The 144,179-nt window shown below is 44.8% G+C and overlaps 3 protein-coding genes across 3 annotated transcripts; all 3 read right to left on the reverse strand.

Moving 5' to 3' along the window:
* Positions 1–727: 727 nt before the first annotated feature.
* On the reverse strand, positions 728–5,027 carry LOC135551001 (interleukin-12 subunit beta-like). Its single transcript, XM_064982350.1, has 9 exons — positions 4,345–5,027; positions 4,098–4,194; positions 3,607–3,891; positions 3,346–3,451; positions 2,502–2,680; positions 2,131–2,282; positions 1,782–1,906; positions 1,126–1,156; positions 728–1,020 (listed from the first exon to the last, which is right to left on the reverse strand). The coding sequence occupies exons 1-8, from the start codon at positions 4,393–4,395 to the stop codon at positions 1,129–1,131; spliced, it is 1,023 nt and encodes a 340-aa protein (XP_064838422.1). The 5' UTR covers positions 4,396–5,027; the 3' UTR covers positions 728–1,020; positions 1,126–1,128.
* A 7,492-nt stretch (positions 5,028–12,519) lies between these two features.
* Positions 12,520–13,581, reverse strand: LOC135549418 (calcium-binding protein P-like). The gene is made up of 2 exons (XM_064979389.1): positions 13,430–13,581; positions 12,520–13,132 (listed from the first exon to the last, which is right to left on the reverse strand). The coding sequence occupies exons 1-2, from the start codon at positions 13,579–13,581 to the stop codon at positions 12,520–12,522; spliced, it is 765 nt and encodes a 254-aa protein (XP_064835461.1).
* LOC135551002 (ubiquitin domain-containing protein 2-like) lies at positions 13,055–98,856 on the reverse strand. Its single transcript, XM_064982351.1, has 3 exons — positions 98,667–98,856; positions 42,918–43,154; positions 13,055–14,289 (listed from the first exon to the last, which is right to left on the reverse strand). Exons 1-3 carry the CDS (start codon positions 98,734–98,736, stop codon positions 13,820–13,822), a joined length of 777 nt encoding a protein of 258 aa, XP_064838423.1. The 5' UTR covers positions 98,737–98,856; the 3' UTR covers positions 13,055–13,819.
* Between the last annotated feature and the right edge of the window lie 45,323 nt (positions 98,857–144,179).

A 144,179-nucleotide genomic window follows, 5' to 3' on the forward strand; every position in this document is an offset into this window, starting at 1 on the left:
ATTTATTTTACACAGACTTCCTTTCAACTTTGTTTTCTTGTAAACAATGTTTTGTTACCTTGTCGGGTATCAAAGGTGAATGTATAAATATGCTTTCAGTTGTTAAATGAAGGTACTATCATTTATTTAACTAGACATGTCAGTTAAGAACCAATTCTTATTTACATTGACATTTAACAAGCTGTGGTTGTCTACCCTTGCATCCCAGACACACGTGGATGACTGACAATAGTAAATCATGTCTGTTGTTTAAGTAGCAGCACTTAAAACATGTTTTTATTGTTTCTATTTTTTATTGTTGAACGTTAAAACGTACAATCCACCTGCAGTGAAGCCGCTCAACATTTACATTACATTGTCATCTAACAGACTCAACCTATTATTGGTTTAGTTGTCACTTTTGCCATATTGTTACCTCAGTTTTCTTCACAATAACTTGGCTTCCTCATCTTTTACAAATCATCACATTAATTGTGTCCTGTTGTATGTCAGACAACATGAACATGTTTTAACAAGTGGACACTGTTGTGAACATATCCCAAGTGTAAATTAAATATTTTCTACAAAAGCTCCTTTACCAGTCTGCTTATTATACAGTGTTACATTAGTGTAACCATTATACAAAGTAAACTAATTCTAGTGCCTTAAAGTGATCATTTAAAAAAATATAAACAAATGACGATTTGCTGATTCAGATGTATGGCTAACAAATGAGCAGGGTCGTGTATCTGAGTGCAAGGTTTTTATTTTTTGTATCTATTTCATTATTTAGACATATTCATGCTACAGTAATGAAACATACAAGATAAATAACATAAATCATGGTTACATTTCAGAACTATTGCAAATTTAATAAATAACTACAATCATTACAACAATCATAATATACTACATTGCATTTTATTCTCTTCGGTATAATGTAAAACAAAATATCTGTTCAGTGACGAGACATATTTGGATGTGATGGTTGAAGCTGAGTGATGGTATGTTGTCTGTCATCTGGGTGGGTTTTCCTTTTTACTACAAAGAGAAAGAAATTAGATAATTTTCTAGAAACTTCACATTAACTGAAAAATTATGATGAAATAACATGCTATTCAAATGTTATAGGTTGAGCCATCATACCTGTCAATGTTTCTTATGTTGATGCTTTACCCTGTTGTACAAAGACAGTCACAAACCTTTCGTCTATGCACAGTTTAACACTGAAAGTTTGACACTCGTAAACTTCTCACAAAGCTATGTATTAGAGCTAATCAAATGTTATTTTCCCAATGCGCTGAATACAACAGGTTTAGACCTTACAGTGAACTTCTTCCTTACAAGCCCTTAACCAACAAAGCAGTTTTAAGAAGAAAACAAAACGTTTTTACTAAAACAAACTGAAGAAAGAAATAAAGCAAACGAAAAAGCTAGAGAGCTGGTGAAAAAGCTAGAGAGCTGGTGAAAAAGCTAGACCTAGTGAAAAAGCTAGAGAGCTGGTGAAAAAGCTAGAGAGCTGGTGAAAAAGCTAGACCTAGTGAAAAAGCTAGAGAGCTGGTGAAAAAGCTAGAGAGCTAGTGAAAAAGCTAGACCTAGTGAAAAAGCTAGAGTGAAAAAGCTAGAGAGCTGGTGAAAAAGCTAGAGAGCTGGTGAAAAAGCTGGTGAAAAAGCTAGAGAGCTGGTGAAAAAGCTAGAGAGCTGGTGAAAAAGCTAGAGAGCTGGTGAAAAAGCTAGAGAGCTGGTGAAAAAGCTAGAGAGCTGGTGAAAAAGCTAGAGAGCTGGTGAAAAAGACGACTCACTCATAATCGGTCCACTGATTCCAGGGACGGTCAACCAGTTCATCCTTCGCCCGTAGGCAGAAACGATACCTCTTGGAGCTGTGATCGACGGTTAACTTCGTTTCTTTGGTTTCCTTTAGAAGGACCTATATATCAAGAGAGGAGAGATGGTACCCTCATCTTAGAATTTCATCCCTGGTGACAATGTTCTTCTACACATTCATTCATATATGAAGTCACAATTACCGAGTACCGTGTTGTAAAAGTAATGATTGTAAAGATTGACATAAATGGTTAATCAAGACATCATCACAAATCGCGATATTGATGATTTCAAAAACAAAATTGTTGTATAAAAATGGGCTTATACCTGTTTTTCAGAGTCACAGCTTTCCCTGGCGTGGACCACTTTGACCTGGAATGTGAGGGGGTAGTAAGAGCATGGGACGCTCCACGTGGCAGGGTACCCCCACTGAAAGGTGTTCCCCTCCACCTTGGTGATGTGGATCTTGTCTGTCTTCACTGACAAGGGAGAGAAGGAGACCAGACAGAACCAATATTACTGAAGGTTAAAATTGGATGAAGCGGTGGCCATATGAATCCCATGATGTACTGCACAACAGAAAGCATGTCTACATGAAACAAGGATGGAATGAGATGTAGGGTATATTAACCTGAATGTGACGATGCTAATTACAGTGAATGAGTGAGGAGGACATGTTTTCCCTGGCCTTACTGTACCTATTTCTCGTATGTAGAACGGTGTAACGGTGTAGTCCTCTAGGAGGTAGTTGCTCCTGAAGTAGACGGTCAGGTCGATACGGGACACCTCCTCAGCAAAGGAACAGCTGTCCAGGTCCTCACAGGTCAAACCTGCACCATCACTGTGAACGGAGCAGGAGAAGTTTCTGCCAGAGAACCTGGATGAGGGACACAAATCTCCTGGTTAGCCTTGGGACTTCTCACTCTCTGAAAGAAGACTCATTTTCAAACATAACAACAAATCAAAAGCTCTTCACGGAGAGTCAAGGAAGAGTCCGTGGAGAGTCAGTAGAGAGTCAGCGGAGTCCGTGGAGAGTCAGCAGAGAGTCAGCTGAGGGTCAGCAGAGAGTCCGTGGAGAGTCAACGGAGAGTCAGCGGAGAGTCAGTGGAGAGTCAGTGGAGAGTCCGTGGAGAGTCAACGGAGAGTCAGTGGAGAGTCAGTAGAGAGTCAACGGAGAGTCCGTGGAGAGTCAGCGGAGAGTCCGTGGAGAGTCAACGGAGAGTCAGTGGAGAGTCAGTAGAGAGTCCGTGGAGAGTCAGCGGAGAGTCCGTGGAGAGTCAACGGAGAGTCAGTGGAGAGTCAGTAGAGAGTCAACGGAGAGTCAGTGGAGAGTCAGTAGAGAGTCAGTGGAGAGTCAGTGGAGAGTCAACGGAGAGTCAGTGGAGAGTCAGCAGAGAGTCCGTGGAGAGAGCGTTTGCACTGTTGTAGTATTAACTTCGACTAGCATCACTCCTGTGACAACATCAGATAATGTAACCATAAGTACATGAGATCAGCCCATTGGTCATACGTATTTAATCTACTGTATGTTTGATGACTTACTGTCCTACTTGGACCAGAGCAACAACAGCTGACGTCCGATAGGTGGTCTTCTTCCAGAAGCAGTGAAATGTTCCATTGTAATTTTTTGCCAAACATGTTATGTACTCTGGGTAAAAAGAGAAACAGAATGAGAGAGGGTGGAAACTCTCTCTCTCTCGCGCACACACACGCGCACACACACACACACACACACAGACACAGACACAGACACAGACACACACACACACAGACACAGACACACGCACACACGCACACACACACCATCCTCATCTGCATCATGTGACTTCTCCAGGACGCGTCTCGTTCTGTTGGGCGATGGTGTGTCCTGCACCAGCACCAGCGTGTGGTTGAGGTAGTCTCCAGCAGCGTTGTGGCAGCTGTAGTTCCCTCCCATCATCTCCTCCACTTTCACCTGGATCTGGTTCCCTTGTCCTTCACGCTCACTGTCCTTCATCCAGATCACCTCTGTGTCCTGATAGGAGTCCCCACAGAGCAGAGGGACCTGCGTCTCAGTGAAGATCCTCAGATCCACCTTCACCACCTTCACTGGGAACCACATGACCACCACTCTTTTTAGTATATCGTTCATGTCGAACGTTTGCTTTACACAAATGTTTTAAATTTCATTAGTCTCCCGACATAGGAATATTATGACAGCGTAAGTTATTCAACCAGAAGTAGATAAGTGTATATGTCAAGAGGAGAAGATGGGTAAAGATAAGATATATTTATATATAGCCTGAAACATTCACCATTTGGCATGAGAGTCTCGATGGTCTCTGTCCCATACTGGCTGCTTGACACCAAGTGAAGGATGAGACACAGGACATGGTGGAGTAAAATGTTCATCTGGCACACAAACAACAACAACAACAACAGTACTTTAAAGTTAATTTCTATGTATCGTATCTAAATGTTAAAGACCGTTCTCCCGAACCAGACAAAGTTAAATAGACTTTAATCAACAAGGTTATACAGTAGAAGTACATCATGTCTTACCTTGTTAATGAGATGTGAGCAGAGTGTTTCTCCTGGCTGTAGTATCGTCATGTGGACCCAGCCAGTATTTATAAATCCGTAGAACAGAAGTGAATCCTGATGAGGAAGAGGAACTGATCACCTATCAGTCTCGTTTTTTTGATGATCAGGGTTAGAGAATGTATAGTCAGTTAAGGTAAGCACTAGACTGCTGAATGGACGGCCCTGTTTTCGGGACTTCTGTGGAATGGTGACTGATGTCACTACCAATGTAGTGGTGATGCAATCCAGAAATCAGCTAATGACCTGGTCACAAGTCCTGTGGCATCAGCAGTGGTATGGGGGAACTCATTCCCACTTTGGTCTAAGATGAACAGGAGAGCATTGTGATGTGTGGTTAGGGTTCCACGTGGTTCGGTATAAAACATGTGCACACTTAAATCCCCTCAATACATTTCACTAGAGCAGGATTCAGGAAGCATGTGCCTTTTCTTTTTAATTTCTGCATGAGTCGTCCTTCCTTATAATGAAAATATGAATGAAGGTCAGTTCTTTCCTGAGGGAAATGTGCTTTGTCAGCACATACAAAACCTCTGTTGACCTCTGCTCTGCTACACAGTACTGCAGCGTGAATACATCATCCCAATATCCCACGCACGACTTGGTTCTTACTGTGGGCTACATCCATAGGCTGCATTAACCAGCTCGGCCAGTTGAGAACACGTTCTCATTTACAACTGCGAGCTGGTCAAGATAATGCAAAGCAGTGCGACACAAACAACAACACAGAGTTACACATGGAATAAACAAACATACAGTCAATAACACAATTTTTACAAGTATATATACAGTGTGTGCAAATGGAGTAAGGAGGTAAGGCAATAAATAGGCCATAGTAGCGAAGTAATTACAATTTAGCAAATTAACACTGGAGTGATAGATGTGCAGATGAGGATGAGCATGTAGAAATACTGGTGTGTAAAAGAGCAGAAAAGTAAATAAAAACAATATGGGGATGAGGTATGTAGTTGCCTCGCTGTGCCATATAACACGACAGGTTTACACCCAGACTTTAGAGAACATTTGTGTGAATTGAGGTTAGGAGAGCAACCCAGGAAGTAGAACACTGAGACAAAAGGGAACTGGAAATGGGTGGGTTGAAGTGAGAATCATGTGCCTACCTAGTATCTACCAACACTTGAGTTGTGTAGTCTGCATTAGGGAACTTTGTCTTTGTGGAGGGGGTTCCTAGATGTAGCTAATAGCTGTATATAGTACATTTGTAACTATACATGCGGGTAAGAATTAATAGATTGTGAGGAAAAAGAGGAAGTAGGTAAAGAGTGTGAAAGTGAATTGGGAAAGCAGATTGCCATTCAGGGGTTTACTCTACCACAGCTGGAAAACCTCCGTCTAAATGTCCAATTTATGAAAGACTATTTTCAGGGATTTCCACAAAATGAATTGCCCTTTAATATATTTAATACATGTTTGATGGAGAATGAATCAAATCTACATTACCACACAGTTCCCCTTCAGTGCCCCCTCATCTATCAAACTCTTTAGTCACACAGCTCTCACATGGGTTATATCAGCAAGGGATACTAGTTACAAAGATTCCACATCCACACTGATAATATCTCAAATGTGTTCATTTTAGTTTTCTTCACTTAAACACGCTTTTGAGTGATTTATTTTTGAATATCTTATCCAGTGACATTCACCCATTTGGAGTCGAATTAACTTCATCCGAGTTTGTGTTTTTACAGTAAAGACCCCTGACAAATAAAATCGTAATTGTTTCATAAAACAAGCTGGGGAATTAATCTCACTCTGTGCTTCCTTTGACTCTTCCATTTTGGCTCTATGTTGGAACCATTTTGGCTCTATGTTGGAACCATTATGGCTCTATGTTGGAACCATTTTGGCTCTATGTTGGAACCATTTTGGCTCTTTGTTGGAACCATTTTGGCTCTATGTTGGAACCATTATGGCTCTATGTTGGAACCATTTTGGCTCTTTGTTGGAACCATTTTGGCTCTTTGTTGGAACCATTATGGCTCTATGTTGGAACCATTATAGCTCTATGTTGGAACCATTATGGCCCTATGTTGGAACCATTTTGGCTCTATGTTGGAACCATTTTGGCTCTTTGTTGGAACCATTATGGCTCTATGTTGGAACCATTTTGGCTCTATGTTGGAACCATTTTGGCTCTATGTTGGAACCATTTTGGCTCTTTGTTGGAACCATTATGGCTCTATGTTGGAACCATTTTGGCTCTATGTTGGAACCGTTTTGGCTCTATGTTAGAACCATTATGGCTCTATGTTAGAACCATTTTGGCTCTATGTTAGAACCATTAGGATGCAGGGTAGAGATCAGTAGCAGCAGTAGAATCCTCCCCCAGATGAGATGGCCTACTAATTAGCCTAGCGTTGGAATGTTGATTAGATATGGCATCCGTTTACAGAGGAGTGGATTACACCATCAGACTAATTGCAAGGGAGAGGCGAGCTGAGAGCATTATAATCTTTCCCAATGATTTCCTCTGAGGTGTCCCTGTAGCTGTCAGAGGGCCTCTCTCAATGTCATACAATCCAATTAATGTCACATTTGATAAATTCATAATAACATTGTTCGGCTTCATATAGCCATATTCAGGGACATGATTGTTATGTATTTGACCTGCCGCCCCATTGTTGCAGAGGTGTCATATGGGGCGAATGTGTTGTGGCACGTGTTGTTTTGGGTCTCCCTAGAAATATAAAATAGTTTTAATGGTGAGCTCAACACCCCTGACTGTACACTGAGTGTGCAAAACATTAGGAATGCGTTCGTAATATTGAGTTGCAACCCCTTTGCCCTCAGAACAGCCTCAATTCGTCGGGCCACGGACTTTACAAGGTGTTGAAAGCATTCCACAGGGATGCTGGCCCATGTTGACTCCAATGCTTCCCACAGTTGTGTCAAATTGGTTGGATGTGGATCTTGATACACAAGGGAAACTGTTGAGCATGAAAAACCCAGCAGCGTTGCAGTTCTTGACACACTCAAACCAGTGTCCCTGGCACCTATTACCATACCATGTAGACATAAACAACAGGTGTGGAGCCAGTGGAGGCTGCTGAGAGGAGGACGGCTCGTACTGGAACGAAGTAAATGGAATGGCATCAAACACATGGAAAGCAAGTGTTTGATGTATTTAATACAATTCCACCTATTCCGCTCCAGATATTACCACGAGCCTGTCCTCCCCAATTAAGAAGCCAACAACCTCCTGTGTACCATACTCTGTTCAAAGACACTTAAATCTTTTGTCTTGCCCATTCACCCTCTGGATGGCACACATATAAAATCCTTCTTTAACCTGTCACTTTCCCTTTATCTACACTGATTGAAGTGGATTTAACCGGTGACATCAATAAGGAATCATAGCTTTCACCTGGATTCACCTGGTCAGTCTATGTCATGGAAGGAGCAGGTGTTCCTAATGTTTTGTGCACTCAGTGTAAGTATGTACCAGCTCATTTATATATACACTAGATGGATACCAGGGGGCGCTGTTTTGAAGCCACTGCACCTCCATCTTGGCACTCCCCCACCATTGTAAAAAAAGATATTCTGGAAGCTCTATAAATGCATTTATTAACGTCTACATTTGTTTTTGCCACGTTTAATCGATCACAGACAACTGAACTTTAAAACTATATTATGGTGAGCGAAATTGAAAGTTCTAATGTTTCTGTCCCCACTACAAAAGAATACATTTTCCTTGAAACATTTACTTGAAATACTATAGAATTCCATTCTTTACTATGGAGCACTGTTCCTACTGGGGAGTACCAATATGGCCGACCGGTGGCTTCAAAGCCTCTTAATGGCCAATGCATAGCATCACCAATCCAGGGCTTATTTATTGTACATCATTGGTATGTGCCAGTACAACGTGGAAAAAAACATAATCATTGACGAGATCAAAACTTCCAACAATATTGCTTAATATAAAAAAAGACATGTTTTTTTTTTTTTACATCCTTGCATTTTGTGAACTAACACTCACAGTTTTTTCCCCACGAGCACTGACTTGGCTGATAGCTACTTTACTTACTATGTCCCACCTAGCTATCTTAAGATGAATGCACTCAGGCGCTCTGGATACGAGTTAATTGACTGAAATGTAAATGTGATATCAGATCATGTTCTCTGGTTTTCCCTCCACCAATACATCCTATCAGGCTTTCACAGGGGCAGGGAAATTCCTGAATGCATTTCCTCTGACAAATAGTAGGATGTATTTATAAAGTATGAAAGCATTATGAGGGGTTCACAAGCTAAACAACTGATCATTTATAGCTGACAGCTGAGTTCCTCTTGCAGGAACTTACCTGACCTTATTACTGTAAACGATTAAACATAAGCCAGTTAGATTTGTAAACAGTTTGGTATAGTTTAAACCTTTTTTTTAATATCCAGAAATACATTGCAAGGGAGAGGCGAGGTTTCAGAAAGTATTCCGACCCCTTGAGTTTGTCCACATTTTGTTACGTTACAGCCTTATTCTAAAATGGATTATAGAGTTTTTTCCCCCTCATCAATCTACACACAATACACCATAATGACAAAGCAAAAAGGTTGTAGAAATGTTTGACCAAATAACATGTAAAATAAACTGAAATATCACATTTACATAAGTATTCAGACCCATTGTTGAAGCAACTTTGGCAGATATCTGCAGATCATCTCAAGCTCTGTCAGGTTGGATGGGGAGTGTCGCTGCACAGCTATTTTCAGGTCTCTCCAGAGATGTTTGATCGGGTTCAAGTCCGGATCTCTGGCTGGGCCACTCAAGGACATTCAGACTTGTCCCGAAGCCACTCTTGTGTTGTCTTGGCTGTGTGCTTAGGGTCGTTGTCCTGTTGGAAGGTGAACCTTCGCCCCAGTCTGAGGTGCTGAGTGCTCTGGAGCAGGTTTTCATCAAGGATCTCTGTACTTTGCTCCATTCATCTTTCCCTCGATCCTGACTAGTCTCCCAGTCACTGCAGCTGAAAAACATTCCCACAGCATGATGCTGCCACCGCCATGTTTCACCGTATGGATGGTGCCAGGTTTCCTCCAGACGTGACGCTTGGCATTCAGGACGAAGGGTTCAATCTAGGTTTCATCAGAACAGAAAATCTTGTTTCTCATGGTCTGAGAGTCCTTTGGGTGCCTTTTGGCAAACTCCAAGAAGCAGTCATGTGCCTTTTACTGAGGAGTGGCTTCTGTCTGTCCACTCTACCATAAAGGCCTGATTGGTGTTGTGCTGCAGAGGTGGTTGTCTTTCCGGAAGGTTTTCCCATCTCCACAGAGGAACTCTGGAGCTTTGTCAGACTGACCATCGGGTTCTTGGTCACATCCCTGACCAAGGCCCTTCTCCCATGATTTTTCAGTTTGGCCAGGCAGCCAGCTCTAGGAAGAGTCTTGGTGGTTCCAAACTTCTTCCATTTAAGAATGATGGAGGCCACTGTGTTCTTGGGAACCTTAAATACTGCAGATATTTTTTGGTACCCTTCCCCAGATCTGTGCCTCGACACAGTCCTGTCTCGGAGCTCTACAGACAATTCCTTCAACCTCATGGCTTGTTTTTTGCTCTGACATGCACTGTCAACTGTGGGACATTATATAGACAAGTGTGTGCCTTTCCAAATCATGTCCAATCAATTTAATTTACCACAGGCAGACTCCAATCAAGTTGTAGAAACATGGAAATAGGATGTACCGGAGTTCAATTTCGAGTCTCATAGCAAAGGGTCTGAATACTTATGTAAATATATTTAAATTATGATTATTTTTTAAATACATTTGCAAACATTTCTAAAAACCTGTTTTCGCTTTGTCATTATGGGGTATTGTGTGTAGATTGATGAGGAAATGAATTTGATCCATTTTCTAATAAAGCTGTAACTTAACAAAATGTGGAGAGAAGTAAAAGGGTTTGAATGCACTGGAGGTCCACAGGCAGACTCATGACCAGGAGAGTGGATGGTGGTTTGAATGCACTGGAGGTCCACAGGCAGACTCATGACCTGGAGAGTGGATGGTGGTTTGAATGCACTGGAGGTCCACAGGCAGACTCATGACCAGGAGAGTGGATGGTGGTTTGAGTGCACTGGAGGTCCACAGGCAGACTCATGACCAGGAGAGTGGATGGTGGTTTGCGTGCCAAGGGTATCCAGGCTAATGTGTAAACATGCAGACTATTTCGTCTTCCCAACATGGACAAAAGGTCCATCTCTCTCTACAGTGATGCAAAAAAAGGATGTATTCTCTGTCAGCAGATGAGAGGAAATACGGAACTACGCTCACAAAGCTGCTTCCCCGTTTTTTCATTGTCTTTCCAAAGGGTGGAAACGCCACAAAGGAAGTGTAGAGCACATATTCCTCCACTGCTGCAGACTAGGGCCAACATCCTGTAACGCCACAACAACACGATGCCAGTGTGCATTGACTCTGAACTCCAAATAGGGGTCATGGTCAGTAGGTACGAAACAGGAGAAAAATATATATGTGTTGTTCCTTCTGAACACGACTCTGTTCTTCACATCTGTGTTGGTATAGAATCTATAGGAATACAAGGAATACCTAGGATAGGATAAGTAATCCTTCTCACCCCCCCCCCTTAATGATCTAGATGCACTATTGTAAAGTGGCTGTTCCACTGGATGTCAGAAGGTGAATTCACCAATTTGTAAGTCGCTCTGGATAAGAGCGTCTGCTAAATGACTTAAATGTAATGTAAATGTAAATGTATAGATAGATTCATAGCCGAGAGAAGTAGGGGTACTGACACCCTCTGAAAAAAATCACAATTAAAAAATATATAGTATATAATTATTTTTTACAAAAGTAGTGCACTGTAATAGTCCTATATCAGCAGATATATCCGTCTATAGCACCAGCGCAGGCAAAAATATATGCCCCCTCCACTCCCCATTGGCAAAATAAATGACAGCACCCCCACCCCCAATACTACTTCCCTACTTCTATGGTAATCAACGTGTTTTTGAATGTACAGTAACCTCTGTATGGGACAGGTTATATATACTACAGGGAAGATGGAATTCTGCTAGTTCAGTTTGCCATTCCATTTATTCTGCTTTTCCTTCCTGACTGAAACCCCCAGTGCCACTTCTATTCCCATCAACTGGTCCAATGAAATGAGAGAGACACAGAAATTGTGGCGTACAAATGTTGGTCAATTTAATTAAAAACATTCTATTTCATCAAAATATGCAACTGGGTTTCGGATTTTTTTTTTTTTTTTCATGAATACGTCTCAATGTACCTTAAAAACACTCAAACACACGGCGAGAGATGCAGAAGAAGTCAGTGTGAACAGCTGCTGGGAGTAAAGGTCAAGAGACTGGTGTGACTTAGTCTGTCCACAGTACCACCCCTAGAGTCCTGCTGAGGTTGTAACCCCTTCTATGTCATACGGTCTGACTCTTGTCACCAGAACATATCGAACACTCTTTCTCTCAACACCCTCTCAAACATGCAGTACACTCTCTCTCTCTCTCTCTGTCTCTCTCTCTCTCTCTCTGTCTCTCTCTCGGTCTCTGTCTCTCTCTCGGTCTCTCTCTGTCTCTCTCTCTGTCTCTCTCTCTCTGTCTCTCTCTCTCTCTGTCTCTCTCTCTGTCTCTCTCGGTCTCTGTCTCTCTCGGTCTCTGTCTCTCTCTCTCTGTCTCTCTCTCTCTGTCTCTCTCTCTCTCTCTGTCTCTCTCTCGGTCTCTGTCTCGGTCTCTGTCTCTCTCTCTCTCTCTCTCTCTCTCTCTCTCTCTGTCTCTGTCTCGGTCTCTGTCTCTCTCTCTCTCTCTCTCTCTCTCTCTCTCTCTCTCTTACACACACACAAATGATTACCCAATGCTAAATACATCTGGTAAGTATCTTAAAGTACAGTGAAGCATCATTTCTAAACATTAATGTCATTAAAAACTTTGCAATGACACTTCATCCCAGCACATTCAGTTTGTACAACATTGTAGTTTTTTAAGTTCTGCGGAAACCTCCAGTAGTTCATGATAATATCAGGTATGAAGAGACAACAGGAGGGTGAAAGTGTCACGTTTACATGATGGGATGTTTACTGGGGGATGAGAAGGGAACTAATCCGACGCAGTGATGGCCTACTAACTTCACAAACCAAGATCACAACTAAAAGGTAGGCTCCTGGGGGAGGAAGGCTCCTGGGGGAGGAAGGCTCCTGGGGGAGGAAGGCTCCTGGGGGAGGAAGGCTCCTGGGGGAGGAAGGCTCCTGGGGGAGGAAGGCTCCTGGGGGAGGAAGGCTCCTGGGGGAGGAAGGCTCCCGGGGAGGAAGGCTCCCGGGGAGGAAGGCTCCCGGGGAGGAAGGCTCCCGGGGAGGAAGGCTCCTGGAGGAGGAAGGCTCCTGGGGAGGAAGGCTCCTGGGGGAGGAAGGCTCCCGGGGAGGAAGGCTCCGGGGGAGGAGGCTCCTGGGGGAGGAAGGCTCCTGGGGGAGGAAGGCTCCTGGGGGAGGAAGGCTCCTGGGGGAGGAAGGCTCCCGGGGGAGAAAGGCTCCCGGGGGAGGAAGGCTCCTGGGGGAGGAAGGAAGGCTCCCGGGGAGGAAGGCTCCTGGGGGAGGAAGGCTCCTGGAGGAGGAAGGCTCCCGGGGAGGAAGGCTCCCGGGGAGGAAGGCTCCTGAGGGAGGCTCCCGGGGAGGAAGGCTCCCGGGGAGGAAGGCTCCCGGGGGAGGAGGCTCCTGGGGGAGGAAGGCTCCTGGGGGAGGAAGGCTCCTGGGGGAGGAAGGCTCCTGAGGGAGGACGAGTTGACTGGTAGAGCTACATGTAACGTCTGCAGAAAGAGGCTACAGGTCAGGTCAAGGCTACTACGGGGGGGGCAATAGAAGGACTGACAGCCGGCTGACTAGAAGCTACAGAGGAGATGGAGAACAAGCAGGGGGTTCTGGAACATGGTTTGTAACAACATGGGCTGTTACTGTATATTCCTATAGTTTCCTCAGATTTTATTTTTTGGTTGTTCAGTTTCCACTAAAAACAAGACAAGTTTTTTTTAAAGAGTTTTTGTAAAAGGTAGATTTTTGAAATGCCAGGTTAGCAGGTGTTCCTGTCCTGTGGTGGAGTCTCTTGCTGCTCCAAGTTGGTCGTCTTCAGTCACGGAGGCGGAGTCCTCCTGCTCTGGCTGAGGCACAGAGACATCCCTGCTGCTATCCCAGCATGCCTTGCAGAAACACCTCTCCATCTCGTGGAGGAGAGAGGAGAAGAGAGAGGGAGGGTACACAGCTTAACAAACCCTCACACAACTCTAAACAAACACTTTCATGACCACCGAGCTCGGCTCGGTTCTCCAGAACTGTTCCTTCACCTGCTCAGACACGTGTCTGCCTCACAACCCCACCCAAATCTCCACTTGTCAAAAGCTGGTCTTCCCTTGGTGGTCTGTCTTTTCTTGCATGCGTGCCCTCTCCAGGTGCCAGGCACTAGTTCTCTACGGGCGTGGGGTCCTGGGGCAGTGTGGCGGGCATGGACGTGGGTGTGGTTGGTGTGGGGACGGGCGGGGCCAGGGTGGGTAGGGGGGCGGGCGGCTGGCTGATGATCACCTGCACCACGTAGTCCCTGGAGATCTTCAGCTCCTCCAGCTTCATCTTGTCTGTGAGTGGCCGGCCTGAGAAGAACCAGCGCTGGGTGGCCGCCGACACGCCCTCCACCGCCTGCAGCTGCCGCTTCATGTGCTGCACCGTGTCCGTGGTCCTCACCGCCAGACGCAGGTCCCGGCCCGTGGACAGACGCAGGCGTAGCTGGCACTCCTGACCCTCGCTGGGGGGGGGCTCGCTGACCTCAAGGCTCTCAAGGTCACTCTTCTCCTCGATCATGTTGACGGGTGGGGACAGGCAGTAGACTGGCAGCTGGTAGCGATTCCCCAGCTCATCATAGCACTCCGTCAGCGCGCCTGCAGGGACACACACAGAGGGACAGAGGAACAAAGTCAATTACTAAACAGGACAGACCAATGACATCTGGTTAATTACTCAGTCTGACCTTCGAGTCATTTCAATAGATTCCCCAATATTCAGGTCTGTCTACTACCTCTGCTCTGACTCTCTCTCTCTCTCTGCTCTTATTTCTATATATATCATATATCAGGTCTGTCTACTACCTCTGCTCTGACTCTCTCTCTCTGCTCTTATTTCTATATATACAGTGCCTTGCGAAAGTATTCGGCCCCCTTGGACTTTGCGACCTTTTGCCACATTTCAGGCGTCAAACATAAAGATAAAAAACTGTATTTTTTTGTGAAGAATCAACAACAAGTGGGACACAATCATGAAGTGGAACGACATTTATTTGATATTTCAAACTTTTTTAACAAATCAAAAACTGAAAAATTGGGCGTGCAAAATGATTCAGCCCCCTTAAGTTAATACTTTGTAGCGCCACCTTTTGCTGCGATTACAGCTGTAAGTCGCTTGGGGTATGTCGCTATCAGTTTTGCACATCGAGAGACTGAATTTGTTTCCCATTCCTCCTTGCAAAACAGCTCGAGCTCAGTGAGGTTGGATGGAGAGCATTTGTGAACAGCAGTTTTCAGTTCTTTGCACAGATTCTCGATTGGATTCAGGTCTGGACTTTGACTTGGCCATTCTAACACCTGGATATGTTTATTTTTGAACCATTCCATTGTAGATTTTGCTTTATGTTTTGGATTATTGTCTTGTTGGAAGACAAATCTCCGTCCCAGTCTCAGGTCTTTTGAAGACTCCATCAGGTTCTTCCAGAATGGTCCTTTATTTGGCTCCATCCATCTTCCCATCAATTTTAACCATCTTCCCTGTCCCTGCTGAAGAAAAGCAGGCCCAAACCATGATGCTGCCACCACCATGTTTGACAGTGGGGATGGTGTGGTCAGGGTGATGAGCTGTGTTGCTTTTACGCCAAACATAACGTTTTGCATTGTTGCCAAAAAGTTCAGTTTTGGTTTCATCTGACCAGAGCACCTTCTTCCACATGTTTGGTGTGTCTCCCAGGTGGCTTGTGGCAAACTTTAAACAACACTTTTTATGGATATCTTTAAGAAATGGCTTTCTTCTTGCCACTCTTCCATAAAGGCCAGATTTGTGCAATATACGACTGATTGTTGTCCTATGGACAGAGTCTCCCACCTCAGCTGTAGATCTCTGCAGTTCATCCAGAGTGATCATGGGCCTCTTGGCTGCATCTCTGATCAGTCTTCTCCTCTATGAGCTGAAAGTTTAGAGGGACGGCCAGGTCTTGGTAGATTTGCAGTGGTCTGATACTCCTTCCCTTTCAATATTATCGCTTGCACAGTGCTCCTTGGGATGTTTAAAGCTTGGGAAATCTTTTTGTATCCAAATCCGGCTTTAAACTTCTTCACAACAGTATCTCGGACCTGCCTGGTGTGTTCCTTGTTCTTCATGATGCTCTCTGCGCTTTTAACGGACCTCTGAGACTATCACAGTGCAGGTGCATTTATACGGAGACTTGATTACACACAGGTGGATTGTATTTATCATCATTAGTCATTTAGGTCAACATTGGATCATTCAGAGATCCTCACTGAAATTCTGGAGAGAGTTTGCTGCACTGAAAGAAAAGGGGCTGAATAATTTTGCACGCTCAATTTTTCAGTTTTTGATTTGTTAAAAAAGTTTGAAATATCCAATAAATGTCGTTCCACTTCATGATTGTGTCCCACTTGTTGTTGATTCTTCACAAAAAAATACAGTTTTATATCTTTATGTTTGAAGCCTGAAATGTGGCAAAAGGTCGCAAAGTTCAAGGGGGCCGAATACTTTCGCAAGGCACTGTATCATATATCAGGTATGTCTACTACCTCTGACTCTCTCTCTCTGCTCTTATTTCTATATATATCACATATCAGGTCTGTCTACTACCTCTGCTCTGACTCTCTCTCTCTCTCTCTCTCTGCTCTTATTTCTATATATATCATATATCAGGTCATATTACTCTTTTATATGTTAATCTTGGTGGAATATTGACTAGATGGATAGAATAGAGAGATAATAGACAGAGAGAGAGGAGAGAGAGAGAGAGGAGAGAGAGAATGGAGAGAGGAGAGAGAGAGAGGGGGGGAGAGAATAGACAGAGAGAGAGGGGTGAGAATAGACAGAGAGAGAGAGAGAATAGACAGAGAGAATAAAGAGAATAGACAGCGAGAATAGACAGAGAATAGACCGTGAGAATAGACACAGAGAGAGGAGAGAGAGGGGAGAGAATAGACAGAGAGAGAGAGAATAGACAGCAAGAATAGACAGAGAATAGACAGAGAGACTAGACAAAGAGAATAGAGAGAATAGACAGAGAGAATAGACAGAGAATTTATATAATAGACAGAATAGACTGAGAGAATAGACAGAGAGAATAGACAAAGAGAATAGACAGAGGGAATAGACAGAGAGAATAGATAGAGAATAGACAGAGAGAATAGACAGAGAGAGTAGACAGAATAGACAGAGAGAATATATAGAATAGACAGAGAAAATAGATAGAATAGACAGAGAGAATAGAGAGAATAGACAGAGAGAATAGACAGAGCAAATAGACAGAATAGACTGAGAGAATAGACAGAGAGAATAGACAGAGAGAATAGACAGAGAGAATAGAGAGTATAGACAGAGAATAGACTGAGAGAATAGACAGAGAGAATAGATAGAATAGACAGAGATAATAGACAGAGAGAATAGATAGAATAGACAGAGAGAGAATAGATATAATAGACAGAGAGAATAGATAGAGAATAGACAGAGAATAGAGCGAATAGACAGAGAGAATAGACAGAGAGAATAGACAGAGAGGATATATAGAGAATAGATAGAATAGACAGAGAGAATAGACAGAGATAATAGATAGAATAGACAGAGAATAGAGAGAATAGAGAGAGTAGACAGAGAGAATAGACAGAAAAGACAGAGAGAATAGATATAATAGACAGAGAATAGACAGAGAGAAGCGAAAATAGACAGAGAGAATAGATAGAAGACAGAGAGAATAGACAGAGATATTGACAGAGAATAGAGAGAAGAGAGAGAGAATACAGAGAGAGAATAGATAGAATAGACAGAGAGGATAGACATAGAATAGAGAGAATTCACAGAGAGAATAGACAGAGAATAGAGAGAATAGACAGAGAGAAAAGACAAAGAGAATAGATAGAATAGACAGAGAATAAACAGAGAGAATAGAGAGAAAAGACAGTGAATAGACAGAGAGAAGAGAGAATAGACAGAGAGAATAGACTGAGAGAATAGACAGAGAATAGATTGAATAGAGAGAGAATAGACAGAGAGAATAGACAGAGAGAATAGATAGAATAGACAGAGAGAATAGAGAGAATACATAGAGAGGAGAGAGAATAGAGAGGAGAGAGGAAGAATATAGAGAGAAGGAGAGATAATAGAGAGAGAATAGAGAGGAGAGAGAGAGAATAGAGAGGAGAGAGAGAATAGAGATAAGAGAGAATAGAGAGAGGATAGAGGAAGAATAGAGAGAGAAGGAGAGATAATAGAGAGAGGAGGGAGAATAGAGAGAAGGAGAGGGAGAATAGAGAGAAGGAGAGGGAGAATAGAGAGAAGGAGAGGGAGAACAGAGAGAAGGAGAGGGAGAACAGAGGAGAGCGATGGAGGGAGAAAAGAGAAAGAGAAAGGGAGAATAGAGGAGAGAATAGAGAGAGATGGAGAGAGAATAGAGGAGAGAATAGAGAGAGATGGAGGAAGAATAGAGAGAGATGGAGGGAGAATAGAGGAGAGAATAGAGAGAGATGGAGGGAGAATAGAGGAGAGAATAGAGAGATGGAGGGAGAATAGAGAAAAGAAAGGGAGAAGAGGAGAGAATAGAGAGAGAGATGGAGGGAGAAAAGAGGGAAGGCGAGAATAAAGAGAGGAGGGAGAATACAAAGGAGAAAGGGAGAACAGAGAGAAGGAGAGAGCTCACCAACCAAGACTTCACAAAATGGGACAAACACCAAATTGAGACTCCGTGTACAACGTAGAACACCAAATAATGCATGCAGAGCAGAATTAGGCCGATACCCACTAATTATCAAAATCCAGAAAAGAGCTGTTAAATTCTATAACCACCTAAAAGGAAGCGATTCCCAAACCTTCCACAACAAAGCCATCACCTACAGAGAGATGAACCTGGAGAAGAGTCCCCTAAGCAAGCTGGTCCTGGGGCTCTGTTCACAAACACACCCTACAGAGCCCCATGACAGCAGCACAATTAGACCCAACCAAATCATGAGAAAATAAAAAGATAATTACTTGACACATTGGAAAGAATTAACAAAAAAACAGAGCAAACTAGAATGCTATTTGGCCCTACACAGAGAGTACACAGCGGCAGAATACCTGACCACTGTGACTGACCCAAAATTAAGGAAAGCTTTGACTATGTACAGACTCAGCGAGCATAGCCTTGCTATTGAGAAAGGCCGCCATAGGCAGACATGGCTCTCAAGAGAAGACAGGCTATGTGCTCACTGCCCACAAAATGAGGTGGAAACTGAGCTGCACTTCCTAACCTCCTGCCCAATGTATGACCATATTAGAGAGACATATTTCCCTCAGATTACACAGATCCACAAAGAATTTGAAAACAAATCCAAGTTTGAAAAACTCCCATATCTACTGGGTGAAATTCCACAGAGTGCCATCAGAGCAGCAAGATTTGTGACCTGTTGCCACGAGAAAAGGGCAACCAGTGAGGAACAAACACCATTGTAAATACAACCCATATCTATGCTTATTTATTTTATCTTGTGTCCTTTACCATTACCATTTGTACATTGTAAAAACACTGTATATATATATATATATATATATATATATATATATATATATATATATATATATATGACATTTGTAATGTCTTTATTGTTTTGAAACTTCTGTATGTGTGATGTCTACTGTTCATTTTTATTGTTTACCTTACTTGCTTTGGCAATGTTAACACATGTTTCCCATGCCAATAAAGACCCTTGAATTGAATTAAATTGAATTGAATTGAGAGAGGAGGGAGAATAGAAAGGAGAAAGGGAGAACAGAGAGAAGGAGAGAGAATAAAGAGAGGAGGGAGAATAGAAAGGAGAAAGGGAGAACAGAGAGAAGGAGAGAGAATAAAGAGAGGAGGGAGAATAGAAAGGGAGAAAGGAGAGAACAGAGAGAATAGAGAGAATAAAGAGAGGAGGGAGAATAGAAAGGAGAAAGGGAGAACAGAGAGAAGGAGAGAGAATAAAGAGAGAAGGGAGAATAGAAAGGAGAAAGGGAGAACAGAGAGAAGGAGAGAGAATAAAGAGAGGAGGGAGAATAGAAAGGAGGATGTTTCACTGACCTATGACACAGGAACACACTTGTCATTGACTCATCTCTACTCTCTATTTGTGTGGTATTCAGGAAGGATGAGGGAGTAGCGGTTTCATGCTGTCTGTTCGTCACACTACACCTGTTTCACCCGAACACGACGACTCTGTGGTTTCACTGTCTGTATGTGGTGTCCCCCCCCCACACACACACCTTTTATTAGCAGATGCAGGGACACACACATGCAATCTACTTCAGAGCAGAGGAACAATGACATAATTGTGGTAATAAAATGTGTGTTGGTGATGTGATATGGATTGACAGATGTCTTTTAGAGAATAGGCCAGTCCTGTACGTGTCCCAGCCATAAAGGCCAGTCCTGTACGTGTCCCAGCCATAAAGGCCAGTCCTGTACGTGTCCCAGCCATAAAGGCCAGTCCTGTACGTGTCCCAGCCATAAAGGCCAGTCCTGTACGTGTCCCAGCCATAAAGGCCAGTCCTGTACGTGTCCCAGCCATAAAGGCCAGTCCTGTACGTGTCCCAGCCATAAAGGCCAGTCCTGTACGTGTCCCAGCCATAAAGGCCAGTCCTGTACGTGTCCCAGCCATAAAGGCCAGTCCTGTACGTGTCCCAGCCATAAAGGCCAGTCCTGTACGTGTCCCAGCCATAAAGGCCAGTCCCAGCCATAAAGGCCAGTCCTGTTCGTGTCCCAGCCATAAAGGCCAGTCCTGTACGTGTCCCAGCCATAAAGGCCAGTCCTGTTCGTGTCCCAGCCATAAAGGCCAGTCCTGTACGTGTCCCAGCCATAAAGGCCAGTCCTGTACGTGTCCCAGCCATAAAGGCCAGTCCTGTACGTGTCCCAGCCATAAAGGCCAGTCCTGTTCGTGTCCCAGCCATAAAGGCCAGTCCTGTACGTGTCCCAGCCATAAAGGCCAGTCCTGTTCGTGTCCCAGCCATAAAGGCCAGTCCTGTTCGTGTCCCAGCCATAAAGGCCAGTCCTGTACGTGTCCCAGCCATAAAGGCCAGTCCTGTACGTGTCCCAGCCATAAAGGCCAGTCCTGTACGTGTCCCAGCCATAAAGGCCAGTCCTGTACGTGTCCCAGCCATAAAGGCCAGTCCTGTACGTGTCCCAGCTAGGCCCATAAATGACAACAACCAGATCAGTTCTACCTGGAACCAAATAGGGTTCTACCTGGAATCAAATCGGTTCTACCTGGAACCAAAAGGGTTCTAGCTGGAATCAAAACGGTTCTTCAAAGGGTTCTCCTATGGGGACAGCCGAAGAACCCTTTTTGGTTCTGGAGAGTGCTTGTAAAAAAGTATATTTTCCGTCCACATTAGCACACAGACAGGACTAGTCAATGATCAATGATATACCATGGAAAGACTAACCAGAGTGAAGCAGGGCTCCATTTAACTGTTGCTTTATGTTGCAACAGTCTATTCTTTAGTCTCCACACATCCATTCTTAAGGCTACTTCACCTACATAACCTATTTCAATGTAGAGCAGGAACGTCAATGAAAATGTGATCAATTGTGCGAGAGCACGTGAAGAATCTCTGCATGCTGAATGTTGATGTGACGCGGAGCACCAAGGCTTTCTGATTTCAACAGCTCTTATGTGAGTGAGTGAGTGATTGTCCAAATTGATGCCAAAACATGTACAGACGGAATATTGGAACATTGAGGGAGGCAACCCATCCGTCTTTACTGAGGCCCAGAAAACAGTCCAAGACAGTCAGGCCCCAGTCAGTCACCCTCTTTAGACCAGACCAGTCAGTGCAGTCTGTCAGTCAGTCAGCCCCTTTAGACCAGACCAGTCAGTGCCTGTCAGTCAGTCAGCCCCTTTAGACCAGTCAGTGCCTGTCCAGTCAGCCCCTTTAGACCAGACCAGTCAGTGCAGTCTGTCAGTCAGTCAATCAGCCAGTCAGTCAGTCAGTCTGCCAGTCAGTCAGTCACCCTCTTTAGACCAGACCAGTCAGTGCAGTCAGTCAGTCAGTCAGTCCCTCTTTAGACCAGACCAGTCAGTGCAGTCTGTCAGTCAGTCAGCCCCTTTAGACCAGACCAGTCAGTGCAGTCTGTCAGTCAGTCAGCCCCTTTAGACCAGACCAGTCAGTGCAGTCTGTCAGTCAGTCAGCCAGTCTCCACACAGCTAGCAGGCAGTGAGAGGTACAAAGAGAACATCTTCTTTAGTCAGTCAATACCAGAGGCTTCACAAATCACTTAGAAGCACATTTTATCGGTCTAAAGTCAGTGACCCTCTTCACCATGCAGTGTGAAGAGGAAGTGATTGTGAGTCAGGATACCAGACAGACGGGACTGGAGACTAATGCTCTCCTCTCAGAGGAGGCTCATCTACTGACCTCTCATTAATACTGCCTTCCTTTAGAGGTTTCTCTACACTGGCCACAGTACTGAACCACCTCCCTCTCTCCTACTTCATCCTCCCATCATCACATCTTCTTTAGTCCAGATTCCTCTGAATGTCAGATTCCTCTGAATGGGACAGATAGAGTTGAGAGAGAGATTGAAAGAGAAAGTGAAAGAGAGAGGGGGAGAGAAATAGTGAAAGAGAGAGGGGGAGAGAGGGGAGGAGAGAAAGCAGAGGTCAGGCAGAGAGAGAGTGAGAGGGAGAGAGGGGGGGGGAGCGAGAAAGGGAGGGAGAAAAAGGGGAGCAGAGAATGCAGAGGTCAGGCAGAGAGAGAGGGGGGGAAAGCCCCTTGAATTGAAATTGAATTGAGAGAGAGAGAGAAAGCAGAGGTCAGGCAGAGAATGAGAGAGAGGGGGTAGAGAGAGGGAGGGAGAGGGGGAAGAGAGAGTGGGGGAAGAGAGAGAGAGGGGGGAAGAGAGAGAGAGAGGGGGGGGGAGAGAGGGGGTGAGAGAGAGTGGGGGAGATGAGGAGAGAGAGAGAGAGAGCGAGAGAGAGAGAGAGGGGGGAGATGGGGGAGAGAGAGAGGGGAGAGAGAGAGAGAGGGGGAGAGAGAGGGGGAGAGAGCGAGAGGGGAGAGAGAGAGAGAGAGAGAGAGAGAGGGAGGGGAGGAGAGAGAGGGAAGAGAGAGAGAGGGGAGAGAGAGAGAGAGAGGGGGGAGAGAGGGGGTGAGAGAGAGCAGGGGAGAGAAAGAGTGAGAGAGAGAGGGGAAGAGAGAGAGAGAGGGGGAGGAGGAGAGAGAGGGGGAGAGAGAGAAGGGGAGAGAGAGGGGAGGGGGGGAGAGAGAGGGGAGGGGGAGAGGGGGTGAGAGAGAGTGGGGGAGAGAGAGAGAGGGGAAGAGAGGGAGAGGGGGAGGAGAGAGAGAGGGGGGGAAGAGAAAGAGAGAGAGAGGGGGGGAAAGAGGAGGAGAGAGAGAGGGGGGGGAAGAGAGAAAGAGAGAGGGGGAGGAGAGAAAGAGAGGGGGAAGAGAGAGAGAGAGGGGGGGAAGAGGAGGAGAGAGAGAGGGGGGAAGAGAGAAAGAGAGAGGGGGGAGAGAGAGAGGGGGGAAGAGAGAGAGAGAGAGAGAGAGGGGGGAAGCACCACCTCTCCAAAAATACAGTATACTGCCCAACCTACATTACACTCAGCGCTACAAAAGCCCTGAATGACACCAGATGGATGGGAACAATGTGTCGACAGGCCTGCTCAACTACCACAGTGCCTCACCATTACTGTTCACTTCACTGTAAAGCAGCAGTGTCCAGGGCCACATGACACCATCGGTGGGTTCTCTCACAGGCCCACTACACAGTAATGGGTAATCTCTCCCATTTAGCAGGCACAGTAAAGTTTCTCCAACTACACAGTGTGGGTTCTCTCTCTCACAGGGTTATCTCTCTCACAGGCCCCGACACAGTAAAGTGGGTTCTCTCTCACAGGCCCACGACACAGTAAAGTGGTTATCTCCCACTACACAGTAAAGTGGGTTCTCTCCTCTGAGCTACACAGTAAAGTGGTTTATCTCTCTCTCACAGGCCCACTACACAGTAAAGTGGGTTCTCTCTCTCACAGGCCCACTACACAGTAAAGTGGGTTCTCTCCCTCACAGGCCCACTACACAGTAAAGTGGGTTATCTCTCTCACAGGCCCACTACACAGTAAAGTGGGTTCTCTCTCTCAGGCCCACTACACAGTAAAGTGGTTTATCTCTCTCACAGGCCCACTACACAGTAAAGTGGGTTCTCTCTCTCACAGGCCCACTACACAGTAAAGTGGGTTCTCTCTCTCACAGGCCCACTACACAGTAAAGTGGGTTATCTCTCTCACAGGCCCACTACACAGTAAAGTGGGTTCTCTCTCTCACAGGCCCACTACACAGTAAAGTGGGTTATCTCTCTCACAGGCCCACTACACAGTAAAGTGGGTTATCTCTCTCACAGGCCCACAGACTGTGAACAAGAGTAGTGCTGACAGGACAGGACAGGAGAGAGGAGGAGTTTCATTAATCCACTTTAGATACACTGCTGCTTGCTTCTTATAAAATGTTGACGAGCAGGAAAACCAGCCCCAGCCAAGTGGTATATGTAATGGAGTGTTCAGCCTGTATAATGGCTGCATGTTGCTACAGTATTGTAACTCAATAAGGTCTCCATATTTGCATTTATTTAACTAGGCAAGTCAGTTAAGAACACATGTTTATTCACAACGACGGCCTACCCCCGGCCAAACCCTCCCCTAACCCAATTGTGCACCGCCCTATGGGATTCCCGATCACGGCCGGTTGTGATACAGCCGGGGATCAAACCCAGGTCTGTAGTGACACCTCCAGCACTGTGATGAAGTGCCTCAGACCGCTGCGCCACTCGGGAGGCACTCTGGACCCCAGATCTCCATAGACTAGTTATGCTATGGTTACAGCAGCTTGGACACTTCTCCTTCCCACCCAGTTCATATTGTTATATTATTGGTCTGTATAGATCCAGACCACAGAAGAAGGGAGGACCAGAGGTATCAAGTGCTTTCAGTTCAGTCTGTCTCCTGTGTTCCTGTGTGAGAGGCTCCCTTCACTGAAATGTTTATTCTGTCATAATACGAAGTGATCACTGACAGACGTGAGTGAATACCAACAAGCCAAACCTTAAAAAACGATCATCCTAAATCAAACCTCCCGTATCTCTCAAGAATTTTAGAAAAATCTGTTTGCACAGGAACTCGCTGCCTTCCTGAAGACAAAACAATGTACACGAAATGCACTGTACTGGTGAAGGTGGTAAATGACCTTCCAGTGGTGTCAGACCGAGGCTCTGCGTCTGTCCTCGTGCTCCTAGACCTTAGTGCTGCTTTTGAGACCATCGAACATGACATTCTTTTGGAGAAATTAGAAACCCTAATTGGTCTACGAGGACAAGTTCTGACCTGGTTCAGATCTTATCTGTCGGAAAGATATCAGTTCTCCTCTGTGGATGGTTTGTCCTCTGACAAATCAATTGTAAGTTTTGGAGTTCCTCAAGGTTCCGTTTGGTTGTTTTCACTATATATTCTACCTCTTGGTGATGTCATTCGGAAATACAACGTTAATTTTCACTGCTGTGCAGACAACACACAGCTGTACATTTCAATAAAACATGTTGAAGCCCCAAAATTGCCTACCCTGGAAGCCTGTGTTTCAGACATAATGAAGTGGATGGCGGAAAATGTTCTACTTTTAAACTCAGACAAAACAGAGATGCTTGTTCTAGGTCCCAAGAAACAAAGAGATCTTCTGTTGGATCTGACAATTCATCTTGATGGTTGTACAGTCGTCTCAAATAAACTGTGAAGGACCTCGGCGTTACTGATCTCTCTTTTGACGAACATATCAAGACTGATTCAAGACAGGTTTTTTCATCTACGTATCATTGCAAAAATCTGAAACTTTTTGTAAAAAAATTACGCAGAAAAGCTAATCCATGCTTTTGTCACTTCTCGGTTAGAATACTGCAATGCTCTACTTTCCGGCTACCCGGATAAACACTAAATAAACTTCAGTTAGTGCTAAATACGGCTGCTAGAATCCTGACTAGAACAAAAAAATGTGATCATATTACTTCAGTGCCTCCCTACACTGGCTTCCTGTTAAGACTAGGGCTGGTTTCAAGGTTTTACTGCTAACCTACAAAGCATTACATGGGCTTGCTCCTACCTATCTGTCCGATTTGGTGCTGCCTTGCATACCTACACATACGCTACGGTCACAAGGCGCAGGCCTCCTTACTATATCGGGGCGCAGGTAGCCTAGTGGTGACCGTGTTGGGCCAGTAACGGAAAGGTTGCTGGATCTAATCCCTGAGCTGACAAGGTAAAAATCTATCATTCTGCCCCTGAACAAGGCAGCTCACCCACTGTTCCCTGGTAGACTTTCAATGTGAATAAGAATTTGTTCTTAACTGACTTCCCTAGTTTAACAAAGAAATTCTCCCTGGAATTTCTAAGCAAACAGCTAGAGGCAGGGCTTTTTCCCATAGAGCTCCATTTTTATGGAATGGTCTGCCTATCCATGTGAGAGACGAAGACTCGGCTGTGCTTTGGCAAAGTGGGTAGGGTTGCCTGGTTGGCCCTGTCTGGGGGTATAGTCAGATGGGGCCACAGTGTCCCCCGAACCACCAGTCTCAGTCTCCAGTATCTATGCTACAATAGTCTATGTGCCGGGGGGCTCGGGTCAGTCTGTTATATCTGGTGTAATTATCCTGTCTTACCTGGTGTCCTGTGTGAATTTAAGTATGCTCCCTCTAATTCTCTCTCTCTCCCTCTGTCCCTCCCCTCGCGGAGGACCTGACCTCTAGGATCATGCCTCAGGTCCCCAGTCGACTTGGTCGAGCTGCTGCTCCTGTTCTGCCTGCGGCCAAGGAACCCTGACCTGTTCACTGGATGTGCTACCTTGTCCCAGACCTGCTGTTTTGGACTCTCTCTCTACCGCACCTGCGGTCTCGATCTCTGAATGCTCAGCTATGAAAAGCCAACTGACATTTACTCCTGAGGTGCTGACCTGTTGCACCCTCTACAACCACTGTGATTATTACTATCTGACCCTGCTGGTCATCTATGAACGTATGAACATTTTGAAGAATAATCTGGCATTAAATGACCATGTTCTGTTATAATCTCTACCTGGCAATGCCAGAAGAGGACTGTCCACCCCCAGAGCCTTCTCTGTCCACCTCCAGAGCCTTCTCTGTCCACCCCTCAGAGCCTTCTCTGTCCACCCCTCAGAGCCTTCTCTGTCCACCCCTCAGAGCCTTCTCTGTCCACCCCTCAGAGCCTTCTCTGTCCACCCCTCAGAGCCTTCTCTGTCCACCCCTCAGAGCCTTCTCTGTCTACCTCTCAGAGCCTTCTCTGTCCACCTCTCAGAGCCTTCTCTGTCCACCTCTCAGAGCCTTCTCTGTCTCTGTCCACCCCTCAGAGCCTTCTCTGTCCACCCCTCAGAGCCTTCTCTGTCCACCCCTCAGAGCCTTCTCTGTCCACCCCTCAGAGCCTTCTCTGTCCACCCCTCAGAGCCTTCTCTGTCCACCTCTCAGAGCCTTCTCTGTCCACCTCTCAGAGCCTTCTCTGTCCACCTCTCAGAGCCTTCTCTGTCCACCCCCTCAGAGCCTCTCTGTCCACCCCTCAGAGCCTTCTCTGTCCACCCCTCAGAGCCTTCTCGGTCCACCCCTCAGAGCCTTCTCTGTCCACCCCTCAGAGCCTTCTCTGTCCACCCCTCAGAGCCTTCTCTGTCCACCCCTCAGAGCCTTCTCTGTCCACCTCTCAGAGCCTTTTCTGTCCACCCCTCAGAGCCTTCTCTGTCCACCCCTCAGAGCCTTCTCTGTCCACCCCTCAGAGCCTTCTCTGTCCACCACTCAGAGCCTTCTCTGTCCACCACTCAGAGCCTTCTCTGTCCACCACTCAGAGCCTTCTCTGTCCACCTCTCAGAGCCTTCTCTGTCCACCCCTCAGAGCCTTCTCTGTCCACCTCTCAGAGCCTTCTCTGTCCACCCCTCAGAGCCTTCTCTGTCCACCTCTCAGAGCCTGGTTCCTCTCTAGGTTTCTACTTAGGTTCCTGCCTTTCTCGGGAGTGTTTCCTTGGCCACTGAGTTTCTCCATCTGCATTGCTTGCTGTTTGGGGGTTTAGGCTGGGTTTCTGTACAGCACTTTGTGACATTGGCTGATGTAAAAATGGCTTAATAAGTTCAATTTGATTGATTGATTGCAGTGTGCTGTGAGGGGCCTGTTTCTGGTGCTGTAGTGAGGGGACTGTTTCTGGTGCTGTAGTGAGGGGACTGTTTCTGGTGCTGTAGTGAGGGGACTGTTTCTGGTGCTGTAGTGAGGGGCCTGTTTCTGGTGCTGTAGTGAGGGGACTGTTTCTGGTGCTGTAGTGAGGGGACTGTTTCTGGTGCTGTAGTGAGGGGCCTGTTTCTGGTGCTGTAGTGAGGGGCCTGTTTCTGGTGCTGTAGTGAGGGGCCTGTTTCTGGTGCTGTAGTGAGGGGCCTGTTTCTGGTGCTGCTGTGTTTACTGCAGTGTAATGCTCAGTGTAGTCGGGGGACTGCTATACAGGCTTACTGTGTGAATACAGGGAACAGGAGGGTTCTACTACAGTGTGAATACAGGGAACAGGAGGGTTCTACTACAGTGTGAATATAGGGAACAGGAGGGTTCTACTACAGTGTGAATACAGGGAACAGGAGGGTTCTACTACAGTGTGAATACAGGGAACAGGAGGGTTCTACTACAGTGTGAATACAGGGAACAGGAGGGTTCTACTACAGTGTGAATATAGGGAACAGGAGGGTTCTACTACAGTGTGAATACAGGGAACAGGAGGGTTCTACTACAGTGTGAATACAGGGAACAGGAGGGTTCTACTACAGTGTGAATACAGGGAACAGGAGGGTTCTACTACAGTGTGAATACAGGGAACAGGAGGGTTCTACTACAGTGTGAATACAGGGAACAGGAGGGTTCTACTACAGTGTGAATACAGGGAACAGGAGGGTTCTACTACAGTGTGAATACAGGGAACAGGAGGGTTCTACTACAGTGTGAATACAGGGAACAGGAGGGTTCTACTACAGTGTGAATACAGGGAACAGGAGGGTTCTACTACAGTGTGAATACAGGGAACAGGAGGGTTCTACTACAGTGTGAATACAGGGAACAGGAGGGTTCTACTACAGTGTGAATACAGGGAACAGGAGGGTTCTACTACAGTGTGAATACAGGGAACAGGAGGGTTCTACTACAGTGTGAATACAGGGAACAGGAGGGTTCTACTACAGTGTGAATACAGGGAACAGGAGGGTTCTACTACAGTGTGAATACAGGGAACAGGAGGGTTCTACTACAGTGTGAATACAGGGAACAGGAGGGTTCTACTACAGTGTGAATACAGGGAACAGGAGGGTTCTACTACAGTGTGAATACAGGGAACAGGAGGGTTCTACTACAGTGTGAATACAGGGAACAGGAGGGTTCTACTACAGTGTGAATACAGGGAACAGGAGGGTTCTACTACAGTGTGAATACAGGGAACAGGAGGGTTCTACTACAGTGTGAATACAGGGAACAGGAGGGTTCTACTACTGTGTGAATACAGGAAACAGGAGGGTTCTACTACAGTGTGAATACAGGGAACAGGAGGGTTCTACTACAGTGTGAATACAGGGAACAGGAGGGTTCTACTACAGTGTGAATACAGGGAACAGGAGGGTTCTACTACAGTGTGAATACAGGGAACAGGAGGGTTCTACTACAGTGTGAATACAGGGAACAGGAGGGTTCTACTACAGTGTGAATACAGGGAACAGGAGGGTTCTACTACAGTGTGAATACAGAGAACAGGAGGGTTCTACTACAGTGTGAATACAGGGAACAGGAGGGTTCTACTACAGTGTGAATACAGGGAACAGGAGGGTTCTACTACAGTGTGAATACAGGGATGCAGTGGAGGACTGTTTCTAATCGGGCAGTGTTGTGACCTCTCAGCGGGGTCCTATATTTAGCGGAGACGACGAGGTGGTCTTTGATCCACCTGTGCTGCTGACACTTAGAAGTGGAACCCGGGAGAGTACTAACCTTTCAGCTAGCAGTTTGTATCGCTGCTATAAACACACACACACACACACACACACACACACACACACACACACACACACACACACACACACACACACACACACACACACACACCACCCGCTGGCCACAGAGGCACACATGAAAGAGGAGAGGCTGTCCCCCACGAGGCTGTTCTCCACGAGGCTGTCCTCAACAGGGCTGTCCTCCACGAGGCTGTCCCCCACGAGGCTGTCCCCCACGAGGCTGTCCTCAACAGGGCTGTCCCCCACGAGGCTGTCCCCCACGAGGCTGTCCTCCACGAGGCTGTCCTCAACATGGCTGTCCTCCACGAGGCTGTCCTCAACAGGGCTGTCCTCCAGTCTGTCCTCCACAGGGCTGTCCTCCACGGCTGTCCCCACGAGGCTGTCCCCTCCATGAGGCTGTCCTCCACGAGGATGTGCTCCACGAGGCTGTCCCCCACGAGGCTGTCCCCCACGAGGCTGTGCTCCACGAGGCTGTCCTCCACGAGACTGTGCTCCACGAGGCTGTGCTCCACGAGGCTGTCCTCCACGAGACTGTGATCCACGAGGCTGTCCCCCACGAGTCTGTCCTCCATGAGGCTGTCCCCCACGAGGCTGTCCCCCACGAGGCTGTCCTCCACGAGGCTGGCTGTCCTCCACAAGGCTGTGCTCCACGAGTCAGTCCTCCATGAGGCTGTCCCCCACGAGGCTGTCCCCCACGAGGCTGTCCTCCACGAGGATGTGCTCCACGAGGCTGTCCTCCACGAGGCTGGCTGTGCTCCACGAGGCTGTCCTCCATGAGGCTGTGCTCCACGAGGCTGTGCTCCACGAGGCTGGCTGTCCTCCACGAGGCTGTGCTCCACGAGGCTGTGCTCCAAGAGGCTGGCTGTCCTCCACGAGGCTGTCCTCCACGAGTCACTGCTCCACGAGGCTGTCCTAAACAGGGGCTGCGCTCTACTCTCACATTCAGCGCCAGACCACCTCACAGCCTCCACCACGACTCTGAATTAGTAAAAGTCCCTATTTACACTGTGAATGATTTGATATTAAATGTTACAGGCGAACCATGGTGAATGTGACTCCATTCCAGGAAGGTGTCATTGTTCTACCTTGTTATGTTTAGTGCTACATTGAAATTGATTACCACATCGTTGGGTTTATAGTTTGCAAGGAAGGCATTTCATTGTACTTGTGCACGTCACATTAAAAGTTGAAAGTTGACTGAGTCAGAGCTTCAGGCCTGGCCCCAGAGCCCCCACAGATCTGTTGAGATGAAGCGTAGTGCTCTGCTCGTCCATTCCTCTAGGTGGCGTAAGAGAACATGACAGCAGAGCAGACAGCTCAAGTGTCCTGGGCTCCTCTTGGTTCACACCAACTGCAGTCATCAGAAAACACTGAGCCACAGCTTGCACCTGGAAACATACATGTCACAAGCTGTCTGTCTGTCCATCTGTTATTCTGTGGGTCTGTCTGTCCCGTTTGCCTGTCTGTCTCCCTGCCTCCCAGCCTGGCTGTCTCCCTGACATCCTGTCCGACTCCCTGCCTGCCCGTCTGACTCCCTGTCCGACTCTCGGACTGCCTGTCTGTCTCCCTGACTGCCTGTCCGACTCTCTGACTCCCTGTCCGACTCCCTGACTGCCTGTCCGACTCTCTGACTGCCTGTCTGTCTCCCTGACTGCCTGTCTGTCTCCCTGACTGCCTGTCCGACTCTCTGACTGCCTGTCTGTCTCCCTGACTGCCTGTCCGACTCCCTGACTGCCTGTCTGACTCCTTGCCTGTATGACTCCTTGCCTGTCTGTCTCCCTGCCTGTCTGACCTGCATGTCTCCCTGCCTAACTCCTTGCCTGTCTAACTCCTCGCCTGTCTGTCTCCCTGCCTGTCTGTCACCCCGCCTGCCTGTCTGTCCCACTGCTTGTCTGTCTCCCTGCCTGTCTGTCACCCTGCCTGCCTGCCTGTCTGTCTCCCTGTCCGTCTGTCACCCTGTCCCTGCCTGCCTGCCTGCCTTGTCTCCCTCCTACTCCTGCCTCTAACTCTGTCTCCCCTGCCTGTCTCCCCGACTGTCTGTCTCCCCTGTCTGTCTGTCACCCTGCCTCCCTGTGTCCATGCCTGCCCTTCCACCCTTCTCTCTGTCTCCCTGTCTCCCTCTCTCTCTCCCTGTCTCCCTCCCTGCTGCTCTCCTCCCCACCTCTCTGCTCCCTCCCCTGCCAACCTGTCTCCTCTCTCCTCCCCACAACCTCTCTCTCTGTCTCCCTCCCCCACCTCTCTCTCTCCTCCCTCCCTCTCTCCTCCTCCATCTCTCCCTCCCCACCCCACTCTCTCTCTCCCTCCCCCCTCCCTCCTCTCTCTCTCTCCCTCCCCATGTCTCCCCCACCTCTCTCTCTCCACCCTCTCTCTCTCTCCCTCCCCACTCTCTCTCTCTCCCTTCCCACCTCTCTCTCTCTCTCTCTCTCCCTCCCCCCCTCCTCACCTCTCTCCTCTCTCCCCCACTCTCTCTCTCTCCCTCCCCTCTCTCCTCCCTCCCCACCTCTCTCTCTCTCTCTCTCCTCCTCCCCACCCCCACCTCTCTCTCTCTCTCTCCTCTCTCCCCTCCCCACCTCACCTCCCTCTCTCTCTCTCCCCACCTCCCTCCCCACCCTCTCCTCTCTCTCCCCCCACCCCACCTCTCTCTCTCCCTCCCCACCTCTCTCCCCCTCCCCACCTCCCCCCCTCCCCACCTCTCTCTCTCTCTCTCTCTCTCCCTCCCCACCTCTCTCTCTCTCTCCCTCCCCCCACCTCCTCTCTCTCCCTCCCCACCTCTCTCTCCCCACCCTCCCCACCTCTCTCTCTCTCCCTCCCCACCTCTCTCTCTCTCCCTCCCCACCTCTCTCTCTCTCTCCCTCACCTCTCTCTCTCTCCTCTCTCTCCCTCCCTCCCCACCTCTCTCTCTCTCTCCTCTCCCTCCCCACCTCTCTCTCTCTCTCCCCTCCCTCTCCCCACCTCTCTCTCTCTCTCCCTCCCCCTCCCCACCTCTCTCTCTCTCCTCCCCCCTCCCTCACCTCTCTCTCTCTCTCTCTCCTCCCCCCCCACTCTCTCTCTCTCTCTCTCCCCTCCCCACCTCTCTCTCTCTCTCTCCCTCCTCCCACCTCTCTCTCTCTCTCTCCTCCTCCCCACCCTCTCTCTCTCTCTCCCCACCTCTCTCTCTCCCTCCCCACCTCTCTCCCTCCCTCCCCACCCCTCTCTCTCTCTCTCTCCCCTCCCCACCTCTCTCTCCCTCCCCACCTCTCTCTCTCTCTCCCTCCTCCCCCCCTCTCTCTCTCTCCTCCCCACCTCTCTCTCTCTCTCCCTCCCCACCTCTCTCTCTCTCTCTCCCTCCCTCCCCACTCTCTCTCCCTCCCTCCCCACCTCTCTCTCTCTCTCCCCCACCCCTCTCTCTCTCTCTCCCTCCCCACCTCTCTCTCTCTCTCCCCACCACCTCTCCCTCTCCTCTCCCCACCTCTCTCTCTCCCTCCCCACCCCACCTCTCTCCCTCCCCCCACCTCTCTCTCTCCCTCCCCACCCCTCTCTCTCTCCCCCCCACCTCTCTCTCTCTCTCCTCCCTCCCCACCTCTCTCTCTCTCTCTCCCCCTCCCCACCCTCTCTCTCCCCTCTCCCACCTCCTCTCTCTCTCTCTCCCCCCACCTCTCTCTCTCTCTCTCTCCCCTCCCCACCTCTCTCTCTCCATACTCTCTCTCCCTCCCACACCTCTCTCTCCTCTCTCTCTCCTCCCCCCCCCTCTCTCTCTCCCTCCCCGCATCCTCTCTCTCTCCCTCCCCACCTGTCACCCTCTCTCTCTCTCCCTCCCCCCACCCCCTCTCTCTCTCTCCCTCCCCCACCTCTCTCTCTCTCTCTCTCCCCTCCCCCACCTCTCTCTCTCTCTCTCTCCCTCCCCCACCTCTCTCTCTCTCTCTCTCCCTCCCCACCTCTCTCTCTCTCCCTGACAGCAGTTTTCCACCTCTCTCTCTCTCTCTCCCCACCCTCAGGCCATCTCTCTTGTAGAGCTCCGTCTAATAGTGGCCGTGTTGATCTAGTATCTGTCCCCATACAATCTGACCCCACCTCCTCTCTCTCTCTCTCTCTCTAGAAGCACAAGCCCCACCTCTCTCTCTTCTCTTGACTCTCCCCCCCACCTCTCTCTCCCTCCCCCCACCTCTCTCTCTCTCCCTCCCCACCCCTCTCTCTCTCTCTCTCCCTCCCCACCCTCTCTCTCCTCCCTCCCCACCCAATGTCTCTCTCCCTCCCCACCACCTCTCTCTCTCTCTCTCTCCCACCTCTCTCTCTCTCTCCCTCCCCACCCCCCCTCTCCTCCCCACCAAATAGTCTCTCTCTCTCCCTCCCCCACCTCTCTTATCTCTCTCTCTCTCTCCTCCCCACCTCTCTCTCTCTCCCCTCCCCACCTCTCCTCTCTCTCCCCTCCCTCACTCTCCCTCCCCACCTCTCCCACCTCCCCACCTCTCTCTCTCTCCCCCCCCCACCTCTCTCTCTCCACCTCCCCACCACCTCTCTCTCTCCTTCCCACCTCTCCTCTCTCTCTCCAACAGATCCTCTCTCTCCCTTTCCTCTAACCACTAGTCTACCACCTCTCTCTCTCTAACCACTCTACCCACCTCTCTCTCTCTCTCTCTCTCCTCCCCCCCACCTCTCTCTCTCCTCCGCCCCTCTCTAACTCCCAACCACCCCTCTCTCTAACCACCTACCCACCTACTCTCTCTAACCACTCTCTCCTCCCCACCTCTAACTAGACTCCCACCTCTCTCCCCACTCTCCAACCACCCCTCCCCACCTCCACTCCTCTCTCCCTCCCCCCCACCTCTCTCTCCAACCACCCTACCTCCCACTAGACTCCTACCACCTCTACTCTCTAACCCTAGACTCCTACCACCCCTACACTCTAACCACTAGACTCTCCACCCCTCCTAACCACTAGACCCTCCCCCCTACACTCTAACTCTCTCCTCCACCCCTCACTCTAACTAGGCTCCTACCTCCCCACCTCTCTCTCTCTCTCCCCCCCTCTCTCTCAACTCTCCTCCCCCCTACCTCCCCACTAGACTACCTACCCCCCCCACTCTCTCTCTCTACCACTCCCCACCTCCTACTCTCTAACCACTCTCCTACCACCCCTACACTCTCCCTCCCTCCCTGCCCCACCCTCTCTCTCTCCCTCCCCACCACTCTCTCTCCACCCCTCTCTCCCTCCCCACCTCTCTCTCTCTCTCTCCCTACCCCCCACCTCTAACCACTAGACTCCTCCACCTCTCTCTCCCCCTCCTCCCCTACACTCTCTAGACTACTCTCTCTCTCCCCCACCTCTCTCTAACTCTCCCCCCCTCCTCTCTCTCTCTCCCTCCCCACCTCTCTCTCTCCTCTACCCACCCCTACCTCTCTCTCTCTCACTCTAACCACTCCCTCCCTCTACCTCCTACCACCTCTCTCTCTAGACTCCTACCACCCCTACTCTCTCCACTAGACTACCACCACCCCTCTCTCCACTCCCCCACCTCCTCTCTCTAACCACTCCCCACCCCACCTCTCTCTCTCCTCCTCTCTCCCTCCCCACCCCTCACTCTCTCTCCACCTCCCCTCTCTCTCCCTAGACTACCTACCACTCTCTCTCTCCTACCCCACACTCTAACACTCCTACCACCCCTCCCTCCCCACCTACCTCTCTCTAGACTACCCCCCCCTCACTCTCCCCTCCCCACCTCTCTCTCTCTCTCCCCCTCCCCACCTCTCTCTCTCTCTCCCCACCTCTCTCCCCCCCTCTCTCCCCTCCCTAACCACCCTCCACCCCTCTCTCTCTCTCTACCTCCCCACCTCTAACCACCCCCACCTCTCTCTCTCCTCCCTCCCCACCTCTCTCTCTCTCTCCTCCTCCCCCCTACCTCTCTCTCCTCTCTCCCTCCCCACCTCTCTCTCTCTCTCCTCCCCCCCCTAGCCAGGCTACTCTCCCTCCCCACCTCTCCACTGTCTCCCAGCAGTTCTGGAGGGAGGCTGATGTCTAACCACTCTCTTGTACCCCTACACTCTAACTCTAACTCTGTACTCCCCACCTAACTGGGTTGTACAGGTGTAACTGGGTTACCCCCACCTCTACCACTGGGTTGTACACCTAACTGGGTTGTACCTCTCCCTCTAGACTACCTACTCCCTACACTCTTCTACCTACCCACCTACACTTGTACAGGTGTAACTGGGCCTACAGGTGTAACTCCGTTCAGACAGCAGTTAACTGGGTTGTACAGGTGTAACTGGGTTGTACAGGTGTAACTGGGTTGTACAGGTGTAACTGGGTTGTACAGGTGTAACTGGGTTGTACAGGTGTAACTGGGTTGTACAGGTGTAACTGGGTTGTACAGGTGTAACTCATAATCATGTCAGGCCATATTTAACTTTGTAGTTCCAGCCAGCTCATTGTAGAACGACGCCCGTATCCACAAAGCGTCTAATAGTGGCCGTGTTGATCTAGTATCTGTCAATACCTCTATCCATACAATCTGACTCATTTAAAGGCTAAACTGATCCTAGATCAGTACTTCTACTCGGAGACAGTTGTGTGGATACGGCCCCTAAACTGATAACCACTAGATCAGCACTTCTACTCAGACTTGGCGGGTGTCTAAAAGAAATGCACTGGAGGGAAAACTGACCCTGGAACAGTGTCAACTGACCCTGTCATAACCAAACAGGTCCGCCTAGTATAGTTATGAAATAGATTGTGTGTATTAGGTTTTGTTGTGAAATTGTTAGATATTACCTGTTAGATATTGCTGCACTGTCTAGAAGCACAAGCATTTCACTACACTCACAATAACATACAATTTGTTTTGACTTGATTTTGACTAGTTCAGCAGTCAGAAATGTTGACAGCTACGGCAATAAGAAAGTATGTTGACAAGACAAAAGGAAGAGTGAATGTACATGGTAACACACGGGACGGCCTGACAATGTCAGGAGAGGGCTGAGAGGAGGAGATATTCTACATTGATTGAACCCTGGTGATTTGAATTTCCTTTGTGTGTGAGAGACAGAGAGGGAAAGACATAGAGAGGAGGTAGAGAGAGATACAGAGGGAAAGAGAGAGGAGGTAGAGACCCCTACACTCTCTAAGAGAGAGGAGGTAGAGAGAGACAGGAGGTAGAGAGAGACCCCTAGAGACCACTAGGGGGTAGAGAGGGGGAGAGAACCACTAGAAAGACTCTAACCACTAGGTAGAGAGAGGACAAAGAGAAAGAAACCTGCTTGTGAGATTCCTGTCTGTCTGCCACACAGGGTCTCTTGTGGCTCAGTTGCTAGAGCATGGCGCTGCCAATGTCTGGGTTGTGAGTTCAATTCCCACAGGGGACCAGTATATATGTACTCAATACTGTAAGTCACTCTGTCTGCTAAATTACTCACATGTAAATCAAATCATCAAATTGTATTTGTCACATGCTAATACAATACACCTTACAGTGAAATTTTTACTTACAAGCCCTTAACCAAATAGTTTTATGAAAAATACCATCAACAAAAAAATATGTTTTTTATTTAACCAGGCAAGTCAGTTAAGAACAAATTCTTATTTATAATGACGGCCTACCGGGGAACAGTGAGTTAACTTCCCTGTTCAGGAGGAGAACAACAGATTTTTACTCTGTCACTAGGGATTTGTTCTACCACCCCTACTGTTACTCTAACCACTAGTCTACCTACCACCCCTACACTCTAACCACTAGGCTACCTACCACCCCTACACTCTAACCACTAGACTACCTACCACCCCTACACTCTAACCACTAGACTACCTACCACCCCTACACTCTAACCACTAGGCTACCTACCACCCCTACACTCTAACCACTAGACTACCTACCACCCCTACACTCTAACCACTAGACTACCTACCACCCCTACACTCTAACCACTAGACTACCTACCACCCCTACACTCTAACCACTAGACTACCAACCACCCCTACACTCTAACCACTAGACTACCTACCACCCCTACACTCTAACCACTAGACTACCTACCACCCCTACACTCTAACCACTAGACTACCTACCACCCCTACACTCTAACCACTAGACTACCTACCACCCCTACACTCTAACCACTAGACTACCTACCACCCCTACACTCTAACCACTAGACTACCTACCACCCCTACACTCTAACCACTAGACTACCTAACCACCCCTACACTCTAACCACTAGACTACCTACCACCCCTACACTCTAACCACTAGACTACCTACCACCCCTACACTCTAACCACTAGACTACCTACCACCCCTACACTCTAACCACTAGACTACCTACCACCCCTACACTCTAACCACTAGACTACCTACCACCCCTACACTCTAACCACTAGGCCCCTACCTACCACCCCCTACACTCTAACCACTAGGCTACCTACCACCCCTACACTCTAACCACTAGGCTACCTACCACCCCTACTCTCTAACCACTAGACTACCTACCACCCCTACACTCTAACCACTAGACTACCTACCACCCCTACACTCTAACCACTAGACTACCTACCACCCCTACACTCTAACCACTAGGCTACCTACCACCCCTACACTCTAACCACTAGACTACCTACCACCCCTACACTCTAACCACTAGGCTACCTACCACCCCTACACTCTAACCACTAGGCTACCTACCACCCCTACACTCTAACCACTAGACTACCTACCACCCCTACACTCTAACCACTAGGCTACCTACCGCCCCTACACTCTAACCACTAGGCTACCTACCACCCCTACACTCTAACCACTACCCTCTACTAACCACTAGACTACCTACACACTCTAACTACCTACCACCCCTACACTCTAACCACTAGACTACCTACCACCCCTACACTCTAACCACTACCTACCACCCCTACACTCTAACCACTAGACTACCTACCACCCCTACACTCTAACCACTAGACTACCTACCACCCCTACACTCTAACCACTAGACTACCTACCACCCCTACACTCTAACCACTAGACTACCTACCACCCCTACACTCTAACCACTAGGCTGCCTACCGCCCCTACACTCTAACCACTAGGCTACCTACCACCCCTACACTCTAACCACTAGGCTACCTACCACCCCTACACTCTAACCACTAGGCTACCTACCGCCCCTACACTCTAACCACTAGGAACCTACCACCCCTACACTCTAACCACTAGACTACCTACCACCCCTACACTCTAACCACTAGGCTACCTACCACCCCTACACTCTAACCACTAGACTACCTACCACCCCTACAACTCTAACCACTAGGCTGCCTACCGCCCCTACACTCTAACCACTAGGCTACCTACCACCCCTACACTCTAACCACTAGGCTACCTACCACCCCTACACTCTAACCACTAGACTACCTGCCACCCCTACACTCTAACCACTAGGCTACCTACCACCCCTACAATGGAGCTCTAACCACTAGGCTACCTACCACCCCTACACTCTAACCACTAGACTACCTACCACCCCTACACTCTAACCACTAGACTACCTACCACCCCTACACTCTAAACACGAGGCTACCTACCGCCCCTACACTCTAACCACTAGGCTACCTACCGCCTCTACACTCTAACCACTAGGCTACCTACCACCTCTACACTCTAACCACTAGGCTACCTACCGCCTCTACACTCTAACCATGTTAGTTAGTTGGTGATGTGGACACCAAGGAACTTGAAGCTCCCAGCCTGCTCCACTGCAGCCCCGTCGATGAGAATGTCTGTCTGCCAGTGAATGCTGTGTAATAGATGGGCTTTTCCTCTGCTCTCTCAGGAGACACCGACAGCAGGCCTCAGCACCCAACCCAGCTAATCTGGACAAGAGGGAAATACACATTTTTGATTTACACCAAACCAGTGACACCCTGTCTGAGCCAAAAAGGCCACCGATTGGCGGGGGAGATAAAGATGTCTCGGTGCACAATGGAGCGACTGTGGGAGAGAACGGGCTCTGGAGAGATTAACAACACCTCTTGGCCAAATCCATTTTCTGATAAGGCAGCACTCTGGTAGCGTAGATAACCTTGCTGAGAGCTTCTCAGACCCTATCTAAAAGCTGCTGTACAACTGTGAAACAGGAAAACTGTGCGTTAACCATATTGCATTACTGGTGATATGTCAACTTTATGAAGAGGTGTGTATGTATGTATGTGTATGTGTGTGTGTGTGTGTGTGTGTGTGTGTGTGTTTTTGTCTGTGTTTGTGTGTGTGTGTGTGTGTGTGTGTGTGTGTGTTTTTGTCTGTGTTTGTGTGTGTGTGTGTGTGTGTGTGTTGTGTGTGTGTGTGTGTCTGTGTGTGTGTGTGTGTGTGTGTGTGTGTGTGTTTTGTCTGTGTGTGTGTGTTTGTGTGTGTGTGTGTTTTTGTCTGTGTGTGTGTGTGTGTGTTTTTGTCTGTGTGTGTGTGTTTTTGTGTGTGTGTGTGTGTTTGTGTGTGTGTGTGTGTTTGTGTGTGTGTGTGTGTTTTTGTCTGTGTGTGTGTGTTTTTGTCTGTGTGTGTGTGTGTTTGTGTGTGTGTGTGTGTGTTTGTGTCTGTGTGTGTGTGTTTGTGTGTGTGTGTGTGTGTGTGTGTGTGTGTGTGTGTGTGTGTGTGTGTGGTGCGCATTAAGGCAGCTCCACAGATACTCCAGGAAACATTCGTCATTTTATGTGTTTATGCCTCTCAGCAGTAAAGTCCATCTAGAAAGGGTATATACATTCACCAACACTATTCCAAACAAACAGCCGGAGATCTGTGCTCCTGTCATTAGTTAGGTACGCTGTCTGTGAAGATGAACAGGGTTGGTCCGGTCGAGAGACCCCCTGTGAAGATGAACAGGGTTGGTCCGGTCGAGAGACCCCCTGTGAAGATAAACAGGGTTGGTCCGGTGGTAAACAGGGTTGGTCCGAGAGAGACCCCCTGTGAAGATAAACAGGGTTGGGCTGGTCGAGAGACCCCTGTGAAGATAAACAGGGTTGGGCTGGTCGAGAAACCCCTGTGAAGATAAACAGGGTTGGTCTGGTCGAGAGACCCCTGTGAAGATAAACAGGGTTGGTCCGGACCCCCTGTGAAGATGAACAGGGTTGGGGCTGGTCGAGAGACCCCCTGTGAAGATAAACAGGGTTGGTCCGGGGTTGGTCCGAGAGACCCCTGTGAAGATAAACAGGGTTGGTCCGGTCGAGAGACCCCTGTGAAGATAAACAGGGTTGGTCCGGTCGAGAGACCCCCTGTGAAGATAAACAGGGTTGGTCCGGTCGAGAGACCCCTGTGAAGATAAACAGGGTTGGTCCGGTCGAGAGACCCCTGTGAAGATAAACAGGGTTGGTCTGGTCGAGAGACCCCCTGTGAAGATAAACAGGGTTGGTCCGGTCGAGAGACCCCCTGTGAAGATAAACAGGGTTGGTCCGAGTTGACCCCCTGTGAAGATAAACAGGGTTGGTCCGGACCCCCTGAGATAAACCCTGTGACCCCTGTGAAGATAAACAGGGTTGGGCTCCGGTCGAGAGACCCTGTGTGAAGATAAACAGGGTTGGTCCGGTCGAGAGACCCCCTGTGAAGATAAACAGGGTTGGGCCCAGGTCGAGAGACCCCCTGTGAAGATAAACAGGGTTGGTCCGGTCGAGAGACCCCCTGTGAAGATAAACAGGGTTGGTCCGGCCGAGAGACCCCCTGTGAAGATAAACAGGGTTGGGCTGGTCGAGAGACCCCCTGTGAAGATAAACAGGGTTGGTCCGGTCGAGAGACCCCTGTGAAGATAAACAGGGTTGGGCTGGTCGAGAGACCACCTTCCTCTGGTCTACTCTAAAGATAGAATCCAATGCCCCTGCCCAGGATAGTAACAGGGACCCTGCCCAGGATAGTAACAGGGACCCTGACCAGGATAGTAACAGGGACCCTGACCAGGATAGTAACAGGGACCCTGACCAGGATAGTAACAGGGACCCTGCCCAGGATAGTAACAGGGACCCTGACCAGGATAGTAACAGGGACCCTGACCAGGATAGTAACAGGGACCCTGACCAGGATAGTAACAGGGACCCTGACCAGGATAGTAACAGGGACCCTGACCAGGATAGTAACAGGGACCCTGACCAGGATAGGATAGTAACAGGGACCCTGCCCAGGATAGTAACAGGGACCCTGCCCAGGATAGTAACAGGGACCCTGACCAGGATAGTAACAGGGACCCTGACCAGGATAGTAACAGGGACCCTGACCAGGATAAACAGGGACCCCTGCCCTGTAGATCCCTTAGGATGAGATGTTCAACCCAGGTTCTGTGGTCACCAAAGATCTCGCTGCACTTCTCTCTCTTTCCAAAAATGGCCACCATTGCTGGTGGACAAAATGACTCCTCCCAATATAAAGACCTCTGATTGGTGAAAGGAAGCACAGTAAATGCAACTCATTACTACTCTTCTACTTTTACCAAAAAGAAAAAAAAAAGAGAGAGAGAGAGAGAAGGCAAGAGAAAATGAGGTAATGGAAAAGAAAAGAGGACATAGCGCAAGAGAGAGATGTCTGTGTGTCTTATCGTGTGTCAGAGTTACACTATGACAGAGAGGGGACAGATAGAGAGATGTCTGTGTCTTATCGTGTGTCAGTGTTACACTATGACAGTGGACAGATAGAGAGATGTCTGTGTGTTATCGTGTGTCAGAGTTACACTATGACAGAGAGGGGACAGATAGAGAGATGTCTGTGTGTCTTATCGAGTGTTACACTATGACAGAGAGGGGACAGATAGTCTGTGTGTCTTATCGTGTGTCAGAGTTACACTATGACAGAGAGGGGACAGATAGAGAGATGTCTGTGTGTCTTATCGTGTGTCAGAGTTACACTATGACAGAGAGGGGACAGATAGAGAGATGTCTGTGTGTCTTATCGTGTGTCAGAGTTACACTATGACAGAGAGGGGACAGATAGAGAGATGTCTGTGTGTCTTATCGTGTGTCAGAGTTACACTATGACAGAGAGGGGACAGATAGAGAGATGTCTGTGTGTCTTATCGTGTGTCAGAGTTACACTATGACAGAGAGGGGACAGATAGAGCTTATAGAGGTGGAGTGTGTTATGGAGTGTGTTATGTATTGTGTGGTAGCATTACGACGGCACCGCCTGGGCCACTTCATGGCAGTGTTATATTACAGGCTAACAGACATACAGAAAAGATAGATAGAGACATAGAGATGATAGAGGAGCAGATGTGTGTGTGGTGTGTGTCGTACCGTGTGGCAATGTTATGCTGGCCCCGTCGATGATGGCCTGGGCCAATTCATGGTCGTTGCTCTCAAAGGCTTGGGCGGCGGCCTTGAGCGCGTCCCAGATCTCCTTGCGTCCCTCAAAGGCGGGCGCCGTGTCCCAGAACTCATCCCGCTTACTGCGCAGCTGGCCGTCCGTCATGGGATAGTCACTCTTCCATTTGGGCTTCTCTCTCTTCAAGGCCTGGTTACGTCCCAGAGCCACTGAGAGAGAGATAGATAGAGGTAGAGACAGAACCCGAGAGAGAAAGAGAGACAGAAACCGAGAGAACGAGAGAGAGAGCCCGAGAGAGAGAGAGAGAGAGAGGGGGAGGGAGACATGGTTCAAATCAAAGAGTAATGATTGGACATAACCTTCTGAAAACATTCTCAGTTTAAATCACAGCTGGTCAAGTCCTCTCTGTGAAGCATTCCACTCTCAGGGTGATGTGTTGGCTTTGTGCCATCACTGCAATGCACAGGAGGTTGGTGGCACCTTAATTGGGGAGAACCGTCTCGTGTTAATGACTGGATCGCAGTCAGTGGAATGGTATCAATTACATCAAACACACGGTTTCCATTCCATTTGCTCTGCTCCCATTCATTATTGAGCCGTTCTCCACTCGGCAGCCTCCTGCGCTGTAATGTCATTCTAATGTTAAAAACTACGTACAAATGTTCACTTGTGACAAAATGCTGCTTAAATTCCACTGAGGTCAGCTAAAGTGCAATTTAATGGTTTATCAAATGAAAATAAACAACTATTGACAGAGCCTTCAGACAGTATTCATACCCCTTGACTTATTCCACATGTTGATGCGTTACATCCTGAATTCAACATGGATTAAATGTTAAAAATTCTCTCACCCATCTACACACAATTCCCCATAATGACCAAGTGTATTTATGGGTAAGTCTCTAAGAGCTTTGCACACCTGGATTGTACAATCCAGAGGAGGGGTGGGGAGGGGAGGGGTGGGGAAGTGGAGGGTGGGGAGGGGAGAGGGAGAGGAGGGGTGGGGAGAGGAGGGGAAGTGGAGGGTGGGGAGGGGAGAGGGAGAGGAGGGTAGGGGAGGTTTACTGGGGAAAGCATCTGGCTGCCATTATCCACAAGAGAGAGAGAGAGAGAGAGAGAGAGAGAGAGAGAGAGAGAGAGAGACAGAGAGAGACAGAGAGAGACAGAGAGAGACACAGAGAGACAGAGAGAGAGACAGAGAGAGAGAGAGAGAGACAGAGAGAGAGAGAGACAGAGAGACAGAGAGAGAGACAGAGAGAGAGAGAGACAGAGAAAAGAGAGATAGAGAGAAGAGAGAATGACAGAGAGAGAGAGACAGAGAGAGACAGAGACAGAGACAGAGAGAGAGACAGTTAATTTTTATTGTTTATTTCACTTTATAGACATATACCTTACAGAGAGAAGTTACAGAGAGACAGAGAGATGTTTCCCATGCCAATAAAGCCCCTTGAATTGAATTGAGAGACAGAGACAGAGAGAGAGAGAGAGACAGAGAGACAGACAGAGAGACAGAGAGAGAGAGACAGAGAGAGACAGACAGAGACAGAGACAGAGCGAGAGACAGAGAGACATAGAGAGAGACAGAGAGAGACAGAGAGAGTCTGAGACAATGGGATATAGAGAGAGAGAGAGAGAGACAGAGAGAGAGAGAGAGACAGAGAGAGAGACAGAGAGAGAGAGAGAGAGAGAGAGACAGAGAGAGAGACAGAGAGAGAGAGACAGAGAGAGAGAGAGAGAGAGAGAGAGAGAGAGAGAGAGAGAGAGAGAGAGAGAGAGAGAGTATCTCTGCTCTCCTAGGGTGGTGCTGCTGATGATGTGGGTTCCATCCACATGTCTCTCTCACAGCACAACAGATGTGTTGAGAAATATTTTAAGAAATGAGGAGATGGGACACTCCATTCAATTAATATTAACGCCCATTGTGTTGCCGGTCCGTTGTCAATGGGCTGCGTGGTGCATTATGGGTATAATTCCACAAAGAGCACACTCCTTCAAGGAGTCAACAGGAGTCAACAGGGGTAAAACCCCAAAACGAGCATGAATGACATGAATAATATTGTTTAGCTTTGAAATCATGACATTACGTACTTTAGAGGAAAATAGGCAGGTTTCTCAACTCATACCCTGACTTCTAGAAGGGATTAGGGCTGGGCGATATGGCCAAAATATTTCATGGTATTTTATGTTTTTGGAATAATAAAAGCTCTACATTTTCTTCATGAGTAGTGAGTGATCCTAGGATGCTTTATGAGTAGTGAGTGATCCTAGGGTGCTTTATGAGTAGTGAGTGATCCTAGGGTGCTTTATGAGTAGTGAGTGATCCTAGGGTGCTTTATGAGTAGTGAGTGATCCTAGGGTGCTTTATGAGTAGTGAGTGATCCTAGGGTGCTTTATGAGTAGTGAGTGATCCCAGGGTGCTTTATGAGTAGTGAGTGATCCCAGGGTGCTTTATGAGTAGTGAGTGATCCTTTACTGTGCAGCCGTGTTCATTGATCTGGCCAAGGCTTTCAACTCTGTCAATCACCACATCCTCATCGGCAGACTCGACAGCCTTGGTTTCTCAAATGATTGCCTCGCCTGGTTCACCAACTACTTCTCTGATAGAGTTCAGTGTGTCAAATCGGAGGGTCTGCTGTCCAGACCTCTGGCAGTCTCTATTGGGGTGCCACAGTGTTCAATTCTTGGACCGACTCTCTTCTCTGTATACATCAATGAGGTTGCTCTTGCTGCTGGTGAGTCTCTGATCCACCTCTACGCAGACGACATCATTTTGTATACTTCTGGCCCTTCTTTGGACACTGTGTTAACAACCCTCCAGGCAAGCTTCAATGCCATACAACTCTCCTTCCGTGGCCTCCAACTGCTCTTAAATGCAAGTAAAACTAAATGCATGCTCTTCAACCGATCGCTGCCTGCACCTGCCCGCCTGTCCAACATCACTACTCTGGACGGCTCTGACTTGGAATACGTGGACAACTACAAATACTTAGGTGTCTGGTTAGACTGTAAACTCTCCTTCCAGACCCATATCAAACATCTCCAATCCAAAGTTAAATCTAGAATTGGCTTCCTATTTCGCAACAAAGCATCCTTCACTCATGCTGCCAAACATACCCTTGTAAAACTGACCATCCTACCAATCCTTTGGCGATGTCATTTACAAAATAGTCTCCAATACCCTACTCAACAAATTGGATGCAGTCTATCACAGTGCAATCCGTTTTGTCACCAAAGCCCCATATACTACCCACCATTGCGACCTGTACGCTCTCGTTGGCTGGCCCTCGCTTCATACTCATCGCCAAACCCACTGGCTCCATGTCATCTACAAGACCCTGCTAGGTAAAGTCCCCCCTTATCTCAGCTCGCTGGTCACCATAGCATATCCCACCTGTAGCACACGCTCCAGCAGGTATATCTCTCTCGTCACCCCCAAAGCCAATTCTTTCTTTGGCCGCCTCTCCTTCCAGTTCTCTGCTGCCAATGTGACTGGAACAAACTACAAAAATCTCTGAAACTGGAAACACTTATCTCCCTCACTAGCTTTAAGCACCAACTGTCAGTGCAGCTCACAGATTGCTGCACCTGTACATAGCCCACCTATATTTTAGCCCAAACAACTACCTCTTTCCCTACTGTATTTCATTTAATTTATTTATTTTGCTCCTTTGCACCCCATTGCACCCTCCTGAGGTTGAAGAGGCGCTGCTGCGCCTTCTTCACGATGCTGTCTGTGTGGGTGGACCAATTCAGTTTGTCTGTGATGTGTATGCCGAGGAACTTAAAACTTACTACCCTCTCCACTACTGTTCCATCGATGTGGATAGGGGGGTGTTCCCTCTGCTGTTTCCTGAAGTCCACAATCATCTCCTTAGTTTTGTTGACGTTGAGTGTGAGGTTATTTTCCTGACACCACACTCCGAGGGCCCTCACCTCCTCCCTGTAGGCCGTCTCGTCGTTGTTGGTAATCAAGCCTACCACTGTTGTGTCGTCCGCAAACTTGATGATTGAGTTGGAGGCGTGTGTGGCCACGCAGTCGTGGGTGAACAGGGAGTACAGGAGAGGGCTCAGAACGCACCCTTGTGGGGCCCCAGTGTTGAGGATCAGCGGGGTGGAGATGTTGTTGCCTACCCTCACCACCTGGGGGCAGCCCGTCAGGAAGTCCAGTACCAGTTGCACAGGGCGGGGTAGAGACCCAGGGTCTCGAGCTTGATGACGGCTTGGAGGGTACTATGGTGTTAAATGCCGAGCTGTAGTCGATGAACAGCATTATCACATAGGTATTCCTCTTGTCCAGAAGGGTTAGGGCAGTGTGCAGTGTGGTTGAGATTGCATCGTCTGTGGACCTATTTGGGCGGTAAGCAAATTGGAGTGGGTCTAGGGTGTCAGGTAGGGTGGAGGTGATATGGTCCTTGACTAGTCTCTCAAAGCACTTCATGATGACGGAAGTGAGTGCTACGGGGCAGTAGTCGTTTAGCTCAGTTACCTTAGCTTTCTTGGGAACAGGAACAATGGTGGCCCTCTTGAAGCATGTGGGAACAGCAGACTGGGATAGGGATTGATTGAATATGTCCGTAAACACACCAGCCAGCTGGTCTGCGCATGCTCTGAGGGCGCGGCTGGGGATGCCGTCTGGGCCTGCAGTCTTGCGAGGATGAACACGTTTAAATGTTTCACTCACCTCGGCTGCAGTGAAGGAGAGTCTGCATGTTTTCTTTGCAGGCCGTGTCAGTGGCACTGTATTGTCCTCAAAGCGGGCAAAAAAAGTTATTTAGTCTGCCTGGGAGCATGACATCCTGGTCCGTGATGGGGCTGGTTTTCTTTTTGTAATCCGTGATTGACTGTAGACCCTGCCACATACCTCTTGTGTCTGAGCCGTTGAATTGAGATTCTACTTTGTCTCTATACTGACGCTTAGCTTGTTTGATTGCCTTGCGGAGGGAATATCTGCACTGTTTGTATTCGGTCATGTTTCCGGTCACCTTGCCCTGATTATAAGCAGTGGTTCGCACTTTCAGTTTCACGCGAATGAGGCCATCAATCCACGGTTTCTGGTATGGGAATGTTTTAATCGTTGCTATGAGAATGACATCTTCAACGCACGTTCTAATGAACTCGCACACCGAATCAGCGTATTTGTCAATGTTGTTGTCTGAAGCAATATGAAACATATCCCAGTCCACGTGATGGAAGCAGTCTTGGAGTGTGGAATCAGATTGGTCGGACCAGCGTTGGACAGACCTCAGCGTGGGAGCTTCTTGTTTTAGTTTCTGTCTGTAGGCAGGGATCAACAAAATGGAGTCGTGGTCAGCTTTTCCGAAAGGAGGGCGGGGCAGGGCCTTATATGCGTTGCGGAAGTTAGAATAGCAATGATCCAAGGTTTTGCCAGCCCTGGTTGCGCAATCGATATGCTGATACAATTTAGGGAGTCTTGTTTTCAGATTAGCCTTGTTAAAATCCCCAGCTACAATGAATGCAGCCTCAGGATGTATGGATTCCAGTTTGCAAAGAGTCAAATAAAGTTCGTTCAGAGCCATCGATGTGTCTGCTTGGGGGGGACTATATACGGCTGTGATTATAATCGAAGAGAATTCCCTTGGTACATAATGCGGTCTACATTTGATTGTGAGGAATTCTAAATCAGGTGAACAGAAGGATTTGAGTTCCTGTATGTTTTTGTGATCACACCACGTCTCGTTAGCCATAAGACATACGCCCCCGCCCCTCTTCTTACCAGAAAGATGTTTGTTTCTGTTGGCGCGATGCGTGGAGAAACCAGCTGGCTGCACCGACTCCGATAGCGTCTCTCCAGTGAGCCATGTTTCTGTGAAGCAAAGAACGTTACAGTCTCTGATGTCCCTCTGGAATGCAACCCTTGCTCGGATTTCATCAACCTTGTTGTCAAGAGACCGGACATTGGCGAGTAGTATGTTCGGGAGTGGTGCGCGATGTGCCCGTCTCCGGAACCTGGCCAGAAGACCGCTTCGTCTGCCCCTTTTACCGCGACAGTGTTTTGGTTCGCCGGCTGGGATTCGATCCATCGTCCTGGGTGGTGGGCAAAACACAGGATCCGCTTTGGGAAAGTCGTATTCCTGGTCGTAATGATGGTGAGTTGACGTTGCTCTTATATTCAGTAGTTCCTCCCGACTGTATGTAATGAAACCTAAGATTACCTGGGGTACCAATGTAAGAAATAACACGTAAAAAAACAAAAAACTGCATAGTTTCCTAGGAACGCGAAGTGAGGCGGCCATCTCTGTTGGCGCCAGATGAACTGTTGGAATCATGGAAATATAATGTTTATTATAATTCTTTAGTTAGAATATAAATAATAGTGGGCACTTTGAATACAGTGTTTGACATGACAGCGAATGAAACAGTAAAATGTTTCTTCATGTAGCCAACATATTCATGCTTCGACTATTCCTCTTTAAATTAGAAGATACTGTTGCACAAAAAACATGCTGATTTAGGCTTACACCAGCATTGGTATCAGGCTGTATCAGCTAGCTACGTTTGATCTGACTCAGTACTTTTATTAACTAGCGAGCTAACTAGCGATTAGCATTAGTGGCTAACACAATTTAGCTAAAACTTGCTAAGAAAAAACAAACTAGATGTTTGCTGATTTAAGAAACGCATACTAATAGTGTAATTATAGAACGCTAGTGGATTTATATTAAGAAGCAAAGTGGAAACAACAGTATTGTCATCAACATTTAATGTACTGCATTGACCATGCACACTGAATGCATGTGTCAAAGACCCCAGCCACCCCAGTCATAGACTGTTCTCTCTACTACCGCATGGCAAGCGGTACCGGAGTGCCAAGTCTCGGACAAGAAGGCTTCTCAACAGATTTTACCCCCAAGCCATAAGACTCTGAACAGGTAATCAAATGGTTACCCGGACTATTTGCATTGTGTGCCTCCCCCACCCCTCTTTTACGCTGCTGTTACTCTCTGTTTATCATATATGCATAGTCACTTTAACTACACATTCATGTACATACTGCCTCAATTGGCCCAACCAACCAGTGCTCCCGCACATTAGCTAACCGGGCTATCTGCATTGTGTCCCGCCACCCCCTCTTTACGCTACTGCTACTCTCTGTTCATCATATATGCATAGTCACTTTAACCATATCTACATGTACATACTACCTCAATCAGCCTGACTAACCGGTGTCTGTATGTTGCTACTTTTATATCCTCTCTACTGTATATAGCCTCTCTACTGTATATAGCCTCTCTACTGTATATAGCCTCACTACTGTATATAGCCTCTCTACTGTATATAGCCTCGCTACTTTTATATCCTCGCTACTGTATATAGCCTCACTACTTTTATATCCTCGCTACTGTATATAGCCTCGCTACTTTTATATCCTCGCTACTGTATATAGCCTCGCTACTTTTATATCCTCGCTACTGTATATAGCCTCGCTACTTTTATAGCCTCTACTGTATATAGCCTCACTACTTTTATATAGCCTCGCTATATAACCTTTAGCCTCGCTACTTTTATTATCCTCGCTACTGTATATAGCCTCTCTACTGTATATAGCCTCACTACCTAGCCTCTCTACTGTTATATCCTCGCTACTTTTATTATCCTCGCTACTGTATATAGCCTCTCTACTTTTATATCCTCGCTACTGTATATAGCCTCACTACTGTATATAGCCTCTCTACTGTATATAGCCTCGCTACTTTTATATCCTCGCTACTGTATATAGCCTCTACTTTTATTATCCTCGCTACTGTATATAGCCTCACTACTTTTATATCCTCGCTACTGTATATAGCCTCGCTACTTTTATATCCTCGCTACTGTATATAGCCTCACTACTTTTATATCCTCGCTACTGTATATAGCCTCGCTACTTTTATATCCTCGCTACTGTATATAGCCTCGCTACTTTTATATCCTCGCTACTGTATATAGCCTCGCTACTTTTATATCCTCGCTACTGTATATAGCCTCGCTACTTTTATATCCTCGCTACTGTATATAGCCTCGCTACTTTTATATCCTCGCTACTGTATATAGCCTCGCTACTTTTATTATCCTCGCTACTGTATATAGCCTCGCTACTGTATATAGCCTCGCTACTTTTATATCCTCGCTACTGTATATATCCTCGCTACTGTATATAGCCTCGCTACTTTTATATCCTCGCTACTGTATATAGCCTCTCTACTGTATATAGCCTCGCTACTTTTATATCCTCGCTACTGTATATAGCCTCGCTACTTTTATATCCTCGCTACTGTATATAGCCTCGCTACTTTTATATCCTCGCTACTGTATATAGCCTCGCTACTTTTATATCCTCGCTACTGTATATAGCCTCGCTACTTTTATATCCTCGCTACTGTATATAGCCTCTCTACTTTTATTATCCTTTTTATATCCTCGCTACTGTATATAGCCTCGCTACTTTTATATCCTCGCTACTGTATATAGCCTCGCTACTTTTATATCCTCGCTACTGCATATAGCCTCGCTACTTTTATATCCTCGCTACTGTATATGTCTTTTTACTTTTATATCCTCGCTACTGTATATAGCCTACCTACCTATATAGCCTCACTACTTTTATTATCCTCGCTACTGTATATAGCCTCGCTACTTTTATATCCTCGCTGGTGTATATAGCCTGTACTTTTATATCCTCGCTACTGTATATTTACTTTTATATCCTCGGTGCCAAATCGCTACTTTTATATCCTCGCTACTGTATTATAGCCTCACTTTTATATCCTCACTACTGTATATAGCCCTCTACTGTATATAGCCTCACTACTTTTATTATCTGTGACTGTATATAGCCTCGCTACTTTTATATCAGAGCACACTGTATATGACTCACTTTTATATCCTCGAGGTATATAGCCTCGCTAATATCCTCGCTACTGTAATAGCCTCGCTCAGGATCCTCGCTACTGTAAATCGCTACTTTTATTATCCTCGCTATGTTATAGGTAAATCCTCGTAAATATAGCCTCGCTACTTTTATTATCCTCGCTACTGTATATAGCCTCGCTAATACCGCTATATAGCCTCTACTTTTATTATCCTCGCTACTGTATATAGCCACTTTTATATCCTCGCTACTGTATATAGCCTCGCTACTGTATATAGCCTTGCTACTTTTATTATCCTCGCTACTGTATATAGAGTCGATAGCCTCGCTACTTTTATTATCCTCGCTACATATAGCCTCTCTACTGTATAGCCTCACTGTATATAGCCTGGCTAGTATATAGCCTCGCTACTTTTATATCCTCGCTACTGTATAGGGCTATATATATCCTCGCTACTGGATAGCAGCAGTTTAATTATCCTCACTACTGTATATATCCTCGCTACTGTATATAGCTCAATCCTCGCTACTGTATATAGCCTCCCTACTTTTATATCCTCGCTACTGTATATAGCCTCGCTACTTTTATATCCTCGCTACTGTATATAGCCTCTCTACTGTATATAGCTCATTATCCTCGCTACTGTATATAGCCTCGCTACTTTTATATCCTCGCTACTGTATATAGCCTCGCTACTTTTATATCCTCACTACTGTATATAGCCTCTCTACTGTATATAGCCTCACTACTTTTATTATCCTCGCTACTGTTTATATCCTCAATTGTATATAGGCTATAGCACCCTCGCTATTCCTCGCATCACTACTGTATATAGCCTCGCTACTGTATATAGCCTCGCTTATCCTTTTATTATCCTCGTCCTTTTATGTCCTCACTACTGTATAGCCTCTTACTTTTATCCTCACTACTGTATATAGCCTCTACTGTATATAGCCTCACTACTTTTATTATCCTCACTACTGTATATAGCCTCGCTACTTTTATTATCCTCGCTAAGGTATATAGCCTGCATATCCTTTTATATAGCCTCGCTCCTCACTACTGTATATAGCCTCTCTACTGTATATAGCCTCACTACTTTTATATCCTCGCTACTGTATATATCCTCGCTACTTTTATTATCCTCACTACTGTATATATCCTCGCTACTGTATATAGCCTGACCACTGTATATAGCCTTTACTTTTATTATCCTCGCTACTGTTTATATCCTCGCTACTGTATATAGCCTTGCTACTTTTATATCCTCAGCTGTATATAGCCTCGCTACTTTTATATCCTCGCTACTGTATATAGCCTCGCTTTTTATATCCTCGCTACTTTGAGCCTCCCTTATCCTTACTGTATATAGCCTCGCAATATCCTCGCTACTGTATATAACCTATTCATACTTTTAATTATCCTCGCTACTGTATATAGATAGCCTCGCTACTTTTATTATCCTCGCTACTGTATATAGCCTCTCTACTGTATATAGCCTCGCTACTGTATATAGCCTCGCTACTGTATATAGCCTCGCTACTTTTATATCCTCGCACTGTATATAGCCCCGCTACTTTTATATCCTTGTATAGCCTCGCTACTTTTATTATCCTCGCTACTGTATATATCCTCGAACCTTACTTTTATATCCTCGCTACTGTATATAGCCTCCCTACTTTTATATCCTCGCTACTGTATATAGCCTCGCTCTTTTATATCCACTGTATATAGCCTCTCTACTGTATATAGCCTCGCCTTTTATTAGCCATGATATAGCCTCGCTATTTTATTATCTACTGTATATAGCCTCGCTACTTTTATTATCCTGTACTGTAATAACCTCGATACTTTATTCTCGCTACTTATATAGCCTGCGTTACTGTATAACCTCGCTTTTTATATCCTCGCTACTGTATATAGCTCCCTACTTTTATATCCTCGCTACTATATATCCTATAGATTTACTTTTATCCTCGCTACTGTATATAGCCTCGCTCCTTTTAATATCCTCGCTATTTTATTATCCTCGCTACTGTATATATCCTCGTGTATATAGCCTACTTTTATATCCTCGCTACTGTATATAGCCTCGCTATTTTATTATCCTAACTGTTTATATCCTCGCTACTGTATATAGCCTTGCACTGCACTGTATATGCCTCGCTAGATGCTTTGTATATAGCCTCAATATCCTCGCTACTGTATATAGCTCCCTACTTTTATATCCTCGCTACTGTATATAGCCTCGCTAGTTTTATATCCTCGCTACTGTATATAATAATTATCCTCGCTACTGTATATACCTCGCTACTTTTATTATCCTCGCTACTGTATATAGCACTGTATATAGCCTCGCTACTGCTATTTCGCTACTGTATATAGCCTAGCTATATCCTCGCTACTGTATATAGCTAAGCTACTGTATATATCCTCGCTACTGTATATAGCCTCGCTACTTTTATTATCCTCACTGTATATATCCTAGCAACTGTATATAGCCTCTGCTACTTTTATATCCTCGCTAATATAGCCTGGTGCCTCACTGTATATAGCCTCAGCTATCCTCGCTACTGTATATAGCCTCTCTAATATAGCCTCGCTACTTTTATTATCCTCGCTAAATAGCTACTGTATATAGCCTTACTTTTATATCCTCGCTACTGTATATAGCCTCGCTACTTTTATTATCCTCGCTACTGTATATATCCTCGCTAATATCCTCGCTGTCTGTATATAGCCTCTCTACTGTATATAGCCTCGCTACTTTTATTATCCTCGCTATGTATATATCCTCGCTACTTTTATATCCTCGCTACTGTATATAGCCTCTCTACTGTATATAGCCTCGCTATATAGCCTCTTGTATATAGCCTCTCTACTGTATATAGCCTCGCTACTTTTATTATCCTCGCTCCTCGCTTTTTATATCCTCGCTACTGTAATAGCCTCTCTACTGTATATAGCAATTATCTAGACTGTATATATCCTAGCTACTGTATATAGCCTCGCTACTTTTATATCCTCGCTACTGTATATAGCCTCGTACTTTTATTATCCTCGCTACTGTATATATCCTCGCTACTTTTATATCCTCGTACTGTATATAGCCTTCTAAATATATAGCCTCGCTACAGATCCTTGTAATATCCTCGCTACTGTATATAGCCTCGCTACTTTTATATCCTCGCACTGTATATAGCCTTACTTTTATATCCTCGCTACTGTATATAACCTCGCTACTTTTATTATCCTCACTGTATATAGCCTCGCTACTTTTATATCCTCGCTACTGTATATAGCCTCACTTTTAAGCCTCGCTACAAATAACCTCGCTACTTTTATATCAGCTATTATATAGCCTCGCTACTTTTATATCCTCGCTACTGTATATAGCCTCCCTAAGTATTCCTCGCACTGTATATAGCCTCGCTACTTTTATATCCTCGCTACTGTATATAGCCTCTCTACTGTATATAGCCTGCTAGTTATCTTCTATATCCTCGCTACTGTATTAATTTTTATATCCTCCTGTATATAGCCAATCATTTATTATCCTCGCTACTGTCAATATCCTCGCTACTTTTATATCCTCGCTAGTATATAGCCTCTCTACTGTATATAGCCTGCTACTTTTATTATCCTCGGTACTGTATATATCCCAAACAAGCCTCGCTATCTCTACTGTATATAGCGCTACTGTATATCTCAGTTCACTCTGGACTGTATATGCCTAGTCATTATCCTCGAATATATCCAGACTTTTATGTACATATAGCCTCTCTACTGTATATAGCCTCGCTACTTTTATTATCCTCGCTACTGTATATATCCTCGCTACTGTATATAGCCCTACTTTTATATCCTCGCTAATATAGCCTGTTTTTATTATCCTCGCCTGTATATGTATATCCTCGCTACTGTATATAGCCTCTCTACTGTATATAGCCTCTCTACTTTTATTATCCTCCCACTGTATATATCCCCGCTACTGTATATAGCCTCGATTTTTATATCCTCGCTACTGTATATAAATATCCTCAATTATGTATATAACCTTGCTATTTTATTATCCTCGCTTACTGTATAAAACTGGCTACTGTATATAGCCTCGTATATAACCTCGCTACTTTTATATCCTCGCTAATATAGCCTCGCTTTTTAAGCCTCGCTATGTATAATCGCTATTTTATATCCTCGCTTATGTATATAGCCTCGTACTTTTATAGCCTCGCTACTGTATATAGCCTCCTACTTTTATATCCTCGCTACTGTATATAGCCTCGTTTTTATATCCTCGCTAAATACTTTTATATCCTCGCTACTTCATATATCCTCGCTACTGTATATCCTGTCATATAACCTCGCTACTTTTATATCCTCGCTACTGTATATAAATAGCTGTTACTGTATATAGCCTCACTACTTTTATATCCTCGCTACTGTATATAGCCTCCACTTTTATTATCCTCGCTACTGTATATAGCCAATGGTCTATGTATATAGCCTCGCTTTTTATCTCCTCGCTGTATATAGCCTCGCTACTTTTATATCCTCGCTACTGTATATAGCCTCCTACTTTTATTCATCCTCTCTACTGTATATAGCCTACTGTATATAGCCTCTCTACTTTTATATCCTCGCTACTGTATATAGCCTGTGCTACTTTTATTATCCTCGCTACTGTATATAGCCTCGCTACTTTTATATCCTCGCTACTGTATATAGCCTCGCTACTTTTATTATCCTCGCACTGTATATAACCTCGCTACTTTTATATCCTCGCTACTGTATATAGCTTCTTAGGCTACTGTATATAGCCTCGCTACTTTTATATCCTCGCTACTGTATATAGCCTCAATATCCTCGCTACTGTATTGACTTTTATATCCTCGCTACTGTATATAGCCTCGCTACTGTATATAGCCTCGCTACTTTTATATCCTGTATATAGCCTCACTACTTTTATATCCTCTCTACTGTATATAGCCTCGCTACTGTATATAGCCTCGCTACTGTATATAGCCTCGCTACTTTTATATCCTCGCTACTGCATATAGCCTCGCTACTTTTATATCCTCGCTACTGTATATGTCTTTTTACTGTTTTATTTCTTTACCTACCTATTGTTCACAAAATACATTTTTTTGCACTATTGGTTAGAGCCTGTAAGTGAGCATTTCACTGTAAGGTGACAAATAAACTTTGATTTGATTTGGTCAAGTAACAACAAATGCCCTCCTTGAGTGACAGAGAGCGGGACTAGGTCTGTGAGGAAAGCCACTTGGAATCAGAGCACAGAGGGATGACTCAAGTAGAGGTATAAGAAATAAAAAAGGACGTCAAACACGACACAAATCAAACATTCAAATACCGCTATAGAAGGTAAAGTAAAAACTCGAACCGGTCCGTGCATCAATACCGCTATATAGTCAAATACGGTATACCGACCAGCGTGGCGATTAGCTTAGCAACTGTGGGCTCGCGAGTGGAGCAGCAGTTTAAGGCACTGCATCTCAATGCAAGAAAAGTCACTACAGTCCCTGGTTTGAATCCAGGCTGTATCACATCCGGCCGTGGTTGGGAGTCCCATAGGGCGGCGCAAAATTGGCTCACCATTGGCCGGGGGTAGGCCGTCATTGTAAATAAGAATGTGTTCTTAACGGACTTGCCTGGTTACATTTTTAAAAATGCAACTAGCGAACGACCGATATTGGCCTTTTCTAGTTTATTCTCTAGCGGCTTTGCCAATAGTCCTTCTACATAGCAAAGCTACTACTATGCCAGCCACCACTCACCTCCTGATTTTTAAATTTGACCTTTATTTAACAGGCAAGTCAGTTAAGAACAAATTCATATTTTCAATGACAGTGGGTTAACTGCCTGTTCAGTGGCAGAACAACAGATTTTTACCTTGTCAGCTCGGGGGTATGAACTTGCAACCTTCCGGTTACTAGTCCAACGCTCTAACCACTAGGCTACCCTATCGCCCCTGAGCCATGAACACTGCAAAATGATGTCATTGTAAATAAGAATTTGTTCTTAACTGACTTGCCTGGTTAAATAAAGTTTAAATAAATAAAAACTATATAATTTTTTTTTTAAATGAGCACTGCACAATGCTGAGTTATGCAATAAGCAAGCTAACTAGCTAAGCTAACTAGCTAAGCAGATACCTATCTGACACGTTAGCCAAGACTACAACTAACCCTTCATCTGTGGTGTTAGCTAGCTATATTAGCTACAATGCTAGCTAGCTGGCAAGGTAAACATGGTGCCAAGATATCAGATAGGAGCTAATAGCCAAAATAGCAACAAGCCATCTGACTTGCGGTGTAACCACAGTTTCTAAACCTCTTTGGTGTAAACTAGCTATTTACTGGTATGCTGATCTGACCAGTCACAATTGTGTCTGTAAATAGACAGCTGACAGTCAGATTAAATGATTGCCGTAAAAGGGGAAAGAAGGAAGTGTTTTAAAATGCCTAAATACAGATTGGCAATAGGTTTAGCTAGCTAAGAATCTTCCTGCATGTTTATGGACTAAGAAAGCTGTAGAAGCGTTCTCACTTCTCAAACTATGGACAGATTTAAGTCATTCAGACAGAACTTGCATCGTCGTTAAATCTTTTTTTTTTAATTTTCTACCCTCAATCTATAGTCAAACTAAAAGCAGTGCCTATAGGATGTCCTTCCATACAGGCTTGACATGGAGTAATGCTTCTATGTAAACGTTGTTGATCAGTAGGCTAGTGGAAGTGCCACATTGGAAGGAATACAGAATGTCATCTGTAGCACCTTAGACACTGGTCATCCCAAACAAGCTCAAATACTCCTGTTGAATATGCATTCACCTGTATTGTGAGTAAGCCTTTGCCATCTTAATTTACCCAGTTTACCAAAAGATTTACCATTCAAATACAATTATCACCGTTATGTAGTTAGGTTGGTAAAAACAAAGTCAAATGTATTGTTTGACTCAAAAATAGATGCATTAATGCATAAATGGATGTCTGGAAAATGTTATCGTAATTGTTTTTAAATGAAATTATATTCAATATCTGTCATTGCCCCCCCGCTTCCCCCCAAAAAACTGGTATCAGCCCTAAAACATCCATATGGGTCGTTCTCTAATGACAATGTGAACTTGATTGGTCGTTAGTCTGCTGGGCGGTACGTTATACGTTCCTCCATTCATTGGTCAATGAGTTTCCCCATCTCCTAATTACTTAAACTATTTCTGGTGTGTTCCACAACCGTTGTCATGGATACCCATCTTCTTGGCAGAGAGAGGCCGCCCGGTTGCTGTCAATCCATTGATTGGGACTTATAGTGTTCTCACACAGAGAACGGTCTACATAGGTTTAGTGGTCACACACACACTCATGGTTACACCCAATCTTTGTTGTGACTAGGGGAGTGGAATTTGGTAGGTTAAAGTGGGTGGGTAACAGGGTTTCCATTAGCTGGTAATAGTCGGGTTTTGTTAGATGAAAAAAATAGAAAAGCTGATAAATAAAATTGTTGCCGGCCAATTGTCCAGGAGAAGAAGAAGAAAAGACCTTTGCGAAGTAATGCCTTTTAGCCTGTTCATTGATGGAAATGCCACTTGACTGGTCATTCTAATCGGTCTATAGGTGAATTAGCATAACTTAGTAGAATTCAATTTGTATTTATTATGGATCCCCATTAGCTGCTAATAATGCAGCAGTTACTCTTCCTGGGGTCCAGCAAAATTAAGGCAGTTTATACAATTTAAAAAACATTACAGTACATTCATAGATTTCACAACACATTGTGTGCCCTCAGGCCCCTACTCCACCACTACCACATATCTACAGTACTAAATCTATGTGTGTGTATAGTGCGTATGTTATTGTGTGTGTGTGTGTGTGTGTGTGTGTGTGTGTGTGTGTGTGTGTGTGTGTGTGTGTGTATAGTGCGTATGTTGTTGTGTGTGTGTGTGTATAGTGCGTATGTTATTGTGTCAGATTGTGTGTGTGTGTGTGTGTGTGTATGTGGGTGTAATGTGTGTGTGTGTGTGTGTGTGTGCGTGTGTGTGTGTGCGTATACATGTGTCTGCGCCTATGTTTGTGTTGCTTCACAGTCCCCGTTGTTCCATAAGGTCTATTTTGTTCATGTTTCTGAAACCTAATTTTACTGCTTGGCGGGTGTGTACAGTATATTCCTTATTTACATTTACACTTATCTTATTTATCACATGCATACAGCATACAGCTTATAGCATACAGCATATAGCATACAGCATATAGCATACAGCATATAGCATATAGCATACAGCATATAGCATACAGCATATAGCATACAGCATACAGCATATAGCATACAGCATATAGCATACAGCATATAGCATACAGCATACATCATATAGCATATAGAATATAGCATACAGCATATAGCATACAGCATACAGCATATAGCATACAGCATATAGCATACAGCATACCGCATATAGCATACAACATATAGCATACAGCATATAGCATACAGCATACAGCATATAGCATACAGCATATAGCATACAGCATATAGCATACAGCATACAGCATATAGCATACAGCATATAGCATACAGCATACAGCATATAGCATATAGCATATAGCATACAGCATATAGCATATAGCATACAGCATATAGCATACAGCATATAGCATACAGCATATAGCATAAGCATACATCATATAGCATATAGAATATAGCATAATGCATATCTGCATACAGTCTGCATATACACAGCATACAGCATATTATACAGCATATAGCATACAGCATACAGCATTTAGCCTTAGAGTGGAAAATCTGCCAGACACCACAAGAGCTGGGTGGGGTAATGTATCTGTCAGTCTGGACACAGATTTATAGGTTAAAGTGGGTGGGGTAATGTATCTGTCAGTCTGGACACAGATTTATAGGTTAAAGTGGGTGGGGGTAATGTATCTGTCAGTCTGGACACACAGTCCCAGTGTACAGTACGAGAGGAGAGAGAGCTCATACGTTGTCAGGCCACTCCACATGCATCAATAATTCACTCATAGACGATGAATCAGTTTCTTCCCTTCCTCATAGCTGACCCAGAAACTACCAGTCTATACTGAGTGAGAGACTCCTGCCAAATATTACAGCCACATATTTCCCTCAGATCTCACAGACCAACAAAGAATTTGAAAACAAACCAAATATTGAAAAACTCCCTTATCTGTTAAGATAAAATACAGCAGTGTGCCTTCACATCAGCAAGATTTGTGACCTGTTGCCTTGAGAAAAGGGCAACCAGTGAATAACAAACACCTTTGTAAATACATCCAATATGTATATGTTTATACAGAGAAGAAGAGAGAGGAAAGACAGAATGAGAAATGGAGATAGAGAGGAGAGATAGTTAGCTGACAGATACAGAGAGAGAGAATGAATGAGAGATCGAAAGAGAGGATAGTTAGCTGACAGAGAGAGAGACAGAGACAGAGGGAAAGAGAGAAAGAGAAAGAGAGAGGGAGAGGGGGGAGAGAGAGACAGAGAGAGAGAGACAGAGGGAGAGAGAGACAGAGGGAAAGAGAGAGAGAGAAAGAAAGAGAGAGAGGGAGACAGGGGGAGAGAGAGGGAGAGGAAGGGAGAGAGAGAGACAGTGGGAGAGAGAGACAGTGGGAGAGAGAGACAGAGAGAGAGACAGAGGGAAAGAGAGAGGGAGACAGGGAGAGAGAGACAGAGGGAGAGGAAGGGAGAGAGAGACAGAGGGAGAGAGAGAGAGACAGAGGGAGAGGAAGGGAGAGAGAGAGACAGTGGGAAAGTATTCAGTATTGTTGTAATCGTCCGATTAATCGGTATCGGCTTTTTTGGTCCTCCAATAATCGGCATCGGCTTTTTTGGTCCTCCAATAATCGGTATCGGCGTTGAAAAATCATAATCGGTCAACCTCTCATACATACTCATGGATTTAGTACTGTAGATATGTGGTAGTGGTGGAGTAGGGCCCTGGGGGCACACAGAGTGTTGTGAAATGTTTTAAAATTGTATAAACTTTCACATTCTGACCTTAGTTATTTTGTTTTCTGTCTTTGTCTATATGAGATAGTTAGCTGACAGACAGAGAGCGAGACAGAGAGAGAGGGAGAGAGAGCGAGAGAGAGGGAGAGAGAGCGGGAGAGACAGAGAGAGGGAGAGAGAGACAGACAGAGAGAGAGAGAGAGACAGAGAGACAGACCCAAACTTAAGGAAAGCTTTGACTATGTACAGACTTAGTGAGCATAACCTTGCTATTGAGAAAGGCCGCCGTAGGCAGACATGGCTCTCAAGAGAAGACAGGCTATGTGCACACTGCCCACAAAATGAGGTGGAAACTGAGCTGCACTTCCTAACCTCCTGCCAAATGTATGACGATATTAGAGACACATATTTCCCTCAGATTACACAGATCCACAAAGAATTCGAAAGCAAATCCAATTTGGATAAACTCCCACATCTACTGGTGGAAATTCCACAGTGTGCCATCACAGCAACAAGATTTGTGACCTGTTGCCACGAGAAAAGGGCAACCAGTGAAGAACAAACACCATTGTAAATACAACCCATATTTATGCTTATTTATTTTATATTGTGTCCTTTAACCATTTGTACATTGTTACAACACTGTGTGTATATATATATATATATATAATATGACATTTGTAATGTCTATTGTTTTTGAAACTTCTGTATGTGTAATGTTTACTGTTAATTTTTATTGTTTATTTCACTTTTGTATATTATCTACCTCACTTGCTTTGGCAATGTTAACACATGTTTCCCATGTCAATAAAGCCCTTGAATTGAGAGAGAGAGACAGAGGAATCAGTGTGTCTGACTGATGCATGGACAGTAAAAGGTTGAAATAATAACAGACAGACAGAGGCCTTGCCTGCGTATCACCTGATCTAGATTGACCCAGTCTGAGCCTCCCCCCACGCAGCCCACTGTTTATAGGCAGGTCCAATGAATGAGCCATTTCCTCATCTGCGTCACCATCTTCCATTTTCATTTCCTGCCACAGGCAGACCAGTGACGCAGATAGCAAACCTTTGCTTTGACAGAAACACACAGCTGCCCCCTTAAGTCCACCTCGTTTTAATGAGAAGCCCTTCCTGTAACTTACAGAGGAGGAGTGGCCAACAGCATTCACCAGTCAGCGTACTGTGTAATACTGTTCAACGGTGTACTAAACACAACTGATTTCATCCTGAATTCAACAGTGTACTAAACACAACTGATGGTGAGCAGATGTTATTGCAAGTGTAGTGAAGTGCTTGTGCTTCTAGTTCCGAGAGTGCAGCAGTATCTAACAGGTAATATCCCCAACAATGACCTAATACACACAAATCTAAAGGGGTGAATGAGTTGTTGTGAAATTGTTAGGTTAGATTACTTGTTAGATATTACTTCATGGTCGGCACTAGCAGCACAAGCATTTCGCTACACTCTCATTAACATCTGCTAACCATGTGTATGTGACAAATAAGATTTGATTTTGAGAATATGTACATGTAAGTATATGGATGAGTGATGGCCGAGTGGCATAGGCAAGGTGCAGTAGATGGTATAAAATACAGTATATACATGTGATATGAGTAATGTAAGATATGTAAACATTATTAAAGTGCCATTATTTAAAGTGGCATTGTTTAAAGTGACTAGTGATTCATTGGCACTTTAAATAATAATGTTTACATATCTTACATCACTCATATCATATTGTGACGACCCTCCCACTCTTTCTGCCGTATTCTCCCTTTCCTCTTGTTTTCCTTATTAGGATGCCGGTGGGCGGAGTTGGGAGGGTCGTCAGCGACATGGGAAACACCTGGGCCCGGTGTCTCCCAGGATAAATACACCACTTCCCCATTCACGGAGGAGACTCTCTCCATGCAGACACCTTTATAGATTTTGTTGTGTTTCTTGGTGGTTTTTGGTTGTTTGTTTTAGCATCTTTCAACACCCTGCATTATCACATTCATGCATGCAAAACACTCAATTACACTACTGATTACTGATTACACACATTATATTATACTTAGTTACTTATGTAATAAATATATACTTTGTTATTCCTTATCTCAACGTTGTCTCCCTTTTGTTACGGGCTTGGAGCCGGTTCGTGACAATGTACTGTATTTTATACCATCTACTGCACCTTGCCTATGCCGCTCGGCCATCGCTCATCCATATATTTCTATGTACATATTGCTTAACAAAAACGGTTTAAAAGACATAGCCTGAATACATCTACTACCCAAGAATAGTAAAGCCCCCTTTACTGGCTCAAATAGCCAACCAAGCAGCCTGTTACCAACCCTTAGTACACTTCTGGACAAAATGGTGTTTGACCAGATACAATGCTATTTTACAGTAAACAAATTGACAACAGACTTTCATCGTGCTTATAGGGAAGGACATTCAACAAGCACATCACTTACACACATGACTGATGATTGGCTGAGAAAAACTGATGATAGAATGATTGTGGGGGCTGTCTTGTTAGACTTCAGTGCAGCGTTTGACATTATTGATCATAGTCTGCTGCTGGAAAAACATATGTGTTATGGCTTTACACCCCCTGCTATAATGTGGATAAAGAGTTACTTGTCTAACAGAACACAGAGGGTGTTCTTTAATGGAGGCCTTTCAAATATAATCCAGATAGAATCAGGAATTCCCCAGGGTAGCTGTTTAGGCCCTTTGCTTTTTAAAGTTTTTTTACTAACGACATGCCACTGACTTTGAGTAAAGCCAGAGTTTCTACGTATGCGGATGACTCAACACTATACATGTCAGCTACTACAGCGATTGAAATGACTGCAACACTCAACAAAGAGCTGCAGTTAGTTTCAGAGTGGGTGGCAAGGAATAAGTTAGCCCTAACACTAAAAGCATTGTATTTGGAACAAAATACTCACTAAACCCTAAACCTCAACTAAATCTTGTAATAAATAATGTGGAAATTGAGCAAGTTGAGAGAACTAAACTGCTTGGAGTAAAACTAGATTGTAAACTGTCATGATCAAAACTGTATCATAAAGTGATGCTCTGCCTTAACACTGCTATCAACAAGGCAGGTCCTACAGGCACTAGTTTCTACCTTCTTAACACTGCTATCAACAAGGCAGGTCCTACAGGTCCTAGTTTCTACCTTCTTAACACTACTATCAACAAGGCAGGTCCTACAGGCTCTAGTTTCTACCTTCTTAACACTACTATCAACAAGGCAGGACCTACAGGCCCTAGTTTCTACCTTCTTAACACTACTATCAACAAGGCAGGACCTACAGGCCCTAGTTTCTACCTTCTTAACACTACTATCAACAAGGCAGGTCCTACAGGCCCTGGTTTTGTCACACCTTGACTACTGTTCAGTCATGTGGTCAAGTGCCACAAAAAAAGGACTTTGCAATTGTAAAAATTGCAATTGGCTCAGAACAGGGCAGCACGGCTAGCACTTGGATGTACACAGAGAGCTAATATTAATAATATGAATGTCAATCTCTCCTGGCTGAAAGTGGAGGAGAGATTGACTTACTCACTAATTTTATTTATGAGAGGTATTGACATGTTGAATGCACCAAGCTGTCTGTCTAAACTACTGGCACACAGCTCGGACACCCATGCATACCCCACAAGACATGCCACGAAGTATCTTCACAGTCACCGAGTCCAGAACAGACTATGGGAGGCACACAGTACTACATAGAGCTACACATAACTACATGTAACTCTATTCCACATCAAGTGACTGATACAAGCAGTAGAATCAGATTTTAAAAACAGATAAAAAAACACCTTAGTGGGAACTGTGAAGCAACGCAAACATTGGCACAGACACACATTTATTAAACTAGGCAAGTCATTTAAGAACACATTCTTATTTTCAATGATGGCAGATTAACTGCCTTGTTCAGGGGCAGAAGGACAAATTTTCACCTTGTCAGCTTGGGGGATAATCTTGCAACCTTACAGTTATCTAGTCCAACGCAATAACGACCTGCCTCTCTCTCTCGTTGCACTCCACAAGGAGACTGCCTATTACGCGAATGCAGTAAGCTAAGGTAAGTTGCTAGTGTAACAGTATAACTTGAGACCATCCCCTCGCCCATACCCGCGCGCGAACCAGGGACCCTCTGCACACATCAACAACAGTCACCCACGAAGCATCGTTACCTTCTTAACACTACTATCAACAAGGCAGGTCCTACAGGCCAGTCAAAACTGTTCGCTGCTCTGGCCCCCCAATGGTGGAACAAACTCCCTCACGACGCCAGGACAGCGGAGTCAATCACCACCTTCCGGAGACACCTGAAACCCCACCTCTTCAAGGAATACCTAGGATAGGATAAGTAATCCTTCTCACCCCCCCCCTTAATGATTTAGATGCACTATTGTAAAGTGGCTGTTCCACTGGATGTCAGAAGGTGAATTCACCAATTTGTAAGTCGCTCTGGATAAGAGCGTCTGCTAAATGACTTAAATGTAAATGTAAATGTAAATGTTACCCATCGCTCCACAAAAGCCACGGCCCTTGCAGAGGAAGGGGAACTACTACTTCAAGGTCTCAGAGCAAGTGACGTCACCGATTGAAAAGCTATTTAGCGCGAACACAACTAGCTAGCTATTTCACATCCGTTACACTCACCCCCCTTTTGACCTCCTCCTTTTTCCGCAGCAACCAGTGATCCGGGTCAAAAGCATCAATGTAACAGTATAACTTTATACTGTCCCCTCGCCCATACCGAGGCGCGAACCAGGGACCCTCTGCACGCATCAACAACAGTCACCCACGAAGCATCGTTACCCATCGCTCCACAGCCCTTGCAGAGCAAGGGGAACTACTACTTCAAGGTCTCAGAGCAAGTGACGTCACCGATTGAAACGCTATTTAGCGCAAACACCGCTAACTAGCTAGCCATTTCACATCCGTTACACTAGCTAGCATTAAACTTATCTTATAAAAAAACAATCAATCATAATCACTAGTTAACTACACATGGTTGATGATATTACTAGATATTATCTAGCATGTCCTGCGTTGCATATAATCTGACTGAGCATACAAGCATCTGACTGAGCAGTGGTAGGCAGAAGCAGGCGCGTAAACATTCATTCAAACAGCACTGTCGTGCGTTTTGCCAGCAGCTCTTCATTGTACGTCAAGCATTGCGCTTTTTATGACTTCAAGCCTATCGACTCCCGAGATGAGGCTGGTGTAACCGAAGTGAAATGGCTAGCTAGTTAGTGCGCGTTAATAGTGTTTCAAACATCACTCGCTCTGAGCCTTCTAGTAGTTGTTCCCCTTGCTCTGCATGGGTAACGCTGCTTCGATGGTGGCTGTTGTCGTTGTGTTGCTGGTTCGAGCCCAGGGAGGAGTGAGGAGAGGGGCGGAAGCTATACTGTTACACTGGCAATACTAAAGTGCCTATAAGGACATCCAATAGTCAAAGGTTAATGAAATACAAATGGTATAGAGGGAAATAGTCCTATAATTCCTATAATAACTACAACCTAAAACTTCTTACCTGGGAATATTGAAGACTCATGTTAAAAGGAACCACCAGCTTTCACATGTTCTCATGTTCTGAGCAAGGAATTGAAACGTTAGCTTTCTTACATAGCACATATTGCACTTTTACTTTCTTCTCCAACACTTTGCTTTTGCATTATTTAAACCAAATTGAACATGTTTCACTATTTACTTGAGGCTAAATTGATTTTATTGATGTATTATATTAAGTTAAAATAAGTGTTCAGTATTGTTGTAATTATCATTATTACAAAACAACAACAAAAATTGTCCTATTAAACGGTATCGGCTTTTTTTGTCCTCCAATAATCGGTATCGGCGTTGAAAAATCATAATCGGTCGACCTCTCATATATACTCATGGATTTAGTACTGTAGATATGTAGTAGTGGTGGATTTAGTACTGTAGATATGTGGTAGTGGTGGATTTAGTACTGTAGATATGTGGTAGTGGTGGAGTAGTGCCCTGGGGGCACACAGAGTGTTGTGAAATGTTTTAAAATTGTATAAACTGTCACATTCTGACCTTAGTTATTTTGTTTTCTGTCTTTGTGTATGTCACCAGACAGGACTGTTTCGTTTCGTGTCATTCTCTTTGTTATTTTTGTTTTAGTGTTCTGTGTTTAATAAATTCATCATGAACACATACCACGCTGCGCATTGGTCCTCCGATCCTTCAGAATCCTCAGACGAGTACAACAAATGTTACATAAACGGATTTAATTTTGCTGGACCCCAGGAAGCGTAACTGCTGCTTTGGAAGCAGCTAATGTGGATCCATAATAAATACAAATACAAAAATACTGTATGAGCAATATGTGCTACATTAACTCTCAACTCAATCCCTCCTGCAATAGAGCTCACCAGCTTGTAGTTCTAAAACCCGGAACTGATTCCCCTCTGGTTTGTTCAGCCATCCCTATGGGAAGGAAGGTCTGAGGCTAACACAGGCCTCTGGTTTGTTCAGCCATCCCTATGGGAAGGAAGGTCTGAGGCTAACACAGGCCTCTGGTTTGTTCAGCCATCCCTATGGGAAGGAAGGTATGAGGCAAACACAGGCCTCTGGTTTGGTCAGCCATCCCTATGGGAAGGAAGGTCTGAGGCAAACACAGGGTTATACGTTTTATCTTATCACGTCTACTCCTGCTCCCACCTCTCCGGCGCTCCACGTCGCCATTCTACTAACCACTGGCTGTCAACCATCATTACGCACACCTGGCAGCATCATTACGCGCACCTACGCCTCATCATGAGACATACCTGGACGCCATCACTTCATTGAGTACCTCCACTATATCGTTTAGTCCCTTAGTTCCATTCCTCAGGCAGTATTGGTTATGTGTTTCATGTCCAGACGCTAATCCTGTTTTGTAACGTTCCATGTTTCTTGTATTATTTAACTTCCCCTTGCACCTGCTTCTCGACTCCCAGTGTCTCCGTTACAGTTCTATGAGATAATAGCAGTCAGTTAACATGACCTTTATGAATTATAAAGCCTTCATGTGTTTTTTTGTAATCACATCAATTCATCAAAATTCACAAGTGGCGTCAACTGATGGAGATTATCTTATAGAACAAAACGTATAAGATCTCCTGAGACTGTGTTTGCCACAGACCTTACAGTGAGGGAAAAAAGTATTTGATCCCCTGCTGATTGTGTATGTTTGCCCACTGACAAAGAAATGATCAGTCTATAATTGTAATGGGAGGTTTATTTGAACAGTGAGAGACAGAATAACAACAACAAAAATCCAAAAAAAGCGCACGTCTAAAACGTTATAAATTGATTTGCATTTTAATGAGGGAAATAAGTATTTGACCCCTCTGCAAAACATGACTTAGTACTTGGTGACAAAACCCTTGTTGGCAATCTGTAACGGTTTCCTTTTGTCGAAGGAGAGGAGGACCAAAATGCAGCGTGGCTATTTAGATTCATGTTTAATGAAAAAAGAGCACGAACAGTACAAAAACAATGAACGTAACGAGAAAACCTAAACAGCCTATACTGGTGCAAACTAACACAGAGACAGGAACAATCACCCACAAAACCCAACAACAAACAAGCTACCTAAATATGGTTCCCAATCAGAGACAATGACTCACACCTGCCTCTGATTGAGAACCATATCAGGCCAGACATAGAAATAGACAAACAAGACATCCAACATAGAATGCCCACTCACATCACACACTGACCAAACAAAACATAGAAACATACAAAGCAAACTATGGTCAGGGTGTGACAGTACCCCCCGAAAGGTGCGGACTCCGGCCGCAAAACCTGAACCTATTGGGGAGGGTCTGGGTGGGCATGTCCGCGGTGGCGGCTCTGGTGCTGGACGTGGCCCCCACTTCACCATAGTCTTCACCATAGTCCGCCACCTTGTCCGCTTCCGTGGCCTCCTAACCACGGCGACCCTATTAAATGACCCCACTGGACTGATGGGCAGCTCTGGACAGAGGGGCGGAAGCTCTGGACAGAGGGGCGGAAGCTCTGGACAGAGGGGCGAAGCTCTGGACAGAGGGGCGGAAGCTCTGGACAGAGGGGCAGAAGCTCTGGACAGAGGGGCAGAAGCTCTGGACAGAGGGGCAGGGGCTCTGGGCTGAGGGGCTCTGGCGCCTCTGGGCAGACTGGCGGCACTGGCGGCCCCTGGCAGACTGGCGGCACTGGCGGCTCCTTGCAGACTGGCGGCACTGGCGGCTCCACAACAGGACCAAGCGGTGTGGTGACAGGCAGCGGCAGCAGTGCGAGGAGTACTGGACAGACGACCACCCAGACCCTCCCCTATAGGTTAAGGTTTTGCGACCGGAGTCCGCACCTTTGGGGGGGGGGGGGTACTGTCACGTTCTGAACTTTATTTCCTTTGTTTTGTCATTATTTAGTATGGTCGGGGCGTGAGTTGGGGTGGGCAGTCTATGTTTGTTTTTCTATGATTTGGGTATTTCTATGTTTCGGCCTAGTATGGTTCTCAATCAGAGGCAGGTGTCATTAGTTGTCTCTGATTGAGAATCATACTTAGGTAGCCTGGGTTTCACTATGTGTTTGTGGGTGATTGTTCCTCTCTTTGTGTTTGCACCAGATGGGGCTGTTTTTGGTTTTCCACGTTTATTGTTTTATAGTGTTCGTGTTTATCTTTTTTTTATTAAACATGAATCAATATAACCACGCTGTGTTTTGGTCCGCCTCTCCTTCAAGTAAAGAAAACCGTTACACAATCACAGAGGTCAGACGTTTCTTGTAGTTGGCTACCAGGTTTGCACACATCTCATCAGGGATTTTGTCCCACTCCTCTTTGCAGATTTTCTCCAAGTCATTAAGGTTTCGAGGCTGACGTTTGGCAACTCGAACCTTCAGCTCCCTCCACGGATTTTCTATGGGATTAAGGTCTGGAGACTGGCTAGGCCACTCCAGGACCTTAATGTGCTTCTTCTTGAGCCACTCCTTTGTTGCCTTGGCCATGTGTTTTGGGTCATTTTCATGCTGGAATACCCACCCACGACCCATTTTCAATGCCCTGGCTGAGGGAAGGAGGTTCTCACCCAAGATTTGACGGTACATGGCCCTGTCCATCGTCCCTTTGATGCGGTGAAGTTGTCCTGTCCCCTTAGCAGGAAAACACCCCCAAAGCATAATGTTTCCACCTCTATGTTTGACGGTGGGGATGGTGTTCTTGGGGTCATAGCAGCATTCCTCCTCCTCCGAAAACGCAGAGTTGAATTGATGCCAAAGAACTCCATTTTGGTCTCATCTGACCACAACACTTTCACCCAGTTGTCCTCTGAATCATTCAGATGTTCATTGGCAAACTTCAGACGGGCATGTATATGTGCTTTCTTGAGCAGTGAGACCTTGCGGGCGCTGCAGGATTTCAGTCCTTCGCGGCGTAGTGTGTTACCAATTGTTTTCTTGGTGACTATGGTCCCAGCTACCTTGATCATTGACAAGATCCTCCCGTGTAGTTCTGGGCTGATTCCTCACCGTTCTCATGATCATTGCCACTCCACGAGGTGAGATCTTGCATGGAGCCCCAGGCCGAGGGAGATTGACAGTTCTTTTGTGTTTCTTCCATTTGCGAATAATCGCATCAACTGTTGTCACCTTCTCACCAAGCTGCTTGGCGATGGTTTTGTAGCCCATTCCAGCCTTGTGTAGGTCTACAATCTTGTCCCTGACATCCTTGGAGAGGTCTTTGGTCTTGGTCATGGTGGAGAGTTTGGAGTCTGATTGATTGCTTCTGTGGACAGGTGTCTTTTATACAGGTAACAAACTGAGGTTAGGAGCACTCCCTTTAAGAGTGTGCTCCTAATCTCAGCTCGTTACCTGTATAATCTCAGTTTGTTACCTGTATAAAAGACAGTGTGCTCCTAATCTCAGCAGTGTGCTCCTAATCTACCTTACCTGTATAAAAGACACCTGGGAGCCAGAAATCTTTCTGATTGAGAGGGGGTCAAATACTTATTTCCCTAATTAAAATGCAAATCAATTTATAACATTTTTGACATGTTTTTCTGGATATTTTTGTTGTTATTCTGTCTCACTGTTCAAGTAAACCTACCATTAAAATTATAGACTGATCACTTCTTTGTCAGTGGGCAAACGTACAAAATCATCAGGGGATCAAAAACTTTTTCCCCTCACTATATGTTCAGCGATTATCCAAAAACCCTACAAAAAACGCTGTTAATTTTCCCCATAGACTGTGGGCAAACGAACCATGGCGGAGATAGTGCCTACAAAAAGACGCCATTACTATTTCTCTCTATATAATCCAGAATTACCCTTAAACTGTGGCCTCATCCGTCTGTAGCGCCACGATTTCCACTCCTTTGGGTCACCTGTTGGCATTTGGATGATCTGAGCTTAAAGTGCACTTTTAGAAGACAACGACTAACCTAGAAAAGCCCGGAAACTGCCCAGTGAAGTGCGTAGAATCCTCTGTTAACCGTGGGGTTTAAAGAGGAGGAGAAGGAGGAGAAGTCCCAGATAAGGAATGTCCTGCACGCCTCACTACCTCCCTGCTGCCTGCCACGTGGTGGGACCCTGTCCCTGACGACCAGCGTTCCTCTCACAGACACCATCAGTCCCATTTCCTCTATGTGCCTGCCTGCCCCCAGGCTATCTGATATCAGCTCATCTCAAGAGCCTCTGATAAGTTTACCACTAACGAGAGAGAGAGAGAGAGAGAGAGAGAGAGAGAGAGAGAGAGAGAGAGAGAGAGAGAGAGCTGCTGTCTGTGCATATCAACCCTCATTTAACCAGCTCCATCCCATGTTTCATCAGTCCTTAGTCATTTCAAAAGATCCAAATGACACACAGGAAGGCAAGCTGGAAAAATAACAACCAGGCAGCTCATTTAACCAGCTCCATCCCCATCACTGTTTCATCAGTCCTTAGTCATTTCAAAAGGCATCCAAAACACCCAGGCAGCTCACTGAGACAGGAAGGCAAGCTCACTGGAAAAACACCCAGGCAGCTAACAGACTAACAGGCCAGGCAGCTCACTGAGACAGACTAACACCCAGGCAGCTCACTGAGACAGACTAACACCCAGGCAGCTCACTGAGAGAGACTAAAACCCAGGCAGCTCACTGGGACAGGCAGCTCACTGAGACAGACTAACACCCAGGCAGCTCACTGAGACAGACTAACACCCAGGCAGCTCACTGAGACAGACTAACACCCAGGCAGCTCACTGTGACAGACTAACACCCAGGCAGCTCACTGAGACAGACTAACACCCAGGCAGCTCACTGAGACAGACTAACACCCAGGCAGCTCACTGAGAGAGACTAACACCCAGGCAGCTCACTGAGACAGACTAACACCCAGGCAGCTCACTGAGACAGACTAACACCCAGGCAGCTTGTCTGTAGTCTCTGGACTGACACAGTGTGACACAATGAGATTCCCATTAGAGTGTAGGGAGGGCACTGAGAGACAGTTTCACTACTGGGTACTCACACACATCATGTCATCAGAGTAGTCTTCTGGGGAGTTCTGAAGGGCAGTCAGGGAACTTAAGTAGGTCCCCTTCTCTCACAGAGTCGCATAATTAAGCAATATGTCCCGAGGGGGTGTGGTATATAGCCAATATACCACAACTAAGGGCTGTTCATAGGACGAAGTCCTTAGCTGTGGTATATTCGCTATATATCACAAACCCCCGAGGTGCTTTATTGCTATTATAAACTGCTACCAACGTAATTAGAGCAGTAAAAATAAATGTTTTGAAATACCCATGGTATACGGTCTGATATACCACGTCTTTCAGCCAATCAGTATTCAGGGCTGGAACCACCCAGTTTAGAATATAGAATGCTCTTCTCAATAGACCTGTGTTTTCTTCCTACTGCTTTTAGCCCAAAGCTTAGAATGTTTAAGGTTCTATTCCTTCTCTAGTTTTCTCTGGCTAGGCATAAATAGCAATACGGTGGTATGACTTCACTATGCAAAACCCTACGGTCTTACAAATAATGATACTATGTTTTTCAGACTGTGTGTCTGGAAATGACAATGCGACGGACCCCTAATAGCACTGTGTGGGATAAATAACTATTTAATAGACATATGAGAATAAATCAATAACATGATGACAGAGGAAGACCGTTACCAAGAAGTCTCACCGCCGCACTGGCTCCTCCGACACAGTATCAAGGACACAGCCCATGCAGCCAGGACACAGCCCATTTATCTACGACACAGTATCAATGCAGCCAGGACACAGCCCATTTATCTACGACACAGTATCAATGCAGCCAGGACACAGCCCATTTATCTACGACACAGTATCAATGCAGCCAGGACACAGCCCATTTATCTACGACACAGTATCAATGCAGCCAGGACACAGCCCATTTATCTCCGACACAGTATCAATGCAGCCAGGACACAGCCCATTTATCTACGACACAGTATCAATGCAGCCAGGACACAGCCCATTTATCTACGACACAGTATCAATGCAGCCAGGACACAGCCCATTTATCTACGACACAGTATCAATGCAGCCAGGACACAGCCCATTTATCTACGACACAGTATCAATGCAGCCAGGACACAGCCCATTTATCTACGACACAGTATCAATGCAGCCAGGACACAGCCCATTTATCTACGACACAGTATCAATGCAGCCAGGACACAGCCCATTTATCTACGACACAGTATCAATGCAGCCAGGACACAGCCCATTTATCTACGACTATCACCATTAGGCCTGCTACTACTATCTGCACTTTACTACACCATTAGGCCTGCTACTACTACACACCATAAGGCCTTTATCTACGCACAGTACTACTACAACCATTAGGCCTGCTACTACTACAACCATTAGGCCTGCTACTACTACTACTACCACCATTAGGCCTGCTACTACTACTACTACTACCACCATTAGGCCTGCAACTACTACTACCATTAGGCCTGCTACTACTACAACCATTAGGCCTGCTACTACTACAACCATTAGGCCTGCTACTACTACAACCATTAGGCCTACTACTACTACAACCATTAGGCCTGCTACTACCACCATTAGGCCTGCTACTACTACAACTACCACCATTAGGCCTGCTACTACTACAACCATTAGGCCTGCTACTACTTCAACCATTAGGCCTGCTACTACTACCACCATTAGGCCTGCTACTACTACTACTACTACACCATTAGGTATACTACCACCATTAGGCCTGCTACTACTACCACCATTAGGCCTGCTACTACTACAACTACTACTACCACCATTAGGCCTGCTACTACTACTACTACCACATTAGGCCTGCTACTACTACAACACCATTAGGCCTGCTACTACTACAACTACTACTACCACCATTAGGCCTGCTACTACTACCACCATTAGGCCTGCTACTACTACAACTACTACTACACCATTAGGCCTGCTACTACTACCACCATTAGGCCTGCTACTACTACAACAATTAGGCCTGCTACTACTACAACTACCACTATTAGGCCTGCTACTACTACAACTACTACTACCACCATTAGGCCTGCTAAGACTACAACTACTACTACAACCATTAGGCCTGCTACTACTACTTACCTGCTACTACTACAAGCATTAGGCCTGCTACTACTACAACCATTAGGCCTCCTACTACTACCACCATTAGGCCTGCTACTACTACCACCATTAGGCCTCATACTACTACCACCATTAGGCCTGCTACTACTACTACTACAACCATTAGGCCTGCTACTACTACAACCATTACGCCTGCTACTACTACAACCATTAGGCCTGCTACTACTACAACCATTAGGCCTGCTACTACTACTACTACCACCATTAGGCCTGCTACTACTACAACCATTAGGCCTGCTACTACTACAAGCATTAGGCCTGCTACTACTACAACCATTAGGCCTGCTACTACTACAACCATTAGGCCTGCTACTACTACAACCATTAGGCCTGCTACTACTACAACTACCACCATTAGGCCTGCTACTACTACAACCATTAGGCCTGCTACTACAAACACCATTAGGCCTGCTACTACTACAACTATTAGGCCTGCTACTACTACAACCATCAGACTTGCTACTACTACCACCATTAGGCCTGCTACTACTACTACCATTAGGCCTGCTACAACTACAACTACCACCATTAGGCCTGCTACTACTACAACCATTAGGCCTGCTACTACTACAACCATTAGGCCTGCTACTACGACCACCATTAGGCCTGCTACTACTACTACTACTACCACCATTAGGTCTGCTACTACTACCACCATTAGGCCTGCTACTACTACAACTACTACTACCACCATTAGGCCTGCTACTACTACAACCATTAGGCCTGCTACTACGACAACCACAACCATTAGGCCTGCTACTACGACAACCATTAAGCCTGCTACTACGACCACCATTAGGCCTGCTACTACTACAACTACTACTACCACCATTAGGCCTGCTACTACTGCAACTACTACTACAACCATTAGGCCTGCTACTACTACAATTACTACTACAACCATTACGCCTGCTACTACTACAACTACCACCATTAGGCCTGCTACTACTACAACCATTAGGCCTGCTACTACAAACACCATGAGGCCTGCAACTACTACAACTATTAGGCCTGCTACTACTACAACCATCAGACCTGCTACTACTACCACCATTAGGCCTGCTACTACTACTACCATTAGGCCTGCTACAACTACAACTACCACCATTAGGCCTGCTACTACTACAACCATTAGGCCTGCTACTACTACAACCATTAGGCCTGCTACTACGACCACCATTAGGCCTGCTACTACTACTACTACCACCATTAGGTCTGCTACTACTACCACCATTAGGCCTGCTACTACTACAACTACTACTACCACCATTAGGCCTGCTACTACTACAACCATTAGGCCTGCTACTACGACAACCACAACCATTAGGCCTGCTACTACAACCATTAGCCTACTACTACGACAACCATTAAGCCTGCTACTACTACCACCATTAGGCCTGCTACTACTACAACCATTAGGCCTGCTACTACTACAACTATTACTACAACCATTAGGCCTGCTACTACTACAACTACTACTACAACCATTAGGCCTGCTACAACTTCAACTACTACTACAACCATTAGGCCTGCTACTACTACCACCATTAGGCCTGCTACTACTACAACCATTAGGCCTGCTACTACTACCACCATTAGGCCTGCTACTACTACCACCATTAGGCCTGCTACTACTACCACCATTAGGCCTGCTACTACTAACACAATTAGGCCTGCTACTACTACCACCATTAGGCCTGCTACTACTACAACCATTAGGCCTGCTACTACTACAACTACTACTACCACCATTAGGCCTGCTACTACTAACACAATTAGGCCTGCTACTACTACCACCATTAGGCCTGCTACTACTACTACCATTAGGCCTGCTACTACTACCTGCTACACCATTAGGCCTGCTACTACTACAACCATTAGGCCTGCTACTACTACCACCATTAGGCATGCTACTACTACCACCATTAGGCCTGCTACTACTACCACCATTAGGCCTGCTACTACTACCACCATTAGGCCTGCTACTACTACACAATTTAGGCCTGCTACTACTACCACCATTAGGCCTGCTACTACTACAACCATTAGGCCTGCTACTACTACAACTACTACTACCACCATTAGGCCTGCTACTACTACACAATTAGGCCTGCTACTACTACCACCATTAGGCCTGCTACTGCTACTACTACTACCATTAGGCCTGCTACTACTACAACTACTACTACAACCATTAGGCCTGCTACTACTACAACTACTACTACAACCATTAGGCCTGCTACTACTACAACTACTACTACAACCATTAGGCCTGCTACTACTACAACGACTACTACAACCATTAGGCCTGCTACTACTACAACTACTACTACAACCATTAGGCCTGCTACTACTACAACTACTACTACAACCATTAGGCCTGCTACTGTGTGGCTCACTAGAGCATGGCGCTACTACTACAACTATTACAACCATTAGCTGGGGCCACCATATGTAAAACAACCATTAGTGCTACTACTACCACCGACTAAGTCTACAAAAGCCATTAGGCCTGCTACTATATATTATTATTAGGCCTTATTATATTACTACTACAACTACAACTATTAAGCCTGCTACAACTACTACTACAACCATTAGGCCTGCTACTACTACAACCATTACGCCTGCTACTACTACAACAACCATTAAGCCTGCTACTACTACAACTACTACTACAACCATTAGGCCTGCTACTACTACAACCATTACGCATGCTACTACTACAACTACTACTACAACCATTAGGCCTGCTACTACTACAACTACTACTACATTAGGCCTGCTACCATTACTACAACCATTAGGCCTGCTACTACTACTACAACCATTAGGCCTGCTACTACTACAACTACTACTTACCATTAGGCCTGCTACTACTACAACCATTAGGCCTGCTACTACTACAACTACTACTACAACCATTAGGCCTGCTACTACTACTACAACCATTAGGCCTGCTACTACTACTACAACCATTAGGCCTGCTACTACTACTATTACCATTAGGCCTGCTACTACTACCACCATTAGGCCTGCTACTACTAACCATTAGGCCTGCTACTACTACAACCATTAGGCCTGCTACTACTACAACCATTAGGCCTGCTACTACTACAACTACTACTACCACCATTAGGCCTGCTACTACTAACACAATTAGGCCTGCTACTACTACCACCATTAGGCCTGCTACTACTACTACCATTAGGCCTGCTACTACTACAACTACTACTACAACCATTAGGCCTGCTACTACTACAACTACTACTACAACCATTAGGCCTGCTACTACTACAACTACTACTACAACCATTAGGCCTGCTACTACTACAACTACTACTACAACCATTAGGCCTGCTACTACTACAACTACTACTACAACCATTAGGCCTGCTACTACTACAACTACTACTACAACCATTAGGCCTGCTACTACTACAACTACTACTACAACCATTAGGCCTGCTACTACTACAACTACTACTACAACCATTAGGCCTGCTACTACTACAACTACTACTACAACCATTAGGCCTGCTACTACTACAACTACTAATACAACCATTAGGCCTGCTACTACTACAACTACTACTACAACCATTAAGCCTGCTACTACTACAACTACTACTACCACCATTAGGCCTGCTACTACTACAACTACAACCATTAGGCCTGCTACTATTACAACTACTACTACAACCATTAGGCCTGCTACTACTACAACTACAACCATTAGGCCTGCTACTACTACCAACCATTAGGCCTGCTACTACTACAACCATTAGGCCTGCTACTACTACCACCATTAGGCCTGCTACTACTACCACCATTAGGCCTGCTACTACTAACACAATTAGGCCTGCTACTACTACCACCATTAGGCCTGCTACTACTACAACCATTAGGCCTGCTACTACTACAACTACTACTACCACCATTAGGCCTGCTACTACTAACACAATTAGGCCTGCTACTACTACCACCATTAGGCCTGCTACTACTACTACCATTAGGCCTGCTACTACTACCACCATTAGGCTTGCTACTACTACAACCATTAGGCCTGCTACTACTACCACCATTAGGCTTGCTACTACTACCACCATTAGGCCTGCTACTACTACCACCATTAGGCCTGCTACTACTACCACCATTAGGCCTGCTACTACTAACACAATTAGGCCTGCTACTACTACCACCATTAGGCCTGCTACTACTACTACCATTAGGCCTGCTACTACTACAACTACTACTACAACCATTAGGCCTGCTACTACTACAACTACTACTACAACCATTAGGCCTGCTACTACTACTACTACAACTACAACCATTAGGCCTGCTACTACTACAACTACTACTACAACCATTAGGCCTGCTACTACTACAACTTAGGCCTGCTACTACTACAACCATTAGGCCTGCTACTACTACAACGACTACTACAACCATTAGGCCTGCTACTACTACTACAACCATTAGGCCTGCTACTACTACAACTACTAATACAACCATTAGGCCTGCTACTACTACAACTACTACTACAACCATTAAGCCTGCTACTACTACAACTACTACTACCACCATTAGGCCTGCTACTACTACAACTACAACCATTAGGCCTGCTACTATTACAACTACTACTACAACCATTAGGCCTGCTACTACTACAACTACAACCATTAGGCCTGCTACTACTACAACTACAACCATTAGGCCTGCTACTACTACAACTACTACTACAACCATTAAGCCTACTACTACTACCATTAAGCCTGCTACTACTACAACCATTAGGCCTGCTACTACTACAACTACTACTACAACCATTAGGCCTGCTACTACTACAACTACAACTATTAAGCCTGCTACTACTACAACTACTACTACAACCATTAGGCCTGCTACTACTACAACCATTACGCCTGCTACTACTACAACAACCATTAAGCCTGCTACTACTACAACTACTACTACAACCATTAGGCCTGCTACTACTACAACCATTTACGCATGCTACTACTACAACTACTACTACAACCATTAGGCCTGCTACTACTACTACAACCATTAGGCCTGCTACTACTACTACAACCATTAGGCCTGCTACTACTACTATTACCATTAGGCCTGCTACTACTACAACCATTAGGCCTGCTACTACTACAACTACTACTACAACCATTAGGCCTGCTACTACTACTACAACCATTAGGCCTGCTACTACTACTACAAACCATTAGGCCTGCTACTACTACTATTACCATTAGGCCTGCTACTACTACCACCATTAGGCCTGCTACTACTAACACAATTAGGCCTGCTACTACTACCACCATTAGGCCTGCTACTACTACAACCATTAGGCCTGCTACTACTACTACCACCATTAGGCCTGCTACTACTAACACAATTAGGCCTGCTACTACTACCACCATTAGGCCTGCTACTAAAACTACCATTAGGCCTGCTACTACTACAACTACTACTACAACCATTAGGCCTGCTACTACTACAACTACTACTACAACCATTAGGCCTGCTACTACTACAACTACAACTTAGGCAACTACATTACTACCACCATTAGGCCTGCTACTACTACAACCACTACAACCATTAGGCCTGCTACTACTACAACTACTACTACAACCATTAGGCCTGCTACTACTACAACTACTACTACAACCATTAGACCTGCTACTACTACAACTACTACTACAACCATTAGGCCTGCTACTACTACAACTACGACTACAACCATTAGGCCTGCTACTACTACAACTACTACTACAACCATTAGGCCTGCTACTACTACAACGACTACTACAACCATTAGGCCTGCTACTACTACAACGACTACTACAACCATTAGGCCTGCTACTACTACAACTACTACTACAACCATTAGGCCTGCTACTACTACAACTACTAATACAACCATTAGGCCTGCTACTACTACAACTACTACTACAACCATTAGGCCTGCTACTACTACAACTACAACCATTAGGCCTGCTACTATTACAACTACTACTACAACCATTAGGCCTGCTACTACTACAACTACAACCATTAGGCCTGCTACTACTACAACTACAACCATTAGGCCTGCTACTACTACAACTACTACTACAACCATTAAGCCTACTACTACTACCATTAAGCCTGCTACTACTACAACCATTAGGCCTGCTACTACTACAACTACTACTACAACCATTAGGCCTGCTACTACTACAACTACAACTATTAAGCCTGCTACTACTACTACTACTACTACAACCATTAGGCCTGCTACTACTACAACCATTACGCCTGCTACTACTACAACAACCATTAAGCCTGCTACTACTACAACTACTACTACAACCATTAGGCCTGCTACTACTACAACCATTACGCATGCTACTACTACAACTACTACTACAACCATTAGGCCTGCTACTACTACTACAACCATTAGGCCTGCTACTACTACTACAACCATTAGGCCTGCTACTACTACTATTACCATTAGGCCAGCTACTACTACAACCATTAGGCCTGCTACTACTACAACTACTACTACAACCATTAGGTCTGCTACTACTACAACTATTAGGACTGCTACTACTACTACAACCATTAAGCCTACTACTACTACCATTAAGCCTGCTACTACTACAACCATTAGGCCTGCTACTACTACAACCAGGCCTGCTACTACTACAACAACCATTAGGCCTGCTACTACTACAACTACTACTACAACTATTAAGCCTGCTACTACTACAACTACTACTACAACCATTAGGCCTGCTACTACTACTAACAACCATTACGCCTGCTACTACTACAACAACCATTAAGCCTGCTACTACTACAACTACTACTATAACCATTAGGCCTGCTACTACTACAACCATTACGCCTGCTACTACTACAACTACTACTACAACCATTAGGCCTGCTACTACTACTACAACCATTAGGCCTGCTACTACTACTACTACCATTAGGCCTGCTACTACTACTACTACCATTAGGCCTGCTACTACTACAACCATTAGGCCTGCTACTACTACAACTACTACTACAACCATTAGGTCTGCTACTACTACAACTATTAGGACTGCTACTACTACTACAACCATTAGGCCTGCTACTACTACTACTACAACTATTAGGCCTGCTACTACTACAGCTACTACTACAACCATTAGGTCTGCTACTACTACAACCATTAGGACTGCTACTACTACAACCATTAGGCCTGCTACTACTACAACTACAACTATTAAGCCTGCTACTACTACAACTACTACTACAACCATTAGGCCTGCTACTACTACAACCATTACGCCTGCTACTACTACAACAACCATTAAGCCTGCTACTACTACAACTACTACTACAACCATTAGGCCTGCTACTACTACAACCATTACGCATGCTACTACTACAACTACTACTACAACCATTAGGCCTGCTACTACTACTACAACCATTAGGCCTGCTACTACTACTACAACCATTAGGCCTGCTACTACTACTATTACCATTAGGCCTGCTACTACTACAACCATTAGGCCTGCTACTACTACAACTACTACTACAACCATTAGGTCTGCTACTACTACAACTATTAGGACTGCTACTACTACTACAACCATTAAGCCTACTACTACTACCATTAAGCCTGCTACTACTACAACCATTAGGCCTGCTACTACTACAACAACCAGGCCTGCTACTACTACAACAACCATTAGGCCTGCTACTACTACAACTACTACTACAACTATTAAGCCTGCTACTACTACAACTACTACTACAACCATTAGGCCTGCTACTACTACAACCATTACGACTGCTACTACTACAACAACCATTAAGCCTGCTACTACTACAACTACTACTATAACCATTAGGCCTGCTACTACTACAACCATTACGCCTGCTACTACTACAACTACTACTACAACCATTAGGCCTGCTACTACTACTACAACCATTAGGCCTGCTACTACTACTACTACCATTAGGCCTGCTACTACTACAACCATTAGGCCTGCTACTACTACAACTACTACTACAACCATTAGGTCTGCTACTACTACAACTATTAGGACTGCTACTACTACTACAACCATTAGGCCTGCTACTACTACTACTACCTATTAGGCCTACTACTACTACAACTATTAGGCCTGCTACTACTACAGCTACTACTACAACCATTAGGTCTGCTACTACTACAACCATTAGGACTGCTACTACTACAACCATTAGGCCTGCTACTACTACAACCATTAGGCCTGCTACTACTACTCCAACCATTAGGCCTGCTACTACTACTCCAACCATTAGGCCTACTACTACTACTCCAACCATTAGGCCTGCTACTACTACTCCAACCATTAGGCCTGCTACTACTACAACTATTAGGACTGCTACTACTACTACTACAACCATTAGGCCTGCTACTACTACTACTACTACTACTACAACAACCATTAGGCCTGCTACTACTACAACTACTACTACTACAACCATTAGGCCTGCTACTACTACAACTATTAGGTCTACTACTACAACCATTAGGTCTACTACTACTACAACTATTAGGTCTACTTGTAAGGCTTTTCCTCTAGTGAAGGAGAAGCGGACCAAAATGCAGCGTGGTGGTTATACATGTTCTTTAATAAAAGGAACTAGACATGAAATAACTAACAAAACAATAAACGTGCGAAAACCTAAACAGTCCTATCTGGTGCAGAGACCGGAACAATCACCCACAAACACACAGTGAAACCCAGGCTACCTAAATATGGTTCCCAATCAGAGACAATGACTAACACCTGCCTCTGTTTGAGAACCATATCAGGCCAGACATAGAAATAGACAAACAAGACATCCAACATAGAATGCCCACTCAGATCACACCCTGACCAACCAAAACATAGAAACATACAAAGCAAACTGTGGTCAGGGTGTGACTCTACTACTACTACAACTATTAGGTCTACTACTACTACTACAACTATTAGATCTACTACTACTACTACTACAACTATTAGATCTACTACTACTACTACTACTACAACTATTAGATCTACTACTACTACTACTACAACTATTAGGTCTACTACTACAACTACTATTAGGTCTACTACTACAACTATTACGTCTACTACTGCTACTACAACTATTACGTCTACTACTGCTACTACAACTATTACGTCTACTACTACTACTACAACTATTAGGTCTACTACTGCTACTACAACTATTAGGTCTACTACTACTACAACTATTAGGTCTACTACTACTACAACTATTATGTCTACTACTACAACTACAACTATTATGTCTACTACTGCTACTACAACTATTAGGTCTACTACTACAACTATTAGGTCTACTACTACAACTACTATTAGGTCTACTACTACAACTATTAGGTCTACTACTGCTACTACACCTATTAGGTCTACTACTGCTACTACAACTATTAGGTCTACTACTACAACTATTAGGTCTACTACTACAACTATTAGGTCTACTACTACAACTATTAGGTCTACTACTACAACTATTAGGTCTACTACTACAACTACTATTAGGTCTACTAATACAACTATTAGGTCTACTACTACTACTACAACTATTATGTCTACTACTACTACAACTATTATGTCTACTACTACTACAACTATTATGTCTACTACTGCTACTACAACTATTAGGTCTACTGCTACTACAACTATTAGGTCTACTACTACTACTACAACTATTAGGTCTACTGCTACTGCAACTATTAGGTCTACTACTGCTACTACAACTATTAGGTCTACTACTGCTACTACAACTATTAGGTCTACTACTGCTACTACAACTATTAGGTCTACTACTACAACTATTAGGTCTACTACTACTTCAACTATTAGGTCTACTACTGCTACTACAACTATTAGGTCTACAACTATTACGTCTACTACTACAACTATTAGGTCTACTACTGCTACTACAACTATTAGGTCTACTACTGCTACTACAACTATTAGGTCTACTACTGCTACTACAACTATTAGGTCTACTACTGCTACTACAACTATTAGGTCTACTACTACAACTATTAGGTCTACTACTACAACTATTAGGTCTACTACTACAACTATTAGGTCTACTACTACTACTATTAGGTCTACTACTGCTACTACAACTATTAGGTCTACTACTGCTACTACAACTATTAGGTCTACTACTGCTACTACAACTATTAGGTCTACTACTACAACTATTAGGTCTACTACTACTACTACAACTATTAGGTCTACTACTACTACTACAACTATTAGGTCTACTACTGCTACTACAACTATTAGGTCTACTACTGCTACAACTATTAGGTCTACTACTACAACTATTAGGTCTACTACTACAACTATTAGGTCTACTACTACAACTATTAGGTCTACTAACTACTTAGGTCTACTACTGCTACTACAACTACTACTACAACTATAGGTCTACTACTACAACTATTAGGTCTACTACTAAACTATTAGGTCTACTACTGCTACTACTATTAGGTCTACTACTACTACAACTATTAGGTCTACTACTACAACTATTAGGTCTACTACTACTTCAACTATTAGGTCTACTACTGCTACTACAACTATTAGGTCTACTACTACTACTACAACTATTAGGTCTACTACTACAACTATTAGGTCTACTACTACAACTATTAGGTCTACTACTACTACTACAACTATTAGGTCTACTACTGCTACTACAACTATTAGGTCTACTACTACAACTATTAGGTCTACTACTACAACTATTAGGTCTACTACTACTACAACTATTACGTCTACTACTACTAAACTATTAGGTCTACTACTACTACTACAACTATTAGGTCTACTACTACAACTATTAGGTCTACTACTACAACTATTAGGTCTACTACTACTACAACTATTACGTCTACTACTACTACTACAACTATTAGGTCTACTACTACTACTACAACTATTAGGTCTACTACTGCTACTACAACTATTAGGTCTACTACTACAATTAGGTCTACTACTACAACTATTAGGTCTACTACTACAACTATTAGGTCTACTACTACTACTACTACTATTAGGTCTACTACTACAACTATTAGGTCTACTACTACTACTACAACTATTAGGTCTACTACTACTACTACAACTATTAGGTCTACTACTACTACTACAACTATTAGGTCTACTACTACTACTACAACTATTAGGTCTACTACTACAACTATTAGGTCTACTACTACAACTATTAGGTCTACTACTACAACTATTAGGTCTACTACTACTACTACAACTATTAGGTCTACTACTACAACTATTACGTCTACTACTACAACTATTAGGTCTACTACTACTACTACAACTATTAGGTCTACTACTACAACTATTAGGTCTACTACTATTAGGTCTACTACTACAACTATTAGGTCTACTACTACTACAACTATTAGGTCTACTACTACAACTATTAGGTCTACTACTACAACTATTAGGTCTACTACTACAACTATTAGGTCTACTACTACTACTACAACTATTAGGTCTACTACTGCTACTACAACTATTAGGTCTACTACTGCTACTACAACTATTAGGTCTACTACTACAACTATTAGGTCTACTACTACTATTAGGTCTACTACTACTATTAGGTCTACTACTACTACTACTACAACTATTAGGTCTACTACTACTACTACAACTATTAGGTCTACTACTGCTACAACTATTAGGTCTACTACTACAACTATTAGGTCTACTACTACTACTACAACTATTAGGTCTACTACTACTGCTACAACTATTAGGTCTACTACTACTACTACTACTACAACTATTAGGTCTACTACTACTACTACAACTATTAGGTCTACTACTACAACTATTAGGTCTACTACTGCTACTACAACTATTAGGTCTACTACTACAACTATTAGGTCTACTACTACTACTACAACTATTAGGTCTACTACTGCTACTACAACTATTAGGTCTACTACTACAACTATTAGGTCTACTACTGCTACTACAACTATTAGGTCTACTACTGCTACTATTAGGTCTACTACTGCTACTACAACTATTAGGTCTACTACTGCTACTACAACTATTAGGTCTACTACTACTACAACTATTAGGTCTACTACTACTACTACAACTATTAGGTCTACTACTGCTACTACAACTATTAGGTCTACTACTACTACTACAACTATTAGGTCTACTACTGCTACTACAACTATTAGGTCTACTACTACAACTATTAGGTCTACTACTACAACTATTAGGTCTACTACTACAACTATTAGGTCTACTACTGCTACTACAACTATTAGGTCTACTACTGCTACTACAACTATTAGGTCTACTACTACTACTACAACTATTAGGTCTACTACTACAACTATTAGGTCTACTACTACAACTATTAGGTCTACTACTACAACTATTAGGTCTACTACTACTACTACAACTATTAGGTCTACTACTACAACTATTAGGTCTACTACTACAACTATTAGGTCTACTACTACTACTACAACTATTAGGTCTACTACTACTACTACTACAACTATTAGGTCTACTACTACAACTATTAGGTCTACTACTACAACTATTAGGTCTACTACTACTACTACAACTATTAGGTCTACTACTGCTACTACAACTATTAGGTCTACTACTACAACTATTAGGTCTACTACTACAACTATTAGGTCTACTACTACTACTACAACTATTAGGTCTACTACTACTACTACAACTATTAGGTCTACTACTTTTTGCTGTTAAAATAGGGCTCCTGAATTTTCCGATTATTTTTCTCAATAGTATGAGGTCAGTCAGTCCCACTATGAGATGTTAGCATGCGAACAGTCAGTCAGTCCCACTATGAGATGTTAGCATGCGAACAGTCAGTCAGTCCCACTATGAGATGTTAGCATGCGAACAGTCAGTCAGTCTCACTGTGAGATGTTAGCATGCGAACAGTCAGTCAGTCCCACTGTGAGATGTTAGCATGCGAACAGTCAGTCAGTCTCACTGTGAGATGTTAGCATGCGAACAGTCAGTCAGTCCCACTGTGAGATGTTAGCATGCGAACAGTCAGTCAGTCTCACTGTGAGATGTTAGCATGCGAACAGTCAGTCAGTCCCACTGTGAGATGTTAGCATGCGAACAGTCAGTCAGTCTCACTGTGAGATGTTAGCATGCGAACAGTCAGTCAGTCCCACTGTGAGATGTTAGCATGCGAACAGTCAGTCAGTCCCACTATGAGATGTTAGCATGCGAACAGTCAGTCAGTCTCACTGTGAGATGTTAGCATGCGAACAGTCAGTCAGTCCCACTGTGAGATGTTAGCATGCGAACAGTCAGTCAGTCTCACTGTGAGATGTTAGCATGCGAACAGTCAGTCAGTCTCACTGTGAGATGTTAGCATGCGAACAGTCAGTCAGTCCCACTGTGAGATGTTAGCATGCGAACAGTCAGTCAGTCCCACTATGAGATGTTAGCATGCAAACAGTCAGTCAGTCTCACTGTGAGATGTTAGCATGCGAACAGTCAGTCAGTCTCACTGTGAGATGTTAGCATGCGAACAGTCAGTCAGTCTCACTATGAGATGTTAGCATGCGAACAGTCAGTCAGTCTCACTGTGAGATGTTAGCATGCAAACAGTCAGTCAGTCTCACTGTGAGATGTTAGCATGCGAACAGTCAGTCTCACTGTGAGATGTTAGCATGCGAACAGTCAGTCAGTCTCACTGTGAGATGTTAGCATGCGAACAGTCAGTCAGTCTCACTGTGAGATGTTAGCATGCGAACAGTCAGTCAGTCCCACTATGAGATGTTAGCATGCGAACAGTGGACAGTCAGTCTGCCACTGTGAGATGTTAGCAGCGAACAGTCAGTCAGTCACTGAGATGTTACAGTAACAGTCAGTCAGTCAGTCCAGGGGACTAGCAGAGGACAGATGTTAGTACAGTAGCAGACAGTCAGCAGCAGGGGACAGTAGCAGAGGACAGTAGCAGAGGACAGCAGCAGAGGACAGCAGCAGAGGACAGTAGCAGAGGACAGCAGCAGGGGACCGAGTCCCACTGATAGAGACCTACTACATGGAGAAATGACAAGGGACCGGAGTTATTCCTGAACCAGACCAGAAGAAACCAGGCCTATAGTGATAGGAAAATCTCAGGACTCAGGAAATGACTGACACAAACTGAGATACACCTAATACAAAGTATGTGATTCTTCTATATCCATAGATTGAGACCTCTTTTGTATATGACTCTGGTCTGGACTTAGCTGCTGTGGGTCATGCTGACACTAAAATAGGATCTTGAGTGGTTTGTGTCCTCTTAGTCTCCCTGACCACTGATCATTAGGATCAGTTATAATGGCTGCTGTCATTGTCTGTGCAAGAGAGCCGAGTGAGATTGCAAATACAGCAGTGTTCTCTTTCACCGGCTGTGTCCATACACATGTACACAGGTCACATGACACGTGTCAAATGACACAAACTCCAACTGCAAGGCACAGATCGGAGTGTACATCTGAGGTCGAACATGGCAGTAAGCTTGCCAGCCAGTGAAGTATAGAGTCAGTCAGCCTAGGGCTGTGTTTGGCGGTTACATACAGGATACGGTCACTCACCATTGGCTCCATATGACTAAAGACCAATTCAAATTCTCCCCAAAATGTGCATTCATTCAAGAATTTCAAAGCATTGTATTGGTGTAAGACATTAGGTAGGAACTCCATCTTCACCAATCCAGTGTTGTTTTTTTTCATCCTCGAGGGTGAGTGAATGAGTTAACAATCCTGTGTCACAAACCCCACCCCCCCCCCATCTCTAATCGCCATGGCAACAGGGCCGGACAGGTGAGGCAGGGATGTCGTGAGGAGGAGGTCTGAGATCTCACACACTGCATTATGCAGCACTGGCATGTGTTTCTGGTTTCACCTCCCAACACACACACAGTACCCCCACAGACACACACACACACCTGGGTGCCTTGCTCTGCCAACCTGAGCTCCTCAACAGTAGTGTGAACTGTGACACAGGGCCTGTCTGTGAAGGTGGGTCCTATCAGCCTGCTGTTGCTGCTGAGGGCAGACATTATGATTAGCTAGGAGAAGGAGACACTGGCTGGCATACTATTGTGGGGTCACTGGGATGTGCCATGCATCAGCTGATCCTGGATTTGTTCTGTCCTGTCGCCCGGCTCTTTCCAGTGAAGCGCCTGAGGAGGGGGGCCGGGGTCAACGGCAAATGAGGAGGCAATTTTGAAGATAATTCTTCCTCTAATGGGATCAGTGACTTGAGGGCAAAGCAAAGCAAGTAGGAAAGCTGTAATGAATTTGGGGATGAACGGATGGAGAATATTACTCAACTAAATATTTGTATTCCTCAGTTGGACATGTAATGGTTTAAATGGCTTACAGTAAAAAAGCATTTATAAGTGCTAAGGCCATTGAATAAAAGGAAATTGGTGTTAGTTGGAATTTAGATACAGTAAGAAACCGTAGTATTGATTTCCTTTTCTTTTAAAGAAATAATAGCACAGGCACATCAATAACTTGGACAGTGGTGAAGTTAACACAACAGACAGGCTACTCCAATATCTCATTATCCATGTTGTTCGCAAGCACAAACAACCGCTGAGGGAGAGGCTCTTGTTTTTTATCAAAAAAATTAAAAACAGAAAAGTGGTGCGTGCGTATGTATTCACCTCCTTTACTATGAAGCCCCTAAATAAGATCTGGTGCAACCAATTACCTTCAGGAGTCACAGAATGAGTTAAATGAAGTCCACCTGTGTGCAATCTAAGTGTCACATGATCTGTCACATGATCTCAGTATATATACACCTGTTCTGAAAGGCCCCAGAGTCTGCCACACCACTGTAAGGTTAAACATAAAGGTTACGTTGTATTTGCAGTGAGATAGATAAAAGCCATTGAGGTTTGATGGGAGCTGCCTGGTGACCATTACTCTCCACCTGAATGCCAGAATCAAGATGGCTGCGAGGCTTTGGGCCTTTAAGTGTTCACTGACATTAATGGACAGGATGAGATGTTCCAATACAGCGCCTTGCAAAAGTATTCATCCCCCTTGGCGTTTTTCCTATTTTGATGCATTACAACCTGTAATTTAAATATATTTTTATTTGGATTTCATGTAATGGACATACACAAAATCAAAAACGGAAAAGTGCTGTGTGTGCATATGTATTCACCCCATTGGATATGAAGCACCTAAATGAGATCTGGTGCAACCAATTACCTTCAGGAGTCACATAATGAGTTAAATAAAGTCCACCTGTGTGCAATCTCAATGTCACATGATCTGTCACATGATCTCAGTATATATACACCTGTTCTGAAAGGCCCCAGAGTCTGCAACACCACTAAGCAAGGGGCACCATGTAGACCAAGGATCTCTCCAAACAGGTCAGGGACAAAGTTGTGGAGAAGTACAGATCAGGGTTGGGTTATAAAAAAAATATCAAAAACTTTGAACATCCCACAGAGCACCATTAAATCCATTATTAAAAAATGGAAAGAATATGGCACCACAACAAACCTGCCAAGAGAGGGCCGCCCACCACAACTCACAGACCGGGCAAGGATGGAGTTAATCAGAGAGGCAACAAAGAGACCAAAGATAACTCTGAAGGAGCTACAAAGCTATCTGTCCATAGGACCACTTTAAGCTGTACACTCCACAGAGCTGGGCTTTATGGAAGAATGGCCAGAAAAAAATAAGCAAACACATTTGGTGTTCACCAAAAGGCATGTGGGATACTCCCCAAACATATGGAATAAGGTACTCTGGTCAGATGAGACTAAAATGAAGCTTTTTGGCCATCAAGGAAAATGCTATGTCTGGGGAAAACCCATCACCCTGTGACACCATCCCCACAGTGAAGCATGGTAGTGGCAACATCATGCTGTGGGGATGTGTTTCATCAGCAGGGACTGGGAAACTGGTCAGAATTGAAGGAATGATGGATGAAGCTAAATACAGGGAAATTCTTGAGGGAAACCTGTTTCAGTCTTCCAGAGATTTGAGACTGGGACGAAGGTTCACCTCCAGCAGGACAATGTCCCTAAGCATACTGCTAAAACAACACTCGAGCGGTTTAAGTGGAAACATTTAAATATCTTGGAATGGCCTCAATCCAATTGAGAATCTTTGGTGTGACTTAAAGATTGCTGTAAACCAGCTGAACCCATCCAACTTGAAGGAGCTGGAGCAGTTTTGCCTTAAAGAATGGACAAAATCCCAGTGGCAAGATGTGCCAAGCTTATAGAGACATAACCCAAGAGACTTGCAGCTGTAATTGCTGCAAAAGGTGGTTCTACAAAGTATTGACTTTGTGTGGGTGAATAGTAATGAACGCTCAAGTAGTTTTTTTGTCTTATTTCGTGTTTGTTTCACAATAAAAAAATATTTTGCATCTTCAAAGTGGTAGGCATGTTGTGCAAATGGGACGAACGAGTGGTGATTTCCCGGGCCAAGGGCGGTCAATTTAAAATGATTTCCTTCCTTCCTCCCTCGCCCTGCAAGTGTAAACTCATTAGACTTCATGATAGGTCATCAGAAGTGTCCACTTAATTTGAGGGCTGAGGGTGTGTCCAACCCCCCCCCCCCACACACACACTGACTGAGTATCTCTCTCTCAGATTCCAACTGCTGATTCATGTTTATTCATAAATACTGTAAATCTACCAAAGAAAGGTCTGTTAATTGCTCACTTGAATATATGCAGTTCAAGGAACAAAATTCATGAAATATGTTGTCTAGTACAGTCAAACAATATTCATGTATTGGCAATATCAGAGACTCACGTGGACTCTTCTATTGAGGATGCTGAGATCTCTATACATGGAGACAGAAATAGATATGGAGGTGGAGCTGCAGTTTACATCCAGAATCATATTCCAGCATATCAACGTAAGGTCTTAATGTTGAATGGATTAGAGGCTCTATGGGTACAGGTGCATTTACCACATTTGAAACCTATACTAGTTGGTTCCTGATATAGGCCACCTAGTGCTGATGTGAAATATCTTGATATAATTTGTTAAATGTTGGATAAGGTATCTGATGAAAATAGGGCAATATATTTTTGGGGAGACATGAATATTGATTTTTTTTTAACACCAACTGTCCAATGAGAAAGAAATGTATTTCTGTTGCCAATGTATGTAAACTGACCCAAGTTATGACATCATCAACCAGAACATTCACTAATAGGTCCGGTATTATATCATCAACTTGTATCAATCACATTTTTACTAACATGGCTAAACACTGTTCTAAAGCTGCATCAGTGTCATTAGGTGATCGTAATGTGGTTGCACTCACTAGGAAAACTAAAATACTAATGGCTGGCCCTAAGGTAATCTACCGCAGATCCTACAGAGGGTTCAATCAGGACTCACTCACTAGGAAAACTAAAATACTAATGGCTGGCCCTAAGGTAATCTACCGCAGATCCTACAGAGGGTTCAATCAGGACTCACTCACTAGGAAAACTAAAATACCAATGGCTGGCCCTAAGGTAATCTACCGCAGATCCTACAGAGGGTTCAATCAGGGAGGGTTCAAAGGACTTAAAATAATGGCTGGCCCTAAGGACTAATTTCCTACAGAGGGTTCAATCAGGACTAATTTGTGGATGAGATTAAGAATGTGCCAATGGTTAGAAGTGAAATGTCACTAAGTTTGTTTATGAAATGATTTATGAGTATAGCTGATAAGCATACCCCTTTAACAAAATGCACTGTGAGGTCAAACGGTGCCCCATAGATTGATGAGGAGCTGAGAAATTTAATGATTCAATGTTATGATGCCAAAAAGTAGAAGATAAATCTGGCACTCTGTTCGAAAAGCAAAGTTATTGTAAATTAAGTAATCGTGTGACCAAGATAAACAAAGGATAGAAGGGATTCTATCAGCACAACATTGATGACGTAAAGGGTGATGGGAAAAAACTGTGGAGAAAGTTGAACACCATTATGGGTAGGAATTCAAACATGTCTGCCTGTTTTATTGAATCAGAGGGTATATTTAGTACAACTTCACACGACATCGAAAAAACTACTTTAATGAATATTTTACAGGCAAAGTGGACACGTTGAGGAATGATATGATTCCAACTGATGGCTCCATGTCATATACCCTTATAAAAGACTGGATCATGAAGGAGAGAAAATGCATGTTCAAATTTCATGAAGTAGAAAGGGAAGAGGTAGAAAAGATGCTGTTGTCTCTTTTGGATGACAAGTTACCTGGTACAGATAATCTTGATGCCAAATTGCTTAGAGTTACAGCTAACCAAATATTTACCCTAATCTCTCATATTTGTAATAAGTGCTTGATGTATGGGGTGTGCCCAGAAGTCTGGAAAGAGTCAAAGGTTATTCCACTACCTAAGTATAAAACAATATCTGCATTCACTGGTCCTAATGGTCATCCTATAAGCTTGCTGCCTGTGTTAAGTAAATTATTGGAAAAAATGGTATCTGTAAAAATCAAGGATGATTTCTCATGTTATGGTCTGATAACACGTTTCCAGTATGCATACAAAGAAGGGCATTATACGAGTACGGCCTTAGCACAAATGACAGATGATTGGTTAAAGAGTATGGATGACAGGAAGTTAGTTGGTGCAGTGTTGCCATATTTCAGTGCTGCTTTTGATATAATTTATCATGAACTGTTACTAGGTCAACTCAAATGTTATGGTTTTAAGTCTGCAGCTCTATCCTGGATGGAAAGCGATCTATCCAGGAGAAGGCAAAAAGTGTTTTTTAATGGTAGCTTTTCAAGCAGCAAAGATATACACTGTGGTGTTCCTCAAGGAAGCTGCCTAGGCCCACTTCTCTACTCTATCTTTACTAATGATTTACCATCAGTAATGAACAAAGCAAGAGTGGGCATGTATGCTGATGACTCTACAATGTATAGCGCAGCATCAGAATGTAATGAGCTAACAGATGTACTGAGCAGTGAACTAAGAATGGTGTATGAGTGGGCTGTTATGAACAAATTGGTATTGAACATTTCTAAAATGAAATGTATTGTATTTGGTTCAAGATATACACCTAGGTATTTGTAGTTGTCCACATATTCTAAGTCAGAACCGTCCAGAGGAGTGATGCTAGTCGGGCGAGCGAGGGCAGCGATCGGTTGAAGAGCATGCATTTAGTTTTACTTGCACTTAAGAGCAGTTGGAGGCCACAGAAGGAGTGTTGTATGGCATTGAAGCTCATCTGGAGGTTTGTTTAACACAGTGTCCAAAGAAGGGCCATATGTATACAGAATGATGTCGTCTGCGTAGAGGTGGATCAGAGAATTACCAGCAGCAAGAGAGACATCATTGATACATACAGAGAAATGAGTTGACCTGAGAATTGAATTGGCAGGATAGATATAGGTCTGTAACAGTTTGGGTCTAGAGTGTCTCCCCCTTTCAAGAGGGGGATGACCGCGGCAGTTTTCGAATCTTTAGGGATCTCAGACGATACGAAAGAGAGGTTGAACAGGCTTGGAATAGTGGTTGCAACAATTGCGGCGGATAATTTTAGAAATTGAGGGTCCAGATTGTCTAGCCCAGCTGATGACTGGAAGTCTATAGGCACGATAGCATCCCTTTAAGCACTACTGAACTAAAGAGACATTTGGGTGCCAAATGAATGGCTAATTTAGGTGAGAGGAGCCAAAAGATCTCTCACTGAAAAGACTCGTAATGCCATTAATACAAGGGAAGATATACATTGAAACCTTCATCAAAGCAGTACTCTCTTGCTCAGTAACAGGCAATGGCTGAGAGTCAAGGTAACAATGCATGTCCAAAATACTTATAAGCTGATACTTTCTCCTGAGCTACAGTCTGCTGGCTTTACTCTCGTGTGAAAAGTCAAAAACCATAGAGACAAAAGGAGTGTAATAACTAGCCGCTCCCTGGAGGAATCAAATCACATTTTATTTGTCACATACACGTGTTTAGCAGATGTTATTGCGGGTGTAGCGAAATGCTTGTGTTTCTAGGTCCAACTGTGCAGTAATATCTAACAATTTCACAACAACACACACAATAAACACAAATCTAAAGTAAAGGAATGGAATTAAGAATATATAAATATTTGGAAGAGCAATGTCAGAGCGGCATAGACTAAGATACAGTAGAATAGTATAGAATACAGTATATGAGATGAGTAATGCATAGACTAAAATACAGTAGAATAGTATAGAATACAGTATATGAGATGAGTAATGCATAGACTAAGATACAGTAGAATAGTATAGAATACAGTATATGAGATGAGTAATGCATAGACTAAGATACAGTAGAATAGTATAGAATACAGTATATGAGATGAGTAATGCATAGACTAAGATACAGTAGAATAGTATAGAATACAGTATATGAGATGAGTAATGCAAAACATGTAAAAGAGTGACTAGTGTTCCAGTATAAAAGTGGCCAGTGATTCCAAGTCTATGTTCTCTCTCCGCCAAGCTAGCCAAGTTATTTTGTAGAATCTTGTGAGTGAGTTCTAGAAGCTCGACACATGTTCAGCAATGTGCAGTCAGTCCACATTTGTTTACAGCTGTAAAGATTTTTGTTGGTGGAAGGTGAGGAAGACCAAAGTGCAGCGTTGTACATATCCATAATACTGTTAATCCAGATGAACGCACCAACAAAAACATAACCAAACAGTTCTGACAAGTGCAACAAACACGAACCAGAGAATAATTACCCACACCTCATAGTGGGAAAACAGGCTACCTAAGTATGGCTCTCAAGCAGAGACAACGATTGACAGCTGCCTCTGATTGAGAACCATACCAGGCCAAACACATAGAAAAAGAAAACATAAACCTACAACATAGAATACCCACCCACATCACACCCTAAACCAAACTAAAAATAGAAACCTACAAAGCAATCTACGGTACGTCACTGCCTGGTAATAGCAATATAATGGTGTGTAGACCTAACAACGTGATATACCAGTGACCTCGGGACACTGTTGCATTGGGAGGACCACCTCAAGGGACATAGGACAAAGGTACATTTTTTTGCCATGTGCATTGCCTAGGTGTGCATATGCAATAACTGCAATGTAAACATGAAGAAGATCAATACCGGTTATCTATGCAAGGAGCTATCACAGACGTATTTGTGTACATGTACAAGCCCCTACCCCTCAAACCCAAACTGAATCACACCAACTAAAATCATAACAACAACATCTGTAACATGACACATCTGAAATCCCGCCGCGGAAATAACAGTGTGAAGTAACCACCTCAGGGGTCGCAGTTAAGTGCCAACCATTATATTAATACCCGTCTTTCTCATTCACAAAGCACTGGATACATACATTATATACTACTGGAATGAAAACGGTGGGTACACAATATCCATTAAATTATGCTCGTCAATGAGATGTGATATGCAACTCTGGGTTATTATTGAATACAGTATAATTGTTGGACATGTCAACGAACCAAGAACCACCACCACTGTTAGTTATTTAAAGCAAGTTTCGGTGCAACTCCCCCATCCTCCTGCAGCTGCGAATTAAAAATGTCACGCTCCCCCACTTTAGAATGTCGACCCCCAAGAAAATACGCATTAAATGAAACAGAATTAGGTTATATGATTGCAAAAATGTGTCTGTGAACACAACAAAGCATAATTTGAGTTAGAACATTTTATAACAGCATGTAACGTTATGATGTTCTGCATTCCTGAGACAAACAGTGACCCACATTTATTGTGTAGAAAGATGGCTATAGCTAGCATGCTAGCAGGATGACTAACTACAACATTAAACGCCTTTATTCAAAACAGACAAAAGCAGTCATTTAACACGGAACAGTACGAATTTTCAAGATCATAAAATGTTGCCTAAATAGCTAACTATTATTCGCATGAGGCCGGATGGGGCTATAGACGTGGCCGCCACGATGTTATAGGCGGCTGCAATAAAGAGAAGACACAAGGGGGGACAAGGCGCATGAAGTCAGCATGTAACCAAAAACCACCAATCATCGACCAAAAACCACCCCGAAGGTATGAAACTCATTTCTTACCTCCAGTTCCGTCAGAATTTTCGTTTAAACTGCCTGAAGAATCATGGTGACTACCCACACAACCACCCATGGATGTTTTAACTGCGCTACCCCCGCAGACCCCTCTTGCTCAAGTCTTCCTCTTAGAATAGAAATTGAAAGGACGCAAGCATCAGCTGGGAAGAGGCGGAGTGAACACACATCACAAGGTGCCCGCTTCAAAAAGAGAAAAGAAGGGGGTACGAAGAGGGAGGAAATAGAGGTAAAGAATGGGCGGATGAGAAGGGAGGACGGAGAGAACACAACTCGGCAAAGTGTAACTGAGATGAGAACAGTTTCTAGTATAATGCATTGTCCCCCATGCATACCAGGGCAATTTCAAGCACATGGGTGAAAATCAAATGTGAAATAAGATGTGAAACCATTATGTTCTATTCTATTCTGTTAGTCTCTAGTTTACTATATAATGTTATACTCTATTCTACTCTATTCCACTCTTTCTCTATCAAATTCATACTTTATTATTGTGGTTCTAAAGGCTACACATCGCTGGGTTTTCAAGGTCACCTTATGCAGACTAATGATGCATGCTACTACTACTCATACTTTATACACTTTTAAAACATCTGTTTTTTTCAGGAACATGTTCCCAATTTAGATGATATGTTTAGTATTTCCTTGAATATACTGACTCTATTGCTATCGTTTTTATAGTTGAGTATTTCCTCTAGTTTACTGACTCTAATACTACCGTATCCCAATACGTCCCAGAAGTGTAACATTGCGTGATCAGTATCTAGTGTCTACACCTTCACCAGTGTATAGGCAGGCCCTCTTGGGTGTTGTGGCCACAGGCACGCGCATCAAACAACTGCAAGACCTGGAGTCCTTTTACATTATACTCTGGCGGCTAAAAGAGAGTCTGCCATAATAAGTAAATAAATTACTCGGTCTCAGCATGGGCCTTATCTTCAGCCTCATTGGATTTTCAAGCTGTTCTGTCTGTTCATTTTGGCAAGTTAAGATGTTAGGCATTTCCCTCCTAAAATGGAAGTAATCGTAACCAAATAATAAACCAGTGCCTCTCTTCTCCAACTCTCTCCCCCAACTCTCTCCTCCAACTTTCTACTCCAACTCTCTCTTCCAACTCTCTACTCAAACTCTCTCCTCCAACTCTCTACTCCATCCCTCTCCTCCAGCTCTCTACTCCAACTCTCGCCTCCAACTCTCTCCTCCATCTCTCTCCTCCAACTCTTTTCTACAACTCTCTCTTCTCCAACTCTCTACTCCAACTCTCTTCTCCAACTCTCGCCTCCAACTCTCTTCTCCATCTCTCTCCTCCAACTCTTTTCTACAACTCTCTCTTCTCCAACTCTCTACTCCAACTCTCTCCTCCAACCCTCTCCTCCAACTCTCTACTCCAACCCTCTCCTCCAACTCTCTTCTCCAACCCTCTCCTCCAACTCTCTTCTCCAACTCTCGCCTCCAACTCTCTTCTCCAACTCTCTCCTCCATCTCTCTCCTCCAACTCTTTTCTACAACTCTCTCTTCTCCAACTCTCTACTCCAACTCTCTCCTCCAACCCTCTCCTCCAACTCTCTTCTCCAACTCTCTCCTCCAACTCTTTTCTACAACTCTCTCTTCTCCAACTCTCTCCTCCAACTCTCTCCTCCAACTCTTTTCTACAACTCTCTCTTCTCCAACTCTCTACTCCAGCTCTCTCCTCCAACCCTCTCCTCCAACTCTCTTCTCCAACTCTCTTCTCCAACTCTCGCCTCCAACTCTCTTCTCCAACTCTCTCCTCCAACTCTCTACTCCAACCCTTTCCTCCAACTCTCTACTCCAACTCTCGCCTCCAACTCTCTCCTCTAACTCTCTCCTCCAACTCTTTTCTCCAACTCTCTCTCCTCCAACTCTCTACTCCAACTCTCTCCTCCAACCCTCTCCTCCAACTCTCTTCTCCAACTCTCTCCTCCAACTCTCTTCTCCAACTCTCTCTTCCAAATCTCTACTCCAACTCTCTCCTCTAACTCTCTACTCCAACCCTCTCCTCCAACTCTCTACTCCAACTTTCACCTCCAACTCTCTTCTCCAACTCTCTCCTCCAACTCTCTACTCCAACTCTCTCCTCCAACTCTCTTCTCCAACTCTCTCCTCCAACTGTCTTCTACAACTCTCTCCTCAAACTCTCTTCTCCAACTCTCGCCTCCAACTCTCTTCTCCAACTCTCTCCTCCAACTCTCTCCTCCAACTTTCTCACCATCTGAGTATGGATGAAAAACACAACATCCACTTATTCCATCTTGTTTTAAACACAATGACATCAACTTCCTCCATCTTGTTTTAAACACAATGCCAGCTAATTATTCCATCTTGTTTTAAACACAATGACAGCCACTTATTCCATCTTGTTTTAATTGAGTGTTCACTGCTGCCCCATTGTGCATCAAAAGACCATTACAGGGACTTGACATCAGACCTACTAGCATATTTCTTTAAAGGATCAATCTGGAATTGCAAATTAATGATATGTACCCATTGATTCTTGAAGACCATCTGTTATATCTGCCCCTGCACGCCCTCTACTTCTTATCCTGTGTCTCCCTAACCTGCCGCCACTCCCCCAGTACACTCTCCCTCTTCTTCTGTGTGTGTGTGATTGTGTGGGTGGAGGCAGGTGTGCTGGAGGCAGAGCATATCCCCACCAGCTGCAAACTGTTCCATAATCAAGAACTCTACAAATACTCAGCCCTGCCACTTCCACGCTGCCAGATCGTAACCTCTGTGCAGTCAGTCTGCATTTTTATCTGTTTGTTCCTGTTTTCATGCTGTACCTGTTTTCCCTTGCCTAATGCTGTTTTCCTCTCTGCTACAGTTCTACCCGCTCTGACTTTGGCCCCTGCCTCCAGTCCCACGTCTCGTCAGTCATGCTACTCTGTCCTGGACCCCCCACTCCACTGCGTCCTTGAATTCCTCTCCGGACCTGCTTACCCAGTCCCAACTTGCCTCGCTCCAGCGTCATCCTCCGCACGTGACTTCCTGCAGCCCATCTTCCCCCTGTGTTTCAATAAATAACTTGGTTACCTTATCCCAGTCTCCTCGTCTGAGTCTGCTCTTTTGGGTTACGCTCCACATGACACCATCAGATCCCAAAATATAAGGTTGTTTTACTCCACTGTTTGTAAACAAACTAAATGTAAACACATACTATGGTTAAACATGGTTAAAACTGTACTCTCCCTCAACGTCAGCAAGACAAAGGAGCGGATCGTGGACTACAGGAAACGGAGGTCTGAGCCACGCCCACATCCACATGGATGGGGTTGTAGTGGAGGAGGACATCACTAAGGATCTGTCATGGACTACAGGAAACGAAGGGCCGAGCCACGCCCACATCCACATCGACGGGGTTGTAATGGAGCGTTCATGTTTTTAGGTGTCCATAAAACTAGGGAATTAACATGGTCCACAAACACAGTCGTGAAGAACTTAGTTACAGACTGTTGTCTCTGCTACTGCACGGTAAGCGGTACCGATGCACCTGGAACCAACAGGACCCTGAACAGTATTTCCTGCTAAGATAAGCCTACTAAATAGTTAACCAATTAGCTACCCGGACTATCTACATTTACCCTCTTTGAGCTAACTCTTTTGACTCATCACGTACGCTGCTGCTACTGCTATTATCTATCCTGTTACCTAAGGTACTTTACCTCTACCTATATGTACATATCTACCTCAATTACCTTGTACCCCTGCACATCACTTCGGTACTGGTACCCCGTGTATATAGCCAGGTTACTCATTGTGTATTTATTCCTTATGTTCCCGGTGTTATAATTGTTTCTATCTTTTTCTCTCTGCATTGTTGGTGAAGGACTCCGTAAGTTATAATTTCACTGTTAGTCTACCCCAATTTACAAAGCAAATCACAATTGATTTGATTTATTACAACGTAATTACAACCACAGAAGCATGGAGCAGCCAGAGGCTGAAAAAGTAGGAGGAATCTAGAATAGTAGACTCTAGGAAACTCCTGGAGTGTAGGTTCAGTCTTCTAACCTTCTCTGAGCCAGGATCAACTGATTCTTTGCCTGTAGCAACTAAAGAAAATAGACTGTTGAATTCACTGGGAGACTCCGTGTTAGAATTGGCCCTGAAGAAGGCACAGTGATGCTGAAACTTTGGTGTTTTACCCAATAAATGACTGGGAGTTTATACATAGTGTGTGCGACTCTCTTTATTTATTGTTATAGCTTACAGTTAATTCGCAGATTGTCAACACTTCTACACAAAATATTTTTTTATGGGTGCTCCTGCTATGCTTTTTATAGCACTTCTAAAACCAACACAATGTAACGGGTTTCCTCCACCTCCTTCTCTGACGAAGAGGTGGAATAAGGATCGGACCAAAATGCAGCGTGGTTCATTCAATACATCTTTAATGATGAAAAAACATAAACAATACAAAACAACAAACGTCGAAAACCGAAACAGCCCTGACTGGTGCAACAAACACAGAGACAGGAACAATCCCCCACAAACACACAGTGCAACCCAGGCTACCTAAATATGGTTCCCAATCAGAGACAACGATAATCACCTGACTCTGATTGAGAACCGCCTCAGGCAGTCATAGACTAATCTATACACCCCACACAACCCCAAGACGAAACACACTACAAATAAACCCATGTCACACCCTGGCCTGACCCAATACATGAAGATAACATAATAAATATAGACCAGGGCGTGACAGAACCCCCCTAACTGACTAGGACGCACAACAAAAACAATAGGGAGGGTCCGGGTGAAGTGATGTCCATGTGCCTCCGCTCGGGACGTGGAACCCACTCTATGAATGTCTTAGTCCCCCTCCTTGCCCCTAGGATTGTCCACCCTTCCGCCGACCATGGCCTAGAGTCCTCACCCAGAACCCCACTGGACTGAGGGGTCGGGACAGAGGGGCATCAACAGAGGGGCAGCTCGGGACAGAGGGGCAGCTCGGGAAGAGGAAGCCCAGCACTTAGAGGATATTTCAACACTGAAGGAAGCCCAGCACTGAGAGGAAGCCCAGCACTGGAGGAAGCCCAGCCAGGTAGTTGAATCAGCAGATCCTGGCTGGCTGGCTGTTCTGGCAGATCCTTTGACTGCGATCTGGAAGAGTCTGGTACTAGCAGATCTGGAAGGTCTGGCTGACTATCAGATCTGGAAGAGTCTGGCTGACTGGCAGATCTGGAAGAGTCTGGCTGACTGGCAGATCTGGAAGAGTCTGGCTGACTGGCAGATCTGGAAGAGTCTGGCTGACTGGCAGATCTGGAAGAGTCTGGCTGACTGGCAGATCTTTCCAAGAGTCTGCAATGGATGGCAGATCTGGAAGAGTTGGCTGGCTGGCAGATCTGGAAGACTGGCTATGGCTGGCAGATCTGAAGAGTCTGGCTGATTCCATCTGGAAGAGTCTGGCTGACTGGCAGATCTGGAAGAGTCTGGCTGACTTGCAGATCTGGAAGAGTCTGGCTGACTGGCAGATCTGGAAGAGTCTGGCTGACTGGCGGATCCTGGCAGACTCCATCTGGCTGCTTCATGCTGACTGGCGGCTCTGGCTGCTTTGGCCCCATCCGGCTCTTGCCCATGCAATTTTCTGGCCTGTCCCTTGCAGACTGAAGAAAGCTCTGGCTGTGTAGCTTTTACGCTGCTCCATGCAGACTGGCAGCTCTGGCTGCTCCATGCAGACTGGCAGCTTTGGCTGCTCCATGCAGACTGGCAGAGCACCTTGGCTTCCACATGTTTGGGCAGGAGACTCCAGCAGGCTGTAGAGGCAAAGGCTTAAACAACAGGCGGGAGGATATCACAGGAGAGGAGGAAGGCTTTCAGCGCTGGAGAGGCGAGGTGCATAAAGGCCAGATGCGTGGTGCTGGCACTGATTGGTTGTCCTAGGACAGAAGCCTGGTGCTCTGCCACCGGAGGGCTGGGGTGTGAGGTGGTCTGCAGTTCATCCAGAGGCACACTGGAGCTCTTGGCACCGAGCCTGCATCACCTGGTCAGTCTTCCCTCGAGCTGAAAGTGCGGCATTGCCCGCACTTGGGTTATGCAGGGTCTGGATACCCTTCCTGGTGCCATGTAAGATGGCCCAAGGAGACGCACTGGGGACCAGATGCGTAGAGCCGGCTTCATGGCATTTGGCCTTGGGATGTTTAAAGCTTGGCCGAAACGCGAGCTGGAATCCAAACCACCGGGCTTGCACTTGCACTGGAGACACCGTATCACCACAGCATAACCGGTGCCTGCCCGTCTCTCTTGCCCCGGTAAGAACAGGGAGTTTGAGCAGGTTTTAACGGACCTCTGAGACTATCCCCCCAAGAAATGGGGGTGACTCTATGGGCTTCCAACACACAGGTGGATTGTATTTCATACATCATTAGTCATTTCCAGTTCTTTCTTGGGATTGGCGATATTCTCCAGGCTGTGCCCAGGGTCCTTTTCACTGAACTCTCTCCCAAGTCCAGAAGTCTTGTGATCGCTGTTGCTGCCTTTGCTGAATAATTTTGCACACCCAATTTTTCAGTTTTTGATTTGTTAAAAAAGTTTGAAATATCCAATAAATGTCGTTCCACTTCATGATTGTGTCCCACTTGTTGTTGATTCTTCACAAAAAAATACAGTTTTATATCTTTCTGTTTGAAGCCTGAAATGTGGCAAAAGGTCGCAAAGTTCAAGGGGGCCGAATACTTTCGCAAGGTACTGTACACTACATGACCAAAAGTATATGGACACCTGCTCGTCGAACATCTCATTCCAAAATTATAGCTGCTATAACAAGCCTCTACTCTTCTGGGAAGGCTTTCCACAAGATGTTGGAACATTGCTGCAGGGACTGGATCCCATTCAGCCACAAGAGCATTAGTGAGGTCGGACACTGATGTTGGGCGATTAGGCCTGGCTCGCAATCAGCGGCCCAATTATTCCCAAAGGTGTTCGATGGGGTTGAGGTCAGGGCTCAGTGCAGGTCAGTCAAGTTCTTCCACACTGATCTCGACAAACCATTTCTGTATGGACCTCGCTTTGTGCACGGGGGCATTGTCATGCTGAAACAGGAAAGGGCCTTCCCTAAACTGTTGCCACAAATTGGATGCACAGAATTGTCTAGAATGTCATTGTATGCTATAGCGTTAAGATTTCCCTTCACTGGAACTAAGGGGCCTAGCCCGAAACATGAACAACAGCTCCAGACCATTATTTATCCCCCACCAAACTTTACAGTTGGCTCTATACATTCGGGCAGGTAGCATTCTCCTGGCAAACACAGACTCGTCCGTCGGTCTGCCAGGTGCTGAAGCATGATTCATCACTCTAGAGAACACGTTTCCACAGCTCCAAAATCCAATGGCGGCAATCTTTACACCACTCCAGGCGTGTCATTGCACATGGTGATCTTAGGCTTGTGTGCAGCTGCTCGACCATGGAAACCCATTTCATGAAGCTCCCAGCGAACAGTTCTTGTGCTGATGTTGCTTCCAGAGCCAGTTTGAAACTCAGAAGTGAGTGTTGCACTACACGCTTCAGCACTCGGCGGTCCCGTTCTGTGAGCTGGTGTGGCCTACCACTTCGCGGCTGAGCCGATGTTGCTCCTACATCTTTCCACTTCACAGTAACAGCACTTACAGTCAGTTGACTGGGGCAGCTCGAGCAGAGCAGACATTTTACGAACTGACTTGTTGGAAAGGTGGCTTCCTATTATGGCGCCACACTGAGATCTCCCGTAAAGCCATTCTACTGTAAATGTTTGTCTATGGAGATTGCATGGATGTGTGTCTGATTTTATACACTTGTCAGCAACGGGTATGGCTGAAATAGCCGAATCCACTAATTTCAAAGGGTGTCCACATACGTTTGTGTAAGAACTCTGCCAAAAAAAGAAACATCCTCTCACTGTCAACTGCGTTTATTTTCAGCAAACTTAATTAACATGTGTAAATATTTGTGTGAACATAACAAGATTCAACAAGTGAGACATAAACTGAACAAGTTCCACAGACACGTGACTGACATAAACGGAATAATATGTCCCTGAACAAAGGTGGGGGTCAAAATCAAAAGTAACAGTCAGTATCTGGTGTGGCCACCAGCTGCATTAAGTACTGTAGTGCATCTCCTCCTCATGGACTGCACCAGATTTGCCAGTTCTTGCTGTGAGATGTTACCCCACTCTTCCACCAAGGCACCTGCAAGTTCCCGGACATTTCTGGGGGGGAATGGCCCGAGCCCTCACCCTCCGATCCAACAGGTCCCAGACATGCTCAATGGGATTGAGATCCGGGCTCTTCGCTGGCCATGGCAGAACACTGACATTTCTGTCTTGCAGGAAATCACGCACAGAACGAACAATATGGCTGGTGGCATTGTCATGCTGGAAAGTCATGTTCGGATGAGCCTGCAGGAAGGGTACCACATGAGGGAGGAGGATGTCTTCCCTGTAACGCACAGCGTTGAGATTGCCTGCAATGACAACAAGCTCAGTCCGATGATGCTGTGACACACCGCCCCCAGACCATGACGGACCCTCTACCTCCAAATTGATCCCGCACCAGAGTACAGGCCTCGGTGTAATGCTCATTCCTTCGACGATAAACGTGAATCCGGCCACCACCCCTGGTGAGACAAAACCGCGACTCGTCATTGAAAAGCACTTTTTGCCAGTCCTGTCTGGTCCAGTGACGGTGGGTTTGTGCCCATAGGCGACGTTGTTGCCGGTGACGTTTGGTGAGGGCTTGCCTTACAACAGGCCTACAAGCCCTCAGTCCGGCCTCTCTCAGACTATTGTGGACAGTCTGAGCACTGATGGAGGGATTGTGTGTTCCTGGTGTAACTCGGGCAGTTGTTGTTGCCATCCTGTACCTGTCCTGCAGGTCTGATGTTCGGATGTACTGATCCTGTGCAGGTGTTATTACGCATCGCCACTGAGAGGATGATCAGCTGTCCGTCCTGTCTCCCTGTAGCTCTGTCTTAGGCGTCTCACAGTACGGACATTGCAATTTATTGCCCTGGCCACATCTGCAGTCCACATGCCTCCTTGCAGCATGCCTAAGGCACGTTCATGCAGATGAACAGGGACCATGGGCATCTTTCTTTTGGTGTTTTTCAGAGTCAGTAGAAAGGCCTTTTTTGTGTCCTAAATGTTCACAACTGTGACCTTAATTGTCTACCGTCTGTAAGCTGTTAGTGTCTTAACGATCGTTCCACAGGTGCATGTTCATTAATTGTTTATGGTTAATTGAACAAGTATGGGAAACAGTGTTTAAACCCTTTACAATAAAGATCTGTGAAGTTATTTGGATTTTTATGAATTATCTTTGAAAGACAGGGTCCTGAAAAGGTAGGTTTCTTTCTTGCAGAGTTTATATGCTGTATGTTTACTCTCTTTAGAGGTGACACGTTCAGAATTAACAGGAGTGAACAGAAATTATGTTCCCAAGGTTTATTTAAAACCAAATACTTTTAGACTTTTACTCAAGTAATATTTTACTGGGTGACTTTCACTTTTACTTGAGTCATTTTCTATAAAGGTATCTTTACTTTTGCTCAAGTATGACACTTGGGTACTTTTTCAACCAATGGATCTATCAGACATGGGAACTTTATGTAGGAGACATAAAATCATATTGTTGTGTCTGCTCATGCTGCAAATGCAGTTGGCATTTTTCAGCTGCAAAGATAACGCCTTCACCAAGATTGTCGTTGGTGGAAGAAGGTGAGGACCAAGGTGCAGCGTGGTACGTGTTCGGCAGTTTATTAAATATAACTGAATACTAGATAACAAAATAACAAAAGGCACAACCAAAACAGCTCCGTCAGGTGCAACACACACTAATCAGAAAATAACTACCCAAAACCCATAGTGGGATAACAGGCTGCCTAAGTATGGTTCTCAATCAGAGACAACGATCGACAGCTGCCTCTGATTGGGAACCATACCATGCCAAACACAGAAATACAAAACCTAGAACAAAACATAGAATGCCCACCCCAACTTAGGCCCTGACCAAACTAAAACAGAGACATAAAAAAGGAACTAAGGTCAGGACCTAACACCAACTTAAACAACAACCCTCCATTACCACAGAAAGTGCAAATCTTCTGTTCCCAGTGCCAGTGGACATTTTACACCAAATCTGTGATTTTTGTGTCTATATTTGTATTTATTATGGATCCCCACTAGCTACTCTTTCTTGTGTCCATCAAAATGAAGGCAGTTTATACAATAATGATCAGTACATGGAAGGGATTCTGAATTTGCTAAATGGCGCCCTCTTGTGGGTGTCCAAACACTGGCGATAGAGTAATCTGCATGTTTGTCTAGTCTATGTAAAGAGAAACCTGGATTGATGGATGACAAAAACCTGATCTATAACTAATTGAAGTGACAGAATACAGAATACCAAGTAATCCGTGTAGAAGTGAAACAATGGACAACAGTTGGAACCCTGGCCTCAAAGGATAACTGATATCATATTTCACAGACAAAAAGTCCAGAAAACCCCAATAAAACCCTGATATTTCTTACAGCCCGGTGAAAATGTAGCCTATTTGAGAAGGAAAGGTAAAAACCATAGACATGCTGTGTCTGTCTGGCTTCATGAACCATATCCTGTCACATTCATATGGTATAAGTGTTCATAGAACCACAAGCAGAATCCCTTCAGAGAAATCAAGGATGGTCATCACTGTTTATTAATTTTCTAGTGAGACAGGTACCAAAATAAGAATATATAGGAATTATGCTTTCTAAACAGCAGATGGCAGCAGAGTGTTGGAGTTGGCTAGACCTGAGACAGGTGATTGCGTTTGTCTTTCTTCTTCCCTGTTAGTGGAGGAGGGAAAACGTACACATCTTTGTCATCCATAATTTAAAGAGAATGTCTGTCTAGTCCCATATAAAGAAGGATGTACTGAACAGTGTGGTTCAATCCTAGAGGGACAGAGAGACAGGGGTTAAAAGACACTTTGTCATTCACACGTATTGATCAGTTCCACTTTAACCACAATCTCAAAGTAACCATTAACTACAAACCTCTTCTCAGTTGACGATTAACACATAATCAATGGAAGTGTTGATTTGAGACCTTTCAGCGTTTAAGGAGACGTGAGGCTCTTTGCTGCTGCTGTTCAGACAGACTTGTTCACCAGTCCATAAAAGCTTGACAGTCAGAGCCGGCGTCTTGTTCCAATTTGATAGTCCTCTCATTGATTTACCATTATCCCTGCAAACGCGTCTCAGCCAGGCCAGAGCACTACGCTGCCATATTGATCTCTTGTGTGTGTCCAAATAAATACATGGATGGGAGTGTATGCCGTAATGCCTCGGCCGAAGAACTGCTAGGGACGATTTGTGTTAGGCAGTGTTCACAGAGCTGTAACCTCCATTTCCAGCAGCCCAGAGAGAGAGAGAGAGACACTCGTATCGAACTGGAAAGAAGGTACACATGACAATCAGAGGTGATTATCATCATGATGCTCATTACTATGACACTCAGAAGATTGCAAATGTCATCCTGGTCTAAAACCTTGTGCTTGATCTTTGCTACATAATAAGAATTCAGCATTCAGTCTTTTTAATCAGTAAGTGACTCATTTTCTTATTCTCATTGTATCCTCACTGCCTGTCAATCTATTTTTTTTGTGGCATATTCATATCCAAAGACATTATGGGAAGCACCAGTTTCAGCTGTATTGAGATGTGTGTGAGTAGCGTGTATCAGGTCCTTGGGTTCGGGAGCTGAGGGCTCACGTCAGTTAGTCCCCTTCCGTGTTATGATGAATGGCTGAAGGAGTGTGGATAATGGGATGAGGTCCCTCCGGGGGGGGTCTCTGTTACACACCAAGAGTGTTACTGCTTTCAGCATTACTCCTGATGAGGAGAAATAATAGTCAGTCATTAACCTTCACAAAAACCACTGACATCTCATTTTGTGAAAAGCCGTGACAGTATTTAGAGGACGAAAGAAACAATGGCTCAAAGAAAACAAAGTCCAACAATTGGATATAGATTCTAGCCATTACATAAAGCAAGACAGGAAGTGAAAGTAGAAGAAGAGAGGCCAGAGATCATAGTAAGTGAACTGAATCTCTTACATACTGAGACAACTACCGGAGCCAATGCTGTTTAGCTTTGCTTTCATTTCCCCTGTGAACGACTGTGGGCAAAGCAGAGTGCTTGAATTATGTAGTCATCCTGTGATCCAATCCTTTGTGTACATTATCCTGACCATGTAGACGAGGCCTAAAGTAAATGTCCTTATCTTTTGGTTCCCATTTTCCATCATTGGTTTTGAAGCTCTTGGACGTATACAGGTTGTGTAGTCACTTGGTTGTACAAAACCACTGCCACCCAGCAGCAAAGCACGTGTCAATCAATTTCAGTGTCCCCGTGGTGAAAATAAGCCCATACATTGCTTATCTCTCATTTATTCACCGTCTTGAAGTTTGAAGATGACGGTACTCTGAGCCAGAAACGCCTGACAGGTGCTCGGCTCCCTGTTGAAGCGTTCCGGGGGAGGTAAGCAGGGCTCCCGAAAAGATGGAGTGACTGATGAGATGACGCTGCTAGCAGCTAAGTTACTGAGGGGCTGTGGGGGTGCCACCATGGTAGGCAACCCAGACAACCTGCAGATTGCTCCAGCAAAATGTCCAACGCCCAGTCATGGCGTTCAGCGTTTGGACCCTGTCCACAAGGCCATGAAGTAATTCTATGTGCCTAACGATGGTGGCTTCTTGGGAGGAGATGGTGTTGCGCAGCTGGCCCGGGTCTGCTGGGTCAGTCATGGCCAGTTTGTAATATAACTTTTCAAGGTAAGACCCAGATGCAGACAACGTCGAATTAACAGTTTATTAATCCAACCGAAGCATTCAAAAGACAGGTCAACGAGAGGCAGAGGTCAATAATCCAGATAGGTGGGGCAAAGCTACCGGGTGGCAGGCAGGCTCAGGGCAGGCAGAAAAGGTCAAACTGGGAAAACTAAAGAACAGGAACAATCAAGAGACAGGGTTAGAGGGGAAAACTCTGGTAGGCTTGACGAAACAAAACATACTGGCAACAGACAAATCACAAAGACAGGTGAAACAGATCAGGTTGTGACATTGACGATGTACAGACTCAGTGAGCATAGCCTTGCTATTGAGAGAGGCTGCCGTAGGTAGACTTGGCTCTCAAGAGAAGACAGGCTATGTGCACAATGACCACAAAATGGAAACTGAGCTGCACTTCCTAACCTTCTGCCAAATGTATGAACATAGAGACATAATTCCCTCAGATATCACAGACCCACAAAGAATTAAAAAACAAATAAAATGTTGGTTAACTCCCATATCTATTAGATTAAATACCACAGTGTATTAAGGCACAAGGCGAGACCCAGATGCAAACACAGGAGGAAGATGGTTGGAGTCTTACAATGTTTAATAATCCAAAGGGGAAGGCAAGAGAATAGTCTTGGACAGGCTAAAAGGTCAAAACCAGATCAGAGTCCAGGAACTACAGAGTGGCAGACAGGCTCCTGGTCAAGGCAGACAGGCTCCTAGTCAAGGCAGGCAGGCGGGTACAGAATCCAGAAACAGGCAAGGGTCAAAACTGGGAGGACTAGAAAAAGGAGAATAGCAAAAGGAGTATGGGGAAAAACACACTGGTTGACTTGACTTAACATACAAGACGAACTGGCACAGAGAGTCAGGAAACACAGGGATAAATACACTGGGGGAAATAAGTGACACCTGGAGGGGGTGGAGACAATCACAGGACCAGGTGGAACAGATCAGGACGTGACAGTACTCCCCCCATGGATGCCACCTAGTGTCTGTCCTACCTGGGCGCATACCTGGCTGACCGGGTGTCGGCGGTGGAAATCGGCGATGAGGGCCGGGTCCAAGATGTCTTTAGCACAGACCCAGCACCTCTCCTCTGGGCCATAACCCTCCCAGTCAACCAGGTACTGGAAACCCCTGCCCCGTGGTCAAACCTTCAGGAAGCATCTCACCGTATACACTGGTTGGCCACCAATAACCCGGGGGAAGGGATGGGTCTGGAGACAGAAGACAAAGGACAGTCAGACACAGGCTTAATCCTAAACACATGGAAAGTAGGGTGATACGGAGGGTACAGGGTAACACAAGATGGACAGCAGTGGAACTCAGGACTCTGGAGATGGGAAAAGGACCAATGAACCGGGGAGACAGCTTGCGGGAATTTACCTGACGGGGCAGATCCTGAGTGGAAAGCTATATCCTCTGCCCAATGTGGTAGCGGGGAGCTGGGGTCCAGCGACGGTCCGCTTGTCGACGATACCTGGAGTTGGTCTTGAGAATAGAGGTGGACAAACATCTGGGCCGAGGGTTACGCTGACCTCTTGCTCTTGTTCTGGGAAGAGTGGAGGCTGATACCCTATGGAGGAGAGGGGAGAGTTCTGTGGCAGAACTGGGAAGGGTGTTCCGGGCATACTCCACACAGACCAGTTGACGGCTCCAGGTAGTGGTGTTGGTTGAGACCAGGCACCTTAAGGTGGTCTCCAGGTCTTGGTTGGCTCACTCCGACCGTTAGTTTGGGGACGGAATCCGGATGACAGGCTGGCCGACGACTCAATAAGGGTTCAGAATTCCTTCCAGAACTGAGATGAGAACCCCGATCAGAGACCATGTCTACCGGGAGTCCATGGATCCAAGACATGCTGCACCATGAATCTCCTTGGCAGAAGGTAGTTTGGGGAGAGGGATGAAATGAGCGGCCTTGGAGAACCGATCAACTACCATCAGAATTACAGTGTTGCCATCAGATGGAGGGAGCCCAGTGACAAAGTCCAAACATATATGAGACCAGGGACGACGAGGGACCGGTAGTGACTGAAGGAGGCCAGAAGGAGCTTGCCGTGGAGTCTTGTTCTGAGCACACACTGTGCATGCGGCGACGAAGGCAGAGACGTCAGGAACCATTGTGGGCCACCAGAAACGTTGTCGGAGGAAGGCTAGTGTATGACGGGACCCTGGATGACAGGTCAGCATGGAGAAAGAAGCCCATTCCAGGATCCGGGACCGGACTAGATTAGGGACAAACAGCCGGTTACCCGGGCCCCCTTCAGGTCCAGGCTGCGAGTATTGTGCCTCACGGACCAGGTTCTCAATACCCCAATCCACAGTGGCTGCAAGGCATGAGGTAGGGAGAATGGTTTCAGAGGTCGAGGGTGTGGCAGAGGAACTGTATAGGCGGGAGAGGACTTCAGGCTTCATATTCTTTGACCCTGAGCCATAGGAGATGATGAAGTTATATCTGGTGAACAGGAGGGGCGCTTGGCTGTACGGAGATATTCCAGGTTTTATGGTTGGTCCAGACCAGGAATGTCTGTTCTGCTCCTTCCAGCCAGTGCCTCCACTCTTACAATGCCATCTTCACCGCCAGGTGTTTTTGGTTGCCAACATCGTAGTTCCTTTCAGCAGGATTGAGACGATGGGCCAGGAAGGCACAGGGATGAAGCTTCTGGTCCTGGGCATATCGCTGGGACGGGATGGCCCCCACACAAACATCCGAAGCATCCACTTCCACCATAAATTGACGCGAGGGGTCCGGATGGATGAGAATGGGTGCTGTTGTGAACCAATGCTTCAGGTCCACAAAGGCTTTGTCTACAGCTGGAGACCATTTGAACGGTACCTTGGGAGAGGTGAGTGCCGAGAGGGGGCTGCCAGGGTGCTGTACTGTAGTCCCGAATGAAATGGCGGTAGAAGTTTGCAAACCCAAGAAACTGATGCAACTGCACCCTGGATGTTGGTTGAGGCCAATCCACCACTGCTTTCACCTTTCAAGGATCCATCTGAACATTGCCCTCAGCAATGACATATCCCAGAAAGGTGATTGTAGAGCGCTGGAACTCACTTCTCAGCTTTCACGAACAGCTGGTTCTTCAGGAGGCGCTGAAGGACCTGTCTGACATGAAGAACACGTTCTTGTGCAGATCGGGAAAAAAACAGGATGTCGTCAAGGTACGCAAACAGAAACCGGTTTAGCATGTCCCGAAGCACATCAATGACTAAAGCCTGGAAAACAGCAGGTATGTTGGTGAGTCCAAATGGCATGACCTGGTACTCATAATGCCCACTGGCTGTGTTGAAGGCTGTCTTCCACTCATCCCCTTGTGTATCCGAACCAGGTGGTGTGCATTATGGTGGCCCCCTGGAGAGGTTCAAACGCCGAGGAGAGGTAGGGGGTAACGGTTCTTGACAGTAATGTCATTAGTAGTCAATGCACGGGCGCAGGGTCTTGTCATTCTTCTCCACAAAGAAAAACCCTGCGACGGCAGGAGATGCAGATGGACGGACGGCCCCAGTGGCCAGAGACTTCTCTATGTACTCCTCCATAGCTTTGGTCTCTGGTCCAGACAGAGAATACAATCGACCCCGATGTGGTAGAGTGCCTGGGAGAAGAATAAAGGCACAATCATAAGGACGGTGCCTTACTGAACACTTCCAGGAGGTCATGGTATTCTGTGGGGATAGCAGAGACATCCACAGTCTTGCTACCATCCTGAGGAAGATGACCTGAGGAAGGCTGTGCTTCTTGAAGGCAGTGGGAATGGCAAAATGGGCTCCGACTCAGGATGGAGCTTGTGGTCCAATCAAACATGAGATTGTGATTTTGAAGCCAGGAAAATCCCAACATAACCAGAACATGGGGAGATGCAATGAGGAGGAACTGTATTGTCTCACTGCACAAAACCCGTAATTGAATGGACACAGTACTATGTGTGACTTGCCCTATAGAGCGGCCGTCCAGTGCCCGAGCATCCATGGGAACAGAGACAGGCTGAGTGGGAAAACCAAGCTCCGAAGCAATCGTGGCATCCATAAACCTTTCATCAGCCCCCTGGGAATTAGGGAACTGTCTGACTCACCATAGTACTGGTACCCATTAGAGACAAGGGTTTCCTAATAGGGCAGGTAGCTATAAAATGTCCTGCCCCTCCACAGTACAGACAACAGTTATTACTCATCCTTCGTGAGCGCTCCCAAACTGATAGCCTAGTTCTTCCCAACTGTATAGGCTCGGGAGTATCCAACTCACCCGTCATAGATTCCTGAGAGGGCTCGGGAAGGCTTCAAACGTTCAGATTCCCTTGGAGGTGAACGTACCATAGTGGGTGTACCCAAGACCAGACCTCCTATCACTCTTGCGTTCCCTTAGCGGTCGATCAATTTTAATGGTAATGGCGATAAGGGAGTCGTTTCCCCATGAAAATAAAGCCCTTTGAATTGAATAGAGAGAGAGGGAGAGAGAGAGAGGGAGGGAGAGAGAGAAAGAGACAGAGAGAGAGAGGGAGAGAGAGAGGGAGAGAGAGAGAGAGAAGGAGAGAGAGAGACACAGAGAGAGAGAGAGAGAGAGAGAGAGAGAGAGAGAGAGGGAGAGAGAGAGAGAGAGAGAGAGAGAGAGAGAGAGAGAGAGAGAGAGAGAGAGAGAGAGAGAGAGAGAGAGAGAGACAGAGAGAGAGAGAGGGAGAGAGAGAGAGAGAGAGAGAGAGAAGGAGAGAGAGAGAGAGAGAGAGAGAGAGAGAGAGAGAGAGAGAGAGAGAGAGAGAGAGAGAGAGAGGAGCTGCAGAGGCTGTAGGATACGTTTACAGCTTTATTCAGGGCTGCTGCAGAGATGATGGGTGGCATTTGAGAGTCATGAAAGTTTTTTTTCATTTCAATGGCCTCATTCTTGAAAAGCTTTTCATTCAGTTATATTCATCTACGGGTACAATGTTGAACTAAATCCTTGATCCTATAGAAGTTCCAGGGTGTGCGATCTCTGTACATTTTGACTCCCAATTAACCCTCTTATCAGACTATTGTCAGTTACTTACAGGACAGAAACATACGTTCCGTACAGGCTAGGAATATGTACTGCTTATGATAACAGTAATAGTTTACTACTTTACCTGGTACTACTTTATCCGTGTACTACTTTATCCGTGTACTACTTTATCCATGTACTACTTTACCCATGTACTACTTTATCTGTTTACTACTTTATCCATTTACTACTTTATCCGTTTACTTTACTTAATCTGTTTACTACTTTATCTGTACTACTTTATCCATGTACTACTTTATCCATTTACTACTTTATCCGTGTACTACTTTATCCATGTACTACTTTATCCGTTTACTACTTTACCTGTACTACTTTATCTGTGTACTACTTTATCCATGTACTACTTTATCCATTTACTACTTTATCCGTGTACTACTTTATCCATGTACTACTTTATCCATTTACTACTTTATCCGTGTACTACTTTATCCTGTGTACTACTTTATCCATGTACTACTTTACCTTGTACTACTTTACCTGTGTACTACTTTATCTGTTTACTACTTTATCCGTGTACTACTTTACCTGGTACTACTTTATCTGTTTACTACTTTACCTGGTACTAATTTATCTGTTTACTACTTTACCCATGTACTACTTTACCTGGTTACTACTTTATCCATGTACTACTTTACCTATGTACTACTTTATCCGTGTACTACTTTACACATGTACTACTTTACCTGTTTACTACTTTACCCATGGTACTACTTTATCCGTGTACTACTTTATCCATTTACTACTTTATCCGTGTACTACTTTACTACTTTACCTATGTACTACTTTATCCGTACTACTTTACCTGGTTACTACTTTATCCATGTACTACTCTATCCGTACTACTTTATCCATTTACTATGTACTACTTAACCTGTTACTACTTTATCCGTGTACTACTTTATCTGTTTACTACTTTATCTGTTTACTACTTTTATCCGTGTACTACTTTACCCATGTACTACTTTGTCTGTTTACTACTTTACCCAAGTACTACTACCCATGCTATACTTTATCCGTTTACTACTTTATCTGTGTACTACTTTACCTGGTACTACTTTATCTGTTTACTACTTTATCTGTGTACTACTTTACCTGGTACTACTTTATCCGTGTACTACTTTATCCGTTTACTGCTTTATCCGGTAATTTATTATGGTAATCAAGCCTACCACTGTAGTGTTGTCTGCAAACTTGATGATTTAGTTGGACGCGTGCATGGCCATGCAGTCATGGGTGAACAGGGAGTACAGGAGAGGGCGGAGCACACACCCTTGTGGGGCCCCAGTGTTGAGGGTCAGCAAAGTGGAGATGTTGTTTCCTACTTTCACTACCTGGGGGCCGCCCGTCAAAAGTCCAGGACCCAGTTGCACAGGGAGGGGTTGAGACCCAGGGCCTCCAGCTTGATGATGAGCTTGGAGGGTACTATGGTGTTTAATGCTGAGCTGTAGTCAATGAACAGCATTCTTACATAGTAGATATTCTTTTTTTCCAGATGGGATAGGTCAGTGCGCAGTGTGATGGTGATTGCGTAATCTGTGGACCTGTTGGGGAGGTATGCAAACTGAAGTGGGTCTAGGGTGGCCAGTAAGGGGGCAGTGATATGATCCTTGACGAGCCTCTCAATGCACTTCATAATGACAGAAGTAAGTGCTACGGGGCGGTAGTCATTTAGTTCAGTTATCTTCGCCTTCTTGGGTACAGGAACAATGGTAGCCATCTTGAAGCATGTGGGGACAACAGACTGGGATAGGGAGCCATTGAATATGTCCATAACACACCAGCCAGCTGGTCTGCGCATGCTCTGAGGACGCGGCTAGGGATGCCCGGCCAGCAGCCTTACGAGGGTTAACAAGTTTAAATGTTTTACTCACGTCAGCCACGGAGAAGGGGGGGGGCGCAGTCTTTGTTAGCGAGCCACGATAGTGGCACTGTATTATCCTCAAAGCGTGCAAAAGAAGGTGTTTAGTTCGTCTGGAAGCGTGATGTTGATGTCTGTGACGTGGCTGTTTTTGTTTTTGTAGTCCGTGATTTCCTGTGGGCCCAATAACTTTGTTCTAAAGCTGTATCCGTACCCATTGGATGCAGTGATCCCAATATAGTGGCTATATCCAGGAAAGCCAAAGTTCCAACAGCTGGGCCTAAAATAGTTTATCAGAGATCATACAAAAGATTTTGCTGTTGCTCTTATGTGAAAGATGTTAAACATATTTGTTGGTCTGATGTGATTAATGACAACCATCCAGATGCTACACTTGATGAATTTATGAAATTACTTATTCCAATTATTGATAAACATGCACCTGTTAAGAGCCTAGAGGAAAGTCTTTGTCCTCAGGCCGGAGGGAAGCCAAAGTAATTCTGCTACCCAAGAGTTGTAAAGTGGCCTATACTAGTTCTAACAGCAGACCTATCAGCTTGCTGCCAGCTCTTAGCGAACTGTTGGAAAAAAATTGGGTTTGACCAAATACAATGCTATTTCTCTGTAAACAAACTAACAACAGACTTTCAGCATGCTTATAGAGAAGGGCACTCAACATGTACTGCACTGACACAAATGAATGATGATTGGTTGAAAGAAATTGAAAATAAGAAGATTGTGGGAGCTGTACTGTTAGATTTCAGTGCAGCCTTTGATATTATTGACCATAACCTGTTGTTGAAAAAATGTATGTGCTATGGCTTTTCAACCTAGCTATCTATCGAATAGAACTCGAAGGGTTTTCTTTAATGGAAGCGTCTCTAATGTCAAACACTTCCTAACCTCCTGCCAAATGTATGACCATAATAGAGACACATATTTCCCTCAGATTACACAGACCCACAGAGAATTCAAAAACAAACCCAATTTTGATAAACTCCCATATCTACTGGGTGAAATTCCACAGTGTGCCATCACAGCAGCAAGATTTGTGACCTGTTGCAACAAGAAAAGGGCAACCAGTGAAGAAAAAACACCACTGTAAATAAAAACCTATATTTATGTATATTTATTTTCCCTTTTGTACTTTAACTATTTGCACATCGTTACAACACTTGAAATGTCTCTATTCCTTTGGAACTTTTGGGAGTGTAATGTTTACTGTTAATTTGTATTGTTTATTAAATTTTTATCTATTTCACTTGCATTGGCAATGTAAATAAATGTTTCCCATGCCGATACATCCCTTTGAATGGAATTGAGAAAGAGAGAGACCATAGTGAGAGAGAGACCAGAGTGAGAGACCAGATTGAGAGACCAGAGTGAGAGAGATACCAGAGTGAGAGAGACACCAGAGTGAGAGACACCAGAGTGAGAGAGAGACCAGAGTGAGAGAGAGATAGACCAGAGAGAGAGAGACCAGAGAGAGAGAGAGACCAGAGAGAGAGACCACAGTGAGAGAGACACCAGAGTGAGAGAGAGACCAGAGTGAGAGAGAGAGAGACTAGAGTGAGAGAGAGAGAGAGAGAGACCAGAGAGAGAGAGAGAGATAGAGTTAGAGAGAGACCAGAGTTAGAGAGAGAGAGAAGAGTTAAGAGAGACCAGAGGGAGAGAAAGAGAGGAGATAGAGACCAGAGTGAGAGACCAGAGAGGGAGAGAAACCAGAGAGAGAGACCAGAGAGAGAGAAAGAGAGGGAGAGTGAGAGACCAGAGAGATACCAGAGAGAGAAAGACCAGAGTGAGAGAGAGAAAGACCAGAGTGAGACCAGAGAGAGAGAGAGATAGACCAGAGAGAGAGAAAGAGATACCAGAGAGAGAGACCAGAGAGAGAGATAGACCAGAAGAGAGACCAGAGGAGAGAGACCAGAGAGAGAGACCAGAGTGAGAGAAAGAGAGGGAGAGAGAGACCAGAGTGACAGAAAGAGAGGGAGAGAGAAACCAGAGTGAGAGACCAGAGAGAGAGAAAGAGAGGGAGAGAGAGACCAGAGTTAGATACCAGAGAGAGAGAGATACCAGAGTGAGAGAGAGACCAGAGAGAGAGAGACCAGAGAGAGAGAGATACCAGAGTGAGAGACCAGAGAGAGAGAAAGAGAGGGAGAGAGAGACCAGAGTGAGAGAAAGAGAGGGAGAGAGAGACCAGAGTGAGAGACCAGAGTGAGAGAAAGAGACCAGAGGGAGAAAGAGCGACCAGAGAGAGAGAAAGAGAGGGAGAGAGAGACCAGAGTGAGAGAAAGAGAGGGAGAGAGAGACCAGAGTGAGAGACCAGAGAGAGAGAAAGAGAGGAGAGAGAGACCAGAGTGAGAGACCAGAGAGAAAAAAGAGGGAGAGAGAGACCAGAGTGAGAGATCAGAGAGAGAGACCAGAGTGAGAGAAAGAGACCAGAGGGAGAAAGAGCGACCAGAGAGAGAGAAAGAGAGGGAGAGAGAGACCAGAGTGAGAGATCAGAGTGAGAGAAAGAGAGGGAGAGAGAGACCAGAGTGAGAGATGAGAGAAAGAGAGAGGAGACCAGAGTGAGAGATGAGAGAAAGAGAGGGAGAGTGAGAAACCAGAGTGAGAGAAAGAGACCAGAGGGAGGCTAAGTGCAGATTCTACAGACCGGGAGAAGTGTCTGTATAATGAGAGACATGCTTATTTTCTCTCCAATCTACCAGTCCATTTCAAAATACACCCAGGTGTCCATTATAGCCATTAAGTAGTGCTAAGGCTACAAGAAAAGGATTGTGACCAATAATTAGGAAGTTGGGAGGTGGTAAAATGTGTTTATTTTTCACCAACCTAATGGAAGACAATCTAGACTAGACTGTACTTTTCCTCATCTAACCATTATAGTTTGAAGATGAAGTGAAAACCTTCAGTTGTTTTAATGGCTGTCCTAAAAGGCACATGCATGGTCAAAAACAAGCCTCCTTTTTTTAAGGCCACTGCCTTTTGTTCATGTCCTCTCTTTCCTCTTTTCTTCCAAACCCCCTTTTTTCCCTTGCTTATAGACTAATCTCGGCTAAACTACCTACTAGCGACTAGCCAACCAAAAAGGCTCTCTTTGAGTGTTAGAATCCATTAACCCCCCCCCCCCCACACACACACACACACACACACACACACACACACACACACACACACACACACACACACACACACACACACACACACACACACACACACACAAAGTAGATGTAATAAGCAACATCCATTCCCAGAGGAGACATCAGAGAAAAAAGGGGTGGCAAAGTGCCTTTTCTCAGGCATGGGTTCATGATGGGTGTCAGTACTGTGCCCCACTCTGCAGCCTGCTGTTTTCGACCCTTTTCTCCTCTCTATGACTCACCACCTTTTCACCTTGTTTTCACCTTGTTCTGTTTTTCTGATGTCATCTTTGTGCTGGAGGACGGCACATTCAGATGAACGTTTCACTCTACATCTTCGTGACTGTAGTGTGTGCGTATGTATACATGTGCATATGGGCGACTTTATGCAGTTATTCTGCAGTTAAACCTGTGTCGGTGGCTTTGGGTAATGTTAAGTCTACTCCGGCACCCCCTCTCCGGTCTACTCACCACCGGTCCTGGCAACCTTCATTACGCACACCTGGCAACCTTCATTACGCACACCTAGCAACCTTCATTACGCACACCTGGCAACCTTCATTACTCACACCTGGCAACCTTCATTACGCACACCTGGCAACCTTCATTACGCACACCTGGCAACCTTCATTACTCACACCTGGCAACCTTCATTTCGCACACCTGGCAACCTTCATTACGCACACCTGGCAACCTTCATTACTCACACCTGGCAACCTTCATTTCACACACCTGACAACCTTCATTACACACAACTGGCAACCTTCATTACGCACACCTGACAACCTTCATTACTCACACCTGGCAACCTTCATTACTCACACCTGGCAACCTTCATTACACACACCTGGCAACCTTCATTACACACACCTGGCAACCTTCATTACACACACCTGGTAACCTTCATTACACACACCTGGCAACCTTCATTACACACACCTGGCAACCTTCATTACACACACCTGGCAACCTTCATTACTCACACCTGGCAACCTTCATTACTCACACCTGATAACCTTCATTACTCACACCTGGCAAACTTCATTACTCACATCTGCGCCTCATCATTACTCACACCTGCGCCTCATCATTAGGCACACCTGGCAACCTTCATTACTCACACCTGATAACCTTCATTACTCACACCTGGTAACCTTCATTACTCACACCTGATAACCTTCATTACTCACACCTGGCAAACTTCATTACTCACATCTGCGCCTCATCATTACTCACACCTGCGCCTCATCATTAGGCACACCTGGCAACCTTCATTACACACACCTGGCAACCTTCATTACACACACCTGGTAACCTTCATTACACACACCTGGCAACCTTCATTACAACACCTGGCAACCTTCATTACACACACCTGGCAACCTTCATTACTCACACCTGGCAACCTTCATTACTCACACCTGATAACCTTCATTACTCACACCTGGCAAACTTCATTACTCACATCTGCGCCAGTCATCATTACTCACACCTGTGCCTCATCATTAGGCACACCTGGACTTCATCACTTCCCTGATTACTCCCCCTTTGGATCGAGAACCGACAGCCAGTGGATTTAGCATTCCATTTTTATCACCCATCATGCAGCATTGTTTCTGTGTTCATGGTCAGATGTTACACTTGGTTGTTTATTCACTCTATTCATTCTTATCAAACTCGCAAAAACTGACTGCACCTGCTTCCTGACTCCCAGGAATGCATTACAGTTACAGGTAGCCAGACTGGCAAGGAAGTTACTGGTGGCACTAGAAAAGGTCAACAATATACTGTAGATTTCTAAATGATATGTTTCATATCAATAACACTTATTTTATGAGCTTATGTGTCAACACAGAGACTGGAGAATAGATATTATAGATGTGCACTGTCGCTGTCACTGGACTCACAGACCCAGCAGCCAGTCACTGGACTCACAGAACCGACAGCCAGTCACCGGACTCACAGACACGGCAGTCAGTCACCGGACTCACAGACCCAGCAGCCAGTCACTGGACTCACAGAACCGACAGCCAGTCACTGGACTCACAGACCCGGCAGTCAGTCACTGGACTCACAGACCCAGCAGCCAGTCACTGGACTCACAGAACCGACAGCCAGTCACTGGACTCACAGACCCGGCAGTCAGTCACTGGACTCACAGACCCAGCAGCCAGTCACCGGACTCACAGACACGGCAGTCAGTCACCGGACTCACAGACCACTACGGCAGTCAGTCACTGGACTCACAGACCCGGCAGTCAGTCACTGGACTCACAGACCCAGCAGCCAGTCACTGGACTCACAGAACCGACAGCCAGTCACTGGACTCACAGACCCGGCAGTCAGTCACTGGACTCACAGACCCAGCAGCCAGTCACCGGACTCACAGACCCAGCAGCCAGTCACTGGACTCACAGACCCACAGACACAAAATTAAGGATTAGCTGGTAACTACGAAACAAACATTCTGGATAATAATGAGAATCTGGAACCATTTATTGATCAGCATTTTTGATATGCTCGAAAAAATAAACCTTTTCTCGAGTTCTATGAGTGAAATGAGAGGGAAGCCACTGTCTAAAATATCACATCAAGCCAGAGGGGAGTAGATGATGAATGGAAAGTGTCTTAACATTGGAGGGTGACACTGGGTTTATAACTATGTCTCCAGAAGATAGAGCATTGCTTATTGCAAGCATGAGAGAACAGTTTACAAAAACTGGATCTGTTGCCTGGGCTACAGGCGGAGGTTGAGGCCTTAAAAACAGGAATGGATTACAGTAATAAAATGATAGAAGAAATACGAGTGGAAGATAAGATATTGAAAACTACCGTGGACACCCTAAAAGACACTTCAGAGAGGCTATGGTATGATAATAAAACAATGAAAGTCATCTTGAATGACTTGATCTAAAGTGCAGAAGTATGAGAAATATATATCAGTTAACAGAGGTGTTGTAACTTTACTGGGTTGACAGAGGTAATGTTTACAGTTAATTCATTGAGCTGTATCTACAGATATTTTCTTTAGAGTTCTTTACATATGTAATTGTATTACAATTCGTGTGTTGGCGATTGAGAGAACTACATACATATTTCTGTTGTATTGGTTAGTATTGGATTATGCTATTGACTGCAAGTTCCAGAATGCCTTGCGACGGGAGGTAGAGAGAAAAAATGAGAAATGCGCCATTTATGCACAAGTGACAAGTGATTATCCTGACTTTTCAAGCGCAGACAACTTTTATTGTTTTGTAGAATCTAAAGTTGTTAAATGTAACATGAACAAGTATTATTACTAAAAGAAGCTTTCATGTCAAACCCGACGTCCCGAGTCATTACTTTGAAGATAGTTGTTCTATATTTTGGTGCCAGAAAACCGGGGAAAGTATGAGCTAAATTTGAATATTGTAAATCAAATCAAATCAAAATTGGATTTGAATGAAGATTGTAGGGATGAAGAGGCTGAAATGGCTGAGGAGGAACGTCGGTGTTTGAAGCAAAAAGAACTTGAGACAGCTAAAGCAGGATACCATTCGAGGTGACACAACACGGATTTTGACTCAGATTGACCTGGAAATAACCCAGTCACAAATTTGGATAGCGATCACTTGAGTATATTGTTGGAATTGCTGTCAGCTAAGGAGGACAGCTTGTTTGAACTTGATCGTGGAATTGAACAGTTAACGCCATTGAACGGATTGGAGGCAGTGATTGCATGCAGTGATTGCATGCACGGAGGATTACAAAAGAGCGTGTTATCATGCTGAAGTGCTGTGCACAACAGTGATAAAGAAAAAAACAGGATGTCAATCCACTACCAGCACAGGGTGAGTGACGCTAACTCAAACAGATCACACAGACAATCAGTAAGGCTACCAAAGTTGATTATTGAGAAATTCTATGGAGATGCCTGTATGTGGCAGGAGTTGGAGCCAGTATGAGACTGCTATTCACTGTGTAATAAAATGAAGTTTACCTATCTGAAAACATATCTCACTGGACCAGCTGCAAAGGCAGTAGCAGGACTGATGTTAACAGACAGTAACTATGATGGTGCAATAGCTCTGCTCAAGAACATATTTGGAAGGAAAGATCTTGTGATTAGTGCTCACATGTCAAAGCTACTGAATCTCACTCCTGAGAAGAAATCCTCTGACCTAAATGCATTGAGGCAGCTATATGATGAATGTGGAATTCAGATTATGAGCTTGGAATCACTGGGTGTAGTGTCAGAAACCTATGGAAGCCTTCTATGCCCAATCTTACTGCAGATGATTCCAGAGGACATAGCTCTTGACTATAGTCGTCAGAGGGGAGTAGATGATGAATGGAAAGTGTCTGAGATTATCAGTTTCCAAAAGACAGAAAACCGAGGTTTCAGAGCAGGGAGAGAGCGCTGGATCATACATTGCAGAGTCATACATTGCACTGTTCACTTGTGCTGTAACCAGAGCAGTGCATTTGGAACTGGTCTCAGATCAGTCAACAGACATTCCTGTTATCTCTAAAAAGATTCATCTCAAGGAGAGGATTATGCAAGGTAATCTACTCAGACAATGCAAAAACATTCAAGAGAGCTGATCAGGACTTGAAAGCGCTGTGGAAGGCAATCGGAGAGCCCTTTTCTTCTCAGAAAGGGGCATCACCTGGAGATTAATCGCCGTGCGAGCAGTCTGGTGCGGCGGATTCTGGGAAAGACTCATCAGGTCAGTGAAAACATGCCTAAGAAAGGTTCTTGGGAGAGCTTCACTGAACTTTGAAGAGATGTGCACAGTCCTGGCAGAGGTTGAAGCTATCCTAAATTCTAGGCCTCTGACCTTTGTGCACAATGAAGTGGATGAACCACAACCCCTGACTCCAGCACACTTCCGGCTGAGACTCAGCACCCAACGCTAAACAAGGAGGAAATGACACCCAGATGGAAGTACAGGCAGAGACTTGTGACCAGCTTCTGAAACAGTTGGTGAAGAGACTACTTGCTGGATCTAAAGTCAGCACACCGCTGTGAAACACCACAGCCCACCTCACTGAAAGAGGGTGACGTTGTACTTATTGGAGAAGATAACACACCCAGACAAACCTGGAAACTAGGAAAGATTGAGAAACTGTTTCCAGGCCGAGATGGCCTAGTGAGATCATGTTCAGTTCGTACCGCTTCAGGGACTTTGTTGAGGAGAACTATTCAGTTGATATACTGCTTAGAGATTTAGATGAACTTTGTTCATCTGGGGGAGGAAGTTGTAACTTTACTGGGTTACAGAGTTAATGTTTACAGTTAATTCACTGAACTGTATCTACAGATATTTTCTTTAGAGTTATTTACATATGTAATTGTATTAGAATTTGTGTTGGAGATTGAGAGAACTACATACATATTTCTGTTGTATTGGTTAGTATTGGATTATGCTATTGACTGCAAGTTCCAGAATGCCTTGCAAAAGGAGGTAGAGAGAGAGAACAGTTATGTACAAGGAGGAGCGACAAGGGATTATCCTGACTTTCACTAGCAAATTTCTTTTGTTTTGTAGAATCTAAAGTTGTGAAATGTAACATGAACAAGTAGTATTACTAAAAGAAGCTTTCATTTCAAACCCGACGACGTCCCAAGTCAATACTTTGAAGATAGTTATTCTATAGCTGGAGAAAGTCTTGGTGGCAGAGCAGAGGGAAGGCCGATCGTAGCTATGCTAACCCACTACAAAATGAAAATGGCCGTTCCCTATTAATGAACCATTTCCTCATGAAATAGTGGAGAGACGACGTGCCTTGTACCCCACTTTCAAAAGGCTCCGAACAGAGAAGCAGAATGTTTGTCTAGTGGTCTATAAATTATATGTATGTAAACAACCAAATGTACAAGGACTTGAAGATTACAACGTGGCTGTGTGACAGCTTCCTCCTGTTGAAGTAGTCCCGACACATATTTGCTTGTTTTTTTCTTTAAGCAATGGCTTTTTTTCTGACCACTCTTCCATAAAGCCCAGCTCTGTGGAGTGTACGACTTAAAGTGGTACTATGGACAGATACTCCAATCTCTGCTGTGGAGCTTTGCAGCTCCTTCAGGGTTATCTTTGGTCTCTTTGTTGCCTCCCTGATTAACTCCCTTCTTGCCCGGTCCGTGAGGTTTGGTGGGTGGCCCTCTCTTGGCAGGTTTATTGTGGTGCCATGTTCTTTCCATTTTTTAATAATGGTGCTCTGTGGGATGTTCAACATTTATAACCCAACCATGATCTGTATTTACTCAAAACTTTGTCCCTGACCTGTTTGGAGAGCTCCTTGGTCTTCATGATGCCGCTTGCTTGGTGGTGTTGCAGATTCTGGGGCCTTTCAGAACAGGTGTATATGTACTGAGATCATGTGACAGATAATTTGCTGGATAGTGACTCATCATATTGTCCCCTGACTAACGTCCTGTGACAGACTGCTAATGCAGAGTGAGTGAGTCCCTGACCTGGCTGATCCTAGTAGAGAAAGAAGAGAACCACAACTAGGGAACAACTTTAGCTGGAGGTTTGGATGAACAATAAGCCCTTACCAAACCTTTAAGCAACATTGTCATCTAAGCAATGTCCCTATAGTGCCACATGGAGTATCCCTCTCAAATAATAATTTAGCAGCACATAATGAATAAGCTATTTACTATTTACCCAAAGAATGAATTGGTACTTACTGTAATAAAAATAAAAAATGATGACAATATAGCCAATTTTGAGTGCAGCTGGCATATCTAAGGGGAAAACAAAGTTAGCCTACAGGACAAGACTCATGACGCATTAACCTGCAACTAATCCTTTGGCAAAAATATTTGATGGAAAGGTTGCATCTGAGGCTGAGAAGGCTGTGTTTTGTTGTATTCAATCCATTTCTGTGCTGTCTTTATTATAGACTCTTATGGTGTAGTCTCTCACAGCGGCTGCTGACAGAGACAGAAAATTCAGAAATGTCAATAGTAATGCCAACTGAGCAGCTGAGCTGAGAGCTTAGTGATGAAACATCTATATTTTATCTAACCTTACAGTGCCTGCCTGTCACCATGGAGACAACCATCTAATCGCGTAAGACTTGGTGTGTGTCAGTTTGTGTGTTTGTGTAACGATTGTCGACGGGGAGAAGGAGAAGAGGACCAAAGTGCAGCGTGGCACGTATTCATAATGCATTTTAAAAAAGTTGAATACTGAACAAAAACAACAAACCGACAAACGAACAGTTCTGTAAGGTACAAAAACACTAAACAGAAAATAACTACCCACAAAACCCATGTGGGCAAGAGCTACCTAAGTATGGTTCTCAATCAGAGACAATGACAGACAGCTGTCCCTGATTGAGAACCATACCCGGCCAAAAACAAAGAAATACAAAAACATAGAAGAACATAGAATGCCCACCCTAGTCACACCCTGGCCTGACCAACATAGAGAATAAAAAGCCTCTCTATGGCCAGGGCGTGACAGTTTGAGTGTTAAGAGTTAAAGGAAGCTCGATAAGAGGAAAGATATGGGTCTTTAAAAGAACATAATTCAAGCGAGAATCTTTCCATCTTTGCCAAAACTGTTTAATAAATGAACAATCCCAATGAGATCTAACAGCGATCATATCCCTGAGGCAGTCTATATCTACAGTTCATTCTGAAAGCATTCAGACCCCTTCCCTCTTCCCACATTTTTGTTACGTCACACAGCCTTATTCTAAAATTGATCAAATAAAAAAATTGTCCTCATCAATCTACACACCCTATAATGACCAAGCGACAACAGGTTCTTTAGAATTTTGGGCAAATTTATAAAAAAAATACCTTGTTTACATAAGTATTCGGACCCTTTGCTAGGAGACTAAAAAATAAGAATAGGTGCATCTTGATTCCATTGTTTCCATTCATCCTTGAGATGTTTCTACAACTTGAGTAGAGTCCACCTGTGGTAAATTCAATTCATTGGACATGATATGGAAATGCACACACCTGTCTATATAATGTCCCACAGTTGACAGTGCATGTCAGAGAAAAAACCAAGCCCTGAGGTTGAAGGAATTGTCCGTAGAGCTCCGAGACAGGATTGTGTCGAGGCACAGATCTGGGGAAGGGTACCAAAACATTTCTGCAGCATTGAAGGTCCCCAAGAGTCACGGCTGTTGAAGGATAAGGACCAAGGTGCAGTGTGGTGAATGTACAGATTACTTTATTAAAGAATGACGCCGACAAAAAAAACAACAACATACAAAACAAACTGTGAAGCTAAAGGCAATAGTGCCCGCAAACAAAGACAACTTCCCACCAAAAAAGGATACCTATGTATGGTTCCCAATCAGAGACAACGATAGACAGCTCACCCCCCCCCCCCCCCAAACCTATAGGGGAGGGTCTGGGTGGGCATCTATCCGCGGTGACGGCTCTGGTGCGGGACGTAGACCCCGCTCCACCTCTGGCTTGGCCCACTTAGATGGCGCCTCTAGAGTGGGGACCCTCACCACACACCCCGGACTGGGGACCCTCATAGCGGGCCCCAGAAATGGAATTGTCTGGCTGGATGCCATACAGTGATGCGTACGGTGTCGAGGCTGAGTATTCACAGGCCGGTGTGCTCGGTGCCAGCGTACCACATTTGCCGGGTGGAAGCGGGCATCCGTTCTGGCTGGATGCCCAATACACCGGCCTGTGTATGCTCTGCCTCGACACAGTGCGCATCACCCCATAGCACGAGGCCTGACCACTCACCTGCTTGCCACACTAAGCACGGAGAGTTGGCTCAGGTCTCCAACCTGACTCAGCCACACTCCCCGTGTGCTTCCTCTCGGGCTTCCAGCCGTGTTCCCTCATAACGTTGCCCCTCCGCTTTAGCTGCTGCCTTCGCCTTCCTCTCTGCTTCTAGCTGCTCACAGGCCAGGCGATCCTTCCCAGCCAGGATCTCCTCCCACGTCCAGGATCCCTTGCCATTGGAAATGTCCTCCCACGTCCATTCCTCCTTACCACGCTGCTTGGTCCTTTGGTGGTGGGAGGTTCTGTCACGGCTGTTGAAGGATGAGGACCAAGGTGCAGCGTGGTGTGCGTACATATTTATTAAAGAATGACGTCAACAATAAATTATACAAAACAAACTGTGAAGCTAAAGGCAATGGTGTCCGCAAACAAAGACAACTTCCCACAAACACTGTCCCTGATTGAATGACAGCTGTCCCTGATTGATTGAGAACCATACCCGGCCAAAACCTAGAAATAGAAAATAATAGAAACACAAAACATAGAATGCCCACCCCAACTCACGCCCTGACCAAACCAAAATAGAGACATAAAAAGGATCTCTAAGGTCAGGGCGTGACACCAAGAACACAGTGGCCTCCATCATTCTTAAATGGAAGAAGTTTAGAACCACCAAGACTCTTCCTAGAGCTGGTCGCCAAACTGAGCAATCGGGGTAGAAGGGCCTTGTTCAGGGATTTGACCAAGAACCCAATGGTCACTCTGACAGAGCTCCAGAGTTCCTCTTTGGAGATGGGAGAACTTTACAGAAGAATAACCATCTCTGCAGCACTCCACCAATCAGGCCTTCATGGTAGAGTGGCCAGAAGGAAGCCACTCCTCAGTAAAAGGCACATGACAGCACGCTTGAAGTTCGCCAAAAGGCACCTAAACTCAAAACTTAGTGGATGTTCATCAACTTGAAAGAGGAACTTTTCTGACATACAGTGCATTCGGAAAGTATTCATACCCTTTTACTTTCTTGTTACGTTATAGCCTTATTCTAAAATGCATTAAATTATTTTTTTTACCTGGCCTCCTGTCAGAAAAGTTCCCCTTTCCAGTTGATAAACATCCACTAAGTTTGAGTTTCACTTTCTTTGCATGAGCAGTACTGTCAAGAAATGGTGCTGGAATGTTTATCTTACTGTGTGATATATGTGGGTTCCATGCCAGGAGTCCAGGTCAGTGTTACGTTCCACAGTTTCTGTGTTGTAGTTTGTGTATTTGCATGTGTGTATTTCAGGAAATGGCTTCCTGAAATCCCTCAAGCAGCTGATTGGTCGACTCCATGGCTAATCGTCAAGACGCAGCTGTCTCCAATTACCCATTCCTTCTGAAGCTATATAAAAGCCAGTGTTCTATTCAGAAGATAGATCATTGCTTGGAGGAGATTGCAGAAAGATTGATTGTGATGTAGAGAATTGCTGAGAGCTGTGTTGGTTGTTTCTCAGAAAGTGATTTGGTATATACTATGTTAGTTGTTGCCTTTGGGAGCTGGTTGGTTATGTCTGGTATGTGTCAATAGGATGCACTGTTTTGATTATTGAAATAGTTTGTTATCCTGTTTCATTTGTTCCCAGGGGGGAAGGGGAAGGCACCTAGGGAGTGCTTAGGCAAGAGACCCGCGGGCCAACATATACCCATAGTATATTCACTGTCTAGGCACACTAGATAAGACCTGGGCGGACCACCCCCTGTATTTTGGTTAGCGCACCAGGTGGTGCTAAGTTAGATAAGTAGTGGGTAGGCAGGTAAGATAGGAGAGGGGGGGCTTTGACATTTACTTTCTTTGCTTTGGTTCCGTCCAGCCCCTTTTCCCCATAATACCGTGTGAAGGAATAAATTCCTAGTAAACGGTAAATTCTGCCTTTTGTCATCCTTACTCACACCTAGAGTCCACAACTCTTTCGCTTCACAGAGAGTTGCGTTGTAGCAGGGTGTTGCGTTCCCTCTTCACAAGAGGCGTGCGTAGCAGTCAGTAATAAAACAGAGGGTCTATTTACCAGAGGAAAGCAAATATTAACCATCCAGAAGAATGGATTGTGTCTTTTTATATCAAAACACAAAGGTTTCCAAGGTTTTCTGTACTATTTTTGCCCTTGCTTTGAATTTTTTTTTTTTAATTTGGAGGGGGGTGGGGGGTGATTGGTGAGTATCAAGCCTAATGTGTCTTAGTTCTAAACTCCAAAGACTGACAGGCTACACATCACACATGTTGATTCAAAACTCGTTATACCTAACCATAGTCCCCAAGGAGCACTCGATGAAGTGTATTTTACTTTCATGAGGATTTCATTGCCCATGTTCACATGAAAGAGGTTGGCACTTCTGTTGCTTCATCTAACTCTATGACCAGTAGTTGGCATTCGGAACTAAACAATGATTTTCTTTCTTCTTCTGAGACGTCACATTACTTGACTTTTTGATGGTTGGCAGAGCTCCCACTTTGCCTGGAGCCTCTGTTATGTGTGGCTTAGCAAAATTCAATTAAGAGGCAGGAGTTAACAAACCCATATTGATGTACCACCTCAATTGTAACGCCTCATATTGATGTAGGCCCCCTCCCCCCAATCTGAGATATCTACTACAGCCCTCATCCTCCACATACAACACCCGTTCTGCCAGTCACATTCTGTTAAAAGTCCCCAAAGCGCACACATCCCTGGGTCGCTCCTCTTCAGTTCACTGCAGCTAGTGACCTGAACGAGCTGCAACAAACACTCAAACGGGATAGTTGTATCTCCATCTCTTTATTCAAAGACTCAATCATAGACACTCTGACTGACTGTTGTGGCTGCTTTGGGTGATGTATTGTTGTCTCTATCTTCATGCCCTTTGTGCTGTTGTCTGTGCCCAATAATGTTTGTATCATGTTTTGTGCTGCTGACATGTTGTGTTGCTGCCATGCTGTTGTTATGTTGTGTTGCTACCATGCTGTGTTGTCATGTGTTGCTGCCTTGATATGCTGTTGTCTTAGGTCTCTTTTTATGTAGTGTTGTGTTGTCTCTCTTGTTGTGGTGTGTGTTTTGTCCTATATTTCTATGATATTTATATTTATTTTAAATCCCAGCCCCCGTTCCCACAGGAGGCCTTTTGCCTTTTGGTAGGCCGTCATAGTAAGTAAGAATTTGTTCTAACTAACTTGCCTACGTAAATAAATGTTAAAATAAATAACTACCACATTATCGGTTGAAGGAGTTCATGACCACTACTGCTCCTACAGGTCAAAGACAGTACTGCATTAAAACAACCTGGGGTGTCGTGTCAGGCCAACGTCATGACAGGGGTCAACACCTGTAGGCAGCAGCCAGGGCGTTGCATTTTCTTAGTTCTTCAGAGAGGACAGTCAGGCAGTATGACAGGACAGGACAGTGGAGAGGAGAAGTGCTACAGTGGGTGGGTGTCTGCCATGGAGAATGACTACAGAAACCAATGATTTATATATACACTAGATGAATGTTTTGAAGCCACCGCGCCATCTTGGTACTCCCCAACCTTTGGAAAAAATAATTATCAAAGCTATAGAAGTGCGTTTATAGAGCCATACAGTGGAGGTATCATAATACCCATAAAACCTAGGGGGCAAACATGGAAACGGTTCCAATTGCTGTTTTACACTGTGTAAAGTACTTAAGTAAAAATACTTTAAAGTACTACTTATGTATTTTTATGGGGGATTTGTACTTTACTCTACTATTTATGTTTTGACTACTTTCACTTTTACTCCACTACGTTCCTTAAGATAATAATGTACTTTTTACTCCATACATTTTCCCTGACACCCAAAAGTACTGGCTACATTTCGAATGCTTAGCAGGAAAGCAAAATGGTCCAATTCACACACTTATCACGAGTATATCCCTGGTTATCCCTACTGTATCTGATCTGGCAGATTCACTAAACGCAAATGCTTCATTTCTAAATGATGTCTGAGTGTTGGAGTTTGCCCCTGCCTATCTGTAAATGTAAAAAATAAACAAATTTGCTTAATAAGGAATGCAAAATTATTTCTACTTTTACTTTTGATACTTAAGTGTATTTTAGTAATTACATTCACTTTTGATACTTAAGTATATTTAAAACTAAATACTTTTACTCAAGTAGTATTTTTCTGGGTGACTTTCACTTTTATTTGAGTCATTTTCTATTAAGGAATCTTTACATTTACTCAAGTATGACAGTTGGGTACTTTTTCCACCAATGCATTTTTCACATTGAGGATTTTAAAAACACTTAAAATAAGGGCTGTGTTTCGTATACATTAATAAAAGTCACCTTGTTCAAGAGAGATTTACATGGTTTTCAAATGTCACGCCAGGGTAAGCCTACACAAAACAGAGCCCTTATTTGAAGTGTTTCTAAAAAAAAAAAACTATGCCAAGCTGGCAGTCCTCTAGTGACCATTTACAGAGTGCCTCTTCTCCGCCAAGCGGCTCTGTACATTACACCCCTTACATACCAGGTAAAATGATCCCCTTGGTTAGAACATAGACCGCCTGATTATAAAGTAGACAATCATGTTTTATTATGTGAGATAAAGGATGCATGGGGGCTGGCTGGTGGGTGTCACACACACATATCAGTCTTATGACAGACAGTTGTCAATCATCTCTGCCAAATGTTTTATTTGTCAGAGGGGAATCAGCAGAGGAAGCTGCTAGAATCATAATGTCACGCCCCGGTGTCACGCCCCGGTCGAAGTATATTGTGTTTGTCTTAATTTATTTGGTCAGGCCAGGGTGTGACATGGGTTTATTGTGGTGTGTTTTGTCTTGGGGTTTTGTTGGGTGTTGGGTGTGTGGCTTAGTGGGGGTATCTAGCAAAGTCTATGGCTGTCTGGAGTGGTTCTCAATCAGAGGCAGGTGTTTATTGTTGTCTCAGATTGGGAATCATATTTAGGCAGCCATATTCTTTGAGTGTTTCGTGGGTGATTGTTCCTGTCTCTGTATTTGTGTTCACAAGATAGGCTGTATAGGTAGTCACGGTCGTGTTTTGTTAGTTATTTCATGTCTAGTTCCTTTTATTAAAGAACATGAATAACCACCACGCTGCATTTTGGTCCACTTCTCTTCCACCAGACGAAAGCCGTTACACATCATGTACACAACAACACTGAGCTCAAAACAGTCTTCATTGTACAGAGTAATATTTTAAGCTGCAGTACAATGGGACCCTATCAGAAATAGATACAGTATATTGATTTGACCACTGCAGGCTACTTACTACCAGCAACCCACACTGGCCTGACACATGTTTCTGAAACACAAGTGATTGAGGACCATGTCACAGAGTCAGCACTGTACAGTAAGCACACATTCACAACAAGTGCTGTAGTCTTTTGTTGGTTTTAAATGGCTGCTCTCACAAGCTGTGAAAGTGATCGCTACACGGTTGGACAGGGACAGAGAGTCCCCAAGCCTGAACGATGCCCACCACTATCAAGAACACGTATAGAATGTCAATGCTGCTAAATATAGTATCATATAACATGTACTGAATGGTTCCGGGGAAACGCTCTGTCTTTCTTGTAAATCATGGATCTGGGCTGAAAGTGAGTTTGGGGATGTGTGTCAAAGAGGGGAGGACAGACAGATCTGTAACAGATAGCTGGGATCAGTGGAATATGCTGTAGATGAGGGGACAGACAGGGTGGCGGGTGGCCTGTTGGTTAGAGTGTTTTAGGCCAGTAATCGCAAAGGTTGGTGGATCGAATCCCTGAGCTAACAAGGTAAAAATCTGTCATTCTGCCCCTGGACAAGGCAATTAACCCACTGTTCCCTGGGTGCTGAAGAAGTGAATGTTGATTATTAAGGCCCCCCCACACCTCTCTGATTCAGAGGGGTTGGGTTAAACACAGAAGAGGAAGTTGTATATCTGACTAGGTCTCCCCCTTTCCCTAACAGATAGCTGGGATCAGTATAATATGCTGTAAAGGAGAACATCAGGTAATATTACATACTGTGTGTGCTCTGATACCGACATACACACACAGTGTTCAGTTTTTAAATAGCCTTCATGATGTCAGCTTACCAGTAGCCTGTTTTTGCACTGGGACCAACCTCTTGGGCATGTACCAGAATTACTTTGGACCAGGATGAATTTAGACTTTACACATGAGTGACCCGCCATGACGATCAAAACACACACACACGCGCACACACGCACGCACGCACACACACACGCATGCACACACACACACACACTGACTGCAGGAAGTTAATAAGGCAGGTTGGTGTGGCTGGTTGTGATCTCCTATCAACACAGCTGACAGTGAGAGGCGGTTATTATGGTTTCTTCCACTACACCCCTACTGATGGGGAAGGGTGTCTTATGGTTTCTTCCACTACACCCCTACTGATGGGGGAGGGTGTCTCATGGTTTCTTCCACTACACCCCTACTGATGGGGAAGGATGTCTTATGGTTTCTTCCACTACACCCCTACTGATGGGGAAGGGTGTCTAACGGTTTCTTCCACTACACCCCTACTGATGGGGAAGGGTGTCTTATGGTTTCTTCCACTACACCCATACTGATGGGGAAGGGTGTCTTATGGTTTCTTCCACTACACCCCTACTGATGGGGAAGGGTGTCTTATGGTTTCTTCCACTACACCCCTACTGATGGGGAAGGGTGTCTTATGGTTTCTTCCACTACACCCCTACTGATGGGGAAGGGTGTCTTATGGTTTCTTCCACTACACCCATATTGATGGGGAAGGGTGTCTTATGGTTTCTTCCACTACACCCCTACTGATGGGGAAGGGTGTCTTATGGTTTCTTCCACTACGCCCCTACTGATGGGGAAGGGTGTCTTATGGTTTCTTCCACTACGCCCCTACTGATGGGGAAGGGTGTCTTATGGTTTCTTCCACTACACCCCTACTGATGGGGAAGCGTGTCTGGTGTCAGGGTCGTCAGCCTCATCTGGTGGTTAACACTGGGCTGTGAAACTGCTTCCTGCCCGTATGGCTGTAGAAGTAGAAATAGTGACATATTTGTACACAGATGTATAATACAGTATACTTTAGCATCTCTTATCTTCAAACAACTTCCTCAGTTTCAGAGGAAGCATGATATGAATAATATAACTATTCTGAATGTTGTTCTGCTTTGGGCAGTAGTATCTTCCTTATCGGCTCTCAACACATAACTTATCCCACGTCGTTATGCAATACATTACCCTGACACAATTTACATTCAAATATCAAAATAAATAAAAATCAAATCAAATCAAATTTTATTTGTCACATACACATGGTTAGCAGATGTTAATGCGAGTGTGGCGAAATGCTTGTGCTTCTAGTCCCGACAATGCAGTAATAACCAACAAGTAATCTAACTAACAATTCCAAAACTACTACCTTAGTAGTATACTGTATGCCATGAGTCATATCTAAGGAGCCCCACTGTTTGTTTGGTGCAAAACTATAAAAAATGATGTAACAATATATTCACAGAGGATGACTGACCCTATTCATTCGTCTGAATGGATAATATGTATCTATTAGGTAAAGTCATGCTCTGCTGCTCTGGCCCCCCAATGGTGGAACAAACTCCCTCACGACGCCAGGACAGCGGAGTCAATCACCACCTTCCGGAGACACCTGAAACCCCACCTCTTCAAGGAATACCTAGGACAGGATAAAGTAATCCTTCTCACCCCCACCCCCCTTAAATGATTTAGATGCACTATTGTAAAGTGGCTGTTCCACTGGATGTCAGAAGGTGAATTCACCAATTTGTAAGTCGCTCTGGATAAGAGCGTCTGCTAAATGACTTAAATGTAAATGTAATGTGGCTAGTACATGCCAACATCACCCCTCTGAATATATGGTTGGTGTTGGCAGTACACGCCTGGCACCAGGACAGTTCTAGAGTGGAGGGATGCATCAACAGATGGACATAATCTCCTCGTTATTGCCCCCACCCATTAGGAGCCTCTTAAATTACTAGAAGGGCTATGTCATAAACCTGAAAGTTCCAGAATGGGTGAAAATGGTAGCCATATTAGTCAGGGAGAACTCCAAACCAGTCCAATAAGTTGTTATCAATAAAACAGCACAATAGTGTTAGATTTGGCTGCTGGAGGGCAAGGAGACCCCCAGCTCCATTAAAACCATTTCCAAGGGATTGTTAAATTAATGGTAACTATTTGGTTTTAATATCATCGCCTTTTGAAGAGTATAGTCACAACTACACATTTCCAATTATTACATATTTAGCGTTTTACAGCAATCAGTAAACATCAATTGGAGATGTATTTTCAGATACCTGAGGGTAGCCAGATCCATTTAGCATGTAGCTAGCTAGCTAGTTAGCTAAAGCAAACAACATTTCAGTTAGCTTGCTTCATCAAAGATTAGGCTTTTGGAAAGAGCTTGACATCATCCTGGTAAATGTGTCAGTCGGCCTACTGTCATGAGATGGCAAGCAAATCAAACACTATATATGTCACGCCTGCTCCAGCTCCCCCTCTCTGGTGCTCAAGGGCGCCAGGCTGTCCATCATTATGCACACCTGTCACCATCATTACGCGCATTAGAGCTCATTGGACTCACCTGGACTCCTTCACTTTGTTGATTTCTCCTTCTATATCTGTCTGTTCCTCAGTTTGTTCCCCGTGTCAGCATTAATGTCGTTGTGTTTTCCCCTGTCCAGACGTTGTCCTTGTTTGTTTTTTGTCCGTTGTTTATTTAATGTTCACTCCCTGTACTTGCTTCTCGTCTCCCAGCGTCTGTACTCACAGAATGCTGACACCACAATTTTAAGCATCAGGGAGTTTTTTTTGGTGGTGACGTCAGGGCTGGGTGTCGCTGCTGAAGGAACCGGGAGCGCCTCTGCTGGCTCATTGGGCTTCCACAACTTAGCTGGCTCGAGAGATTTCAAAACATAGGCCCATTGTCTTATGTCAGATCTTGTCACTCATCTGCGACGCTCGTCCCTCAACTGATCTGTCTTTTAGGACATGGAACTCATATTCCAATTTCAATATTGAGCATCCGCTATTCAAAAAATGAAAACAAAAATGAAACCAACATTTTTTATATCACTGCTCTCTTGTATGACTCTCCATGAAATAGGAAGAATAACTAGTTAAATTATTGCAAATATTGTGACAGTGATTTAATATTTTGTGAGAAAATCAAAACAAAGAGGTGGCTATCTCCTACAAAAATGATGTGCAAGGATGTCGGTCCCCAGTGCAGTGACTTCAACTTGATCAGCTGCTTAGCTTACTGCTGTAGATGTTACAGTAGCTACCTAGTTTACAGACATAGCTAGGGATGAGTGGAAGTGTTGCAGACTGGGATAGCCTACCCCACGAGAGGAGAGAGTCCTCTGAGACATGCAGCCCAGCTGGGAAAAATAGTAAAGATAGAAGAGAAGCATGGAGAGGCCAGAGATAGAAGAGAAGCATGGAGAGGCCAGATATAGAAGAGAAGCATGGAGAGGCCAGAGATAGAAGAGAAGCATGGAGAGGCCAGAGATAGAAGAGAAGCATGGAGAGGCCAGAGATAGAAGAGAAGCATGGAGAGGCCAGAGATAGAAGAGAAGCATGTAGAGGCCAGAGATAGAAGAGAAGCATGGAGAGGCCAGAGATAGAAGAGAAGCATGGAGAGGCCAGAGATAGAAGAGAAGCATGGAGAGGCCAGAGACAGAAGACAAGCATGGAGAGGCCAGAGATAGAAGAGAAGCATGGAGAGGCCAGAGATAGAAGAGAAGCATAGCCAAGGAACAGAAGTTTGGTTTTGGAGAAACACCATGAGTGTGTGTGCTCTGCAAGCAATACAGCAATACAGCTGATGAAGGCGCGACAAGAGCGTGGTGAACGCATAGACATTGAGGAAGAATGGCGCCAAGTACAAACTGTATTCTGCTGTCTCTGATGGCTCAGAAATTGAACTTGACAAGACTGAGGATGAATGATCCTCGTCCTGATGGTCTTACAAAGGATAATTTGGAGAAAGTGGAGGCCTGCCTTTTAGCTGATCCATATGTAGTCTCAGGCTGGGTAGAAAAGAGGTTGGGTACTGTTAAATCGGTGAAGGTAGCTCGAAGTGGACTTGTGATGATTTTCTATCATCCCCAAGGAGTGGGCACTTCGCGTCACGCAACTAGGGAAAAAGCCAATGACTTGCACCCTTGAAAGGAGTAATTTCTGAGGTGGCGTTAAATGTTGGAAGTGGAGCAACTGAAATGGAAAATTCCCTGTGTCAGCCGCGGTTTGGGCATCTCACCGCAGACCCAGTGGCGAGCATGGTGAAACTGAAAAGATGTCTGTCCGTTTGACTTTTGAAGCAGTCTTTACCTGAGAAAGTTAGGATATGTCAGTTATCCAGTGAGAGCGTTTGTGCCAAACCCACTAAGGTGTTTCAGATGCCAAGCATATGGTCATGTTGCACTAGCTTGTAGAAGGGAGATTATGAGATGTGAGAAGTGTTTTTTTATTTTACTAGGCAAGTCAGTTAAGAACAAATTCTTATTTTCAATGACGGCCTAGGAACAGTAGGTTAACTGCCTGTTCAGGGGCAGAACGACAGATTTTGTACCTTGTCAGCTCGGGGATTTGAACTTGCAACCTTCCGGTTATTAGTCCAATGCTCTAACCACTAGGCTACACTGCCTAGGACAAAGGAATGTTTAGTATCGGTGGGAAAAAATATGTGTCAATTGTAGGGGTTCCCATGTTGCTGGGGATCAGAAGTGTCAGACACAAGAGAGACAGGTCGAGGTTGCCAGGTTCAGAGTAGAACAGAATGTGTTGTATGCTGAGGCAGTGAAGAGAGTAGAGAATGATTGCCAAAACAGAGTGTAATGGAGAAGAGTTACAAGGTGTTGAACGAAAGAGTCCTGTCTTCCCAGGTCATTGGCCTGGTGTGGGATCAGCTGGGGTCAAAGTAGTGGAATAGGGTGGTGATTTAACATTTTATGAAATAGTGGTAAATAGCTGTAGGTTTAGTTGGTGGTATATAATAGTGGTATATAGGTGGAGGGTTAGTTGGTGGTATGTAATAGTGGTATATACAGTGGGGCAAAAACGTATTTAGTCAGCCACCAATTGTGCAAGTTCTCCCAATTAAAAAGATGAGAGAAGCCTGTAATTTTCATCATAGGCACACTTCAACTATGACAGACAAAATGAGAAAAACAATCCCGAAAATCACATTGTAGGATTTTTTACGAATTTATTTGCAAATTATGGTGGAATATAAGTATTTGGTCAATAACAAAATTTTATCTCAATACTTTGTTATATACCCTTTGTTGGCAATGACAGAGGTCAAACGTTTTCTGTAAGTCTTCACAAGGTTTTCACACACTGTTGCTGGTATTTTGGCCCATTCCTCCATGCAGATCTCCTCTAGAGCAGTGATGTTTTGGGGCTGTTGCTGGGCAACACGGACTTTCAACTCCCTCCAGAGATGTTCTATGGGGTTGAGATCTGGAGACTGGCTAGGCCACTCTAGGACCTTGAAATGCTTCTTACGAAGTCACTCCTTTGTTGCCCGGGCGGTGTGTTTGGGATCATTGTCATGCTGAAAGACCCAGCCACGTTTCATCTTCAATGCCCTTGCTGATGGAGGAGGTTTTCACTCAAAATCTCACGATACATGGCCCCATTCATTCTTTCCTTTACACGGATCAGTCATCCTGGTCCCTTTGCAGAAAAACAGCCCCAAAGCATGATGTTTCCACCCCTATGCTTCACAGTAGGTATGGTGTTCTTTGGATGCAACTCAGCATTCTTTGTCCTCCAAACACAACGAGTTGAGTTTTTATCGAAAAGTTATATTTTGGTTTCATCTGACCATATGACATTCTCCCAATCTTCTTCTGGAACATCCAAATGCTCTCTAGTAAACTTCAGACGGGCCTGGACATGTACTGGCTTAAGCAGGGGGACACGTCTGGCACTGCAAGATTTGAGTCCCTGGCGGAGTAGTGTGTTACTGATGGTAGGCTTTGTTACTTTGGTCCCAGCTCTCTGCAGGTCATTCACTAGGTCCCCCAGTGTGGTTCTGGGATTTTTGCTCACCGTTCCTGTGGTCATTTTGACCCCACGGGGTGAGATCTTGTGTGGAGCCCCAGATCGAGGAAGATTATCAGTGGTCTTGTATGTCTTCCATTTCCTAATATTTGCTCCCATAGTTGATTTCTTCAAACCCAGCTGCTTACCTATTGCAGATTCAGTCTTCCCAGCCTGGTGCAGGTCTACAATTTTGTTTCTGGTGTCCTTTGACAGCTCTTTGGTCTTGGCCACAGTGGAGTTTGGAGTGTGACTGTTTGAGGTTGTGGACAGGTGTCTTTTATACTGATAACAAGTTCAAACAGGTGCCATTCACTTCTTGAAACTCCCCATCCCGGAGCCGGGTTTGTGACTAAAGCCTCAGGCTCATTAGCATAGAAGAAACGATTTCTGAAAATCGCAAATAAAATGAAAATAATGCATCTGCTCTCAGAGCCTTTTCTTAACAACACTGTCATCTCAGATTTTTTATGCTTTTGAACCATAGAAATGGACTAATTTGTGTAAGAGTATGCAAAGCTAGCATAGCATTTTGAGTAGCATTTAAATAAATTTTCACAAAAAGATAACCAAATAAATAAAATAATTTACCTTTTTGATGTTTTCAATGAGGAGACTCTCAGTTACATACCAAATGCGCAGTTTTTCCTGAAAATCTGTGTGTAGGAGAAATCATTCCGTTTTCTACATTGGTCTGAGAACTTGCAACAATTGGTGGCTCAGTCACCTACAACGTAAAACTTTTTCCGGATTAACTACATAATATCGACGCATGGCAAACGTTGTTTGGAATCAATCCTCAAGGTGTTTTTTCAATATCTCTTCATTGATATGCAGTTCGTGATGTTAAGCTTGGTTTGTGATTTCCTCTCTGTATCCCAAGGAAAAATACTGGCAGGTGACTTTTATAGTTTCGGTATATAGATGGACAGTTGGTGGACACCTGGTAAATGTGTCTCTTATAGATGTTAGTTTGTGATATGCCTACAAATACGTCACAATGCTGCAGACACCTTGGGATGTTATAGTGGTATATTCCTCTGCTAGTTGGTGGTAATGGAAAAGAGAGCCTCAAAAATCCTGTTCATTTCCTGGATGCCATCTCATCTTGTTTTGCCTGAAGCTCACGTTATAGATGCAGAGTTGGTGTTTTGGACACGTCAGTGTTTTCTTTCGTATCAATTATATGATGCGAGCATTTTTTGTGATATCTTGTTTAAAAGTGGTTTTTCATCCAAAAATGAAATGATGTAGCGCCCCAATAGATGTAAGAGGTTAATACAGGTAACGAGTAGGACAGAGGAGCCTCTTAAAGAAGAAGTTACAGGTCTGTGAGAGCTAGATGCTTGTTGGTGGTAATCTATATAGATGCTTGTTTGTCGGTGACCAAATATTTATTTTCCACCATAATTTGCAAATAAATTCATAAAAAAATCCTACAATGTGATTTTCTGGATTGAAAATGTTTTCTCATTTTGTCTGTCATAGTTGAAGTGTACCTATGATGACAATTACAGGCCTCATCTTTTTAATTGGGAGAACTTGCACAATTGGTGGCTGACTAAATACTTTTTAGCCCCACTGTAGACGCTAGTTGGTGGTATGTAAAAGTGGTAAATAGGTGGAGGGTTAGTTGGTGGTATGTAATTGTGTTATATAGATGCTAGTTGGTGGTATGTAATAGTGGTATATAAATGCTAGTTGGTGGTATGTTATAGTGGTATATAGATGCTAGTTTGTGGTATGTTAAAGTGGTATATAGCTAGTTAGCTCAGCCTTGCTTTGTTGGGTCAGCAGAACACAGCAGCTCATTCATGACAGGAGGCTACTCAATGACTCACTGCAGAACAGCTGTTCCATGAAAACTCATAATAATGTTAG

Source organism: Oncorhynchus masou, chromosome 12 (genome assembly GCF_036934945.1).
Source record: "Oncorhynchus masou masou isolate Uvic2021 chromosome 12, UVic_Omas_1.1, whole genome shotgun sequence".
Taxonomy (NCBI): Eukaryota; Metazoa; Chordata; class Actinopteri; order Salmoniformes; family Salmonidae; genus Oncorhynchus; species Oncorhynchus masou.

Bases quoted from the DNA above. Each gene is read 5' to 3' on its own strand.
- LOC135549418 (XM_064979389.1), bottom strand. From the start codon at position 13,581: ATGGAGAGGTGTTTCTGCAAGGCATGCTGGGATAGCAGCAGGGATGTC. The intron at 13,133-13,429 runs GCATTTCAAAAA...GTCCTCCCTCAG, and splicing joins CAGGAACACCTGCTAACCTG to GAGCCTTCCTCCCCCAGGAG.
- LOC135551001 (XM_064982350.1), bottom strand. From the start codon at position 4,395: ATGACGATACTACAGCCAGGAGAAACACTCTGCTCACATCTCATTAAC. The intron at 4,195-4,344 runs GTAAGACATGAT...TTTGTGTGCCAG, and splicing joins GCTCACATCTCATTAACAAG to ATGAACATTTTACTCCACCA. The intron at 2,681-3,345 runs GTAAGTCATCAA...TCCCTCATCCAG, and splicing joins GCTCTGGTCCAAGTAGGACA to GTTCTCTGGCAGAAACTTCT.
- LOC135551002 (XM_064982351.1), bottom strand. From the start codon at position 98,736: ATGGGTGGTTGTGTGGGTAGTCACCATGATTCTTCAGGCAGTTTAAAC. The intron at 43,155-98,666 runs GTAAGAAATGAG...TCTCTCTCTCAG, and splicing joins AAATTCTGACGGAACTGGAG to TGGCTCTGGGACGTAACCAG. The intron at 14,290-42,917 runs GTACGACACACA...GTGTCCCTGCAG, and splicing joins CAGCATAACATTGCCACACG to GCGCGCTGACGGAGTGCTAT.